The 121,896-nt window shown below is 40.1% G+C and overlaps 3 protein-coding genes across 3 annotated transcripts; 2 read left to right on the top strand and 1 right to left on the bottom strand.

Annotated features, from left to right (window-relative positions):
- The first annotated feature begins 2,007 nt into the window (after positions 1–2,007).
- LOC119738404 lies at positions 2,008–8,875 on the top strand. The gene is made up of 6 exons (XM_038213291.1): positions 2,008–2,273; positions 3,616–3,773; positions 4,422–4,667; positions 6,084–6,266; positions 6,887–6,928; positions 7,314–8,875. The coding sequence occupies exons 1-6, from the start codon at positions 2,053–2,055 to the stop codon at positions 7,769–7,771; spliced, it is 1,308 nt and encodes a 435-aa protein (XP_038069219.1). The 5' UTR covers positions 2,008–2,052; the 3' UTR covers positions 7,772–8,875.
- Positions 8,876–52,484: 43,609 nt separating this feature from the next.
- Positions 52,485–74,193, top strand: LOC119738406 (FYVE, RhoGEF and PH domain-containing protein 1-like). The gene is made up of 18 exons (XM_038213293.1): positions 52,485–52,566; positions 56,011–57,901; positions 60,140–60,407; positions 61,176–61,327; positions 61,754–61,910; positions 63,096–63,183; positions 64,173–64,229; positions 64,807–64,865; positions 65,363–65,434; positions 66,135–66,203; positions 66,586–66,681; positions 68,069–68,148; positions 68,798–68,903; positions 70,187–70,327; positions 70,671–70,767; positions 71,497–71,603; positions 72,856–73,038; positions 73,805–74,193. The coding sequence occupies exons 1-18, from the start codon at positions 52,485–52,487 to the stop codon at positions 73,934–73,936; spliced, it is 3,837 nt and encodes a 1,278-aa protein (XP_038069221.1). The 3' UTR covers positions 73,937–74,193.
- A 4,671-nt stretch (positions 74,194–78,864) lies between these two features.
- Positions 78,865–121,659, bottom strand: LOC119738677 (quinone oxidoreductase-like protein 2 homolog). The gene is given in 11 exon segments (XM_038213589.1): positions 78,865–79,309; positions 79,792–80,020; positions 81,662–81,843; positions 83,979–84,031; positions 84,034–84,059; positions 85,157–85,266; positions 89,931–89,999; positions 90,969–91,027; positions 93,003–93,099; positions 95,801–95,963; positions 121,491–121,659. Coding segments are annotated over 11 exon segments (1,137 nt in total). The 5' UTR covers positions 121,568–121,659; the 3' UTR covers positions 78,865–79,237.
- Positions 121,660–121,896: the final 237 nt, after the last annotated feature.

Raw genomic sequence — 121,896 nt, forward strand, 5'->3', positions numbered from 1 at the left:
TACTGGACTGTTAGGTAATGACAGTCTAAAACATTCTGTAAAATCGTGGCTCCTGGTGTGCTGTCATTTTCAAGAAAAATGGGATTTCTCCAACGCTGGTCGGCCGACCAGCGTTGGAGAAAACTGGCTTTTTTCAAAGAGTGCTCCTAATTTTTCATAATTAGCTATTCCGCGTTTTCTTTGCAATTGATTACACACCTGTGAAGGGGTACAAGCCTGCTAGACTGATTCTCTGACCTTACGATTCCGCAAAGTTTATAAATTGCTCTGTTTCATCTTAAGTGGGGTCAGGGAACCAGACTACAAGAACATGATTGGTTTTCTTGGTTTTTCCAGCATCTACAAGCCCAAATCGTGAAACAAGTCATTTTAACAATATTTGCTATAACATACTAATCCTCCAAATCCATTTATTTCTGAAAATTGCAGCAAAAGCAAATGTTGTACATTCCCTTTAAGACGGAAAAAATGAAGGTTTTTGAGCAGCAGAAAAAGGCGAGAAATATAACGGAGGTTAAGCAATGGTGCAGACGAATCAGGGCACGTGATCAAAGTACATTCACGAGAACCCCTTTTATGGCGAAAACCACACATTGCCGACAGTCGCGCGAAATTCTAAAAAGGGCAGTCGTAAATGACTGCTGGCAAAAAAGGGGCACTTGTTTGAAAAAAGGGCACTCTTTACAAATATTGCATGGGGGGGGGGGAACGCTGGTGAAACGAGGACACTAAGCTTGAATGAAAAAGGGCAGTCCTTTCATAATATTGGGGTGTGTATATACCCTTTAGGCCCCCCCCCCCCTAAATATCCATAATATTTCCATGGAAATGATTTGAGAAATTTCCCTAAACTTTGGGGAAATATTTTTTGTTCTTAAAGTTGCGTTCCCCTGTGGTATTTTCGAGTTTCATCCCGAAAAAGTATTCCTTTTTCTCAATTGCTATTTTTACAAAAGTTAATCACGTTTGAATGTGACATAGACCTAGACCAAAATCGGCCCATGTTTAGTTACTTTACAATTTCGAAATGACCTTCCAGATAATTCGTCATTGAGCATTGTTTTGTACAATGTCAAGCACAATGTTTTCACGAATCTGCTCAAAGACGGATTACTGCTCAATGACGGATTATCTGAACAATATCTAGGTGACAAAGCTTTGGCCATTGAAGGCCAGAAGCGGTGTAGCAAGGTCATTTTAAGTTGCGGGTAAAAAAGTTCGTGAAAAGAGGAATGGCATATCCGTGCTGAAATGTGTGCAGTTTTTTTCTCCGGACACCTGTACTTGGCCTCCGTAAAATCAAAAAGTGTGTGTGTGTGTGCGTAGGGTGGTGGGAGGGGGGGGGGGTGTTACCATCTTCCGATGGGGGCGCTGTTCAAACCGGACGGTCATGCACACTATATCGGACACTAAGCTTTTCAGGGCGGCGGTCGCGCAAAATTCGGCCAGTTTGGTAGGGTATCAAATGAGGGGAATATTTGTCATTGTGATTTTTATGCAAGGTATGTAAAAGTTAACTTCTTGCCCGTTTTTCCATTGTTTTATATTATTTTGTGTACTGTGTCCTTTTGTTTGAAGAAATGGGCTTCAAAGGAAAATCTGTTTTTAAGAAAAGGTCACAGAAAACTAAAAGCTTTTTCCTCAATGTCCCAAAGTAATTACTCTCGAGTGCCACAGCTGAAATTTGACAGATTTTTAAAGAGACGAATTCGGTCAAGTTCAATTTTTTTTTACTCTCATTTAAAAAATATTATGAAGAAATAATTCGGAAATCAAATGAAAGTATGTCATAACATAATTTTGGGGACTGTCCTTATCGCAAATATAGTGATGCTATCAATGAATATTATTTTCATAAACAGGCCGGCATTATTTATTATGATCAAGGTTGAAACACTAGTTCATGCCACGTAACCCACTTCAGATGTTAGTGAGAAATACCATCTGGTTGATAAAGTTACACTATAACAAAATATCATGTGCGCATTCAAATTATGGTATTATCGAGTGAGTTTTCTTGCAGCACACCTCGGGATTACCTCAGGTTTCACAATGTTTCGGAATCCCCCAATTTCATCTTGGTATCTGCTTTATTCGACCAGCATCTTGCGTTTGCTGAAAACATACGTCATCGTTGTAATGCTCACCGACGGCTGTTCCTCCCAACAACTCGAGGAAAGCACGCCTCCCCCGGAGTTCCAAGAGCCGGGTTGTGAGTTCCAGGGTGTGTTCTACGATGTTGGTAGCTTGGTGGAAGGATACGACCCGTGCAGGTGTGTCTGAGTTTTTGTGTGTTTTTAGCCTTCGGAAAGCAGCCCATAACAAATCCTCGTGTCTATATCAGTTTGTTGGTTGGTTTGTTAGTTAGTAACAAACGTCATCACCAGCCTTGCATGGCTACAATCACCTCGTCCATCAGACCCTAAATGGGTCTCCACTGACCACCTACTAATTTACGCAGTCCTGGAAAATTGGGTCAGCGTAAAAAAAAAAAACCTGACGTTTGTACTGAAAACAATACTCCTTCCAGAAATTACATGGCACATCACGTCACACTTGCATCAACACAAATGCATTTGCCCGCAGCTTTCGAGATCATTTCGAGCTTGTTTAATGTGTTTGTTTGGTAGGTTGTTTTGCTTTGGTTAAAAAATTGCAGTTTATTTATGTTGTGAATTTGTATGTTCTTGGTTTTCATTTAGGTTCTTTTCTGGTCCAAGAGAGGGCCTGCCTACGGCCCTCTTTGCACCTCGCTGACTCACTGACTCACTGTCACCCATGAGCCTGGCAGTGCTATCGTATAGGATTACCCCATAGCGCTAATAATTGGGCTAAATCAGTTCATAGTGTATTCACACATGCATGAAAAGACTTCCAGTGAATATCCACTCTGAATCAATTGGATAGAATTTTGTGGCTGTGGGACCAGGTTTACTAGGCTTACCTGGGTGAAATCGTCGGTCCAGTTTTGGTGGTCTTGGTTGTCTTGGTTGTTATATCAGTCAATACGGGCGTGGATCCAGAGGTTGGGGTTGTGGGTGTCGACCCCCCCCCCCCCCCCCCCCCCGCTATGACCCCCCCCCCCCCAAGAAAATACAACAATTGTAGTAATTAAGTAAGATTTGAGGCTTTGCATGGTGGAGATACTAAATAATGAAAGGTTTGCGGACACACCATGTGCGAATAATTTCTCAACTAAGAGAATGGTTCTGAAAAGAACCAGAGGTATAACTCGACGATCCGGTCAGTATGCTCTGACCTCACCTGAAGACATCACCTGAAGACGGTCAGAGCATACTGACCGGAACGTCGAGTTATACCTCTGGTTCTTTTCAGAACCATTCTCTTAGTTGATAAATTATTCGCACATGGTGTTTCCGCAAACCTTTCATTATTTAGTTGTAGTAATAATAATTACCAGTCCGCCTGTCCGCAACAATCGGACATTTGTTTTTAGGCGCCTGACCCCCCCCCCCCCCATCCGCCCCTGACTACATTCTCAGCGGATGTTGTTTCCTTCTTGTTTTTTAGTGATCAAGTTCAAAACTAGCCCTTGCTGTTCGGTATTTTTGTCTTGATTTGTATGTGAGCGTACCTATCTTCTGGGTTGCACAGGGAGCAGTGCGAGTGTCGCCTCCAAGATGGGGAGTCCGTAGGCGGCCAGCCTGATATCGTCTGCCCCGTGGCCAGGGTCTGCCAGAACCGCCCCGATGAATGCCCCGTCGGTGCTTCCACACTCTGGACATTTTGCAAGTGCCCGTTTTGTTACAAAGGTATCGCTGTGATGGGGTCGCGATTGTTTGGGATATTTGGGTTTCTTTTCTTTGTCATTGGAATTATATGATTGGAGGTTTTTTTTGGTGGCGGTGGTGGTGGGGGGGGGGTTGAGGGGGGGGGTGGTCACGGGTCAACTACCATATCCATTTCTGAATCAAGTCGGATCGTGGGCAGCATTATTCCTTATAAGGCGCAAGTACGGTAACCGTATAAAATCCAGTATAACTCAGGTCAAAAAATATGATTTGTATATTTCGGGTCAGTCTGATTCACCTAGGCCTATAGGTAGCAATTTGCAGGAGTGTTGATTTATATAATTAATACATCTATTATCTTCATTGTTGATGTCTGTAAAACATCTCAAAACAACACTAGTGTGCATGTTCTCACTAAACTTCTCCTATATAGTTGTACTCTCTACCATTTAATCACATTCAACTTAAATCCATTCTAGATGCCCTCAAATTGTTTTATTATTTCTTGTCTTAAAAGGCGTGGGATAATTTTATTTTACCTAGCTCAGTCTGTATTTCCCTTTACATCTCTCTCTTTCATTATTCCTTTAAATCTTAAAATGTTCTTTGAATAAAGAAACTAATACCACTTCGTTGCCTTCAACACCCCCCCCCCCCCAACGCCTGCAGACCCGTTAATTATACACACATACACCACGCCTCCGACTTATAACTACCAGTACCATCCTGTTGCCCTGGCAACCCACCGCATCACCGTCCACATCGAGGCGACCAACGACGCCTATCTCGCCTTCTCAGCCGAGCCGCGAGATCTCCCGAACATGTACGAGATTGTGCTGGGCGGCTGGCAGAACAAGTACAGCGTGTTGCGGCGGTGCAAGCAGTGCCGGGTCCTCGCGTGGGCCACGACCAACGGTGAGTATAGAGAGAATGCACAGGGCGCCCTCACTGTGGATATATTCTTCATTAAATAGTAGACACTTAAACCTGTCGACAGTGAGGGCGCCCGGTTGAAGCGTAGAGCAAGGAACAGAAGCTCTATATATTGGCCCGGCCAGCCAATGTTCTTGGTCAAATAATCTCACCTCCCCCCCCCCCCCAAAAAAAAATAATAATAAAAGTAATCCTGCTATGACTATGAGCAAAATGGAATATTTCGGTGGAATATTTTAAATTAAATTTTCTTTTTTTAAATGGCATGTGAGAATTAATGGTTAACTATAACGCGCTTGTCATATAATATACAACTTAAGTGAAACTCATGCGTGGTGCATTTAATGACGTGACACGTTGCAATCCAAATGACTGAAATATATCAATTTTAGCCTTGGGCTACACCTTTTCCATACTAGAGCGCAAACCTCCGCCAAGGCTAAACAATTCCCCGCCATATTGTCAGTACACCCAAAAGAAATACTTGCATAATGGTGAAGAATCCTTTAAAAAATCCTGGATCCAGACCCAGATCCGGATTACTATCCTTTTTGTATTTGTACCAAGGACCACCCCTAAAACATTTTTCATGCAAATCCGTCAATAATTTTTTGAGTTATCTTGTTAACAGATAACCAAATCCGATGAAAACATAACCGCCTTGGCGGACGTAGTGGTAGTGCGTCGAGCACGATGGAGGCCAGGGGAAAGGTAACCAACGGTTGGTTAAAATTAGTCATTTTACCCAACGTTGATCAAATTTAACAAAATTTAACCAACGTTGGGTAAGTTAAACTATGTTGATCAACCGTTGGTTACCAGGTGAACAACCCAACAGTTAGTTAACAAGTTGTTTAAAATGAACACATTTTACCTAACGTTGGCCGGGTAAAATGTACCCTACATTGGTCAAATTGGACAAATTTACACAATGTTGGTTACAAAATTAACCAACTTTAACCAGCCAAATTTTAACCAATGGTTTGAGAGCGTTGAATACAGTTTGGTATCAGTGATAATGAGCGTAAAGTTTAATTATGTGAATATGGTTGGGTTTTTTTCGTACAACGAAACGTGATTTAGCATATAAAATTTTAGGAAGAGTACCGTGCTTTTGCGCAAAATTTTGAGACATTGAAAATTGTCTCGCCTTAAATTTTAGGCATTGGATATTTGATCAAAATAAAAAAAAATTTGGACTTGTTTGAAATATTCAGTCCAAATAAAATCTCTTGCATCATGCCAATTATCATCATTTTTTTAAAATAAACTTTAATAGTCGTATGTCCTCCAGCAATTTAATCTAACGGATGTGGTGATATCACTACTTCAAACTTTTCTATTCTTTTTAAAACAATCGTCATTATATTAACATTGATTTTCCCCTCTCTTTTTCAGACATCCTCCCTAACAAGAACGCTCAGTCCTTCTGGGTGCGCTTCGATGAGGGCGTGGTTGCGGTCGGCCTGACGGGTTTCCCGTCCTTTCTCCAGTATCATGACCCGGACCCGCTCCCCGTGCGTTACGTTGGGTTCGCAACCAGACTAGGAAGCGCGGGAAATTTCCGCTTGTTTGATTTAGGTGAGAAAGTTTTATTGGAATTCACCAAAATTAAATGTTGGTAAAAGACTCTACCAGTAAACTTATTATAGGATTGACTTGTCACCCTGAAAATAAACACCTCAAAATAAATCGAATAAAGACTGCTGTGTGCAGTTGCGTATTACGGGAGGGGGGGGGGTCTCCCTCACCCCTATTGCCCCCATCCCCATTTAAAATCTTGAATTGCACAAAAACAATATATCAGTTGCCTTCACTTTCCCCCTTGAAAAATTGGTGCACCCTCAGGTACCCCCTGTAGAAGTGTATAGGCACATGCCACTGGCTGTGTGTCATCTCATAGGCCAAGCTGTCACCACCGCACTTAGGTCTACTCTTTCCGCGGCTTGGATCATGAAAAATAAGCCAGTAACACAAATTTGCCTTAATTTCGAAAAGATTCGCAGATAGATTTCTATACCTCAAATTCAAATATACTCACAACAAGAACTTGACAAGATTAAGGTGAACACAACATGTCATCATATACTGATTATTAAGCATGCAGCACTGGACGTCCGTAATTTTCACCATCAAGTTCGATAGTTTACGTGTACTTTTAAATTTTATACCTAATAGTCCTTTATTTTCCCCCTTTTTAGACGCGATTGAACACATCACAGTCAACTTTGAGCCTAGTGGGGGTATGTATTTTATTATCGTATAGGCCTATACCAATACAAATCAGAAGCCAAGTCACAAATAAAACTGCCTGAGTTTGGGCACCGCCTGAGCCGCCCGACACACTTGGGGTGGCTCAGGATATACTGTTATAAGATAAACACCAAGCAATATAGTTTGGTCACTACCCGAAATAAATACAGAGGAAGAATAATGAGTATTGTAAAAATACTATACATGGTGTCATGCATTTTTAAGCTCCATTTTTGGTTATGTATATATAATCAAACTTCAAACGGATAAATTGTTTTTCAAAAAAAGTAGACCTAGGCCCTACCTATATTTAGTGAAATGAAATGTCAGTTTTGTGTGGACGTATAAACATTTCCCAAACATTTTCGTTTTCAGATTTTACTGGCTGCATGGCCGCAGTGTCGGTGGACACAACGCCTCTGATCGCGATGTCGGAACCCATGCCGTCAAACTTTGTTTTCCTGTACGTCAGTTCCGACACCGACGTCGTCATTTCGATATCAAACGACAAGGACCCGAGTGTTTCCGAATCCTACCGAATCATCATCGGACACGGCACTGGTGTCCGCTCGTCCATATTGAAATGCGGCGCAGGGGACCAGCCGCGGTGCGACGAGGTCTTCTTCGCCGAAACGTTCGAAGTGCTCGGCCAGGATCGCCTGTACGGATTTTGGCTCGATGTTGGCGGGTCAACGGAGGGCGCTATTTCATTTGGCCGGGAGGGACATCCTGCTTTTCTGAGCTTTCATCCTGAAATAAATTTACTGCAGGAAATATTTTATTTAGCTTTCTCTGTCCGCAGTGTTGGTTCGGCAAAAATCATTGTTTGTTAATTAAAGCACGTGGAAGGATATGTGGTTGTTTCTTTTGTGATTCAGAGTTATGATGAAAATAGTAACTAAAGCCCGCACATGCCGGCAAAAAGAAACAGTTAGGGCCTACTGGATTTATTTTACAGGGAAGTGTTGCTCTGAATTTTTATGAAGCAAATTACTACGAAAGTCATTTTTGTTTTGCAATGAGTTTATGGTGTAAATTGTGTCGAATGAAATGTTTTCTCTCATACCAGATCACCAGATCCACTGGTATAACAATATGGTATACTTGCCTAGGGAAATAGAAATACTCATAAAACCTATAAGTTGTTCGTTATTCTGAACTGAGAAAAAAAATGAAATTATTAATTTTTTTCGGTTCTAGCTTTGAATATCATTCTTCCCAGCTATTCGTTAAATTCAACACCTTATCTGTTTAATGATTTCTATATAAACTGCCTTTAAATATAAAATCATTCTACAAGGGACGCTGATAATCATAATTACGACACCAGGTCATCGTATAAACTTTCAGGAATTTTGCTATTTTAAAGGGTTTTTCTTTTTGCCCATGGGATTATGTGTTATAGTGTTAGTCTGTTTGTTTGTGTTTTTGCAAAATAGGGTTTTTAGTCATGCTATGGGAGAGCTACTTGACAGTGATTTAGTTCACTTTTTAGCAATCCCGCAGGGGCGTGCAATTATCTTGGTGTAAGGGTCTTAGTCTTTTTATGGTTTAATGTGTATTTCTTTAAACTTATGTCTTTTACTGTCTGTAATATTATTATTATTTTTGTTTTACCTATTGTAAATTTGACCTGTGAAATAAAAATGAAATGAATGAAATGAAACTTAAAGCTAGAACATCCCTACACCTCTCAACCGTTAGACACCAGGGACCCATCCTTTTAAACAAAATTCGATCTTCCTGCCCAACGCCTTCAATGAGAGCATGTAAAAGGTTTAATACTTCTCACTGCTGTTAATGGTCAATTTGATACAAGTTATTACTCTAACTGCCAAATAAAGACATCTAATAACACATTGTAAGTTGAGGATGGTAATTTAGTATATGCCATGTAATTTGCTAATTTTAATTTATTAGGTCATAATGAATTTAATGTATACACATCTATAATATTTATTAATACATGTACATGTATCTAATTTTGTTAATCATTAAGTTTATATCATCATGCACTCCTTGTAAGGCAGCAGACCCAGTACAAGCTTCGGCTTCTTGTCTGACCTCCCCATATACTGCATGTAGTATTATTACAAGTTCCGTTAATTTTACTTATAGCTTAGAGTATGGAAATACCTGAAACCTGAAACATGATGGCAATATCACGCCGTTGTGAAAATGGGCCCAATTATACTGCTACAGCATACTCAACATGGAGAATTCTGCCTCCCCTCCCCGTCGAGGCACGGCCATGGGGTATACGAACCCCCCCCCCCCCGCCCCGCCCCGCCCCTCCAAGTTTTCGCCCTACCCCATTTTGCCCTCGTTCAGCATTTCGGAAAGAGAAAAAAAAAATATTTTACTACTTCAATACTCGCCCCAGTAGCGTATCCAGTTTTTTTTTGTTGGGTGGGTGCATTTGGGTGGGTGGGTGAGTGGGGGCCGGGGGGGGGGGGGGGGGGAAAGCAAAATCGGTGTTCCCCCCTGAAAAAAAATGCATTATACATGTAGCGCGCGTGTGGTATGTTCGAAATTTCCTGGGTATCGCTGCAAAACTTCTGAAGACTGGATTTGATTCATCTTGTTGATAACTCTGACCTCTACCGTTCAAAGATAACGTCTTCTTCCGAAGTGTTGACTTTAAGTTGTTTTCAATTGACTCCCTTTTAAGTTAAAGCCAGAGGTCATTGAGACAAGGGCGGATCTAGAACACAATTTTTTGGGGGGCCAACAAAATTTGTTGGTTACCCCAAAAAGTGGGTTAAAAATGACGGCGTGGGGTTAGGGGCCCGCTTAAGGCTCCCGAAAATTTTTGGATTCTAGATGCTCTGTGGTGCGACCTGAGGCAATTTCTGACCACTTTAACCAATATTTTTTTGAGGAAAAGATGGTGGTGTACTCATTGCCTGCCTTTTTTTCGGGGGGGGGGGGGGGGGGGCATGGCCCCCTTTGCCCCCCCCCCGATCCTAGGTTTGATAAAAGTCCATGTAAACTGGGTTTTTCATTATTTATACGATATTCACTGTGGACTGTGGAGTTTTGTAGTCGTACCGGGCGGGGGGGGGGGGGGGGGGGGGGGGGGGGGGGGGGGGGGGGGGTTCAAAAGACACACCCCAAATTTTACATTATGGGTCATTTTTTTTAGCTACCAATTTCAATCTCAATAGCTGACAAAATAATAAAAAAGTGAAGCACTTTATCTGACCAGTAGTTAAGATCCTTATTTGCACGTGATCCTGCACTTTCAATTAAAAAAGGTTCACTTTTACCAGGTCAATTGGAGACTTTAGAACGATGATCTTTGAAAAAGGTGTTTTCGAGAAAACCCACTTTAAAGTTTGGGGTATTGCCATTTTCTTATTTTAAATCAATTTTTTTTAAGTTTTACTTGATAAATCCATTTTACCAAAAAAGACATTTCAGTCAACATATTATTTCGATAAATTTACCAATTAAAGGGCGGTTTATAAAGAAACATTATTATTTATTTCCTCACTTGGAACACTGTCCGGTATCGCGTCAATTGTATACGGCGCGGCTCGTGGGCCGGATGTACTAAGATAGAACATTTCATATCTGGCCGGAAACTGAGGAACGATCATAGTGATCAAATAACATTGCGATGATTAAATTTGTTATTATTATTATTTTTAGAGTAACACGTATTTTGTACTCTCATTTGTAAACCAAACAATCGTTTGACAATAACGCGCGGGTGGCCGATGTCTTTTTTTTTCTTTTTTTGAGAAACGGTGAGGTAGCTATGAAATGGACACTTTTGGAAAAAGAGGCTCTTTTTTTATACCGTTTTTTTTTCTTCAAAGAAACATGTCCCGCACGTGAGCCAGGTGGGCTACATTCGAAAAGATTTCTTTTGACTTTGAAAATGTGGGAAACAACAACTTAATTTTAATTTGACCCGCTTATATTTTAGGCCGCGTTTTTAAAGGCTTAGCGGAGTGGCTCATGAACTTTTAAAAAAACCCTTCTAGAGTTGGCTGGAACCCGAACGCCACGTATGGTTCTGACAGTAATCAGTGTCGGAAGCACCAGCCTGTGTGACTCATAGCAAATCACACTGCGTAAACTTACGGAAGTGAGATCCTGTACGTACCCGTATAATTAGAACGAAACGAAATCTGTGCCGATTGTTGTAGGGAAGTCGCATTCCAAAAGTGGCAATTTCGAATCATTCTAGACCGAACTTTAAGCAGCAGTTCTCAGTTGTGTTTACCACGGTGGCTTTCCGATGCATTTACCTGGCTAATTATGGGTCTGAGCTGTAAGGGAAAGCCGATATCGGTGTCGGGTTAATGCGCTGTACAGTGCGACAAACCTTTTTTGAGTTGAAGGTTTTGCTAGCTGTCACCGCATAAGGTCGAGGGTGTGACACGGCAGCAGACGGGCGGTGCAGACAACGCTTCTGTTCATGCTGTTCCCGATACGCTCCCAGAACAGAAATCCAGTGACGTTCCATGTGTTTTTGATGGCAGAGCAAGATGATTTCAGGTACGTTTTACTTGCATGCCTTTATGTTTTTGAGCAAGGAACAAATGTCAGTTATTAATATATTTCTGGGGGATTTTATTTGAGGCAGTGGATATTTGGCTGTGAACCGGTCCCCGACCGGCATTATTTATTCTTTCTGAAGAATGTCACAATTATCATGACACTATAAGAGTAAGACACTTATGTCTATAGTTTGTCTTCATCGAGATATGTACCTTTTTGCACGTTTTGCATAGTAAAGAAATGTTTAACATGTTTAAAGGGAAGATACAACATTTGCAAGCATCAAAAAACGAATTGATCAAATTATTACGAAAAACCTCACTGAATTGTTAGGGACTGACAGTCTAAAGCATCCTGTAAAATCGTGGCTCCTGGTGTGCTGACATTTTTCAAAAACTGTTCCTCATTTTTCATATTTAGTTATTCTGACTTTTCTTTGCAATTGATTGGAGAAAACTGTTTTTTTTTCAAAAACTGTTCCTAATTTTTCATATTTAGTTATTCTGACTTTTCTTTGCAATTGATTACACACCTGTGAAGGGGTACAAGTCTGCTAGACTGATTCTCTGACCTTACAATTCCCCAAAGTGTATTAATTGCTCCGTTTCATCTTAAGTGGGGTCAGGGAACCAGACTACCAGAATTGGATAGGTTTTCTTGGTTTTTCCAGCATCTACAAGCCCAAATAGTGAAACAAGTCAGTTAAACAATATTTTCTATAACATACAAATCCTCCAAATCCATTTATTTCTGAAAATTGTAGCAAAAGCAAATGTTGTACATTCCCTTTAAGATCCACAGACCATAATGACATTATTTTACAATTCACGTCACCAGGACAGTCACAGACTGTTGACAAGTAATATTGTAGGCCCTGTTGTAAGCCTTGAAACTATGTTTCAGTTCTCAGTCCAATTCTAATTCCCCAGATTTCAGCTTAAATACTCAGCTTAAATCCAGAAGTTGAGCCTGAATTGGCCACACCTACATCTAGCTGGTTCACGTCACAATCCGCCAGTGACAAAACCAAAGAGCAAGTTCATGTTTTGTAATTTAGAATTAAAAAAATCTGTTTAGCTCAAAATAAAGGGAACGACGGGGCTTAGACATAATGATGTAGGCCTACATGAACAAAAAGTTGTTAATTAATTTTTTAATTCCAAATCACATAAATGTCAACAGGGTCTGAAACTCTGAATCTGCCCCATTGACAAAGAAGTTTGATAGGCTTAACCCTAACCACCCCACCTCCATCAAAATCCATTTCCCCATTTTGGTGGATTTTGGGGGACTTGGTCCAGAAGGCCTGGCGTGACTAAATATTGATGGAGTATGATGGACTTGGGCCTAATGGCCTGAAGCAGTGTTAGGGATATCCGATTGATTTTGCCTAGCTTCCTGTAGGCTGTACTGCTATTATGATAAGAGAAAAGCCATGTGTAGTCTCAAGTCCATGAATGTCAACCAGTGCGTCAGTGGTGGATTCTATTATGTCATGTGCAGTTTTGTATTGAATGCACAGTGATTGATGGATTTTGATGGACTTGGTCCAGTTCCTAGTAAAAGAGGCTAGGGAGTTAGGGTTAATTTGAAATATTCATAAGATGGAATTGTGTCGGGGTGCCAGGCAGGCTGGCCAAGTATCTGGATTTTCCATCATTCTTCCATCTTATGAATAGTTTAATTGCGGTACCCGCTGCTACATGTACATCAGATTCGAACCAGCCAACCGATCCCGCAAGCTCGGTGGTCGAGTGATAAGACGTCTGCACTAGACAGCAGGTGGTCGTGGGTTCGAGTCCCACCTGAGTCATTTTTGTCCAACTTTCACTCGGGAGGTAACACACTGAGTAGGCCTATACTGTGTTTATACGTCGGTGACGGGCAAAACCTATTAATTCGAAATAAATAATAATTTTAATGATACTGGAAATATTTTTGCTTTGTGTCCACATTGACTATAAAATTAAATTCCTACAATGGACCTTGCTGAATGAGGCCCGCTATTGCCTAATGAGGTTTGGAAAAAAAAACATTGGGCTAGTGAGTAGTATGTCATTTCAATAAATGAACAGGATGATGTATTCATCGTAAAATCGGCAATCACCACAAATAACCAGCCTTCCTTGAAATTCTCAAACCCAGTCAATTAACCTGGCCGTTGAGTTCCTGGTTGGCATCAAAGTTTAGTTCCACCGAGCAAGCTGTACGTGGATGGTTTATAAATGGCTCTTTTTATTGCTTCCCGGTTCCGAGAAGTGTGATAAAAATAGTGAAAACTGCATGGTTTCGCAAACGTCAACGGAAAGTAGGTCATTCGTGCATTCGCAGGGCGCACACATTCATGTATAGTCACGTAAACATCGGCAATACGTATACATGTACGACTGTTTTCATTTTTAGCAATGAAAGTTCTCTCCGTATTAAAAAACGTTAAATCTGCCACATCCATTTTTGGCTCAAAATTCCCAACAGCCATCTGATTTCTGGAAAAAGTAAGAGGCTGAGAACTTTCAATTCTACATTAAAATTGGGCCAGAAAAAAACCCACCTTAAGCTACCCCTTTAAAATGTCCATTAGATTTTTCCAATTTTTTTTTATCAAGTTGTTATTAAAAAATCGAGTGGCTTGTGGACTTTATGCGCTTCAAGTACTGTATTAAAAATACCAAAAATGCCACAAATACACATTCTTTTCTAAATTTATGGCATCAGACTATTTGATCATAAGAAATACACCCGACCCCCTTTGACCCCCTTTTCTGAATTTAGGGCATTGGACAAGTTTATCATAAAAAATACACGACCTTCATTTTCTGAATTTATAGGGGCCGGATAATATCATAAGAAGTGCACGCAACCCCCCTGTTCTGAATTTAGGTGGTTGGACAATTTTATTAAAATAAATAAACGAGATGGAGGTCACAGGTTCGAAATCCACCCTGATCAATTTCTTTGCTCAATCTTGTATCTGTGCCCTGAGTTATTCAAACTAGGGCGCTAAAATTTGGTACTGGTCTCGAGGAGTACATTTATTTCAACGATGAGTAGTGTACCATTTACAAACATGTACTTGTATACTTCAGGTGTACAGTGTACATTTTACAACAGTAGACCAAAACTGCTGACTTTCTTGTGTTAACCTTTCACCTCTGTAGAACCATGGAGCTGTGGTTGAACTTGATGACCTTACATGTGACCCTTACATGTATTTATTTACCCTTAAATATTCATTGTTGTTATTCATACCCATGTTGGGACATTATTTTCCCAACAAGATTGAGTAATTTCCTGTCAGATATTTTTGGGTACACTCAATGATAGGGGTGTGCATTTACGGGTACATGTAGTACGGGAATCGGGTACCCCATTGAAAAAAAAACAAAAAAAACATGGGTACCCGGGTATCCGTAAGGGAGAAAATTTGCAATCCCAAAAATTAATCTCGGAAGCTGTTTTTCACCCAGGTCCCCACAATAATACAACCACGCCAGTGCATCATCACAGTAAAATACAAATTTACCCTTGAGCTCCAAGCTTTACAGTACGGTGTGAATTTCATTTTCGTAAGTTTGTTTACAAGGGAATTTGTTTTGTTTTTTTCAATGTAGCCTGGTTTTCATTTTGAAAATTCACCATAACTGACATTCAAAATCTTTCTTTTTCATTTTCTGAGAAGTTACTAAGTACAGGCATTGTATTTTTTCACACTTTTGTTTGAAATCAGACTTTTTGAATCTGTGAGAAAGACATTTTTAATTATTAGTATAGAAAGACATCTTTCAGACCTTTCATCAATTTTCAGACTTTTTTTATTAATGGACAATCTCATTCCTGTAAGTAATATGTAAAGTTAATTACGGATACTCGATTCCATAATCTGGAACCGGTTCCTGACATCAGCGGTCGGGTACTCGGGTACCCGGGTAACCGGTTCCAATGCACAGCCCTACTCGTTGATGCTACCCAGTACTACATGTACATGTACAGTTTGGCAAGTTGGCTGGATCGAATTGCTGTCAAAGTTTCACTGCAATCATAAGCTCAAACTCAAAGAGCTGTCCACAAAATGAAGGGTATTTATTTAATCTGATTGTTTTGAAAATCTTGTTGGATTACAGTAAAAGATTATAGGGAAAAAAAATATTTAATACTGTGTTTTCGGTAACCCAACTGACCCTAACAATTTGGGTGTGCCTAGGGTTGAAGTTTTTTAAATTTTGTTTTGTAAATAAATTGTATTCATGTGTTTTTGGAAGTGATAAAGTACCCTTAATATACAAGTTTGAAACACTTGTTAGTAATAGTATACATGTATACATACATTAAATTAATACCTTCTTTCAAGTAGGCTACATGTACAGTGTACCGGTACATGTCCTTCAAATACTTAACCCTAACCGCCCTGAATCTTCAAAATCCTCTTTGCCAAAGTGGAGGAATTTGGAGGATTGAGGTACCGGTAACATGGCAAAAGTGTGTTACTGATTTCGTAGGACGCACTTTGTCAAAGTCTTGGGCCGGACCTGGTGTTGTTTTTGCTCAGCTATGCATAAATATAGGCCTGGATTATGCTTGAAATCCTCCTTACTGCTCCAGGATGTCACTGGCCAAGCCTCAACATATTGACAGTCACTGCCGCAGGATTTTGCAGGATTCAGGCAGTGGTCAGTCCTCCACGGACCATATTCAAGAAATAATGGAGGAATTTGCAGGATTGAGGATATTTTTCCATGAGGCCAATTGGAGGATTTTGCAGGATTAAGGCTACATCCTAGCAAAAAGGCCAAGGGAGTTACCCGGTAGGGTTAATGTGTATGGGATGTGCACGTTTTTTTGTATACATGTTAAAACAAAAATGAAACATACCCTACCGGTACCTACCCGGTAACATACCCTTCCCTTTTTAGGCAATCTACTGGAAACACAGCATTTTCTTTGTTTGGCCCAAGCAAAATTGCACTAAAGTATTGCTACTGTAGGCCTATAGTAGGCCTACGGTGTGTGGTTTGTTGACACGTATTTGGCACCCCTCGACTTTCAAAAGTGATGGTTTTCCCAGTGAGGGGGAAAAAAACGCACCCTCCATATGACAAACAAATACACCTGTCTTTCATATTATGACAAAATACATTTTATCATTATGCATCACTTTTAAACTGGAACCATCCCAAGAGGTATACTGTTGTGCATTTCTGCCAACAATTGTGCATTGCTTTCAATGCTTTGGTTTCCTTGTGTTTGGTCGTTCAACTAAGTATTGTTTACGTGTACATATGTACATGTACAGATGTACATGTAAAGAATGAACAGTCACATCCACGGATATATATTCTTCTCACTGTCGGTGAGGGTGAATCACAGTGAGTCACAAGTGAAAGGATTTTTTTTTTTTTATTTAAACGTATTGATATGAAATTCATGAATTGTGCTTAAAAATTGTAAATTACTGATAGCAAACTGTCATTGATGATGTTTGGAAATTTTTCCTACTTTGTAAATTTATAGGCCCTTTACTTACAAAACAATTGTAGCGTTAAAAAAAAAAAAAAATCATGGCAGTTGATCAGGTTAAATGTGTATAACATTCACAACCTCAACCCCCCCCCCAAAAAATCTTCTATTTAATAAACTTTGTATTTAAATGAATGTTGGGTAAGGGTATTGCAGTTGTTATTTTTGCACCGAAAATTCTAGCAGCATGTATTTTCAATCTGTGTTGACTACCAAGTTGAAAATGTCAAATTTCTTTACACTCTCTTCCCTTCAGAAGTAATTACCAAGCTTACAATTTACATGTGGTAATTATGTGCTAATGTTAGCACACAGTGTGTGTTTAAAGTTTGCTGGCAATGTAGGAGTTTATTTATCTGTGCCATAGTTTATTTGCGTCCAGTTTGACTTCAGACTGAAATTGTGGTTGTAGACTACACAACATTGTAGTCTCAACACCAAGAAGGAAAACATGAACACTGCTTGAGGTTGAACCCCCCCCTAATCCTTTCCCATACATGTACAAGCATAGTTCGCATACTTGTATAAAATTAATTTTAACATTGTAAAAAAATGTGTGTTGAAAACACGCGATTGTGGATTGAAGATGTTTTAAAACTACATGTACATGTACATCATTGTACTCTCTCCTTTTTGTGTGTCAAGATGTCAAGATATTTGCTGGTCCGAGAGGGCCAAGCCAGAGCAAGTTCGAGCAAGGACCAGTGGTTAACTACTGGTTGGTTCGTGACGTACCTACCTAGCACATGCGCACTGAAGTTGAAGTGAGAACAACTCTAGTCAAACTATTGTCATGTCAACGACCGTCAGAAAATGGCGGTCGCACAGTTATTCAACTCTTGTTGTTTCTCTTTATTTACACAGTAATAGTGATTGTGTATAGTTTAGGACATCTTACATAATCGCGAATATTATTTGTACAATGGTGACAAAAGTGACATAATCATAATCTAACATGAAAAAAAGTGTGCAATGAAAATGAAATTTTGCGCTCTGAGTTTTGTTTCCGCCATTTTTGTTGATAGTTGGTCCCCTCTGCAGTATACTATGGAAATTGCTATTGAAAACCAGCTATAAATCGTTGCGTGACCAGCCGCTGTAGGCTGGTTCCAAATAGTCGACTAGCGTAGTCAACCATCGTCGACTAGGCAGAGTTTGGGCTAACTTTAGTCGAACTATGGTTAACCATTGGTTAACGATAGTTCTTGCGCGAACTTGCCTTCAACTGACTCCCTGACCTGACTGACTCACTGACTGATTGTCACTTGTGAAAATTTAGACTTGCTTTAGTCTAACTTTGGCCCTAAGGTTGTAAATAGGATTACATGTACATGTACATGTGCTAAATCCGGCCCATTGTGTAGGCCTCATGCATGAAAAGACTTCCAGTGAATAGCCATTCTGGATCGATTGAGTAGAATTGTGTGCGTTCTGGGACCAGCTCTAAAGGTTAGACAAAATTTGATGTAATTTTCAGAAATGGATGTATTTGGGGGGTATACATTTTATTGCAAATATTGTCACACTGACCTGTTTTGTGTTCATAGATGCTGAAAAAAAACCAAGAAAAAAATGCTGAACCTTCTTGTAGTCTGGTTCCCCGACCCTACTTCAGACGAAACAGAGCTATTTGTAGACGTCCGGGTATTGTAAGGTCAGGGAACCAGACTAGCTGCACCCATTCACGGATGTGTCACCGATTGCAAACAAAATATGGACTAACTAAAATTGGTAAATTGGCAGTAGGCCTACATACATATAGATGTATTTGAAAAAAAAAGTCGTTGAAAATTGATGCAAGAATTCCACTTTTCTTGAAAATGACAGTAGGGGGGCCTACACCAAGTGCCATGATTTCACAGGATGCTCGAGACTATTATTCACAGTCAAGTAACGTATTTCATAATTTGGTAGAACCTTTGTTGTTTGGATGTTTGCAAATGTTGCATATTACATACTGTACATGTATGTACCTTTAATACGTAGGCTTTGCTTCTCTTGTTTCAAGAGTATTATGAGTAAAAATGTCAATTTTTGAGGGAAAATGCCCTAAATACTGGCGATTCACAATAGTGCGCCTCCAAGAGTTTGCAAAGCGTTGACCAATCACAATGCGCGAAATCAGTCGACCCAATGCGCGTTTGGAAAAGGTCGACTGATTTCGCGCATTGTGATTGGCCAACGCGTTGCAAACTCTTGGAGGCGCACTTTTGTGAATCGCCCGTATTCCCTTAACCCTAACGTCCTAAAGGCTCTTTCGGGGTCAAGGACCAAATACTCCAAAATACTACATGTGTTGTGCACGCTTGTATGGAAAGAAATGCAGGTGAGGTTCGGGTTAATAATAGGCCTATAGTTTTAAAAATGCATGGGGCTGGGTGGTCAAAATTATAGAATGGATTTTTGTGTAAGTGGTTCCAGTGGATTTACTTCATCCCTTTGACTAGCTAATGGTCAGCCTCAAATCCCCTGTGAGGTTAAACATGCCACATTCCAAAGCAATCTCTAACAGTTGAAACACCATGATAAAACGTGCTGTGTGTATTTCACTGACGAATGGAAAGTTTTTTTTTTTTTAGGATCGTAGGACTTGTGAGAGTGACATTGTTAAACCGCAACACAGCTACTGTGACAAATGAAGACAAATACGACACCTCCATGCTAACAAGATATTAATGATTCATTTTAAAACCAATATCAGGATCAACCTTGCTGAAAATGTATAGAAAATAAAAAAAAAGGCAATCAGGTAGGAAAATTAATAGATCAGTGAAAAGTGTGTTGAATGCAAGTTGACTTTTCTCCTGATTTACATTTGCATACAGGCTTTACACTGAGTAAATTTGTGGCATTGTCCTTTTGTTGGACCTACATGTATGTACTGGTACACATACAAAAATGTACACATAGAACACAAATTGGGCACTGAAGTCATGGCAAAGTACCGGTATCTAGTGTTTTTTTTTTATGAAGTATGTAATTTTGGACACTTTAAAACATCTGAGACACAATTATGAAAAAATTACCCGGGCCGAAAACTTTTTTCGAACTCGGAACTGACAATGTGTGGAAATTATACATGTTGCAAACTCCACAGGGTTTTTGCACCAGGTTTTCTTTGTCCTTGTACTTATGTAGAAGCTTTTCTCATTACATCGGTAGACTGTATGTTTCCGGGTTATAAATACGGTATAATGCTATACACAAAGCAATTGGAACTTTTCCAAGCAATAGCAAGCTAAGGCCAAAAAAAAAAGTCTCCGGTATCTGGTATGGAGCTTGTCCAAAAAGTGGTGCGGCGACGCGGCTTTTTTTTTTTTTTTTACCCGACTTTTTTGCTTCAAATGTCGGCTGATGACTGCAAATGGTGCCCGACTGAACTTAGTGCAAATATATGGGAGTCCAGAGAGGCCACATAAAGCTTATTCTCGATCATAACCCCATCTAAAAACAAGTTGAAATTGCGCAGCAGCAGAATTCCAGTCAAACCAGTGAGTTTGGCGGTTTTGATTTTCATTGGAAAAAAAACTTTTCCATTTTGCCGACGCGCCTGGCTACGGCGACGCACGCGCATACCAGAAACCGGAGACTTTTTTTGGGGGCCTAATTTCAGAAACAGACTTTTGAGTTTTGTGCATAGGAATTGCACATCTACATACTTACGTACATTTGTACATACCGGTACGTGTATCGACACAGTTGATTTCATTTGATTTATTTCCAAAATAACATTTCCAAACCTCACTCTATTAATAATAAACAAAGAAAAACAAATCTTGTACTGTAACTAAAATAACTAAAGACTGGAACTTGAAAAGTTTTCACAATTGTACATGGTAAACTACTGGACATACATGTACATGTACATGTACATGTACATGTTCAATGTACATATGTATATTGTGTACATATGTGCATTACATGTAGATGTACCACATTGTTTAGAAGCAACTGTTGAGTTGGTACAAGTACCGGTAGAATAATTTTTTTTGTATGAAAAGAATTAAGTAGAAAATGCCATTTGCACGTATGCAGCTGGTAACATGTTAAACCACACGTGCATATGACAACCAATTGTTCATGTTCAAGGGGTGATGAAACTGTCACGCAGCCGAACTTGCCCTAGGTACGTGCACCGTGCACGGAATGGTGAACCGCTGTAGAGTAATGAAAGGTCACCGCCAGGTCACCCTGCATGATGTAGCACTACACGTGTTCAGTAGGAATTCTCTCCTTCAGGGTTCAGTGTTGTTTGGGGGGGGGGGGGGGGGGGGGGGGGGGGGAGGTAGGGCGCTATAGGGAGCTATCACAGTGTGACTGGCTGTACATGCGAGTCTCGGAATGACTACTCCTAAGCTTCCTGTCTGTTTGTGTTGGATTAATGCACATGGACATGATGCATGCCGGTACATGTTCATATACCGGGTATGATACTTGCATGGCCCAATTGCTGTTAATTCATACATACATGCATTCATTCATTGTGTCATTCATACAAACATTTATTTCAATATTGCTGACACAAAATGCACAATGAGTCTATTTAAAAATAACATTAAAGAGAAACTGAGTAAGGAACAAATAATATTTATATAACCAACAAATAATGTAATAATCCACAAAAACTACGACTCATTAACAAATAATAAATTAGAAAAACAGCAATATGGTGGCATGCGCAGAAGCTGTAGGCTTACACATGTATATATTGCCATGCAGTAGAAACAACCACAAACAATTTACAAACATGAGTGGACAAACAAGAAACAAAGGTAAGAACGATTATCTGAATTTACTGTAGATTGTAAATGAAATGAAGTGTGCCTGCCTAACTTGGAGCAAAAAGAAGAAGAGAAAAGAACAGAAAACAGCAGTTAATTCAACATGATGTTTGTATGCATCTAGCGTGTTTGTGAAACGAATTGATTTTTCTAATTTTGTATCATTGTGGCATAATTTTCATACATAATTTGTAGCCACAAATATTCTGCTGATTGTAAAATCTTTGGAATGCATACACGTATCACCAAAAAATCGTTGCCAAGCAACTCAGTTTAAACCCATATACCGGTAGCTAAATCTCACACAGTTAAAAAATTGGAGATTGGGTTGAACGCCCCAGTTTTGTTGAAATTTTGAGGCGGCCAGACTGGCTAAATTATGCATTTTACTCAAGTTACCGGTACATGCAGAGGTTAATTCTTATACTGCAGCAAATGGTCAAAATACATGTATATCCATAGCAAAATGTGCATGCAGACAGTACCGTACAAATGCATCGGTGTACATATATATGTACATATATATGAATGTTAATGACTCATACTGAAAGGTAATAGGCCTATATGACCGAATGTACAAAATCAAACAAAAAGGGAGTACACTACACCATTACAAATCAGAATTAAACAGGAAGACATACCGGTATATACATAAATCAGTCAATTTCTAGATTTGTTTATAAATGTTGCTTAACAAATGTGTACTGTGTTATTGATATCATTAACAATGGTCATACTGTTGAGAGCCAGATGGAAGGTGCAACAAAAGTGGCAAAAAAAAATACTGACTGCAAAATAAAAGAGTCTGCAAATGACAGCACCATGGATTGTCTCTGACCCTTTACAAGATTAAAGTTGATTAATCCCTGGTAAGGATGTGACTTTATGTTAAAGGGAAAATACAACATTTGCAAACATCAAAAAATAAAACTACCAAATCATTTTGAAATATCTTGCTGGACTGTTAGTGAATGACAGTGTAAAGCATCCTGTAAAATCATGGCACCTGGTATACTGTCATTTTCAAGAAAAGTGATATTTTTGTATCAATTTCCAATGCTGATCGGCCGACCAGCGTTGGAAAAACTGGCTTTTTTTCATATACTGGCCCCAGTTGACCATCGCACTTGTTTGCAATCGATTACACACCTATGAACGGGTACAAGCCAGCTAGTCTGGTTCCCTGACCTTACAATTCCTCAATGTATGTAAATTGCTCTGTTTCTTCTTAAATGGAGTCAGGGAACCAGACTACATGAAAATGATTGTCTTTCTTGGTTTTTATAGCATTTTTGAACCCAAAACCTCAAAAAAGTCAGTGTAACTACCGGTATATTTGCTTTATATTTCCAACCCCCCAATTCCATCCATTTCTGAAAATTACAGCAAAAGCAAATGATGTGTATGTATTCCCTTTAACACAAAGCAAATATTTTAAGAACCGTTTAAACGTTTAGCCATTTGAGAAAGGCTGATGCCTACCGTACCTATTACATTGTATATCTGCAGACCTGCGTGATTGACATGATAAATCAACAATGATTGACATACAGGTAATACATAGCAGGCAGTTATAGAAAAAGTGAAAACATAAAGGGTCCATAAATTTTGTCTGCAAAATTGTCGTCCTGCCGGCAAAATTGTGTGCCAGTTTGCAAATATTTCCTGAGTGATGAGAAGTGCCACCTAATGTCCAATATTGTCCCCTTTTAATAGCCCCCTCAAAAGGCAGACAGTTTTCCCCCATCCATTTGAAATTGGTCAGGGTATGCCCCTGGCCCAAGATAATATATCAATGTCAGCTATTTTTCTCATTATACAATAACCCCCTAGGCATTCAGGAGACTTCGCAGTGATGCAGTCAGATGTTGTGGTCAAAGTACTTTTTTTTTTCTAGCTCCATGGCACAGTGAGTCAATGTCACAACATGATTTGCTTTTGTTGTTACTCTCGGAAATGGAAGGATCTGTTTCGTCTGACCCTAACTCAGACCAAACAGAGCAGTTTAAAGACATCGGGGAATTGTCAGGCCAGGGAACCAGACTAGCTGGCTTGCACCCATTCACGAATATGTAACTGATTGGAAACAAAATGAAGACTAACTAAATTTTGTCTTAATTAGGGGCAGTATTTAAAACAAAATCAGTTTTTTTTCCAACGACGGACGGCCGACCATCATTGGAAATTGATACAAAAATTCAACTTTTGTTGAAAATAACAGCACACCAGATGCCACGATTTCACCAGATGCTTAAGACTATTTTTCACTTACACTATTACAGTCAAGTAAGCTATTTCATAATAATTTGGTAGTTTTTTGATGTTTGCAAATGTTGTATTACATTTTAGATAAAATTGGGAAGTCAAACCCCACGTATGAAAAGTGCTGATTCCCACTGACTCCTTCAAAACCTCATCTTAGATTTAACAGGGTGTTGGTGGATTATGTTTAAAGCTGCGTTATTCCTTGGATTTTTTTTCGAGGGGTAAAACCTATACAGACATGAGCACAGGTAGTTTACCGATATAATGTCATTGTGAACAGCCTGATCTCAGAGAGTTGAGTTGAGTTGTACAGTGACTTTTATTGGCCAACCAGTTCACACTGAGCTTTGTTTCTCCTGAGAAAGATCATCGATAACTAGATGTTTGTGGACAAACACATGGCTGTTTCGGCATTTTTTTTGCTGTCTTATACATGTAGACTGACAGGACATAGATGTGCAGTAGAATGTTGCATAGTGATCAGTGCCAGTAGTTCGTTAGCTAAAGGCTTATGATAATGCACCTTTAATGTGACGTTACATTTCATGTAATGACGTCATCGTGACGTCACTCCAATTTTCATCTATTTACACATCCTGGCTTAGTTTCTTACCAAGTTACAACCAAATCGGACCTATACCGGTAGTTCTGCAGATAGGGGCCGTAGAAAAATGTACATTTAATGTGACGTCACATGATGTGTGATGACATCATCATGACATCACTATGACATCTATAACACATACCGATCCAGGTACATACCATCTTTCAACCCAATCGGAGCTGTCATTCTTTTTTTATAAGCTTTCAAAATATACACTTTTAATATGACATCACATGTCATGTGATGACGTCTTCGTGACATCACTTCAATTTTCATCTATAAAACATCCTGATCTAGGTACATTCCAACTTTCACACCAATCGGACCTGTCGTTCTGTATAGGCCTTCAAAATATGCACCTTTACTGTTTCGGCAAAATGCCGCAACAGCCAAAAAGTTTTGATAGTTGAATCTCTTTTGAATAGGGAAACTTCACTGATGCTGCAGTAACTGAAATGACAATATGACTATATGAGCTAACAAATTCTCATGGGAACAACAAATTTTACCACTTGTAAGCTTTTTTTTTTGCTTTTAAAAATAATGTTCATGTAGGCCTATAGATCTCGGAAATGAAATGGTGATGTTATGAATAATATGAAAAACATATTCTGTTCTTTCTTTTTCATGTTTAGTCAAAGCAAATGTAAACACTTCCAATGTCAAAATTAGCAAAAAAGAGAAGAACTGGAGTTTTACTTTCATACATATACTGTGCATACACGTACTGTACACTTCCTCTCACTGACTGTGCAGTAAATCAGATTGATTAACATTCAGTTTGTTTTAGCCACTTTTGTTGAGTTCTTGCCAAATAGGAAACAATTATATTGTGGGATGGAAAACAAAGAGATCAGCATAGTGCTCTGACAAATTAAAGGGATGTGACTGGTTTGGGCATGGCTGTAAATTCAGAGCCCAGTGTCATTCCTGCATAGTAGGTTGAGGCTTCATGCATTTTTGTCTCACCTGAGGAAAGTTCAGGAAAGAGATGTCTGTCCGTATGTCCGTATTTTGGTTAAAGTTTCAAAAAATTGGTCTCATTTCAAAAGTTGAAGTCTAATTAGAACCAAACTCGGTCATAGATGGAACATGGCAACCTTCATATGATAATAATGTCAAAGGTCACATACCAAGGTCAAAGGTCATCTGAGGTCAAGTTGTAAAATAGCCTGAAAATGTACAATTGGTCTCATTTGAAAAGTTGAAAGCCAATTGCAACCAATCTTGAGTCACAGATGCAACATGGCAACCTTCACATGATAATGCTGTCAAAGGTCACATACCGAGGTCAAAGGTTATCTGAGGTCAAGTTGTAAAATAAGCTGAAAATGTTAAATTGGTCTCATTTCAAAAGATGAATTCCAATTGGAACCAAACTCGTCATACATGTAGATGCAACATGGCAACCTTTATATGATAATGATGTCAAAGGTCACATACCAAGGTCAAAGGTCATCTGAGGTCAAGTTGTAAAATAGGCTGAAAATGTAAAATTGGTCTCATTTAAAACAGTATTTTTGCTGGTCCCAGAGGGCCAGCCTAAAGTCTTCTTTGCACTAATCGGGTTGACAAGGCCAAACCGACTCGAAACATTAAACCGAATCTGAACCGAAACCGAACAGAACCCCCCTAATCCGACCTGACCCAACCCGACAAAAATCAAGCCAAAACTGACCCGAACTGACTTGAAACTCAGCCGACCCGAAAAACCTGAATATCTGGCTTGGGCAACCATGCATGCATTTGTGCCTGAACTAAATGATTGAAAATCGTTGTCTCTCAGTAAAGAATCCTACCATTTTTGGTAAGGTGAAGTGTCTTAACTTGCCTACTGGTGGGGCCTAAACTTTATAGAATACCGGTAGGCCGTAAACCAGGTGCATATTTGCTTGATTGGTTGACGTTGGTCGTACTGGGCACAGTATAACTCTTCAATAATAATGCTTTAAAAAATCACAATGATGATCTTGGGGATGGTGAAGAGAGCATAACAAATTTATTGACCATTGTTGGAAGAAAAAGACAATACTGCTGAATTTTTTTCCACGTACATTAGTGGAGCTGTTTGAGTGAATTGTGCACTTGTCTTTTATTTGGACCATGCCTGATTTTCTCAAGTAAGAAAAAGTAAACCTTTTTTGTTGTCGAGTCAGTTACTTTAATCTTAATGCAAACTTTTCAATTAGGGAAACACTGAACAGTTTCACATCGTAAAATTTGGTTTGGATGTAAAATAGAATGGGATACGGTGTCCGGAAATTTGGCACGACGTTTATTGTACACGTATACCGGGGCCAACATGCATACAATTACATGGACACAGATTTTTGTTCAGCCTATTTTCCAATTTCTCTGACAGTCTGAGTACGATATGTGGATGTCCAGTGCAGTGAACCCTTTAAAAAAAAAACACCACCAAATAAATTTCTAAGTTTTGCTGGCTAGCCCTAGATACATTGTAAGTAAAAGTGAGCAGACAATGCAGTGTTCATACATGTAAAACAGCAAAAGACATTCTAAAAAAAGTAACGTGAGTCATGTTGGGATTATACATGAAGCTCTGAAGAAGGAGCCCGAAGCAGTGTGCATTTCACTTAGGTTAAAACAAGTATGAATTTGGATGTACCGGTATCATGTACATGTATCTTACGTGACGTGTGTTTATGAATGTGTCTTATATGAAGTACATGTACACGTATGCACATGGGGTAATCTATACTGTATAGATTACAGAAATGAATAGTATACATTTCTGCATGTTTAATCTGAGATGCATCAGATTGACATGTCTCTCTGTCATTAGAAACAATTGTGTCACAAAAATACTCATTCCTTAACCTAAATTTTCAATAGGGGAGTGCATTTACGGGTACCCGATTAAAAAAAACACGGGTAGCCTGAAACCTGTGAAAGAAACCCAACCCGAAATTCAAATCTCAGAAGTTGCTGTTTAGATTGTTCATAAAGGTCTGCACGATAATACTGCCACATCAGTGTGCAACTACAGCAAGATACAAGTGCGTACAGTGAGCTTTACGTAGCCTTGGTCAATGCTCTTGTCGTTATTCGTCCCGTATGCGGTCAATCGTCGGCATATATCCTCACGCGCTATGCACATGCATGTAAAAATACAGCGCGAACAGCGACCTCACGCGGCCACTATTTTTTTATGCAAATTAGTTGGGGACGATCTCGAGCCTTGGTTCAATCGTCCATGTGAGGTTTTGGGGGTGGTGCTCATTATGTTAATAGCCTGAGCTGACCTTAAATGTCGTTTTCTTATTGGTCTATCGTTGCGTGGAAACTTGCATAGTGAACCGTGGCACCGTACATAATCCATACACGTACATAATCCATACACGTACACGTTGTGTGTCTCTGCACACGGCACCAATGCACAAAAACTGTGGTTCCTGTCACGTCTGCAAAAGGCGAATAGCTGCAAATAATTTGATGACGTCCGGATTTACCAAGGTGTGATTGGACACTCCACATATTGGCCCCGCCTACACTTATCTGTATTCGCATACGAGGTCGTGCGCTAGAAATTCAGCGCAAAATAAAAAAAAATAAACTATTGCCGACGATTGAACCAAGGCTCGAGATCATCCTCAACTGATTTGCTTAAAAAAGAGGGGCCGCATGAGGTCGCTGTTCGCGCTGTATTTTTCCATGCATGTGCATAGCGCGTGAGGATATATGCCGACGATTGACCGCGTACGGGACGAATAACGACAAGAGCATTGACCAAGGCTAAGCTTTACGGTGTAAACTGCAACTTTCGTGAGCGTCATAAACTTGAAGTATGTTTTGTTTTCCGACGTAGCCTGGCTTTTATTTTGAAAATTCCCCATGAATGACATTCAATATCTTTCTTTTTTATTATCTGAGAAGTTACTAAGTCATTTGTAAAGTTGGTTGCAGGTACCCGATCCCATAATCTGGAACCGGTTCCTGACATCAACGGTCGGGTACTCGGATAACCGGTTCCGATGCACAGGGATTTTTTTGCCAATGCACAGAATATATGTTTGGTCCATAGTAGCTGGTAAGTCCACATCCCTGGTGTATGCAGAGGAAGGATATTCAGAAACTAGTCATCATCTAGGAATGGGATTCATCATGATCAGGAGTTGAAACTGGACAAAATATTCCTGCCCTTGTGGCTAAAGGTCTAAAACAGGAAAAATATACAACTGGATTTTGAAATAAGTTTTAATTTCAAAGTTGAACAATTGACTGGACTTTTGACCACCGGATTTCCGTTCTGGTGCTCTATGTTGGCAGTTCCCAATTTTATCGCAGTCTTTGTTCAAGGGGCGCTAGTCAGAAGCCATAAACCCGTAGGCCTATGCCATTTAACCAGTTAATTTGGTGAAGAACCATCACAAGTTACATACATAAAAGAGTGGTGAATGCATTCTTGGAGGGTTTACAACTTGAGAAGTGTAAAATTTCTTAGGTTTTGGGAAAGGGGAAATTTCTACACGACGGTTTTAATTGCCTTGATACACATATCAAACATCAAATACTGAAATAAAAATATTGTCGTGAACACGTTTGCTTGGAAGTTGGAATGTACAAAATTTGTTTGTTTTGTGTGCAAACATACATGTACAACTTGTACAGCATTCCAAACTGAATCCTTTCTAATTTTTCAATGTATCACTCACAGTCTCAGCAAAGCAAACAATCAGGAATTACAAAATGTATTTTGAAAGAGAAAAAAAAACCCTCACATTTTTCAGTTATCCAAAATCTAATTTTGTCCGAGTTGCTCAGGCAACCAACTATTCAAACAGGAAAGGCTGACACAAAGGAGTAAAGTAATTTTTTTTGTAAAATCTCCATTTATTAGATACTCCAGACACATTTCAGCGCTGCAGGCTGCCTTTAAAATAATGACGCCATCGCTGTGAAAGTAGCAGCCCTTTTTTTTTCTCTCTTTCCCCACAGCAGGATATCCACATACCATTGGTGGATGACTCCATAATAGAAAGACAGGAAGGATACAGAAACATGGCAATTGCTGTAGAACAATTACTCATGCGGTTGGGTTTGCGATAACCACTGAATTGTGCAGGATTATTACTATACATTTACAATGTACAATGTGCTGTGGAATTGGAGGAATGTAAACATTGATAATACATATGTTTGTACCATGCCTTCACAGTGTACAGCAGTGGAGAGAGAAATTTTTCAGGGGGGGGGGTTTAACATATTCTTTCCCCACTGAAATAGAGCATGTAAGTTGAACCTAAAAAACCTGCAAGATTTTACCAGTTTACAGGACATATATGAGCACCAGGATCCACAACGTGTGTACATACATCCTATTTTGTGCTTGTATTTTGTGTCCTGACTCCTGACTGGTCCCATCCAATCAAGCGCAATAAATGGTATATTTCAAAAGCAAATTTAGAACGCATTAAAATTTACCGGGGTTTGAATCCAGCCGCTGGTCATATATTGTGTCCTTGGGCAAGGCACTTCACCCCCACTTGCCCCTCTCCACCCAGGAGTATAAATGGGTACCGGCATTAGCTGGGGAGTAACCTGCGATGGACTAGCATCCCATCCAGGGGGAGTCGAAATATTCTCAGTCGTTTCATGCTACTGAAACCGGAGATAAACGCCGGCCTGATGAGCCACATTGGCTCGGGACAGACTTTACTTTACTTTTTACAATTTACCACATAATTATTGAACATATTGCGAATTGATGACTAAAATTACAATTGTCGACGTCAACTTCCATTCAGTCGATCGCGCAGATAACAATTGGGTGACTTCAAGCACGGGAGTCTGTGACTAGACTAGTCAGTGTTTGGTACGGCGTTCACATAAAAACATGCATGTACATTGTACAGTATGTGGACTTGAGAGACTTACACGCTCCATTGCAGTTTGCTGAAATAAATTAAATGTGGAGATGAAGATGCCTGAGACTGATGGTTTAAAGGGAATATACATCATTTGCTTTTGCTGTAATTTTCAGAAATGGATGGAATTGGGGGGTTGGAAATATATAGCAAATATAGTTACCGATACACTGACTTTTTTGAGGTTTTGGGTTCGAAAATGCTATAAAAACCAAGAAAAACAATCATTTTCCTTTAGTCTGGTTCCCTGACTTCATATAAGAAGAAACAGAGCAGTTTACATACAATGTACATTGGGGAATTGTAAAGTCAGGGAACCAGTCTAGCTGGCTTGTACCCGTTCATAGGTGTGTAATCGATTGCAAACAAGTGCGATGGTCAATTGGGGCCAGTATTTGAAAAAAGGCCAGTTTTTTCCAACGCTGGTCGGCCGACCAGCGTTGGAAATTGATACAAAAATACATGTACCACTTTTCTTGAAAATGACAGTATACCAGGTGCCATGATTTTACAGGATGCTTTACACTGTCATTCACTAACAGTCCAGCAAGGTATTTCAAAATGATGTGGTAGTTTTATTTTTTGATGTTTGCAAATGTTGTATTTTCCCTTTAAAACCCTAACCCACCTCACTCCTCCAAAATCCTCCTGGCGGTTTTGGAGGATTCTAGAGGATTGAGGATGAATGGTGATTGAATCAAATGAGGATTCTGGAGGATTGAGGATGAATGGTGATTGAAGCACATGAGGATTTTGGAGGATTGAGGATGAATGGTGATTGAAGCCCAAGAGGATTTTGGAGGATTGAGGATGAATGCATTTTGAGGCAGGACTGTCTGATGATTTTGAAGGATTTGGCGTTGGTTATCCTTCATTTAAACACGAGTGCAAAGTTTTGGGATGAGGAGGATTTTGGAGGATTGAGGATGAATGCATTTTGAGGCAGGACTGTCTGACAATTTTGAAAAATTTAGGCGGAGTTGCAAAATTTTGGAAAATTTTGGAGGATTTTCGAGGATTGAGGATGGTTGTAAGCAACAAGGGCCTAGGGGGTTAGGGTTAATTAAGCCACATGGGCATACAGTGTGCAATGAGCAGGAAGTTGTGTTTTTTTTTGGGGGGGGGGTGGTTGTCGGTTTTTAAGCTCTGGCAGGAGCTGTACATGTCACTTCGTTGTCAGTGGGTCGGTCGGTAGGTCCGTCTGTCTGTCCCCGGCAAATTGACCAAAATAAGCCCCCTAAGTTTCCCATAAAAAGTACTACCCAATATTAATTTTCAAAACAAACAACCTTTTATGAATTGTTTGTAACAATTTGGAAAGATGTTTGTGAAAAGTTTGTAAATGAAGGCAAAATATGTGCAGTAATGTTATAGTCACGTGGTATTTATCACAAATCGCTATTAATCTAGGTAAAATATAAAGTATGGTGTTCTATATGTGCCATGGGCATTGCATTTTTGGGCGTCGCATTTTTAAGCTCTGGCAGGGATCATTTTGATAAATTTCATGCAAGACTTTCATGCAAGACGGTCAGAGCTTTTTGTGCACTTGCACTTGTTTTTGTAACCCCCCCCCCCTAGTTTAATTGTTGAAAAAGTTTACTTTGAATGTTTACATTAAATTAAGCGTAAATGCACAGCCCTACCGGTAGTGTCTTTTTGCCTACTGAGATTTTTTTCAGAAAGGTTGAACCCCTACACAGCAAGATTCAGGGGATTGCCATCAACTGGTATGACACATAAGTATCCATCTTTCCTAGCGGAACTCTGCAACCCCCAGCAAAAATAAGAGGAAAGAAAATATGGATATGGTTTAATGTATGCAGTGGTTGGGACAAAAATAACTCCCGAATGGCTCGCATACCATAGTGAACTTATTATATTTTGTGCATGATTATTATACCTCATTTGATGCCAGAAACAACACCGCTAATTCACAGAGTGAAAACAGTCCAGAATAGGAAAGCCATGGTTCTGCAGACTCCGAGTAGTAGCAGAACATGTAGATGGCGCATTGAGACCACTGGTGAGAGCTTGTTGTGGGAACACACGCATGTGCTCACTGGTTTTGCGGGTGTACGGTGTGAAGTATGCAAGACAAGCTGCAAAGCGGCAGCAATGTGTACTCGAGTCCTATACCTAAAGGCTGGTTCATACTTTTCAAATTGCAGATTTGTGGCAATATTTTTGCCCAGCGAATTTGAAAATAAACTTAACATACATACGGTATGTACATTTTTTTATATTTATCTCTGCCGAATTTTGTTGTGAACGATTAGATTTTGCTTCGCATTTGCGCAGAGTATGAACCGGCCTGAACTCTCTTTTTGTAACCACGTACCTGTACATTGAGGGGGGACTTGTAGATTACTTACATATTGTACCATTCTTACATATTGTACCATTCAAAAATAATTTTAGGTTCCTTTCTTTATATCTAATGTTTATGTTTATTATTTTTTTGTGTGATTTTTTAATTAGCTTATTTTACAGTAAACTTGTAAGATCCACACGACTTTACGTGCAAGTACCAACAAATTTTATGTTGAAATCTCTTGGAGATCACAAGTTTAATGCACTAGGACCGACATGTATTGTACATTGTGGGCATTTTTCATAATGGTACCAATGTTTTTTTTGATGCTGCTTTTTCTGAATTCAGAAAGCTAAAAATATAAAATTATAAAAGAAAGACTCTAGAAAAATAAAATGCATGCTCCCTGTTTTGCCCTTAAACATTTAGTTAAGTTCTAGTATACCACCTAAGCTGCCGTGCCTGTATACCATATTATAACACCTCACCCACAGATTCTGTGTCTTGATTGGCCGAGAGCGAGTCACATGTTACTTTCTAATTTTGCTATCTTTCTGTGCACGGTCAAAAGTACTATACCCGTAGCAACCAAAGTACTATACCATTAGCAACCAAAGTACTATTTCCACGGCGCGGTATTTGTGTGCAAGTGGATGCTGGTGTGCGCGTTGCGCGTAGCGCGTATTGTTCCAAAGAGAGCGCGCCGCAGACTTGGGTTCATACATTTCATGAAGGGGTAGTTTGGAAGAGAGAAATACATTTTCCACCAATTTTGTATTGAAATTGAAGTTTATTTCAACTGTGTTCAGATTTAAATAATTTAAAATATTAAAATCAAGCAGAATCTGTGGGTGAAGTGTTATAAAACAAATATTGAATGCTTTATCTCGTGGTAAAGTAAAACTAGCCTCCCTCGGTGATCCATGGACCATTCTAGTTTTCCCTCGGCTTCGCCTCGGGAAAATAGAATGGTCCATGGATCACCTCGGGAGGCTAGTTTTACTACACCACTCGAAGCATTCAAAATTTGTATAATACCCCCTGTAACTCCCTCTATGATTGTATGGATTTACTAGTGAATAAATACAGTATAATATTACAATGTAGTACAGGTTATAGTAAGTCGACTGGTGAAATGTTCTGATTAATCTTAAGAGTATTTTGTGCCATGTGTACTGCAAAGTAGAGATAAAGTTACCATGCACAAAGCGTGTTCAACCCTTGAGGAAGTGCCTGTGACCTTGTTAGGAAGTGACGTGCCACGGCGATGGCCAATAGGCCAAGTTTTATCCTGGTCCGATCGCAGGAAATACAATATAGATTCGAATTCACATAATTTATGACGAGGGCCCATGTTTAGGGCTCTGCCTTAATACCAACACGTGAAGAACGTTGAAGAACCCCCAATATATCAATATAACATGATTTGAGGGTGGATAGTATACAAATAGTGACTGCTTCGAGTAGTTTTGTACATGCACATGTAGTACAAGGGCGGATCCAGGGGGGCGGGGCCCAAAGGGGCCATGGCCCCCCCAAAACGACATCGCAATAAAGGCAGACAATGAGTACACCACGATCTTTTCCTCAAAAAAACATAGGTTAAAGTGGTTAGAAATTGCCTCAGATCGCACCACAGAGCATCTAGAATCCAAAATTTTTTGGGGCCCTTAAGCGGGCCCCGAACCCCACGCCGTAAATTTTTTGACCCACTTTCTTGGGGGACCAAAATTTTTTTGGGCCCCCCCCCAAAAAAAATTGTGCTCTGGATCCACCCTTGATGTAGTATTATGACAGTGACATTTGAGTTGTAGACTATAGACCTGACCTTGCTGTCAGCAGTTCTAACTGGTAGCAGTTCTGTCAGCGTTCTGCTATTCCATTGGTTAGTGTGGGATGTGTACTTCTTCAATCCCTGTTGTCTATAGGGCTGTCCATTTTCGAATAATTTAGTATTTGATTACTCGAAACTACGTTTGACCAAAACTTAGGATATTCGTAACTGCCACCAGCAACTGCATGCAGCCACACCAGTCATAAGTTGCACGCAGAGCGCGTCAATTAAAATTTGCGTGTGGCGATCAATGGCCACCGGAGTGTTTCGCAGTATTTATCCCTGTCAAGGGCTATTATAGTAAAGAGAAAATACAACATTTGCAAACGTCAAAATATAAAACCACCAAATTATTTTCAAATACCTTGCTGGACTGTTAGTGAATGACAGTCTAAAGCATCCTGTAAAATCATGGCACCTGGTATACTGTCATTTTCAAGAAAAGCGGTATTTTTGTATCAAATTCCAACGCTGGTAGGCTGACCAGTGTTGGAAGAAACTGGCTTTTCCTCCAATTGACCATATTTAGTTAGTCTGCATTTGTTTGCAATCGATTACACACCTATATATTTGCTATATATTACCAACCCCCAAAAATCCATCCATTTCTGAAAATTACAGCAAAAACAAATGATTTATATATTCCCTTTAAGGCCAAAAAAAAGTCTCCGTTTTCTGGTATGGAGCTTGCCCAAAAAGTTTTTTTTTTTACCTGATTTTTTTGCTTCAAATGTCAGCTGATGACTGCAAATGGTGCCCGACTAAACTTAGTGCAAATATATGGGAGTCCAGAGAGGCCACATCAAGCTTATTCTCGACCATAACCAAATCTAAAAACACGTTAAAATTGTGCAGCAGCAGAATTCCAGTCAAACCAGTGAGTTTGCCGGTTTTGAGACATCATTTTTCATTGAAAAAACAAACTTTTTCATTTTGCCGATGCACATGGCTACGGCGACGCGCGCGCATACCAGAAACCAGAGACTTTTTTTTTGGCCTTAGGAACAGCCCTACTGTTGTCTGATTGACCTAGCTGATGTTTGTTTACACCGGTGTGGCCTTTACATGTACTTTTACCATATGGGCTCCGTGCACAAGTACCCCCTCACTGGCAAGAAAGGGAGAGTTGGGGAGACTGTCGGGAGAGACATTCCAACGCATTGCCAATGATGTCTGAGGCTCATGCATCTAGACGCTACGGCTTTGTGCACATTTAGAATGACATACAAGTTGTGCGTATGCCATATGCGCGCGAACCAGTACTCCCTCTCTTCTACGCCATCAATTGTTGGCGCACGGAGCCCATTGAGCAAACTTAGGCTGTCTCTAATCCAAAGGTCAATTTGTGTATGGTACCTGTACACAGGCCCCCCCCCCATCGGCAAAAACCATAAGCGTAAAAATAACATATACCGGTAAGTGTGTTTTTTTCTTGTGATGTGCCCCCCTAGTTTGTACTGTGCCCCCCCCCCCCCAATGCCCGGAGCTGGTGACGGGGTTGCCCATACATTTATACTGTTAACCTGCGGTCAAATAATTTCATTAAACATTATTTCACTGTTTCGGCCATTTGAACATACAAACTGAAGGAGAAACAGAACAAAGAAACTACTGAAACATTCTGATTTTTTCGTTCCTCCAGGAACTAATCCACAATGGTTAGGACAAATAAATTTAAAAAAATATTTCATGTTGTTAATACCTGTTTATGTTGAAGCTGTAATTCATAGAATCAACACCACAGGATAGAATAGGCCTATACAAATGTTTTCCTTTCCTACCATTCAAACACAAGCATTGACAAGAAATGTATAATCATATGATTAAAAAGAGGGGTGGGGGGGATCTTTTCAGTGTCTGAACACCTTGCGAATTCCCATGCATTCACGGCAGTGAGTGAACAAAACGCAAGGCGGGAAATAAAAATCACTGCGTCAGTGCCTGATCTTCTATGCCAAGTGCATTTCGGGTTGGTTAAGTGGTGTCCGCTTGTCTGATGCCGAGCTGTGATTCATTGCTAATACTCTGCGGGTTTAAAGTGTCTTCCTTAGACTTGTGCAATGTCTGAATTTTAATCCAAGAAATGGATTATTATTTTGCGTGTGTGTGTGGAGTTGCCCCCAAGTTGACTTGTACAGTCATGACTCACGTGTCATACTGTCTTTATATTATTTGAAATAATTTGTGTAGATTTACGTAAAATTAGCTGTATAGGGCTGTGCTGAATATGCCGAATATTATTTGAATATTCGATCAGTAATCCTAAACTTCCCAAATCCTCCTACATTTAATTCCTCTTTGCAAAATGGAAGATTTTGCAGGATTTAGGCTATACGGCAAAAATGTGTGGCTGAGTTTGGAGGATGCACTGTGTCAAGATCTTGGGCCGGACTTTGTGTTGTTTATGCTCAGCTAGTGCATAAATTTATGCCTAGGTTATACTTGAAATCCTCCGCACTGCTCCAGGATTTCACTGGCTCTTCCTCAACATATTGACAGTGACTGCCGGAGGATTTTGCAGGATTGAGGCAGTGGCCACCCCTCCAAGGACCACATTAACGAAAAAACAAAGTATTTTGCAGGAATGAGCCTGCATGCAAGTTTTACATGGAGGCAGGTGGAGAATTTTGCAGAATTGTGGTTGCATCCTAGCAAAAAAATGCCTAGGGAGTTAGGGTTAACTGAATATCCAGTAGCATTTTCTGGTTTGAATCAAATATTCGAAAAGTGTGAGCGGTCTTGAAGAGATGATGGAAACTGGTATGTTCTTTCAATCGTATTAATTTTGTTGTTTTTGTTGTTTATCAAGCGCCACAATTTTGTTGAAACTTGTACTCATGCATGATATGAGAGCTTCCATGATAAATATATTTCTTCTCAAAAATCCGTAAAATATCAGCCATTGCATACATGTACATTCTACTCAGTGGTGCACCGGAGGAGGGGGGGGGGGGGGGGCTTGGGGGGCTTGAGCCCCCCCCAAGGGTTGTCAATTTTTATTTCTTTTTGTTTCAATTTTTTTTTTTTAGTCCCACGATTTGGCCGTGGTAATACGGGTGTGGCCTATTTCGAGTAGTATAATAGGGATGTAAATGGCACCACCAACGTCAAAATAGTCCTCCCCCCCCAAAAAAAAAATTGAAAAAAAAAAGGTGAGCCTCCCTCCCCCAGCCATATCCTGGTTGCGCCACTGATTCTACTACCTCTTCTTTATATTATTTTAATAAGGGGTTTGTCAGTTTTCAATTAGCACAGGCACATGTATGCAAATCCCGATCAGTGGCCAGTTTAGGTTGGCGCATTGTATGCTTGTCTTCATCAGCGCATTTCAAATGTCCCATCAAGTTGAAACTTTTTAGAATACTACCGGTACTTTATTTTTAAAAAATGCACAGCCTAATTACCGGTAGTATTAGGCTATTAATTTCAGAGCTCATTTCCTGCTTGTGATCTGAATCACCTATCCCAGCACTTTTCAGTTTTGTACAACTTTGAGAAATTTCTTATAAAAGTGGGTACATCGTGACCGAGGATTATGCACCAATTTGTAAAACTTGTCGATATGGATCCATTGAAAAATGACCAGGAAGCATGCGTCCCCCAAAGTATCCTAATACTAAGGCAACTCCTTGGCATGGTAGGCTGGTTTGTCCCAAGGGCGGATCCAGAACACAATTTTGGGGGGGCCAAAAAAAAAAATTTGTGTCTCCCAAAAAGTGGGTCAAAATTTTTTGGATTCTCGATGCTCTGTAGTGCGATCTGAGGCAATTTCTGACAACTTTAGCCAATGTTTTTGGAGGAAAAGATGGTGGTGTACTCATTGCCTGCCTTTATTGCGACGTCACATAAAAAAAAAAATTGGTTTCGTTTGGGGGCCCCCCCCCCCCGATCCGCCCTTGGTTTGTCCAATTATCCCCCAAAAACAATCATTCATTGTAACCTTGGTCCCTGTACAATGCCTTGGTTTGCTGTGTTCTGTTTACCTCAAGGGATCAAAGGGATGACCATTAAAAGTGAGTTGGCTGGGCACAACTGTATAATTATACAAAACTAAACCAACACAGATCGTGACTTGTATACTCAAGTGTATAATTAGGAGCTTTGCATGTTGGAGCCGATACTAGAGTGAGGTTTGCCGGTGACACCTTATACTAGATTGCAAGCCAGTTCATACTTCAGGCGATTGTGACAGCGAGGCAAATTTGACATCACGAAACATTCACTGCGAAATTTGCCGGAATTGAAATGCATTCAACTTTTGTGAGTTCACAGTACATAGAAAACTTGTCATGACTTAGATTCGCATTCACGTTCGCTTTTGCCTGGAATGTAAACCGACCTGTACAATCTCTTTAATGAAGCAGCGTCTGTTTTGATGAAAAAATATAGTCTTTGGATTGACGGGTATGCTGTCTGAAATGTGGAGAAAAACACTCTCACCGCCAGGTTCATGTAGGACCAACAACTCTTTATGAAAGAGAATAAAAGTCACATGATGTCATCGGTAAAACTCATTGTCATTGATTTTCTTGAACCAGGGGTGCGAGTGACCACTGATAAAAATAGCTGAAAACAGCTGAAAAAGGTGTAAAAAAGCTGAACTTTGGAAATCTCCTATACTTTTGTACACGGCAAGTGAGGGAAAAAGCTGAACAAAAAAGCTGAAATCCAAAACAAAAAAAGCTGAAATCAGCTTTAAAGCTGAGATTTCACACCCCTGTTGAACTCTCTTAAAGTCTTAGTGGGAAGTGAGCGACTATACCGGTAATTTTTTTTGGTGCTATTCAGCAATTTGGGGGATTTTTTTTTTATCAGAATAAGGTGAAAATATTGAAAGAAATTTTGCTTCTAAAAAAAGACACAGATTTGATGTACATGTACTACTGGTACTTTCACTATGACTATATCATTGTGTACATGTATGTATAGCGCCCCCGTTTGGTGACTATCAGTTAGTCACAAAATCACTGTCACTGGTTTGTAAAGTGAGCCCTCTGTTGTCCAGGTCCAGTCATTACATAATCTCAGATTTGCCACGTGTTTCCAGTGCAAGCAGACACACCTTATGCAAAGTTGGACCATTGTGCATTGCGAAAGACCATTCGACCTCACCTGGTACGTGGTGTTACATTGTACATGAATACCATGATAAAGCTCTGTGGCACATTCTTAATTAACAGGGAAACCATGAAGCATCCTAAGGAGTACATGTGTTAATTATTTAAATACACTGTGCACAAGGAATTTGCCCCAGCTTACCAAAAACCGGGGTGATATTTGTCAGGATTTTTCTTGATCTGGGGATTTTTTGTCAGGATTTTTGCTGATTTCTAGGATTTTTTTGTCTGGGTTTTTCCTGATTTCGGGAGTTTTTGTCAAGATTTTTCCTGATTCTAGGATTTCTTTGGTTAGGATATTTGCTGATATCAGGATTTTTAGAAGATCCCTTTTGGAAATATTCTGGAACTGTTTAGGCAAATAAAATTTAAAAACATATACCATAGACCCTACGTTGCTCATGGGCCCTCGGAGTCGGAGACCATGAAACCGTCCTTTAGTCTCTACCGATTATTTTGTGGGTTTTCATTTCCCCTCATCTCACTCAGGCTGCAAAAGTGTGATGCAAACAATGCCTTTAGGTACACATGCATATATTCTGCTTGTGAATGAACAACAGTATATGCAGTTCAGGTATGGTGAACAAGGTTATCAATTCACATTGGGCGGAGTCACCACTTTTGTTACAATACAAGGTTAAACAAGTTTTTTTTTTATCTTCATACATGTACATCATTCGAAAGTATATTACATACTTCATAGCTGGTACAGGAACATGGGCTCCACAATTTCCCTCTTGTTTTCGGCAAAATGTTGTGCTTAGGCACAATCAGTTCTGAAATTTCTCATGATTGTGCCATGGACAGATATGGAAAGGAAAAAACAAGCTGAAGTCATGTGTGATTGCGAGGTTTCTGAATTCTCTCCATTAAAATCCTGTTTGTCCAGATTTTAAACACCCCTGCCCGAAGGGCAACTACATTTAAAAAAAAATTTGCGAGGCCTGACATCATTGCACACGCATCATGTCATTAAAAATCGTAATTTTCCTTGTGTTTTTTTGTTAGTTTCTACATAGAGGTAGATTCCTACCTCCATGGTTTCTATGACTTCATTACCTGTGAGTTTGTACTTAACATCAGGATAAAATATAAAGCAAAGAACAGACCGCTAATTCATGTCGCATTTCTTCATTTTGTGCCGAAGATAAAATTTTCTCATTAGAAGATCGGGCATTCTATCAATTTAGGGTCCAAAATGAAAAATGTCCCTTCCCTGCTACCTTGGTACTACTTTCATGACTTTGTAATTTGCCATTCAAGTATCATTAAGAATGACTTCAAATGATTTTTATTTGTTGGGTAGGTACAAAATGTACTTTGCTGTTCATAATCACTCTTGGAGGACGACAGCACACCGCTACCTACATGTTGTGCGTCAGAAGATTTGTAAAATCGTAGATGTCAGATGTAAGGTAACAGGGATAGTAAAAACAGTGGACCCCAAATTTGCAGTATGACCAAGATACGTGTATTGTTAAACATTAATTTTTGCCCACAAAGTAACAGAGCAAATAGTGTATTTTTGGCATTTTTACTTTTTGTTTTCTTGTGCCATTAAATACCGTATTGCCTGCTAGAATGTCAGAAAGTAGAATTGAGCTTGACAATGCATTACTTTGAATACGTTACTTTGAATAGTTCTTTGAAGGCCTGTGATGTGTACATGTAGGGGTGAGCATTTATGGGTAGTACGGGAATTGAATACCCATTGAGAAACCCAACCCAAGATTCAAATCTCGGAAGTTGCTGTTCACATTGTTCACAAAGGTCCGCCCGATAATACAACCATATCGGTGCATCATTCAGCAAGATACATGTACATAAACATGTACATGTACTTATGTTGGCATACAGTGAGCTCAATACAATTTTTCGCAAGCGATAAACGTGAATCTGCTTTGTTTTTCCATGTACCGTAGCCTGGTTTTCATTTTGAAAATTCTCCACAATTGACATTCAAAACATTTCCTCTTATTGTTCGAGAAGTTGCTAAGTATCATGTAAGGAAAGATTTCCATACGAAGTTCACTAATTTTCCTCTGTATTGACTAACAAGCCCCCAGATAGCAATTTCATGTCATCAAAGTCAATTTGAGTGGTGAGAAAATACAAGCATTTTCTTAGAAAACACTTAGAATTTTTCAGTCCAATCTCATATGGTTTGTACACAGGGTGTTGAGTGAACTTCGTATATATGGAAATCTTTCCTCATGTAAAGTTGGTTACGGGAAGTCGATTCCGTAATCTAGAACTGGTTCCTGACATCAACGGTTGGGTACCTGGTTCCGAGGGACAGCCCATGTGATGTGGTGTATTTGTGCATTTGTTTTCCAGCCCAATATGAAGTTGTTCAAATGATGGGTCTCAGTACTTTGCAACAATTTCCCATTTTGTGTTTTTGCACAGCATGATTTGGGGTGAGAATTACTGCAGAGATTAATAACAGGAACCAAGACGAGGAAAAGTTCTACATGTATGTAACACTTATAATTTGGGTTAATGGTTAATTCAGTCTGCTGTTGACTGTGCTTATCACTGGGGATTTATGGCTGATCCAGGGGCCTGGTTAAGCCCTAAATCAATGGTTGCTTACATTATTTAGAGATAGGCAAGATACTGGTTTATCTGGCTTTCAACTAATCAGGCAGTTTTGTGTAATGATGGGATTATCGTCATTGGAAAGGTTCTCTGAAGAATTATGCATTATATGAGAAGTCACGAGTCAAGGGGAAGGGAAAAATTCAATTTATTATTTAACTGTTCTGGAACTTAACGGTATAGAGAATCTGCTTTTTGTACATTTTTGTCGTTTAAAGCAACAAAATCGCTAAAAACCTTAAGAAGGGTAGATAACTACTGTACTAACCTGTTGGAGTTTCAGCTCAGTGGATACTATACATTTTGAATAAACAGAAAAAACGTATGCAGAATTGTTGGGTCTCATTACTGGATTCCGTTGCTAACGCATGTAAAAATCTGTGCCCGCAGGCACATTTTCTTAAACCACCTTCAACGATTGTTATCTTATGAATGATACCATTTCAGGTGGAATAATTTCACAGGGTTTTGGGTGTCAGTCCTATCATCACTCTGAGCAAGGATAATGGATTTCTCCGTTAAATCGGTAGACCTATATGTTTCTGGGTAATTTCAAATGTTCCTACGTGCCTTTAACCAGTTCGTGCCGGGATAATGTTGAAATTGACCAGACCCAGGCGCGGGATCAGGAACCTCGATGCCAGACGGGTTGAGGCCATCATCTGCGGGTAGCATACCCTGATATTTCCGGCCTCGCTCACTGCGAGCGGGTCGCAGACAGATCTTTCCGGCCTGGCTCGTTGCGTGTTTATCCGTCATCCATTCTGAATACCGCAAAACCTTTGCGTATATATATACACGTCATCCGACGAGATCTGGTTAAATGTATTGACAAACCTCGGTTGATGTCAATCATCAAGTGCCGATTTTTGTCCTGCATTTTGCCTTGGAATCAATTCTGTTTGGTAGGAAATTTGCTTAGAATTTAACAAAAATGGCTGAACAATATTCACAATATCCATTTCAAATAGTGTCACATTGTTAAAAAAAACCACACCCAAATTGGAGAGAACATTATGTGAAGGAATTTGGTGGTAGCACCATGTCTCTCTGTAATGAGTTGTTTTTGGTTCTGAGAAGAAAGTCTGTTTAATTTGACCAGTGTGCTCTAGTCTCTTTTAGTTCTGTTGGTGTTTAATGATGAACAAAACGTGATGTTTCAAACTCCAAGTTAACCAGTTTTCCTCATATTAACCACGTACTTCACACACACAAGATGTGTGGTGTCACTGCAAATCTCATTGATTCTTCATTGGAAACCTTCTTAGTCGTATTGATCAGTCTTACAAGACTCTCAGGAGCCCTGTGTTGCAGTGTACCGGGTAGTGTTGATGTCTTTCATTCAGTGAAAAAGCCTTCCCTTCTTTAACCAGTTCACGCCGGGATTACTTCGACAAGAACAGAACGAGGCGCGGGATTACTTTTCACTCGACCTCAAGCCAGGCGGGTTGAAGCCATCACCCTCAGGCAGCACACTCATACATGTATTTCCGTGCTCGCTCCCTGCGTGTTTATCCGTCATCCGTTCCGAATACTGCAAAACCTTTGTGGGTATACACATCATCCGCATTGGTCCCGTACTTGCTAACCTCTGGTGTCCCTTCCATACCAGACTGGGTTGACAAACCACGTTGTCAGAAAGTTAAAAAAAGTTTAAAGTTTTGGAACTTTTCCTGCATACGGTAGTTCTCTAAAATTCAAAACTGGTTACGGTAAGCATCATCACCTCTCAAAGGATTTATACAATCGCCCAATTGTAAAAGAGATCGTGTTGCAAAAGAAATGTGATACCTGAAAGAAACTCAGGACTGTCCCTTCCAAGCCACCATAGTTTATTTCGGCTCAGCCGTTGATGAGCGGTGATACATGTAGTGCAAGGCTTTAATAAACCTCCTAAAGAATGCAATTTCCAAATGTGACCTTGAAATTAATGTGATTATCTTTTCATCCAAGGTATCAGTACATGTATTGCATTTGGTGATGCGGGCCATCATGCGATTTTTTTCTAAGATATTCACGTTTTTCACATGTAATTCTATTGGATCATGCTTCATCAAGAATTGCTGAGTCATCTCTTCTTCCAATTTCCTTACATGGGCCACTCTAAAGTGTGACATTTTTCATGTCCCTTTTACCTTGCTACTTTGTAATTTACCATTCGAGCAACATTAAGAATGATTTCAAACAATTTGTATTCGTTGGATAGGTACTTTTGCTATTCATAATCACTCTTGGAGGACAGCTGCATTAAGATTACTAAAAATAAAAGGATTATACAATCACAGATGTCAGATGTAACAGGGACAGGAGAAAAAGCGGACCCCAAATTTTACAGAAAGACCCTCATACCGGTATATGAAGTGTTTAGCTCATTCTAGATCCTGGGAAAAAAAACACATTTAAAGTGATAGAATGAACAACTCTGCATTTAAGTTTCGCAAGCACATTTATGGAGAACTCACAGATAAATTTTGGTACGAATAATTTCCGAATTTTGAATTGCTTTTTGTGGGTTGGAAAACCAGGCAGGCACCTTGCCAAAGTAGCACACCCACTCAGACACTAGGTAAACTATTGATGCACTCCATTGTCTAGCCCCATGTTGTTCCCATTTTGCACTGTCCCCCCCCAAAAAAAAGGTACCCTGGCCACTTGTAGTTCAGTCCCTTGAGAAGGGCTCAACATCCTTGAGAAAAGCCCATTAGGGGTGTTAAACTATTCAACCTGTTGTCAGGTGGGCCTGGCCTGGAATTTTTTTTTTTTTTGAATGGGGGAGTTGTGGATGAATAATTTAAAAGGGTGTATTGTGAGACAAGTGTGGTACATGTTGGCCCCTTGCAATATGCAGTACTTACACTGTAGTACGGTATGCATCGTAATAGACGTGTACAAGTCATATTAGATCTCAGATTTTTGTTTCAAATCCCATTTTGTGGATTTTAATATTTTGTCGTCAACTCTGGCCATATGGCACGCCAGTTCATAGAAACATGGATAAGAGTCTCAACAAGTTTGACAACTTTTGTGAACTGGGATTTTGAGGTTAATTGATTGCCACATTTTAAAAAAATCTTACTCACACTTCAGATAAAAATGTTGTACATGTAGATTCCCCCGGCCTCCCCACCCTTAAAATTTTTTAAATTGTCTCCCTCCCTACCCTAAAAAACCCAAAAGGGTTGATGGGTGACTAGAACCACAGAGCAAGTTTTCCTAGCTCCATGCTAGATCCCTCGCTCTATGCATGCTAGCTAGAACCATCCGAATTTTGGAATAAGGCCTACGAAATATGTGAAAACTAGTACAGCCAATGAATTCAAGCAAGCTGGGCCAAGTATGAACAGAGAAAAATACTTGTGGTAAACTACCAGACATATAATATATTCATGAAGGCCAAACACTTTTTTTGAGGGGGAAGGTCATTTCTGAGAAATCGAAATACGTTCGTGTCACACAGAGAATGCTGTCTGGACCTAGGACTTGGACAAGTCTATGCATATTCCTGATCCTCATGGTGATAAGAATGCAGCTGTTATATAACAGCCCAGCGCAGTACACAGGGAGACCTTGGGTTTCTTTGCACGTCAATAAGATGACCATCTACCCCCCCCCCTTCTGGGGGGGGGGGCCTACATGTGCATTGGTTGGGGCTGTATGCCTGTGTACATTTCATTAGTCATCCCATTACATATGCAGCATGGTTTACAAGATTTCTTGAAATAACCAGGGGAGCATATATCTGTACATGATTTATGGGTTTAGTTATGAGCTGTGTAGAACACATGTTGTTGGGAGATTCTTTTCTCATTGAATGTTGCCAGTGAAATTGGTTAATATTTGCTAAATTTGTAGGCAAAAAGTACATACTGTACACTTCACATAAAATTTTTACAGCAGTAAAAACAGTGCCATAATTTAATTGCCGTGTTAATGCCGTAATGTTCTTAAAATTTAATAGAAAACTTGAAATTGCAGCTCAATTTGCTGAGCATGACCTAATATTTTAGTTGGTGGTTTTTAAATCATGTGATCGACAAACATGTGACGTGAAAAGCTTGAAGTAAAATTTTGTAAATTTGGTATCCCAACTTTGCCATTTTACGATCACTTACACACTAAATCATAGACTATTTGACTTCAAGAACGCCTACCATGAGAACTGATAAAATTAATCCTCCCGATTAAAAAACTATGAGATAAGCCAAAATGTAACCAGGCAAGCACATAGATGATAATATTACTAAGCAGATTAAAAGTGTGTTTAACTGGAGCAGAGAAGCCATTGTTTTGTCAAAAGTAAGAACAGATAATTGTTCCCACGCTTAATATATTTGCTTTCACTGTAATTTTCAGAAATGGATGGATTTGGGGGTAAATATTTTATAGCAATATTGTTATACTGGCCTGTTTAAAGTTTTGTGTTCATACCGGTAGATGCTGGGAATTAACAAAGTGCTGTTCTTGTAGTCTGGTTCCCTGACCTACATCAGACGAAATGGAACAATTTATAGACGTCAGGGAATTGTCAGGTCAGGTAACCAGACTAGCTGGCTTGCACTCACGTACATGTGTAAGTGTAACTGATGTGCAAACAAAATGTGGACTTAAAATTTGGTAAATTGGGGGCACTATTTAAAAAAAAAAGTCTTTTTTTTCAGTTTTCAAAGACGGTCGACCGACCATTGTATTTACATGTACATGAAATTTGTTCAACTGAATAGATAAAGTAAGATGTCTTTAAACTTCAATTTAAAAAAAGATGAAGAAATTTGGCTCTAATTCCTCTAGATTTAGTTCTCAGAATTTCATTCCCCGGAAAACAAGCAATTGCAATAAATGGCGATGGGCTTCAGAACTGTTTTAGCGGTGATCATTTGGGAGGGAAAACTCGCCCAAAAGTCATTGGTCAACCAAGAGTGAAAGTAAAGCAAGCTTTAATTTGATGCATGTATTGATCACTTGTGACAGTTGTGAGTATATATAGCCTACATTTCCTGATTTCTTTTTTAATTAAAGTGGGAAATTTATCACATTGGTGCCAATGGGAATATACCTATTGGTCTGCACCCATTTTTTCTCCATGTGCTAGGAGCTAGGGTACAGGAGATCACAGCGTGGGCTCCCTCCAAGCACATGGTCCAGTTGACCTTTGACATCGTGCCACTCCCCTTGGCCAAAGATCACAAGGTGTTATGTAACAAGTGACTTGCAATCTGTGCTGCTGCCATGCAACCAAGTCCCCTGGGCTCAGGGCTGATAAGCTGGGGGTGGGGAGGGGGGGGGGGGGGGCAGCTTTTGGGCATAAACCATGGTGGAAACCAAAGAGTATAGTTTCCTGTTTAGTGCAAAGAGCAAGGGATAAATCATGGATAAACAGACACCCTCCAAACACACTTTCCTGTCAACTCCTCATTTTCAATATTTTCTGCTGAAGATAATTTTGTGTGCCTTTGAGGAAATTCTGCTAGGATGTAATGCCAGGTCCTCTCTAAGGCCAAAAAAAAAATATTCGGTCTCTGGTCAGACCAAAGTTCCGGAATTGACACGGCCACGCGGCTTTTTTTTTTTTTCTTCAAGCTTGGATTGTACAGACAAGGTGGGTACTATTTTGCTTTTTTGGTGTCCTCATGTACATTGGTGTCCTCCATAATTTGCCTTGGTGCTTTCGATCATTTGCCTTGGTGCAATTTCCCATTCCTTGGTGCTCTTTGGTAAAATAAAATTGAGGAGGTGCGGAAATAGAGGGCGCTGTTGGAGCTACCGCGGAACATTTTGGAAAAAAAAAGATCGACGCGCATGATTAAAATCGACGCGCGCGCTGACCAGAGACCGACTTTTTTTTTTTTTTGGCCTAACCTACAAGGACACACCAGGCCATTATCTGTTTAAGATTTTAATACATGTATTTCTGGTAAATCCAGTCAATTATCAGTTTGCAGCAGTTTCATTCGTTTTCTTTGTTAAGGATCTACATGTAACACTAGTTATTTGCAAACCATAGCTTCCATGGCACTGGATTTCGCAAAGAATTCGGATTTTAAAAAGAGGGAAAAAAAGTGTCAGGGCATGCAGGAAAAGGGATTGAAAAAACTTCAATATTGAAACTGTTTGACTTTGAGACTTTTAGATGAAAAAAATAACCTTGCCCTGCTGGCTCTTTACACCTAAATTATTAGAAGTTCATTATTTCCACACACCATAGCCTAAAATGTGATAAAATAGAATATGATGTAAATAAAACTCAAAAGGTCAAGTCGAAAATTCCAAGCAACAATTTTCTTATATCATGAATGCACATTTGTAACTTACATGCACATGTACATGTACATGTACAATACTATAATTTCCACCCATGCATACTATACATACGTGTACATGTACATTGTACGTTACATGTACGCCTATGCAATTGAGTCAAATGTCCAGCTTGGGGCCTTGGGACATGTTTACACAGCTCACTACCTGCTAAACATGTTACATAACATGTGGACTAAGAGCATGCAGTCTGTGCATGATGTCCAAAGCATACATGTACATCATTGCAGAAAGCAATGGCAGCATCACTATGCATATACATGTACATTGTACATGTACATGTACCTGTATGTGCATGAGTTCCCTATACTCCAAGATGTACACATGGAGAGTATAAATGTAAATTGTAATGGAGCAGAAAATGAAATGTTATGCACTAAAACTGTAACAGGAAGACTTGTACCAGTAATTTTAAAGCACAAACCTACCGGTACCGTAGGCATGTACAATAACATGTTTATGTATTACATAGCCTTCACATGCATGCTTCATCATGATGGACATTTTTGAGTGATAATAACCAAAATCACAGTTTTATTTGTGCTTCTGGACATTACCAAAAAACAATATATTGTTGTCAGTAGGGGGGGGGGGGGGCACCCCCCCCCAGCAGTGACTGGAATTTTCTAAAGGCCTTTTTTCACTTGAGAGAGCCCTTCTCCCCCCCCCCCCCCCCCCCCCCGACAAACCCCCCATTCAATATTTCAGTTACCCACATATTGGGTTTGTTTGAGTTGAGTTTTCCTACTCTAAAAATATGCATGAGTCATTTCCTTTTTGTCAAAAAAATTTATCTAATCATCGTTAATTAATTTTTCTCACGGCTGCTTCTGCTTGTTTGTCCTGTATGCTTTAAAAAAATGTTTTTAGAATTGACAATATATTTGAAGAGATGACTTTTCAAGACCTTTGTCACAGAAGTTTAATTTGGGTGTATCCATACAACTCATGGGCTACATGTAGATCAATTCTCAGAAATTAGTTAGTCATCAGTCTAAAGAGGATGCGGCTGCTTCCATTGTATACAGAAAAATTTATTGATTATTTGGAGGCAACAGGCAGAGCACATGTGATGGGGGGGGGGGGGGGGATGAAATTAGATGTAAAAAGTGCTGGGGTAAAATGAAGTAACACAATCAATTTGAGCTGTTGCAACCACAGAGTCATATTTTTCACAAACTTGGAATGCATTTTTCTAAGAGAAAAATAATAAAGCAAATCTGTATTTCTGTGCATGTGTTAGTTTAGTGATGGCCTTTTAAAGGTACACATAAATCATTTGCATTTTGTTCATTTTTCATTTATTCCTTTTGAACAACAAAATTGTTCAAAGTCTACCCCGTGCTCTTAAAAAAATTGATTTTTTTCCCTCGTAACGAATTTTCAATTTGGATGTTTTGTTTTCACACAAAAAATACCATAATCCGATTTTGGGCATCTACAGTACAACCCTTACAAAAAGGGCTTTCATTTTGTGCATGAATAAACCAGCCCTACATGAGCTGACCTATAGTCTGGCAGCCAATAATTCCAGGCCTTTCTTCCCTTTAGCAAGGTTTTTCTCATTAAATTTGTAGAGAATAATTACAAGTGAATGACTTTTTTTTCTCCAAAATACGATATATCCATTTTAAAAAAGTTTAGAAAGTTGTACGGTTGTGAAAGCATACAGTTGTGTCTAAACTTCATATTTCACTTTATTGTATTCTTAAATTGTGTTTAACTGTAACAGTTGTTGAAACTGACTTTGGGCAGCCAATAGAGGGCGGGATTTTAAAGGTTACCAAATGGCATTTATCGCATATTGGAAACAACTCGGTACTTGTTCAATGTTCAAACTTGCCTTTCAAGGCTTTTTAAAAATAGTTTTTTCCCCTGCTCTGTCATCTCTGCAAAATGTATGTTAACATCTAAGTAATGTAATTTTGCAACTTTTGTTTTCTGTTGAAGCCCATCACTTATTAAAAAAAATTGGATTTCTCCATGATACACTGTCCTCATACAGGTTAACTTGGGGAAACTTCCTGCACTAAAATTCTTTCCCTGAATGCTTATCAGAGATCAACAGACTACCAACCAATCCCATTCTGCCACGCGTTATCACCTCTGAATTATGGAGGGAGTCGTTTTTAAGAGATAAAAAAAATGAAACACCTCCCTGGGCCCTCTGTATGTGCATTTCCCACGATTACATAATGTGCTTGGAGGATTATTTTATGTGCTTGCACAACTGTGATATTCTCCACATGGTAATGTGTAATGTACAGTGTAAAATAGGAAAATGCTATGGAAATGTATACCGGCATTTGGGATTAATAATTATAAGCAGTCTGTTGAAGGAGAAATAATTTAGCAAAGCTCTTCAATTCATGAATTTAGTATGCACTTTGAAATGGTAAAATTTACATGAGAATTGAGATACAAATGCATAATTTGTATCATACATGTTTGTTGCAAACCCTCAGATGGGTCTGGCATTTTTGTTTGTTTGTTTGTTTGTTTTTTGTTCGTTTGTTTGTTTGTTTTGGGCTGTATTTTACAGTCACTAGGTACACTAGGTCACTAGGTACTGTATGTCTTTCATAAATAACCACATTTACAAATTAAAAAAACACGAAATATAAGCACTTTATTTATGTGAGGCATTTTTCAAGGAAAATACAAAAGCCACCACAGCTATGATTATTACAAAATATATGCTGAATAACAATAACAAATTGCTACCAATTGCATAGCTCATTTGCCAGTTGGAATTGCCCCCCCTACAACTTTTCAATTTTTGCATCATTTTAGAATTCTGTTTCTTATTTTTTTACCTTTTGTGAAGGTTTTTTTTTAGTCTTTTAGTTTTAATGAAACAAGTTGTTTCTGTGAATTGTTGAGAAAACGAAAGACAATTAAACAATTAATGGCATGTATGTAATTTTGTAAGCTTTATCCATAGTTAATCCATGTGTTCTCCCAATTTTATTTTTTTAATTTTTTTTGTTTTTACAAAAAGAGACTCAAGGTTTGAACCATGAAACAAAGTTGATTGAAGTATTGTGTTCAATCGATATTTTTAAAGCCTTCTTAAAGAATGTTAAAAAAATCATGATGCATATTGCAGAACATTTTTAAGTTACCTTTTCTAAGGATGTAATTTAAACAAAAAGTTGAATGATACCGTTTTAAATATCTACTGATGAACATTTACCTTCATGAAAACTAACACACAAATAGGAGATTTCAATTGTGATTATCTTGAATCATTTTTTCCCTGTTCATTTCTCCATAGACTATTATTACTATTAGACTGATACTTGGCAGATGACATTGCAAAAATGGGATGTCCTTTTCTTGGTTTTTTTTTTAATAAAAAAAAATTAAGATTCCTAGTTCTCAGTTCATCAGTGTGGTCTTATTTATATCATTTACTTCCTCCAAATGGCTCAGTAGTCCAAATCCCTGGCACCAGTTATAGACTTTAATTGCATTCCATATAGCCATTGTTGAGGGATTTCATTGTGAAATAACTGTTCCCTTTTTTGTGTGTGACTCTTTACAGAGACCTCCCATTTTGGGTTCTAGCTGGCTAGCTAGGCTCTTTTTTTTTTTAAAGAATTGTCTGAATAATAAAGCCTTAGAATAAACACTATAGAGATTCAGCCTGGGCTGTTTGCATGCCTTCATTTATATTCACAGTGCTTTGCAAGATAGTGCCAGTGTGGGGCTTACTGTACATACATAGCATACATGCCTTTATTGTGCAAGCGTGGCCCAAGCTAACAATTAAGCTGTTACGTAACAGACCCTGCCAGCATGGCATCATGCAATGGGTGGCTGACCAATCACAGGCGCAGGAATTCCTTGTTCCTGGGCGGAACCGGTGCTGGGCTAGAGCGTCAGAAAGAGAGAGCTTGATATGTGGTCAGTTGATTTCCTGAAGTCGCTGGGACAAGGCTTGTGGTCTTTCCTCTTCCTGTTAATAAAAAAAACTAGCACACGAAAAGGTGTGCAGTGCAGGCTCTGGTACTAGCAGTAGCTGTTTGAAACACTCGCTCTGTAACTGAACCGCACCACACGGCACCAATCCATTTTGATGCATAGCTGCTTTGAATTTGTAAGTACATCTACACTCTTTCCTTGCTTTCTCCTCCATTTTGTTTCCAAGTATCTAATGTCTTAATAATTTCAAACACAGGGCTACATCATTTGTTAAAAACCTTAGGATAGGTCAAGCTGTATCATGTATGATCAGTCTTCATATTCACAGAGGCAAGTGTGAAAAACGGGATGTGAATTGCATCTTGTGTGTGCATATGCTGGCAAGGTTTCATGTGATTTGCATAATGACTAGACATGCTCCTAGAGCAGGCCTTGACCACAACTCCATAGGACTGGAGCCTTAAACAATCTGTAGTCACATTCAAGGTTTGGACGAAGCTAGTACAATGTATATTGAGTTCGTCATGGTTTAAAAGATGTGTACATTTTAAACCCCAAATGTATCTTAACATGTTGGCAGAGACTGTTTCAAATGCTAGTTATTTTGTGGTGTCATTGTAAATGCTAAATTGTGCTAAACTGTGAATTGTTCTAGGAATGCTGGGAATTTGGATGGGCATACCGGTAGTCTGATATTGGAATATGTGTTAAATTCAAATTAGAAAAGCTTTCATGTGTTTATACATGTACTGACCTCACTTTGTTTTCAGTCGAGTTCTAAAGAGGAAAATGAAATTGTGAATTGCTCTGAATATAAAAATATTAAGATAAGTTAAATTTAATTATACTTGTCCCCATGAACACTTGATGGCAGTGTTCAACACACATGTTTAACACCAACCTTCCCATAACCAATCCGGAAAGCTTCATGCTAATAATGTTAAAAATTCGGTGGTGGGAAAAAAGGGACCCATGTTTATGATGCATTAAAAAGTGAGTCGTGATACATTTCAACTTCCAAGCTGAGCAATTTATGTGACTGAACTTGACTGCCTAAATTTAACAAGAGGGCCATGTGAAAAAAGGTAGTATTCAAATTATCCAAACATGTAAAAAATGTCCGCAAAATAATAATTAATAGTGGATTTGTTCAAAGTACCCGTATGAATTTAAATAGCCCATAAGGTGGCTCAAATACTTGACTTCCTCCGTATTGTGAGCCACACAGTGGTCATATGCTATTGCTATGTGGGGAAGGTTTATTTTTAAAGAAATAAATTTGTTTCACTTGATATTCACCATGGAATTTGGAGGATACTTACCTGGTTACAAGCCAGGAAAAATTGAATTCTGTTTCTGTAGGTGTTTAGTTATCCTCTATTGAATTTTCAGGCAAAATTTGCAGCGAGAGTTTGTCCAAAAAAGATTGCAGTAATTTTCTCTGGGTCACAGGTCATGTACACTTGACCTTTTGATTTTCCCTGGCTAAACCAGGTAAAGTATCTTCCACATGTTGAATATCAAGTGAAAAAAACAGTCTTGAAGTCAATTTCCTCAAAATCAACTTTTCCCCCACACATGTTGGCCCACAAGACTAGGAAGAGAAGTAGGCCTATTTGAGCCACATTAATGGGGCTAAGAAATCAAAGTTAATGTACCCAAATTGGGTGACTGACTTAAATGGCCAACCCCTGTATTTTAAATATTGTCCAGTTACCATGGTTACCAGCCTCTTATCTACTTAAAAAGGTAGCATTTCTTTGCTGTCCCCTGCTGCTTCAATGCCAGGAATTTCCCACCTCAACAGGTGGCCCCCCCCCCAGTCCTTGAGAAATTCCAGACTTTGTATTATGTAATAGTGGAAGCTTTTGCAGGGGAATGGAATGTCAGGCTGTACATGTGTGCCTAATTTCAATGGCCTTGTGAGAAGGGCCCCCTCATACTGCAAGCCTGGGTGCAGCAACCATGCTTGCCTCTTTGTGGTCTGGCCTGTGCAAAGCTGAACCACAAGAGCTCAATTGAAAGTTTTTATGTAAAAGTTGAATCCTGGCTTTGCCTTAGAATTTATACCCGAAGAAGCAATTGTTGCAGCATCGGGTACCCGTTACTAGACTAGCGCGATTCCAAAATTCTGACTCTATAGAGGAGTCGTGAATCCATTTCTATCCAATAACCCTCTTGCTATTTAAACAGTTAAAGACAGTCAAAATTTCCATCCACCTAACTGTAGGGAAGACCTCCATAATTTCACCACTGAACGACGGAACTTAATCTCTATACTGTGTCATTGAAAGGAGTTGTATCTTATAGAATAATAATTTGCCACAAAAATAGACGTGCCGATTTATTGTTGAATGACCCAACAAAAATTGTTTTAGAAGTGTCTGAAATCTATTCTTGGGAGAAAAGAATTGTTACTACTGTGAATCAATACCAGACCTCTGAAAAGTGGTATCATGATTCCTGTTCCAACTTAGGAACCAATTCTAATCATTTCTGACTTGAAATCGCCCAAGATAATACCAGTTCCATCATTAAGTTATGCCCCAATTTTAGCAATGTCCCAACTAAAGTGAATTTGAGGTTAAAATTGCCTCAACCATAGACTGGTTCAGGATTCCCTTTTTTTTCTTGGCTGTTTTTGCTCCAGGTGATGTTCAGACTTGAATTTTGTCTGGAAGCTGTTGTCATTTGACATGTATCAATCAGTGCGATTTGATGTTTTTCTGTCATAAAAACTTCTGGCAAAAAAACATGAACAGAAGAACTTTTGTGAAGACAAAGTAATCGGTTGTTTTCTATGATGATTGACCAGGAAAAGTTAGTTGGCTCTGATTGATCATCTGTGATAATTATCAGATTGAAAATTCAGTTTTGAGTGAAGGAATTCTCAGTAAACCGAATTTTGTTAACCAAATGGAAAGATGGTGCTGTAAAGCATGCAACTTTGCCTCGGATCAGCTGATTTCTTCTATTTTTACTTCTCTTGTATCTTGCCATTTACCCTAACAAACCTGAATCCATCAAAATCCATACCCTGTTTTGGAGTATATCGACAGATTCAGGATACCTCCATATTGAAAATGGGGAATTTTGATGGATTCAGGATTGTAAGCCTAGCGGTACTGCAAGATTTTGATGGATTCAGGATACTTTACTAAGCAGTCGCCAACACCAATATTTTGTGTATGACAATTGGTGGATTTAGGCGGATTCAGAACACTTTCTAGTAAAAGTGCTCAAGCCTTGGGTTAGGGTTAAAAGGTGAAAAAAACGGCAACTTAAAATTAACTCTGAATTCGATGACTTTTCAGTTGCATGGCTGTGTAAAGTAAACTGTTTTTCTTCCCTCATATTTTTGTTGTGAGTAAACTAACAAGAACCATTTTGACTTCGACAGGTGGTACATCAGCACCAACCTCGCCAGCGAAGAAGCCCGCTATCGCCCCCAAACCTTCCTCGCTCAAGAGCCCACCGCTACCACGTAAGCAGAGCCATGGCGTCAATAAAAGCCCAGTCCCAACCCCAAAGCCACGCAAGCTGCAGGCTACGCAGAGCTCACCAGTATCGGTCGGGGCAGGAGGAACCGGGGGACCCTCGCCCATCAAGACCAAGACATTTCAGGCCGCCGGATCAGGACAACGGGCAAACAGCGAAGACTCTGGTGTCTTTGACCTGAGAGACAGTGCCGAATTGTCCAAGACCGAGCTGAACATCGCAAGTGAAGTCCAGGATTCCATTTTGGAAGAGCCTGCCCTCGCCGATGAGAAATTACAGGATGTGTGCTACGAGGAGGCCCCAACAGCAGGCGAACCTGATTCGCCAGACATCAGTCCAAAGCGATGTCCACCTAAGCCACTCCCAAGGAGAGCCCCACCGAGTCCAGTCCCACCCCCTCGCCGAGCCAAGAGTGTAATCGATGCACCCATCCTCAACAGAGCTTTGAAACCCAAACTGAATAGATCCACAGATGATTTGAGCACCTGCCCGTTAGAGGAGGAGCCTGAAGATGAAGCAAATGACACAAACGATTCGGATGCGAGTCATTCACCGCTCAAATTACCAGAGTCCAAGCAAGATAGAACAACATGCCCAATTTCAGAAAATGACAGGTTCAAACTAAATGCTACCCCTCCCCCAATACCGCCCCACAAACAAGGCAGCCCTTCGAGAACACCCCAGACGAACCAGAAAGCCTTGAAACCAGCACGGCCTCCTCCACCATCCAAATCCATTCCAGCAGGCCCTCCTGTGAGACCCAAACCTCTATCGAAGAAGACTCCTGGTCAAGAGTCGAGGCATCCTATCGTAGGTAGTTCCAGGACTGATGGCTCGGAGGCCTCGCCAAAGATTCCACCTCGGTCAAGGCGGAGTCTGATAACTGACGACATGCTGCTCGTGGATCAGACTGAGAAAAGGTTTTTTCCTGAAAACGGCTTCCCAGTGGAGCCAGAGCCTCCCCCAAGACTCTCATCCAACTTGCCTCCCGATGATGGCAATGGCAACGAGGCGCCCCAACTCAAGATCCCTCCCAGGAAACGATGGTCCCAGCATTCCAACAGCAGCCTGACTGCTATGCCCTACCACAAAGTGCAATCTTCCCCAGACCCAGCCTCCCCCAGGTCTCCCGAAGTCATTCTCCATCCTTCCGGGATTGTCGGTTACCACTCCGTGGCCCCGCCTCGTCCTGTTGACGGTCCTCCGAAGCGCCTGGCACCAGTTCCTCCTCCACCTTACAGCACCACACTTCAACAGTTGCGGCCTGTTCCTGAAGGATCTGAACGGCGAAAACCACCACCCAGACCTCCACCAATGAGAAGTGCCTTGCCTCCCAAGCCATCATCACTCATCAAAAGCATCTCACAGGAACAAGACACCAGCGACAACTCATCCGATCTTCAAGATTCCCCTCAGCACCAAGAGAGCTCCAACACCACCGTGCAATCCGAAGACAAGAACCCAGCAGACAGAACCAGCATCATCAGTGATGACGACGAATACGTCTTACCGGATGGCGAATATGACCCCACAGATGGCCCCTACTACGAGAACAACGACTTTGGTCCTGTCTTTGAACCACCCAGGTCCCCACCCCATTCCCCTTCCGCTGAGTCTAGCGCCACCAAGCGACAGGTTCCTGGCAGGCAGAAGCGTGTCCCTCCTCCAAAGCCCAAGAGGACACCCAGCATCCAGTCCGATATCTCCAATGATGGCTACGAGGACATGTCAAAAGGCTCCTTTGCATCAGTGGCTCTGAGTTCTATTGGGGCTGAAGTCTACTCTGTACCCAGGTGAGTTAAATTTGTTAATTCTGATTTTTGTCTTATCAGGGTCTCTTTTGTCTAAACATATTTTGTCGAAGATGTTTCGCGCAGGTTAGTAAACAAATGTAATTTGGAATCACTAAATACTAAATTACTCAGGAATGCAACTTTTCCTCGGATCTGCTGATTTCCTCAAATTTGTTTACTTCTCATGAATGCCATTACAAATTGAAAAACACTGTACAAAGTCTTGTGTGGTTTGGAGTTTCCTCGTTTTTTTTTTAAATTTTCAGTTGCGTTTTTTTTTTAATTTCCAGTTGCATGCCTGATAACTATGTCATGTATTAACTGCCAAAGACATGAATATTTGAAATGAATTTCTTTGCACTCAATCTAAAACAATTGCTCCACTATAATCTATATAAGCCTTTGGTACAAACCAAAGAAATTCTTTAAAAAAGTTGTAAACAGGTTTGTTTTCTACAGACGAATAAGTTTTCATCTTTCATAAAATCAATCCATTTGACATGCTAAATTTAGCTGCATGACTGACAAGTGCTGAAAAGAATTCTGATCTGCCACACAACAGCACACAAGAAAAGCCAGCATCAGTTTTTTTGCACATTGTGCTCTCATTATAATAAGTCGGCCTTGGAGTCTGCCAGCATTGCAGGCAGCTTTGGTTGGGGTGTTATGTAACATTACGTAACATTCCCTGAAAGGGACTGGTGGATTTCTGTTGTGGGGCAGAAATTGGGGAAAGGTCAACTGATAAAAACATGCTGAGTGCTGCATAGCTTGGAGAATGTTGGACGCCATTTTGGGGCGTGGCTGTCGAGTAATATTTTAGGTAATGGGTAACTTATAACCGAGGGGATTAATTGATGAAGATAGTGATTGGTTGTTCAGTAAATACAGAATGGAATTAATGCTGTGGTTTTGAGCAAGGATCTGTGCTGGTTAATAAAGAGATATCGATTATCAAGATTTTTTTTAACGTTTGACTAAAGATGTTCTCAGGATTTTTTTTTTGCATACTAGACATAGTACTTCCTGACAATGAATATAAAATGTGAATCCTTTGTTTGGTTGTGATTCGAGAGATCCCTTGTAAGAAGAAATAAAAAGATCCAGAACAATGAATGGCTTCCTAAGTCTGTAATAAAAACGGCCTTGTTAACTCTATAGATCGGACTTTTGTCATTGAAACTGATGTGACGTCATAAGCGGCCATAAGAATAGAACTTTTAGTCAGCTGGTCGGTGTCAAACTGACTACACTTTGAACTTCTTGAAAATTAAGTAAACAATTTTATTGCATTTTTTTTATACAGCGTGTGCACTCGTGGGTGTATATTGCATTTTAGATTCTTCTGCATGTACAATAAAACCAGAATACAATATGGATATCTTACCTTTGTAACTGCTAACTTGTGGGAATAATGGATTGGAGTCGGAAGTATCTATTACACCCAACCTCCATGACCGACCGAGTTTTTTTCTTCAGGCTTTTTTTTGTGTAAAACATTTCATGATGTCAAATCGGCTGTCGACGTTTTATGTTGCCTTACCAGAGTAAGTCAGTGTTGATAAGTTTCCGTTGCTGTTTTGTAAAGTAATCCAAAACAAAAAAGCCTGTTTGGGACAGACCTAGGGAAAAAGTGAGATCATTGGATGAAGTATTTACACTTGATGCAGCTCAGTTGACAGCTGATGAACTCGGGTCGGCTTGCAGGAAGCAGGATGTTATTTATTGGATGTGGAAGATCACGAAAAAATATCAATGGCCGTTGTGATGCGCCGTGGTGATAGGTGACGGAAAGGTTTCAGTTTCAAATTCAGTGCTGTAAAGCGTTAAGGAAAACCTGCATAGATTAGTCAGGTTTTTGTGGTAAATATTTGGTTGCAGCCGAACAAAAGGTGAACTCTTTAGAATATGCATACATGTAGTTGTGTTTAAAGAACCGACTATGGTTAGAAGTGTTCAAGTGAGTTGCCATCAAAACTAGTTGTTATAAGGACATACCGGTACATGTACTGTATGCTGTACTGCTCTAATGGAAAAAGAAACGCGTATCAGTGCAGGAAACCTAGCCTTGGTGCGTTTGAAATGTTTCAAAAATCAAATCCAGCATGTGACGGGAAGTAGCTGCACTGGGAGTAGAGGCGCAGTGTGGAGTTAAAAATATATTTGAAACCGGCTCAGTTGTCTGAGTGCACCTGACATGATGTCTGACATGTTTGATTTGCTTTTCTGTTTTTGTAGATCCTGTGAGCACAGCATGCACGAGAGTGGCCGCTGCCAGTGCGCTGACTACGCCGAGCAGAGCAGCGGTGGGGAGGACGACGGCTCATCGGACGAGGACGAGGACAGCTACGAGAAGTTTGACCAGGGCGTCATGGCGGAGAAGGAGGATGACGAGGACGCGGGGGTGGACCCCGAGGTGCGCAAACGCCGCAAGGCCTTCCTGGTGGCGCAGGAGCTGAGGGACTCGGAGAAAGTGTTTGTGGACGTGCTGAAACTCATCAATGAGGTAATGTAACGTCTCCTAGTCTTTTGCACTTCGCAATCCTTCAGAGTTAGCATTCACACTTCAAATTCCTTTGAGCAAATCTTCTGTGGAATATAAATAACACCTCAAATCTATGCTCAAATCTTTTGTTTGATTGAGCTCTTAGGCAAGCTGGCAGACTCTGACAAGGTTACTTTAACAACTCGTATGCTTTTCACCTTGGACTGACCTGCAGGGTTTCAAAGGGTATCTCATAGTGCTCTGAATATTCACCTCTCACTAGGAGGATTAAGAGTGAATGTACAAAAAATCTACCCGTGCCTGTCCATGCAGTACAAATGCAATGCTGTCCAAGAATGCCACTGTGCTAAGGCTAATCTTTCCAACTTACACCAGTTAAAACTTCATAAACAACTCGGCCTCTTGTCACAAGCAAAGACATTCACATTTTTAGAGATAACCAACATAAAGCTTGAAAGTTCAGTTTGTACAGCATACTGGAACATTTTGTCTCAATTCGCAGATTTAAATTCCACTCCCGTTGATTTCTATGCCAAATCTGGTATTGACCCTTGGAGCAAATGGGTCCAAAATAGACTAAGAACTGCTGGCACGCAATCAATTAAGCTTTCTAGTTTGAAGTTCTTGTCTCCCAAATTGTCGTGTATCGGTTCATGGTGGGCAGTTCAGAAGCAGGGCCCTATTTGCTGATGTGCCTCGTGTTTAAAAATAAAGAAGACTTTACTGTCGAGCAATCAACTTAAGTTTTCAATGACATTGACTTTGCAGGATTTCAAGGCTGCCATTGAGGAAGCAGAGAAGACAGCCGGCCGGCCAATCATTGAGAAAGGGATGCTGGACCAGATCCTGGGCCATCTGCCGCAGCTTCAGATGCTCAACGAGGATCTGTTAGCCGATCTGAACTCTCGCGTCAATAATTGGTAAGAACATTGGAAGATAAAAGTTTCATTGAGCACCGTGGTCCAGCAGTTACAGTCATGTTTGATCACAGACAGGGAGCGTGGTGCTTGTGTTCTTGGGCAAGACGCTTTACTGCAATTGCCTCCCCTAATCTGGGAGCTGTGTGGATATCTTTGAGTTGGTCTAAGGTCTGAAGAACGAGTTGTAATCATGAGGCATACTGAGGCATTGTATAAAGTGCTATATAAGTACCACATTATCGCAAAGGTTAAGAATTTTGGTTCAGTTTGGGTTTTGGTCTGAAGTTTGTTCTGGCGACGATAAGCCAGTATTGTTTTCATTTTGCTTAATAAAGGCAATCATTGTGTATGTGAGTGATACATGTGTATCACAAGACTTACTGAAACAAATTCATTGTACGGTTTTTGTTTTGTTTTTACAATTAGGTCCGAGAACCCACGAATCGCAGACATCTTTCTGAAGAAGGGCCCGTACCTCAAGCTGTACAACACTTACATCAGGGACTTTCAGAAACTGACGGCAACCTTGGAAGAGGCCTGTCTGAAGTCACCCTTGTTCAGCGCTACTCTCAAAGAATTTGAGGTGAGCTTTTCACTCTTTGATCTTCAAGCTTAGTACAGTCGAATCTCGTTAATACAAACTCGTTTGGACGTAGCCAAATTGTTTGTTATATCAGAATTTTGTATTAAGAGGAACATCAGTCCCATGCACAGTCGGGACTAAGACTTTATGTTTGTTATAACCCGAATTTTGTAACAACAGAGTTTGTACTAACGAGATTCGACTGTAACTTTAACTGTCAACAGTCACTTGCGGTGGTGCACATGCAGCCTCGGTACATGAATATTAAACAGAATCGTGGTTACTTTATACCATACAAGCAGTAACCACAATAGGAGCGCTCATGGTTCGTCACAATGCACTTTCTGCTCTTCCTACTCAGATTGGTTTCCCTCTTTTGCAGGATTCTATGAGTTTCCATGTTTCCAGTCAGGGACAACTCAGTGAATTTGGGAAAAATCAGGGGTGTGAAATCTCAGCTGTTTTCAGCTGATATCAGCTTTTTTTGTTTTGGATTTCAGTCCCCCCCCCCCCATTTGCTGTGTATAAAAGAATATATTTCCAAAATTCAGTTTTGTACACCTTTTTCAGCTGTTTTCAGCTATTTTTATCAGTGGTCACTCACACCCCTGAAACGTACAACCGATAAAATAATGGAAAACTCAGGGAATTTGACAGTGACGGAGAAGGGGAAGTTTTTTGCCAGTTTGGCGTATGTGCGTCTTGTGCCGTGTGTCCAAGTTGTGTCCATTGACTGACTGGCTATGGTGGCTTTTTTCAAGTTCATGCATTGTGATTATTATTGGTATCTTGCTATGATCATCTCTTGACTTCCCAGTAACCTTTTTAGCGAAAACATTTCTCGTGAAAAAAATTCTGGGGGAAATATCAGGGAAACTTCAGGGAAGTTTGTTTTCATAATGAGCCGGGAACCCTGTTTTGGCCCGAAACTCTTCAGAGCACTAAACTTAAACAAAGCCACATAGAATCTACCACAAAATAATCCACCACAAAATAATCATTTGCATAACAGAGTTCTTCCCACAGAAGACTGAATCACATAATATCTAGTTTCCATTTCAAATAAAAACACATTTTTCCCAAAATTTGTTTTTATTACATACTCGGATGTGTTTTTAAAATTCATTTGATGTGTATGATCAAACAAATCATAGTCTCGGTTCATTTTGTTTTTGTTTCATCCAGGCCAGTCCAAGATGCCGAAGTCTCTCACTGAGGCAACACATGCTGAAACCCATCCAGAGAATTCCCCAGTACAAACTACTGCTAACAGGTAAGCATTCGTTCTATCATTCACTGGTGTTTTCCTCTGTCTGTGGAATACAGGGCATCATACAATGCCTGAATAAATCCCCTACATCTGATTGGTGGGTCGTTGATCACGTGTCGGTGAGTTATTCGCCCCAACAGTGGTCCCAATGCCAAGAAGTTAATTTCCATGGTAAATAGAACTTCCATTGCATGGTCATACTATTGGTTGCACTGTGATGGCTCTGATGCTTACATTCATAGTACCTGGGGCCAATTTCATAGAGCTGCATAAGCACAAAATTTGCTTAAGCACAAAAACGTCTTGTTTAATAAAAACAGGTTACCGGCCTAAACTCCATGCGATTGTTATGCTAAGTAAGCAACAGCTAAATACCAGTCACAAGCAATGTACATCACATGGAGTTTTGGCCGGTAACCTAATTTTACTAAGCAATGTTTTTTCGTGCTTAAGCAAATTTTCTGCTTAAGCAGCTCTATGAAATTGGGCCCAGTTTACAAGTCACCAATCAGAGGACAAGAATATATTCAGGCGTTGTACAAAACGAATAATAAATGTTTCACATGAGTGCAATGGAAAGAATAATTTCATTCGGTGACAGATGGACTGCTCCATTCCACTCTCTCCTTGTGAATTGGAACATGCCATCTGTCACCTCATGAAATTATTCTTACCATTGCACTCATAAACATTCATTGTCCGTATTGCTAAACTATGTGAGTTGATTGTACCAAATTCATATTGCTGGTTCCCTGTTTATTCCATCAAAAGAAGGGATGCACGAGGGATCGCTTGTAGAAATGCAAGGCCAGTGTCATTGCTAACCTCAGAAGTTGCCAGGTACAGAACATGTGCTTCACTAGTGACTGGCTGCCGAGCACGTCTAAAATTCTGCTCGGCTACTGATTGAAATTGGGCTCTGATTGACTTTAAATTCATCTTGCTTTACAAAGTTGTAGTGACAGTTAATTCTCTCTTTTTTTGTCAAACAGAATATCTGAAGCAATTGGATGAGGAAACTCAAGAAGAGGATTTCAAAGACACCATGGGTAGGTAGAAAATCACCCAACCTATTTAATTTTTATGAGAGCTGTTGTGAAAAAGTTAAGTACAAACAAAGGAAAAGGAAAGAGGAACAAAAGAACATCCTTGATTTACACCGTAAACAAACGTTCTAGTGGGTGTGTGTGTGTGTTCTATTTCACTGTTAAGTTCAGTCACCAATCTCGACCAAACTTAAAAGGTGGTCTGTGGAGAGAAGGCCGACGTCAAAACAATCCTTTCCAATATGGATATTTACGAGGTCTCTGGAGAGATACTAATGACTCTAATATATGTAAGTCCAGTGTCTCACTGAAACTCGCCGATTCAACCCAAATTCCCCATAAAACTGAGAACTGGTACCTGCCGGGTGGACAATCAAGGCCGTCACTAAATATTGTCCTTACTAACTGCCTGTACATGCATACAAACTGGCAGGATGCCAGGGGGATCGCGCAAGTTTTACTTGCAGTATTTTTACAAATAAAACTGCATTCTTATTGACTCAATAATTGTGAAATAGTCATAAATAAAGCATTGTGCTAATTTTCTCACAAATTTTAATATTTGTGTTCCCCATCACAGCTGCTCTAAACATCGTGAGCGAGGTTGCTAATCACGTCAATGAGAGCATGAAGCAAGGGGTAGGTTCTTCTTTTAACAATGTGCTTTGATAAAATTCCCCAAATAATTGAGTTCTGTACCTCACAAGAGCATGTTTGTTTCCACTTTGCTTGACCCAAAGGGCAAGTCTGTTGTCCGATGACTGAGTTGGTGGCTGAGTCACTGCACTCACTGAAACACTAAGTCACTGACTGAGTCACAGAGTCACCGACTGGATAACTAAACAGTATTACAGTGAAATCTCGAAACCATCTCGAAACAACTGTTAAGTCAAACAAAGAATCCATTGCCTTCAGTTGTATAACAATGATATACAACCCTGCTTAACTCAAAACTCTACTCAAGTCAAAATTTGAACCTGTTCTTGAGGTTTGACTTATCAAGATTTCACTGTATCTTGAGCTGAGGTTTCATGTCCAGCTGGACTAGACAAGCCTAGTCATGCTTACATACGAGAGTCTACATTCTGATTACGTCGGTCTAAATTTCCATATTTGACCTTGTTCCTTCTTTCCAGGATAACTTGGACAAGCTACTGCAGCTCCAACAGAGTCTGGTAGGCAACCATGAGTTAGTCCGGCCAGGACGGGTAAGTCAAATGATAAATGCATGTTGGTTATTAACCCTAACCCCCTTGAGTGATTCACTAGGAACCTTCCTCAGTCCTGCAAATTCCAACACCATATGGTTAAACTGTACACCCAAACTGTTGGACTCTGATCATGGTGGTATGCCTGACCCCATGTAAAGCATAATCAGTGTACTAGTGCAGTCCTCGGTCCAACAGAATCCAACCAAACAGGCAGTTGGATTTTGAAGGGTTGGTGGTGGTTAGCGTTAATGCCTGATATAACTGTACACTGAGTAGGGTCCTAGAGCCCGCAAGAAAAAAGTCAAACTTCCTCAGGCGAGGTACAAACCATTACCTCCCAATGGTACTAGTGCCGACGTCTTAAACTACTTGACCTCACTTTGTATTTAAGTTGTAATTCTAGATAAATTTGTCTCGATACTTTTTAAGATTAACCCTAACTCCCTCGGGTGATTTACTAGGAACCTTCCTCATCCTTGCAAATCCCAACACCATGTGGTAAACTGTGCACATACACAGTTGGGCTCTGTTTATTTGTGGTCTGCCTAACCCCATGTGAAGCACAGTCAGTTTACTAGTGCAGTACTCATCGTAACAGATTCCAATAAACCCCGGTGTTGGAGTTTGGCTGGTTGGGGATCGTTCAGGTTAATGAACAAATAAGTCAGGGTATCAATTTCAAAACTTTTCATTGCAGGTTTTTATCAAAGAAGGTGATCTGCTCAAGTTGTCTCGCAAGGTGCCACAAACGAGGAGATTTTACCTGGTAAGATTGAGTTGCCTCCAACTATTAACCAGGCATGCAACTTTTCTTCGGATCCGCTGATTTCCTCGTTTGTTACTTCTCATCAATGCCATTACAAATTGAAAAGCACTGTACAAAGTCTTGTGTGGTTTTGGAATTTCCTTGTTTTTTCTGAAATCCCAGTTGCAGGCCTGATTAACCCGAAAAGCCGGTCTTCAAATTCAAAACATTTAAAGTAAACATTTCAGTTTTATTTTATTGGATTACATATCACTTGCTCCCAATAAAGCCGTTTCAGTTTCGGATAATGGACGTGTTCTTTCATAACTTATGTTAGTAACCTATGTTAGTAACCCATACTTATTTGCATCTTTTAAAAATATTTCTTTGTTTGTATTTCTAGTTGAGTGATATCCTATTGTATACCACACCATTCCTGCTGACTCCTGGCCAGTACAACTACAAGCTGCACAATGTTCTGTCACTGGCTGGAATGAGGGTAAGAACGTTTCTATATTATTACAAACTAACAATAGGGGGCGCTCAGGAGTTAACTAACATTGTAAGGAATAGCCTTTAGTACTGCCGCCCGAACATCGGGTGCGTAATTGCTCCCTATTGTTGGCTTGTGGCTATAAAAAAAAATACGAAGTAAAGAACACAGCATCACAAAACAAACGGCTCTTTTCAGAGCCACCACAACTTCAAAAAAGAGATAATTCAGTCTGTCTTCAAAAAATAAAGTTTAAAACATACCGTGGTTCCAACCCCCAAAAAAGAATCCGAAGAATAAAAAAATTAAAATCTTAAACAAATTAAGAACCGCCTCCGGCCCCGCCGAAAAAACAATCCCAATGAAAACAGGTTTCCAAGATCTTCAAACGCCCAACCACATATACATTGTACACATTTTAATCCGAAATTATTACTTTTGTTTGTTTATTATTATTATCTTAAAAGAATCCCTCCCGACAAACAATAATCACCAATTGCTGCGAAATTACACATGGAGACACTTAAACAAGGAAGTAATATTAGCGCCCTCTCTTGCTCGATTCCAGCAAATGCAAAACGAAAGCAAAATGTCACTTGGCACGAATGTGCGCTATAGTTAACCGAAATAATTACAATTTCAAAGAATCCCTTCAGAAACAATAATACCCAACTGTTCCAAAAAGTCAACAACCAAAAGGCATCTAAGGATCAGGAGTCATTAAAACCCGGAAGTAATGCATGTATTGGCGCCCTCTCTTGCCCGATTCCAGCAAATGCAAAATGAAAGCAAAATGTCACTCGGCACGATTTGTGCGAGTGACCTACTTGCCTGATTCTTCTCAGCGATTGATGCCTTTTCCTCCGGATTCAGGTCCTCAAATATTAAACAATGTTCCCTTAAAGGTATTTTATTTATTTCATTTATTCATCACCATCAGTTAAATATTTAATATACATTATTAACAGACGTACATACCAACAAATGACCATCTTTTCATGTCTTCGGACGTGCGTTACATGATTAAAACACGCACGCACATGTACCGTACTTTGTGCACAACGAATGGGCAAAAACTGCGCTCCGGTTTTAGCGAGGTTCCGGCTATAACGACAGTATTGTGAAAGTCCATCGGACCTCGTTATAACGGGAGCCGACTGTATTCCCTTTACGCAATGAAATGACACTAGATTTCCTATTCTGCAATTGAAACAAAATAAACAAAGATGAATTTTCTATTAAATATAAAAAGCCGAAGTGCTGGGTGGCATTATGGAAAGTGAAACCTAAGTTAAAATGATGACAATATTTGGATTGTACTTTGAAGAGTTCAACCTCGTTTCTCTTTCATATTTTTATAATAAATAGTTGAATGTTGACTTTTCTTCCTTAGGTGAGCAAGCCAGCCCAGGAAGATTACAAGAACGAGTTCAGCATCATCAGTGTGCAGAGGTCCTTCACGCTAGCATCCAAGTGAGTATAAGACACTCCAGTTAACTCCTAACCCCTCAAAAATTCCACCTCGGGTTCTGCGAGGATTTTGCAGGATTAAGAAAGGGCTTCTGCCAAGGGGTGAAGTTAAATCAAGGCAAGAGTGCCCCCAGGAAAAGTGCTGTCGGATTTGGGCTTTTTTATTAGTAAATTGTTACTGCTAATTGACACAAATTGAATAATCGGTGATCGCCAAGGTATTTTGTTTGAGAGGTATGCATGTTGAATTCCATGCAGTTTTTCCATTTAACTTGGGTCTTGCAAGCAAAACAAAATGACTGTTTTAGAATAAGTGAGAGACCTAATGTTGCAGTAAAACCTGATATGTATAACATGTGTTCCCAAGTTAATAACTGAAATACAGTTTTGTAAATTGAATTTTTTTTTTGCATCGATGTTAAAAATATTTAGTTGACTTTAACCTAACGTCCTTACAGCTTGTTGAGGGTCAAGGACCAAATACCACAGAATACTACATGTGCTGTGCACACTTGTATGGAAAGAAATGCATACTACAGGTTACTACTCGGTAGTATTTTGCAGCTTTAGATGAGGTTAGGGTTTAGCGAGTACTTCATGCCTGTTCATCAGTTGGAAATCTTTTCAATTTTTTCTCTTCTTTTCGGCACAGTACCCCAGAGGAACGAGATTCTTGGATTACTGCTCTGAATAAAGCCATCACGGAGTACGCAAGCAAGAGAAGCTCCTTTGCCATGTTGCATCCGCAGTTTGCACAGGTGAGGATCGACATTGCCACTTCTTGAAATTCCTGAAAGGTCATTTTTTCTCAAAGGCTGCATAGCGGGCTTTGAAGTGAAGATGCATGAAAAAAAGTGTTCTGCCAAAGTCAGACCCTTACGGGCAGTGCTTGGAATGGAGATACAGTCACTGAGAAAGTTACTGAAATTTACTGGGGTTTTTTTTAAGAGCATAATTTTGCCAAGGAAAGTCCGTTTTCCAAATTAAGCAGCACTCTTTTCAGACTAACTGCCCTAAAAAGTCTCTTTTACAGAACACACTGTTGGGCAGTTTGTGCTCTACATGAATGCGAACACTATTATTTGATGTTATTCTATACCGGTTCATGTAATTCAAAGTAGATGAGAACACTTTGTAATGCCCAATTTTGGTTTCATATTGGATACGTTCAGGCAGGCATTTTCAAAGTAGCGAATTTTTCAACTAAACGCGCACGCAATTTTAAAAATAATTATGGAGGAATATTAGACTTCATACTGTGCATAGTAATGCCCAGATGAGATCAACTTCAAGTCACAGACGGTACTACCGAGTTGAGGACATCTGTTGCCCTGACGGACAGAAGCGGCCATCTTGAATCGCCATGGCAGCGCTGCTGTATTTCAGGCGGTATACTGGTAACAGCTTATATGCAGAGTTTACCAGTTACTTCTTGGAATATAGGGACGCTTGTCAAACGCACCGTTGGAACTCATCGCGGGACTTCATAGAGATGACTTCACCAAAGCACCCTACTTGTAATTGGGCAATTCCACAAAATTATGAGCCTCACTGACATTTTTTTTTTTAAAATCCAAATGCTACAAATAAAACATGTATATTTTAATCTTATTAACTAGGTTTTATTTAAATATAGTTTATTCTAATAATGTGCAAAAGTTCAGCTGTTTATTTTAACTGAAACAAATAAATAAAATCACAAAAAACAGTTAATCCGAGTATGTCCGACACCATGGTATTTGAAGCTGATTTCTATGATAAATTTGTTAAATCTATGTTGAAACCAACCGATATGCTTTATCAGAATTAAAATCCACTTTATGATCAAAACTTTTGTTATGCCCACTGTTGAATTGTCCAAAATATTTGTCCGATACTGCGCAACTGCCCAACTCTTTACTGCCCAAAACTAACTGAGGAGTGGTTTGATGTATTCATCGGGATCAATACAAAAACACCTAAAAGTCTTAAAAAATACCAAAACCTTTTAATTTTTCCTGCCCTTGTTGATTGGTGATTTGTGTTCTGTTCTATTCATCAGCTTCTCTCTGATGGCGACACCACCAGCCTCGGCAGGAAGGCACCTGCCTGGATCCCTGACGCCCGCGTCACCATGTGCATGATCTGTACCTGTGAGTTCACCATCACCTGGAGAAGGCACCACTGCAGAGCCTGCGGAAAGGTACAAATGTTGTCCTAGTCTATCACTATCACTTGTTTCGCTCTTACCTTTCCTGGAGCTAGGTTTGTAGAAGATGCCAACATTTGAAAAGATAGTTTCAATTAGCTTCGGTCAGTGCCTGAAAGAGATCTGGCTTGAACCACTTCATGCCGGGTTTATTTTTGCCGAAAATTTCGAAATTTTCAAAAGGCAACATTTCCCAGACAACTTCTGATACACATCCAAACGCCACAAATACTGATTCGCAAGAGCCATTTCAACAGGTTTTGTACTATATTTCTATATTTTTTATTGTATGCAAGGAAACCAGTATATTTAATTAATGTTATCCCTCTTTTTGCAGGTGATTTGCGGCAACTGCTCCTCAAATAAGCTTCCTCTACTGTACCTTGCCAACAAGGTTGCTAGGGTCTGCGACCAGTGCTACAGAAACCTTAAAGGTAAAACACAAATGACTTCAATAATTGAAATGTAAAGAAATTCTGAAAATTAACCCTGACAATCCTCAATCCTCAAAACTTTTCTTTGTGTTCAAGTGAAGGAAACCCAGCGCCTCAATCCTTCAAAATCCTCCGAAAAAATGCTTTCATCCTTAATCCTCCCAAATCATCCTCTTCTTCAAACACCATTCATTCTAAATCCTCCAAAATCCTCATGTGCTTCAACGCCATTCATCCTCAATCCTCCAAAATCCTCCAAAATCCTCATGTTTCTCAAACACCATTCATCCTCAATCCTCCAAAATCATCCAAAACTGCTGGAGGATTGAGATTGGTTAGGGTTTAGGTTCCATTTCTGATATAGACCCAGATGCTAAAGTGCCCCCTCATTGTTAATAAAGAGTTAGGTTGGACTCTAGATCACATTTCTGCTGTATGCTTGAAACTCCCGTGTAGATAACAGAGGTTAGTGCTCACTCAGATGAAAATGAAAGATGCGTACTTGACACCTTTTTACGCTCGAAGTGTGCGTGCAGTTAGCACTAACCTGAGCTTTCACAAGTGGCCAGGAAGTGCCTATCTACCTGTTCAAGCACACAGTCACACTTGGAACAAACTGGCGATACTGCACAAAGCATATTGTTCAACATTCCTTGACAGTTGTTCTTGATCCCTGTGTCGGTTTGAACTCTTGAATCAAGTTGTTCTCGTATCTCAATTTGTTTGCAGGCGATAAGCAAAGTGAGGACACAGAAGACGGGAAGGAACGTGGCAAGGGCAAGAACAAAAGGAAGAGATCCACCAAGCTGGTCATACGACCCTCGGCACTCAAACAGGTAACCTCAAACTACGATTGAGTAACTTTTCTGTTGTAAAAGAAACAGGATGTTGGAGACTGATATAAAATTGGAATCTGTCACTGTCGCTAGATGCAAATCAAGGTGTTCCTAGGCCATGGTCTTGGGCTCGATTGTTGTGCTTTAAGTTGCTTTACTGAAGAATTTAATTTTCCCAAATGAACAATGAAGACATTGATGAATTAGAGTACCGCCAACATGGGGCTGGATAGCTCAGTTGGTAGAGCACCGGAACGGTAATCCGGAGGTCGCAGGGTCAAACCCCTTTCCAGTCAATTTCTTTGTTCAACTTGAAAAAATAGTTGATTTTTCTAGTTGACTGGTTAGAACAAAAATAACAGTTTCCTGTCAACTCGGTTAGTTCTCATGTTGAGCAAGTGGCTGGTAAACATTTTTTTTTTGCATAAACTTTCTGTAGGATATTTTTGCGCGCTGGGTTGCTGCCCAGTCTTTTTGTGCAAATCTAGCATTCCTTGTCGTAACTCTGTATTCCAAATGGCTACAGGGATTCACTGTAGTGTTCCAATTTAAAATAAAGACAAAGAACAAAGCCCGACGTTAACCGGTGTTGCAGTTGCGTCCTCATGTCGTCACTAGTCCATCACGGGCTATTCAGTCCCAAGTCAAGCTACAAGCTATTCACGTGAATTTTGCCAAAGCACTTCCTTTGTTATCCCTGTTTCTAGTGTACAGACTTGTGAATGGATTTGTGATTTACTAATGATCGGACTTGTGATGTTCAAGTTTTGGACTCAACCATATTACCGACATTAACCCTAACCCACCTCACTCCTCCAAAATCCTCCTGGCGGTTTTGGAGGATTCTAGAGGATTGAGGATGAATGGTGATTGAATCAAATGAGGATTCTGGAGGATTGAGGATGAATAGTGATTGAAGCACAAGAGGATTTTGGAGGATTGAGGATGAATGCATTTTGAGGCAGGACTGTCTGATGATTTTGAAGGATTTGGCGTTGGTTTATCCTTCATTTAAACACGAGTGCAAAATTTTGGGATGAGGAGGATTTTGGAGGATTGAGGATGAATGCATTTTGAGGCAGGACTGTCTGACAATTTTGAAAAATGTAGGCGGAGTTGCAAAATTTTGGAGGATTTTGGAGGATTGAGGATGGTTGTAAGCAACAAGGGCCTAGGGGGTTAGGGTTAACGCATGTAAAGATTATAATAATGGCTTGTAAGGCTAAAAACAAACTATTTTGAAATCTTTCAGGTTTCAGCCAGTGAGCAGGACACCACCATGAGCGGCTACCTGATGCTGAGACGCAAGAAAGACTGGAAGCGACAGTGGTATGTCTTGAAGGAGAAGGTGCTGTATCGGTACAAGGCCAGCGAGGATGTGGCTGCGTTGGAGAGCATGCCGCTACTGGGCTACGATATACAACTACTGAATGAGGTCAGTTGGAGTTGTAGTGGCGTGGATCAGATTGAACCAGGCGAATAGGATCATTTGCATTTCATGAATTTTGTTTGTTGCCAATGATAACACCACTCAAAATACCAAGAGGAACCTTAAAAACCTAACCTTTTTAAATTTCGGCTCAGTGGATGTTACACTTTTAAGTAAAAAAGTTAACTTTCTCAACCTTAACCCTCAATCCTCCAAAATCAACCAGGCGGTTTTGGAGTTTTGGAGTATTGGGACTGTATGCTTGTTGAGTGTCCGTTGATTTTGGAAGATGCATCACGTCAAGGTCTTAAGCTGTACCTTGGGTTGTTTATGCTTGGCCATGCATAAATTTTGGTCTAGATTATACTCGCCCCTCCACTGAACACAAGAAATAACAGAGGATTTTTGGAAGATTGCGGTTGTATCCAATTTTAACTAAGTAGGCAGTTGGAGGATTTTTATCCACTAAGGATTGCAGATTGATTCTAGCAAAAAAGCCTGATGTGTTTTGGAAGGTGTACTAGGGCAACAACTAAAAGACAGAGTTGGGCGACTGAGCTAACTTGGTTGAAAACTCAACATCTCGCAGAACAGCCAAACCACGGTTTGTTTCAGGTCAATAATTATTCACGGAGTGACCAAAAAATTATTTTGAAAGACTTGACGGATCTTTGCAAAATTGTCAGAAGTTCAGGGCTAATGTTGTGTACTGCTTAAAGTTTCCGAGCGAGCCGTTTAATATAACAGTCTTTTGTTTTTTCTTTTCCTGCAGCCATTTGAGGGAGTAGAACCAGGCCTGATCTTGCAGCTGTGCCATCAATCCAAGCTGTGCCAACTACGAGCTGAGAACAAGGCAATGGCTGAGAAGTGGGCTACACTCATGACGGAAGCTACACATCTCTGATCCTCGGACTCCCCATGGCTGTCCAAGGCCTTTCATTTCTTGTAGATTCTGAGAGCAAGAACTCAGTGTGCTAAACAGTCTTGAAGACGTTATGATAAAGTTCACTCTAAGCATTCCCGACAGTAAACAAACTCTACTTAAGAAAGATGACCTACATGTTAAATGGTATACAAATAATGAATGTTTGTGAGTGCAATGGTAAGAATAATCATCGAATGAAATTATTCTTTCCATTGCACCAACGTGAAACATTCATTATTTGTCTTATATAACACTTGAATAAATCTTTGTCATCTGATTGGTTGACTTTTAATAGCCAATTTATTCAGGTTAAAAACTTTTTAAAAGTTCGACAAGTTCATCATATTTTATTAATGCAAACTGTTCAACAGGTTGAGAACAATCATATTCAATTTATCTCAATATAAAAGAGCGCCACTACCAGCAGCAGTGACACCGTGCAACGGAAGTTCTATTCACCGTGCAATAGAACTTCCATTGCACTGCGTGCCACGCGCGCCGTGCGTTGGTACGAATTATTCAATAGCATGTGATCAACGATTTATTCAGGTGTTGTATAATATTCAATAATACCACTATATGTTGCAATAAATGTTTAGTGATAATGAACATTCCCTTACGATCAACAAATTTGTAGTATATTTGTGGCATTAAAGGGAATATACATCATTTGCTTTTGCTGTAATTTTCAGAAATGGATGGAATTGGGGGGTTGGAAATATATAGCAAATATAGTTACACTGACTTTTTTTGAGGTTTTGGGTTCGAAAATGCTATAAAAACCAAGAAAAACGATCATTTTCCTGTAGTCTGGTTCCCTGACTCCATATAAGAAGAAACAGAGCAGTTTACATACATTGGGGAATTGTAAGGTCAGGGAACCAGTCTAGCTGGCTCGTACCCGTTCATAGGTTTGTAATCGATTGCAAACAAGTGCAATGGTCAATTGGGGCCAGTATTTGAAAAAAAGCCAGTTGTTTCCAACGCTGATCGGCCGATCAGCGTTGGAAATAGATACAAAAATACCACTTTTCTTGAAAATTACAGTATACCAGGTGCCATAATTTTACAGGATGCTTTAGACTGTCATTTACCAACATCCTATTAAGGTATTTCGCCAAAACTTGGTAGTTTTATTTTTCGATGTTTGCAAATGTTGTATATTCCCTTTAACAACACGCTAATATTAAATCATCAGACATATTGCCAAATGTAGTTAACTTCAAGAATATAAAGGTTCATCAGTTTTTATTAGAAGTGGGTCCATTGGAGTCACATTTTTGGATTGGGCTCCATTGCAATTGCATTCCATTGCGTGTGATATTTTCCAAATAATAGATTATAACTAAGTATTTGTATGACATATTTGTGTCAAAGAGAAGAGAGCTTATCTCACACATTGCAGTCCCTTGTAAAGATACCTCAAAATGTGCTCCTGCGTATCAATGCTTGAGCTCTTTCAAAAGGAAATACACGTGCATATGTCAACAAAACTTGTGTGCTCCATCTACAATGGTGTGGACACATTCCTAAAATGTTGTGTATAAAGGTGAACTGGATATATGATATACAGTCGAGTCTCGTTATTAACAAACTCGGTCGGATCTACCGGTAGCCAAATTGTTTGTTATATCAGAATTTTGTATTAAGAGGAACATCAAGAGACACATAAATGCACAGTCGGGACCAAGGCTTTATGTTTGTTATAACCAGAATTTTGTATTAACCGAGTTTGTACTAACGAGGGTCGACTGTATCTCTGAACAAATCTTGATGTCTTCCAGGTTTGGCTTTAAATTAACCAGTATTAGTTTATATCTCCATACTCTTGTCCTTATTAAGACCAGAGGTCGGGCTTATCCTGAAAATGGCTCTTTGTACATGATGTAAGAAACACGTATGTTCATATTTCATGTAATATTCCATGACTGATAGTATTTAACCTAGTGCCATAAATGATCAAATGACTACTTAAAAACAATTTCGAACTTCAAAATGATACCAATTTATGCAAAAGAGTGTAACAAATCAGTATTTGTGTCGGTGTGCCTTAAGTTACCAGAATATTTTTCAGGTTGTAAGTTACGACATAGCCAGTGCCTTCTGTTGGACATTTACAAGTTAATTTTAAGATATTTACAATAAGCCACTTGCGTGTAACCTATACCCTTTGGGATTTACATTTGAAAAACGTCTGGTACAATGACTTGCTCAGAATGCTTGTCACATTTTAACTGTGAATTCTCCAGACCAAAGACACTGATGCTAATCACATGATTCGGGGCAAGCTCTTGCATAGTTACGTAAGAGACGCTCAGCACCAATACATCGTTCACAATGGGTGAGAATGGCACAAAGACACCAGACATTGCCGGAGCTGGGGGTTGCTAGCATAAGGCTTGCCCCGAATCACGTGATATAGTAACAGTCTCTTTGGTCGGGAGAATGCTAGGTTAAAACGTGCAAAGCATTGTATTAAGTCAGCGTTCCAGATTTTATTCAAATTTAACACGCAAGTGGCTTATTAAATTTTTGGTATTTATGGGAGGGATGTGAACCAGGTACCTGATTAAAAAACCAACCCCACAAATACAAAATCGCAGACGTCTCTGTTTCAATGCAGCACGCAACAAGTGTGTACATTGAGCTATAGTTTAACGCTGAAACTGCATGAAGCTTTCTCGAGCATCATAAACCGTACGCCAATCTGTTGGTTTTTCCTTGTAGCCTGGTTTTCATTTTGAAAATTCCCCATAAATGACATTCAAATTTTTTTTTTATCATTGTCTGAGAAGTTACTAAGTAACATGTAAAGTTGGTTACGTGTACCCGATCCCATAATCTGGAATAGTTCCCGACATTAGTGGTCGAGTAATAAAACCTTTCTTTATCATTGTCTGAAAAGTTACTAAATGGCTTGTAAAGTTGGTTACATGTGCCTGATCCCATAATCTGGAACCGGTTCCTGACATCAGTGGTCGGGTACCCGGTTCCGATGCACATCCCTAATCTCATTCTTGAGAAATTTGGAGTGAGAGCACTTGATCACGTAACAAACTAAATCCTAAATGGATATGCAAATTTTTAAGAGAACTGACGTGTGGAACCATATCTGCATCGAATTGAATATACGTGTATGTCTTCCAAGGTTTTTCCCAACCATATTTTTATCATTTTGTAAATATAACATATTTTTAAGATATATTATTACTTCAGTGCAAATATTCAGGACAATAATGCAAATTATCGAATGTTAAAACGGTCTTAATTTGAATGCATGTGAATGATGCTATACGAGATACTTAAAACAATCATCCAAGAAACTTAAAGAGACGAGATATATGACCAAATGTTTATTAAAATGAAGTATTTGTTACAAATTGCTTAATCTAAAACTTCCAATTTTTATTTTAAATTTGTTACGATTTCCAATGTGTGCATGATTATGGGCCAATAAACAACTGAATATGGTGCATATAAAAGGAATTTTTTTTTTGTGCGAATGGTTTTTCTAAAGGTTGTTGGAATCTAAATAATCCCACTTGCTATTTAAAATGCTGCTAAATCATTTTTGTAAAAAAACCGACATTTCTACAGTTTCATACTAAATAACAAGTCTGGAGATGGTTAAACTCTTGTCATAATGTATATTTTTAATTTATTAATTCATGTCTTTTATTCATAAATCATAAAATCAACAAAAAGACATGGAGGAAACCTAGAACAACATGAACATGGGACAAATCAAAACGGAAACGGTCTAAATGTCAATGAAGGAAGGAACTAGAAATTAATATTGAAGCAGAAAAATAGACAAATTAATTACTTAACAATTAAGCAGGGTTCGTGACTTCGTGGATGGGTGGATGTTGGGATATGGAATGGACGAGATGGGTACAATTGGGCACCGGATGCAGTTTTTGCATAGGCTTGACAGAGCCGTGGTGTCAAGTTCAAAACACCGTTTCGTAATCGTTAAAAAAACTCTTTCTAATCCATCTAAGAATATGTCAATGAAACAGTATTCATGAAACCTGTGATATGGCACACCACAGTGTTTCCCCTGCCCATTCAAACGTGAGGCGGCCCACCTCGCTACTTTCAGTGACCACCTCGCTCAATTTTTGCCAATTTTTTATCACCACCTCGCTGTGAAGATTTACAATAAAGGAAATATCAATTGAAAAAAGATCATTTTGTGTAATATATGAGCATTTTCCTTTACCTCCATGTATCAAGAACTCACAGTTTCGATGTGTTTTTGGAATCATCGCGCATTTCTGCGAGTGCTGCATTCTTTTCAGTTTGCAGACTGCATAAATTTCATTTCAATCATCTTGTTACCACCTCGCTCAGTTCATTAGCCAGGGGAAACACTGGCACACCATATGCATGTGTTTAACCCATCAGCACCTGAACTTCATTGTATCACAATGTATTTATTCTCTGGAGAATCAATGACACCATAGAGTGCTCGGGTGGTTCAGTAAAAAGGGGTTAACATGTCTGACTCTCTTACACACACGCACTTTAATCAGCTCAGGGGAAAATCCCTAATTAAACAGACAGTAACACGTTTACTAGGTACCTCAGACATGTTTACGTTACATGCCTAGTGTGGACATTCTTTTGTTTTCGTGTAGTTAAGAAAAACCTGTGAAAAAAACTCATTTTACTCACACTGTGAAAACTCTTTCAACCCGCATTTTTTTCTATGATTCCCTTTAGTGTTTCTCTTCATTTTGCTACGGATAAACCTAACCCAAAAATGCCTCTAAACCTGTTTTCCAGAGAGGGGAGGACCTTGTGTGGACGTGGACAAGTCCACACAACATCGCTGCTACCTGGTTTATGTGGACATCTTTTGTTCGGAAGTCCACACAGTGAATGTAATGCTTGGACCAGAGTTCAACCTCGAGTTTTCACTTGTTTAATATATTATTCCTTTACAAATTTTGTTAAGATACTCTTAAAAAAACCTTAATTTCCGCAAGACTGAATCAAAAGGTATTGATATTAGCGATGGGTAAAGCCCAAGGTTTAAACAACATGATACTGAAGCAATTTTTTTAATGCTCTCATGAATGAAAACCTTGAGAAATTTTTATAAAATTTCCACTTTCATTCATAAAAAAATTCTATATAATTTATATCTACTTTTGCCTCGCGAGGCACAGACTGGGTAGAGAATGACTCTGTTTGGCCACGCCCTGGCCGGCCCCGCCCTGCCCGGCCCGCCCACTCTGGGCCACGCCCCCTCGTAACAGCTCCGGGATGCACTCAGCTCCTCATCGTCACAACAACTTTGCCCGTCGATTTCCTCGACAAGACAAACTGGAATGCTTCGTTGACCTACATTAACAAGGGGATAAGACATACAAAAGTCATTACCAGTAAATGAACGATTTTCATCTTGGCAATAGCTGTTGATTTTCAGCGGCATGAACAGGATTTCCTCATTGTGAAGGCTCTAAAAAAATATTGTGCAAGGAAGTAAATATCTATTTATTTATTAACTTCTGATCTTTTTCCAGGGTAGCCTAATCACATATAATGTGGTCTTCAACAAGGCCCTGGGTATATAATTATAAATTAATAAAACAAAGACTAACAATTTAAAGGATTAACAGTGTATAAAATATCAACAGGTAGGAAATAAGATCATATAAAATCATAATCGAATAATCATTAAATACAAAGAGGCATGAACGGGTATATAACGTAGTAGTATAACACAAGTATGCACAATGCCAGGACACATATGGACTTTCATATGGTCTTTTTAAGCTAGGACAAGGGAATATGGCTGAATTGCAACACTGGCCTCAACTCACCTTGTCTAGCGGGAAGGTCTTACAGACATGAGGTCTGATCTTGCCCTCCTTGAAGAACCCGATACAATCCTCCACCGACTGACGGCTCCTGGGCGGGTCGTTCAAGCGGTAGTTCCCCCAGAACAGACCCACGGCCGATACGTTCTTGACCAGTAGGAGGTTGGCGGGAATCTTGGGGATGTCGCCGCTGGCAAAGCCGATGACGACCAGACGACCCTCCCAGGAGATGCTGAAGAAAAGAGATGATTTGTAGTAAGAGGGGGTGGGGGCGGGGTGTTGGGGGAGGGGAGCAATTATTGAAATCAGTCCTTCACAAGGCTGGACAAAAGTTAAAATGCAAGTCTGTTCACAAGACAAGTCACAAGTAACAGGAGGAAAGGAACACTTTTGTCAAATATTATCTGAATAGCTGGTGACTTACTTGAGGATGAAGGACTTGTGTGGACTCGTAAGGAACTTTTGATGGACTTGTAAGGATTTGTGATGGACTTGTGAAAGAACCTATGATGGACTTATGAGACATTGTGAGGCCTTGTAAGGACTTGTGAGGACTTGTGATGACTTTTGAGGACTTGTGAGGACTTGTGAGGCATTGTGATGACTTGTCAGGACTTGTCAGGACTTGTCAGGAATTGTGATGACAATTGAGGACTTGTGAGGACTTGTGAGGACTTGTAAGGAGTTTTTGGACTTTTTGGACTTGTGATGGACTTGTGAGGACTTGTGATGGTATTGTGATGGTATTGTGATGGGCTTGTGATGGACTTGTGAGGACTTGTGATTGACTCACAATTGACTTGTGAGGACCTACAACAACGAAGGAGAGGGGAGATGGGCATAAGAGCCCTGTCCAAAACTGACATTGATGTCAATGGCTCTGGCTATTCTCGTTTAGCATGTCAATGGCGGAAACAAGAGCCACAGCAACAAATATCCCCCAAAAACTTGGACACAGCCAAGTGTAAGAGGACCAATACACGATATGTTAATATGAAATTCCAGAACAAAATTAGGGCTTTCCATGACCAATTCCTACGCTGTTTTGGCATCTTAGGAGCCTTTTACAATACACTGCCGGCCAGTCATCACACTGAGGCAATTAAGAGACAGCATTGAGCACCAAAAAAACATCAAAATGTACTGAGGATACCAGTACATGCATAGAGAGGAAGTGTAGTAAACTGGAATGCAAACTGGGAGACTACCATAGCCACATATTGCGTATTTTCACGTACATTTTATGCATGATTCGACAACTTTTTACACAATTGTCAATGGAAGACTTTTGAGCCGTTGGTGGCAGCAAACACACTGGTCCTTTTTCCATTGTTTGTGTCACATTGAGTACGCATGCTTTAGCTTAAACATGTCGTAAGTAATAGAAGAAGGACCGGTGTGTTTGCAGGCGCGGATCCAGAGGGGGGGGGGGGGGGGTGTGTTTTTTGGGGTCAACCCCCCCCCCCCCCCCAGCTCTGTCCAAAAAAAAATTTTTCCATACAAATTCCTAAAAAATAAGTCGAAACCCCCCCCCCCCCCCTTGCTGTGACACCCCAAAACAGTTATACTGGTATAATGTTTGCCTGTTCAAAATACGGTACACCATTCTGTAATCTAGTGTTAATAATCATCGAATTTGAACAGTGCCCCCTATTGAAATATGGTACCAGCCCCCCCCCCCCCCCCCCCCCCCCCCCCGGCCCCCAGTTTTTGATTTTACGGAGGCCAAGTGTCCAGAGAAAAAAACCTGTGTACATTTTCAGAATTTTTTGCTGATGAAAGCCCCCCCTGCGAAAATTCCTGGATCCGCCCCTGGTTTGCTGCCATCAACGTCTCAAGAGTCTCCCATTACACCGACGTTCCATGCACTCACCATCTCAAGCATTCTTTGAATACATCCCCTCCCACGGCATCCATGATCACGTTAGCTCCTCGTCCCTTGGTCAGTTCTTTAGTCTTCTCTCGCATGCTGTCCTGCTTGTAGTCAATCACAGCCACAGCTCCCTTGTCGGTAACCAGCTTGCATTTCTCTGGTCCCCCGGCGGCACCGATAACCTGAATGAAATGGGGGAAAAATAGGCAACATGATGAACGAAGTCAGATACAGAATTTAAGTTTAAAAAAGGTAAACAGATGAATAAATTTTAGGGGACAATTTAGGAAATGTTCATATTATGTTCTGAGTCGTTCATTCAAGTCTAATGTGATGGAGGAAATTTTGTAATGTTTTGGCTTAATTCAAGCATGCAACTGGGAAGCAGCAAAAAAAAAGAGAGGAAATTCCAATCTTTACAAGACTTTGTACAGTGTTCTTCAATTTTAATGGCATAATTGTGAAATGAAAAACGAGGAAATCAGCGGATCCAAACGAAACAATTAGATTGGTTACATGTTGCAGTAAGATTTGAAATAAACAGTTTATGGGAAGAACGACCTCAAATGGTGTCAGAAAGAAGTCAGTGAGGTCACAGAAACTACAATTTCAACAACTGACAACCGAAAGGCTCATTATGAAGCTTATTCTGTATTTTAAAAAATCAGCAATTGATAAGTAAAGAGGTCTCAAACTCTTGGAACAATCTAGACTTCATCGCGGGATGAGCCAGAAACTATCTGACTGCTCTGAGGATAGTTTTATTAAAGTGACAAATGAGACAATCTTTGGAGATGTAAGACTTGTGCCACACTGGAGTTTCCGAGTCACACTGAACAAAACTATTCCAAAGATTAAGTACATGAAAGGTTCGACGTTTGAACCAATAAGAAGCGCAAGCTTGCCTGTCTCAGTCATTCAGAATGTCTTTAGAGTCAAATCAATGAACAATTAAAATTGCATTCCCTGTGCTCTTCAACAAGTTTGATTTTTTGTTTCTATTAATAAACTTTCAACTGGTATGTTTTTTTTTATTTCGACCAAAAAAACCTCCCCGTTTTCTTCTTGGACGTCTGCAACCCTCTGAAATTTTTTTTTTGTTTTGGAGCACAAATGGATCCACTTTGCGATCAAACCGGCTTCCCGGAACCAGCCTACCCCACAAGAACAGAATTATGGTCTGGCAGCCAATAATGCGAACTTGTAAAGTAACAATTTCATAACTAAACATGGTCTAATTTTTGCGGTCGTTGTCTTATTACTTGTGAATTACTTTTGTATTGCTAGAAAAAAAGCAATTTAGAAAAGGAATCCATTTTACAGATAAAACTCAAAAATACCAGGGAGAATGCAACTATAATACACAAAGTCCATCTGTCTGAAAGCAAATTCATTGAGGTCCACCTGGGTTGCTCCTTCTACACCGCGTTCCCACTTGAATTGGGAAAAGGTGGATCAAGATCCGGCATTTTGGTGTGATCGTTATCTTACCGCAACGAAACTGCAAGTCGCGTTCCCACTTATGCTTGATCCACCTTTTCGAACGGAAATGTCGAGTTTGAAAGGTCACTGAGTTCGGAATTATGCGCGCTCTGTGGGAGTGCCAGTGTTGCATGCTTGGCCAGGACGGGTCAGTTTTTAAACAGCGCTGTCAGAATTCACCGACAAAAATTACGCGAATTCACCGACATAAATCACGGATTTGCGGTGACCTACTTTGCTAGCCCGTAGTCCTGGTCCAGAGGTGGATCAGAAAAGGTGGATCTGATCCTGATCCACCTTATAACGGTTAGCGTTCCCACTACACACAATTGCCGGATCTGATCCACCAATTGGGGGATCTGATCCGGCAATTTGGCAAAAGGTGGATCAGATCCCCCAATTGGTGGATCAAGTGGGAACGGGGCCCTACTTCTTGATATGATGCAACTGGAATTGCCAGACTGTAAAGGCCTTTTCACACTTGACAAATCTCAGGGTTGACACAGGTTTAAAAAATGTGGCGTTGCACACTTTTCAACCCCCCGTCAACCCCACGTCAACCTGATTGATATTGCCCTGGGGTGAACTCAACCCTGCTCCAGACCAGGGTTGAGATTTTCAACCCGGGTTGAAAGTCTCGTCAGGGTATTAAACAGTAATAACCGAGCAAAATAAGCTAAGTTTGCATGAAACAAGTGGGAAACAATGCAGGTTGAACGCGGGGTTGAAAAATAAAAAACTCAACCCGGGCAGCACTGGGTTCACTCAGGGTAGAGTTTAACCCGGGTTGAGAGGCTCTAGTGTGAAAAGGCCTTAGTGGGTATTGGGAACTAACCTTAGCACCAATCACATGGGAAGCCAGGTCCACTGATGCCAAGCCCACACCACGGCAGCTGCAGTCACTAGAACAGTCTCACTGGCAAGAAGATAAGTACAGTCATGACAGTGATAAAGACAGGCATGCGTAGCACTTGTAACAAAGGTCAAACCCATTACTATTGCTATTAGTGTGACGTCAGTTCAGTTTAAACCACACCCACTGGCCATTAAGTAGAAATGGAACCATTGGAACCGGCGACTGATGCAGTGTTTATCCAATGGGCGCTAATAATCAGTGGTGCGCGTGCGTATGACGTTTTTACTAATGACCCGGATATCATCTCAGCTCCCTGGAAAGGAAGTGTGCTGCTCGATGCAGCCAATATTTCGGTGCAAACTGCTACTACAACCATCTCTTCCATCACAAGTAAACATTTTATTCTTGGGTGGGGAGAAGTAATTATAAAGGCAAAGTGTCTTGCCCAAGGACACACACATCACATTCCCTACAGGCCTAGCTGGACTTAAAACCTGAGGGGCACGTGTGGTCTAGCAGTAGGGCACAGGATTCATGATCGTGAGATTGTGGGTTCGAGCCCCGCCGTGGCCATGCGTGTTGTGCCCTTGAGTAAGGCGAAACTACCCACAAAAATTTGAATTCGATACTCCAGACCACAAGACTTTATATCCACTATATTTTTGGCATTCGTATACAGAAAAAAATAATCATCAGAGCCAACGGCCGAGTTCTGGCCCTCAATTTTTATTGGGGGTGGGGGGGGGGGGGGTGGGAGGGTTTTGAGGAAAGCTAAAAAAAAAATTGGAAAACCTAAAAAGGACTTTGGGAAGAGCTGATGTTTGCAATATAAGACTTATATTGGAGGGGAGGGGGGGGGGTGGCAATGGTGGCAACATTTGAACTCTATCTATGCCAGATGTGGAGGTCTGTGAAAGCCTATGTCTTTGATGAGTAAAGTTTCTGATTTTTTTCTAAAGGTTTGGGGGGTGGGGGGGGGAAAGATAAACCGAACTACAGAGAGATTAAATTGCCTGCTTACAAAATAAGATATACTCTGACTGCAACTCTTGCCTTTTTAGATGGACTAGTCATGGTACATGTATAATGAACGTTAGTCCAGCTGTGGTCGTCCTTGACCACACTTACTCACGATGTATCTTTAACGACTAGCTTACCCAGGCTGGGTGTTGGCCCGTCGGGTCAGCCCCATCCACGCCGTGCCGTAAGACACGGGCAGAGCTGCAGCCTCCTCGTAACCCATGGAGTCTGGGATTTGAAACAAATCCTGTCAGGCACACACAAAAAAAGACCACAATCAGTCATGTGAGGTGTGTGTATTGCCTACTCAAAATGGGCTCCGTGCACAAGTACCCCCTCAACGGTAAAAAAGGAGAGTTGGGGGAGACCACTGGGGGAGACATTTGAGAGCATTGCTGAAGACGTGTGATGTTCACGCAAAGATGCTATGGCTTTGTGCACATTCAGAATAAATTATTGTTTGTACTTTGCGCAATACGCACGCGAAACAGTATGTGCAAGTAGCATGTCCCATCCATAAGGCTCTCGAACAGTAAAAAAGCGCACCCTGTTGTTCGCGCATGGAGCCCACAGCCTAGTCTAAGTATCACCCGTTATCCACGGAGCAAACTCCTGTATAATATCTTAAAATTAATGTGGCCTGACGTTGCGAACTTAGCAAGTTCTTCTTCAGAGGGCTAAAACAGAAATGACAGAGATACATACATTAACATGGGGGTGCAATTGTGTAAGTTTCATTGTGTTTTGTTTTGTTCCTTCTTTGGATCGTTTTATATCATGTACTAATCAAACTGTTCTCTCCACACTACAGGTACCTACAATTTTGTTTTGCTCTGTCCCTTCAAAAGGCATGAGCAACTCCATTTGACTTGTACTTTTTGTCTTCGTGTTCCTCCACTGATTTATTGTATTAACCATTTATTCTCTCCCACAGATATGAGTGACACCATTTGCACTTTCCAACAGCTCAGAAAGGCAAAGGAAAAGGCCTTACGCTTTTCCTACCATCAGGATAACTACAGTTTTTACTCCCTCTCTCGATTTATCCCCAAAGGTTTGCAACTGTCTCACACTCCCTGCTTAGGAAACCTCCCACCACACCTTCAAAGGAGATGGAATCAAGTTCTACATGGTGCCTCTATTAAACTCATCAATATTCTCTCTCAGCAGTGTCAATTTACACGTGAGGACCTCCATCAGAATATTTCCCACCTTGACTCCCAACTCAAATCCAGTTGTTCTGACTCCACGTACAGGAATTTCCATGATGAGATTGAAAGGGGTTTGTCTAACCTTGACTCTGTCCTACTCAACAGGAGAAACAAGAAGATTGGTGGCTTGCTTGCCAAGCAACAGCAACGCAGACACAGACGTTTCAGATGTCCTAGGTCCCCATCTACCACGCCACCGCCAGAACCCCTGTCAACACTGTAGTTAATCTTTCTTCCTCATCAATATCTGACGCAGAGCACAAACTTCTCTCCAAGGGTCTCAATTTTTGTCCCGCTCCCCGTTCTGTGAACCAGGTTCAGCTCAGCCAAGATCTCACGGAATACTACCGTAGAATCCGCCTGCGTGAGTTTTTCCTGGACAGTGAACCGTGTGAGCCAGAGCCTTTTCGAGTCAAGAGTTCATGGGTACCCCCCAAGAATCGTGTGCCAGCCATAGAGACATACGTTCAAGTTATCAATTCCCAAGTCACTAACCCGGACAACTTCCCCCACAGGACTCATGATAATCTCCCCAGAGAGGAGCGCCTGGCTCTCAACTCCTTGCGCTCTCGCACCGACATCATCATCAAGCCAGCAGATAAAGGTTCAGCTGTGGTCATCATGGATCGTCAGCAGTACATTGATGAGGCCCACCGCCAGTTGGATAATCGCACTAACTATACCCGCCTTGACTCTGACCCCACAGGCACTTTCTGTCAAGATATACAACAGGTACTTGACGATATGCGATCACGTGACCAGTTGTCGAAGAAAGCTCACAAATTTCTTTCTCCCTGTGATTGTAGGACTGCCAGATTTTACCTGCTACCCAAGATTCACAAGGCTGGCAACCCCGGTAGACCCATCATCTCCGGTAATGGCTCACCCACGGAACGCATCTCCCTGTTCATTGACAGTTTTCTCAAACCCCTTGTCCCACAGATTTCGTCATACATTCACGACACCCCAGACTTCCTACGCAAGCTTGAAGGAATCAAGGACCAGATTCCCAGCACAGCCATCATTGGGACTTTCGACGTCTCATCTCTGTACACCAACATCCCACATGAGGAGGGAGTTCGTGCTTGCTCCTTGGCTCTGGCCAAGGCAGGACACACGACTCCTCCCATCAGTGATGTTGGCACCCTCATGAGACTTATACTAACGAAGAACAATTTTTCCTTCCTTGGTGAACACTATCTACAGGTACACGGCACTGCAATGGGCACTCGCATGGCCCCGTCGATGGCTTGCCTCTTCATGGGCGACCTCGAAGAACGCATTCTTGCCTCGGCCCCATGTCGCCCTTGGATCTGGTGGAGATATATTGATGATGTTTTCTTCATCTGGACCAAGGATGAGGACAGTCTCTTGACCTTCACTAACCACATCAATTCCTTCCACAGAACCATCAAATTCACATCGAGTTCTCTCGGCTCACCAAACCCACTTTCTGGATGTCACCGTCCGCAAGCAAGGCAACTCACTAACCACTGACCTGTATTCCAAACCCACAGACACCCACCAGTACCTCCACTCCTCCAGCTGTCACCCCAGGCACAGCAAAACTGGCATAGCGTTTAGCCAGGCACTCAGACTCAGAAGAATTTGTTCTAATGATTCCGATTTCTCCCGCCATACACAGATACTGAAGAACAACTTGGTGGCCAGGGGTCACAGCTCTCGCCAAGTTCATCGTGCCATTGCCAGAGCTAAATCTATCCCCAGAAATCAAGCTCTCACGGGAAAGGCCCCTGATGCCATGGCCAAACCCATGATTCCCTTGGTTACCACGTTTCACCCCAATCTCCCTCCCCTCCGCAAAATCACTAATGACAATCATCATATCCTCCATACTTCAGATCGCCTTGCCCGCGCCATCCCCAACGGCCCCACATTGGCTTACAGGCGTCCTCGAAATCTACGGGACTTGATTGTTCGAGCTGAAGTCCCATCCTTAGATGCATCCCCTCCCACCCAGCATGGTACTTTCAAGTGCAGTTCCAGATGTGTTGTCTGCCAGATTCATATCCAGGAGTCTGACTCCTTTTCTGGCCACTCTTCTGTCACTACCCACAGAACCATTGGTAACATCACTTGTAACACCTCTAATGTCATATATCTCATTTCTTGCAGGGTCTGTGGAGTGCAGTATGTAGGTGAGACTAAGAATACGCTCAAGAAGCGTTTCTATGCCCATCGTCAACGGTCAACACCAAGAAACTAGACACCCCTGTTGGTCATCACTTCAACCTGCCTAACCACTCCATTTCTGATATGATTTTGCAGGGCATTGAATCTCTTGGCCATCGCAAAGAGTCAGTTCGCCTCAGCAGAGAGAAGGTGTGGATGAATCGTCTTCGAACTATTCAACCACATGGTCTCAACATCCAACTTGGAAATGATTAATCCTTTTCTTCCTCCATTGTCCTCTGTTACAGATAATCCATCTGGTCTTCCTTGTTTGTGTTAACACATCTCCCACCATCTTTCATCCCTTTCCACCTCTATACTGTCCCCCCCCCCCCCCCCCCCCCCCCGCATCATCCCTTCACTCTCACACTCTTTTGTCCGTTCCCACTCCCTGTGACCTTTGATCCTTCCCCTTTCTGGTCCCTCCCCTGTTTACACCAGACCCCTTGTGGTTTGCCATCTCCCTTTGTTTCTTTGTTCTCTCATCCACCCTCCCCTGCATCTTTCCACACCTTCCCTCCTAATCCTCCTTTTGTGTTTCTTCTTTCAGCCCTGCATGTTTGTGTGCACCCCCATGTTAATGTATGTATCTCTGTCATTTCTGTTTTAGCCCTCTGAAGAAGAACTTGCTAAGTTCGCAACGTCAGGCCACATTAATTTTAAGATTTATATATTTCAGGTCCATCCAGTCAGTAAGCAGTTTGCAGCAGTTTTACTTTTTTTCCTGTATAATATCTGATATGTCTAGACATACATGTATATGCAAGCCGAGCGCCAGCCAATTGGAGTTGAGTTTACTAAATCGTGAAGTCATTTCATTCCTAAATTTGGACTAAATAGTTTGATTGGTCAATTCGAATGCAGTGTTTTGTAATGCAACAACAGCCGGGCGCATTACTGCATAACATGATACAGAGCGCGTGACGCAGGTTTTTTTAATCCATTGTCTATGACGCGCAACGGGTGAATGACCGAAGACCCGATATAGAAAGCGCCCGCTGATTGGTAAAAATGTAGGAAGTCAAGAGGCGGGGTCTTGCATAATTAATCAGCAAATCTGCTCACATATCATAGACCCATGACATTCGCCATGGGTCTATTACATAGACTACCCACAGCCTCGTTGGTTCACACATGTTCGGGGTTGCATTAAAAAAATATATCGGTACTTTTTGTGTCCATTCGCTATAATGAGCACCGTTGTAAATACGTTATCACACCATCGCACGCCATCCAGCCACGAGTCAACCTCGAGAATTCTATCAAGCAGTTCTATCAAATATACAAGAATATCTTCCTTTTGGGGGGGGGGGGGGGTTGGTGGAGGAGATATTGCTACAGGAAAAGTAGCAACAAAACAAGACAACCAAGGAGACACAGATACAATCTCACCATATCATAAATGAGCAAAATATAAAGTCTAAGAGTATTTTTTCCCCAGGTGTTTTTCAAGACAGATTTTGTATAAATTAAATATTTCAATAGTGACTTCAGCAAGATAACTCACATCTTCATAAGCCACGCATTCTTCAGAAAAGCCAGATCCCATGGCTAAACATCCCGCCACACGATCTCCCTGAAAAAAAAACACACACAACAAATACATGAAAGGAGACTAGTTCATGTTAACAGCTAAATGATATCAAAACTCAAGTGGCGCTCAAAGAGTGTCCTCTGCAAAGGCAATGTGTTTTGAGAAAGAATGATTGAAACTACGTTAATATATACACATGTACCTGAGGCAGTTTTCCCATTCTTACTGGTCAAGAGCCTGTCACATATGTGGTTTCAAACTGCTGGTAAACACCGCTGCATTCTGCGCCACAATGCGCAGTACACGTCACTTTTCGCCAATCTCCAGATTAAAGAGATTTCTAGCACTACATGTGCGAGGCACATGCTATAGACATGGCCAGGCGTGTTTCATGAAACATGAAGTAAAATTGTTGAACAAAATCATTGGAATTTTGTCATTTTTTTGACTTTGACTTTTTGACAGAAAAAGTATTTATGAATGGGAATAAATAAGTGCCTGGCCGGTATTAAACAAGTATGTTTAAACCGGCAAGGGGCCTGGATGCAGATAATGACCCTTGCCTTCGACTTGGCATACCGATATTACCTGCGTGCAGGCCTCAGGCAATTTCTAAATGTACTAAAAAACTGGCCAAGCACATATTTATGGGCCTTATTTACGAGTCGGCCATTTTGAATTGAAAGTGAAATAAAGTCTTAATTTTTGGAACTTGTGAAGAGAAATGAAAGTGAGTTAGTTTCTAGTTAATTCCAGTCTGCTTCAACGAATAATTTAAAATGTGTAATTATACATTCTCTAATGTTTAAAGCCGGATTGAAAAAAAATGACAGTAAAATAAGGCTGCATTGTGCCTGCATAAATAGTCTGGCATCATCCCATTCAACAGTTAACAATTAATGAAATGCATTCAGGGAACTCGACAAAAATGGCTAAGACCCATTCCCTTATAATACAGCAACATGTAAGAATTGAAAGGCTTCAAATTTGATTGGTCATCAATATTCGCACCTTCTTGACGGCAGTCACACCCTCACCTACTTCTAGGACCTCTCCTGCAACTTCATTTCCTGAACAGACAACGAATATAACAGCATAATCACTTGGAGGGGGGGGGGGGGGGGGGGGGGGGGAAGGGGCAGCTGAGAAGCTGAATTGCAAAGGACCCGGCTACAACGTGGTTGAGCCAAAGGCATGTAAAGGTGCCTTAGGCAGCTGCCATACGACCCATGTCTGACCACGGAGCTCAGCCTGAGATCCAAATTGTTTGATTTTTGCGGAGGGTGCAAAACCAGAGAGCCTGGAGAAAAAGCCTTGTGGCACAGGAGAGAATCAACGAACAACTGTAATCACACGTGGGCTGAGCTGTGGGCCACAGTGGTGAGGGGCGAGCGCTTTACGCACAGCCAACTATGCCACCATGCTCTTCCAACTTCCCAAAACACTCACAAGTATGTACCAGGACTACTTAATTTTTGAGTAAATGGTTAATTAATTTAAAAAGACTGAATTATGGAAATATCTGCAATTGATGATCGTTCTGACAGTCTTTACATTCCATTTTTGTTTGCTACTTTCAAAGGTGAATGTGATTGCAAGAGAGTAGCCAAGTAATCTGAACAAGGCCCGAGATACATGAACATACAAAACAAACAGATACATGTAAGAGATCTGTAGCCATGATACGATGTTTGTAAAAATAAATATAAGACTGAGGAATTTTAAGCGAAAATTTCTACAGGGTGAGTAAAAAAAAATGCATCCCAAATGGCATGACCACTTTTTGAAAGAGGTTTTGCCTGTAGCACTTCCAAAATCTTAGATATGAAAGCCCAGTCATTAAGCTTTCATTCAGTACAAGAATCATTCAAATCACGCATGTACTTGTCAAGTTTCGGTATTTTGAACACAAACACCGTTTTAAAGTTCATTCCACGGATCACTAAACTAGAAAAGTAAGTGTTCTTTCAACGAAACAGGGATGCATGTGAATTGCTTTCATTTTGCTGAAAGAACACGTACCTTTTTTTGTGATCCGTGGAATGAACTTTAAATGAACTTTTGTTTGTGTTCAAAAATGCTGTAACTTGAAAAGTACATGAATGATTTGAATGATTTTTGTACGAAAAGAAAGCTCATTGATTGGGTTTTCTTATCCTAGATATTGAAAGTGCTACAGGCAAAACTTCATTCAAAAATTGGTCCTGCCATTTGGGATGCATTTTTTTTTTACTCACCCTGTATAGTCAGTGGCTTGGCCCTGACTAAAATGATTTATATGGCCATACATGTATTTTGATTTATGTGGAGAGATCTTATGAATACAGATAAGGTTTGAGCTGTTACTTTGTGAGTTAAAAACAAACATACAAACAAAGAGAAGTTGCAGAGAACTGCAGCTGTCTTTGCTACACAGAGACTTAAAGCTACAGTCCATCATTTGTAATTTGTGCATTTTGTTCGTTTGAAGCAACAAAAGAGCTCAAAATCTAATGAAGGATACTGAACGACTAACCTGATGAAGTTTCAGCTAAGCTTCAGCTGTACATTCCGAGAAAAACAGCATTCTAAGATCTCAATTTCAAATCAAAAGTTACTGAATCATGTTTTGAATTGTTTTGAATTGCAGATCCGACGAATTATAACAACCGCGTGCGCGTGTGCGTCGTTCCAATACTTGTGCGCGCTGCGCTGAATAACAAAACGAACTACTAATTTAAATTTTCCTACGGTGCTTCTTAAGAATCACCGTTGGAAATGCCTTCTTTCGTTGATTACTTCAAAATGACAGCTTGCCAGAAAGAATAATTTCACAGGGAGTTTAGTTCCCTTACTATCTTTCAACCAAGTTTGTTTTTCAACAATAATTACGCCAGTTACTTTTCGGATGGCTGCAAATGATGGACTATAGCTTTAAGCTGGTCTACGGAAATTCTCTTTCATTTGTTTCCTAGGACAAAACACTATACTAAACCTGAAACTAAATCTTAATGCTAGGATCGAGTAATTCTTTGTTTGATTGAGAGTTTTGGATCAACTACTGACCTGGTGTGAATGGTAGCGGTGGCTTGACTTGGTATTGACCGGCCACTGTCAGAATGTCCGAGAAATTGACCCCACAAGTATGGATGGCCACGCGCACCTTTAGAAAGATTAACATTATAACAAATTTATAGTGTTGTAACCAAGTAATTTTTTTCCCGAGTCAAGTCAAGTTATAAGATTGAATTTTGCGTCGGGGTGATATAAATCAAAGTAGGTTTTGTGCCCTGCACCGACGGTGCAGGGCAAAACGGTTTAAGTTTAAGTTTAAACGTGGCGCACTTCGAAGCTTACCCAACTTTCTTCGTTTTAGTTTAAGCGGTACCCGCTGCTATGTACATCAGATTCGAACCAGCCAACCAATCCCGTTAGCTCGGTGGTCGAGTGGTAAGACATCTGCACTAGAAAGCAGGAGGTCGTGGGTTCGAGTCCCACCCGAGTGATTTTTTCCAACTTTCACTCGGGAGGTAACACACAGAGTATACATGTACAGTGTTTAAACGTCGGTGCAGGGCAAAACCTAATTTGATTTATATCACCCCGACGCAAAATTCAATCTTATAATAGTTTACGCGGTACCCGCTGCTATGTACATCAGATTCGAACCAGCCAACCGATCCCGTTAGCTCGGTGGTCGAGTGGTAAGAAATCTGCACTAGAAAGCAGGAGGTCGTGGGTTCGAGTCCCACCCGAGTGATTTTTTCCAACTTTCACTCGGGAGGTAACACACTGAGTACACAGTGTTTAAACGTCGGTGCAAGGCAAAACCTAATTTGATCAAGTCAAGTTGCACATCAATATTTCCCGAGACACAGGAAGGTCCAGTCAAGTCACAAGACTCAAGTAAGTCACAATCCTCAAGTCAATTTTTTCAAGAGATGATGATGCTCTCTCCATGCTTCTATACACTGATCAGTAATGTGCAGCATGGCAATTATGTGGTGCCTTGTAACCCGACTGTAGCCAACTACACTGTTCTCCATAGCATAAGCCGTACCAGGCATGCACCACACAAATACCACCTCGACAATCCCTGTATATAGTCGTGTTCCCTAACGTGGCACACTTCGAAGCTTACCCAACTTTCCTCGTGTAGTGTTGCCAAACCTCTTTGTTGACAAACCTCAAATTCATGCAGTAAAATACTAGTACTTTTACTTTATTAATGCTTGCTATTTAACCTCTGTGAACAATTTCCGTTTCGTAAAATTAAATCTGAAATTCAAAAACGGTGGCGTCCGGAAATTGGGCACAAATCGGCGGAGTGTTCCCTAACATGGCGCACTTGAACAAATCTCGGAAAATTCCAAATTAACATTTACGAATTTCTGTAAACTTGATAAATTCTGATAAATAATTATTATATCTACTTACATACCCATACCAGATGTTTGTCAGAAAATTATTTTCTTATTTTTCGGGGCATTTTCAAAGGGTTCACTCTGCACTTGAAAATAAAATTGGAAAATCACGCCAAAATAAATTTTTCTTCTAACTTTGTTGCGGGTAAATAAATTCGCGATTTATGAACAGGAGTGTTTAGAACTTGATGAAATTTCACTTTCTGTGAAATTTCAGTTAAAACTTTTGCTCTAGGTGGGTGCTACAGGTGAAAAATCAAAGTGCGCCACGTTGGGGGCCACGCCACGTTAGGGTACATCAACAATACAGAAACGTGCCGGATGCCTAGGTCGCCGTATGTACATATCCTTGGCTTTCTGTTCAACCAATTTTTGTGTATGCCCGTGTTTATTTTAACAAAAGTATTAATGTCAGCAAGTCAAACTTATGCTTCAAGTCAACACAAGTCGCAAGTCATGTTTTTTCAAGTCAAGTCCCAAGTAAATAAAAACAGCGACTCAAGTCAGACTTGAGCAGAGTTGTAACGAGTCCCAGTTTTTTTGTGACTCGAGTCGAGTCGAGTCATTTTAAAGAAGTGACTTGAGTCGAGTCGAGTCATTTTAAAGAAGTGACTCGAGTCGATCGAGTCGAGTCATTAGGTCAAAAGGTCGAGTCGAGTCGCGTCGAGTCAAATATTTAGCTCGAGTCAATTCGAGTCACGAATATTTGAACACTTTACCAAAATTTATAAAAGGAGGCCATAAGTTTAGCCAGCGTTCGAATCCAAGAGCTTAATGAGAAATCGCCCAAAACCAATGATGAAACAGCGAATTAGAAAATGTGTTTAAAAATCTGGTTCCTGGATAGTATTTTGTGCGTTCTAGAACCATGAGGTGGGAGTCTGTGACACGTTGTATATTTGTACATGACTACTATTCGCAAAGTGAAGTGAGCATAAATTTTGCACCGTAAGTCATTGCAAATACTTTTCGCAAAGTTGTGCTTTTATTTTTGGAACTCGAGTCTTATTAGCCTTCACTCGAGTCGAGTCGAGTCTTCTGATGAGGGACTCGATTCGAGTCGAGTCATTAGCTCGCAGTGACTCGAGTCGAGTCATTTACCCTTAGGGACTCGAGTAGAGTTGAGTCACCAAAAATTGTGACTCGAGTCGGACTTGAGTTGAGTCATTGACTTGAGTCATCACAATTCTGGACATGAGTCCAAGTCAGTGGCTCGAGTCAACGACACTGCAAATTTACATGTTGATGTAAATCGAGGCAACACACAGATTACTAATGTTGTAATTTACTTAGGATTTCACTTGACAGTGAAAAGTGATTTCAATTGAATTTAACTTGTGATTCAACTCAAGACTTCAATTGTGATTATTATTGTTAATTAATACATGTACAACTCTGTCCGTTATCTAAAACCTGCACATCTCCGTACAATTTACCCACCTGTCCATCTGATAGGCTGTCGATACTCGGTACCTGGCTGATGGTCAGGGGTTTCCCCAATTCATTACACACTGCCGCCCTGTGGGTATGTCGGACGCCAGCTACATTGCGAAGACCAATGGTGCTACTTGTAAGTAGAGGAGCTCCGCAAACGGTCTTGCCTCTGCAAACAAATCAATAAAAAGGTACTAAATACAAAATTCAACTTGTCACCAACAAAGTTCCAAGGTGCTTGTTTTTGGCCATTAAAGCTGAGACATTAAAATGTGTGGTTTTTTGTTTGTTTTTTTAAAATATGTGGTTCCACTTATGCGCAGAAGAACAATTAGTCATTTATACGAAGATCAACCATTTATATTTCAGTTGGATATTGTGGTTTCCTTGGTCACAATGTTTCACAGCTGGGTTTCTAAAGAAAGCACTTTTTAAAAATCTTTTAATTGTAAAATATAAATCTGTGCTCTTCAACTTGTGATGTCAAATTCATCAAAAAAAATAAATATAGCCATCTCTACCTCCACATTAACAAAGCTACATAACGTGTGATAGGTTATTAGGATAAAGCCTGCTGGTATCAAGGGTTATCGCAGATTTAATTTATTTCTTGCATAGCAAGTTACAACCATTTATCGTTTTGACTTACTGACATGATATTCAATGTAATCAAACATTAGTTGACTGCTGTGATGTGGGATATGCCGTATTTAAAGCTATAGTCCATCATTTGCAGCCATCCGAAAAGTAACTGGCGTAATTACTGTTGAAAAACATACTTGGTTGAAAGATAGTAAGGGAACTAAACTCCCTGTGAAATTATTCTTTCTGGGAAGCTGTCATTTTGAAGTAATCAACGAAAGAAGGCATTTCCAACGGTGATTCTTAAGAAGCACCGTTGAAAAATTAAAATTAGTAGTTCGTTTTGTTATTCAGCGCAGCGCGCACAAGTATTGGAACAACGCACACGCGCGCGCGGTTGCTATAATTCGTCGGATCAATGCGCGACGCCGCGTATGGCTGCAATTCAAAACAATTCAAAACATGATTCAGTAACTTTTGATTTGAAATTGAGATCTTAGAATGCTGTTTTTCTCAGAATGTACAGCTGAAGCTTAGCTGAAACTTCATCAGGTTAGTTGCTCAGTATCCTTCATTAGATTTTGAACACTTTTGTTGCTTCAAACGAACAAAATGCACTAATTACAAATGATGGACTATAGCTTTAACCACCTTGGGGTGAGTAGCACCCTTGATTTCGCCAATGGGTGTATATATGTACTGCACAGTATAATGTACACTGTACATACATGTACATGGGTTTGTCTATGTTGTAAATCGAGGACACACATGTGAAACATCCTTGTGCAATTGAGGACAGGAGTCAAATTGAAGATGTCCTCGATTAGAAAATGTGTACAAAACCATTGGGAGCTGATGTTGCAAAAAAGTTAAGAGTATGCGCCCCTTGGGTGTTAAAACTGGCATATCCCACATCACAGCAGTCAACGATTCTTAACTGGGCACAAAACCTTTTGATCTTATTGATCACTTTTGTTTAATTTACTAGCAGCTTTGCTGTTGCTAGGCTTGAGCAGTGTGCCTATACATGTACTAGCGATTTCATAGAAAGCCACGTTAATGCTTTTCAGGGTCAACCCTTTTCTGATAAATGGATCATATAACAGTACCAGTACATGTCACAAAGGGAATTTCCCATATCAGTTCCGAATTCAGCTTTTGTGTGTCGTGAAGAAGTGTTGCAATATTAGATTGGGGAATTTTTTTACACACAAAAAGTCAAAATGGACAGAGTCAAATCGAGGACGTCTCGATAAGAAAATGTGTACAAAACCAGCTGTTGCAAAAAAGTTTGAGTATGAACAAACGATCGATGATGAGGAACAATAGTAAATCCTCAATTTACACCGTAAACAAACGTGTGTGTACATGTCTTAGACCCCCCAACCAGATTATTATTATTGCTTAAAAAGATAAAACAGAAATCAGAAGTTGTTTCTTTTTAACAAAAATAATCTCTGAATATCATTGTTACTTGAAAAATCACACATCGAAACGGAAAATAAAGTTTAACCGTAACTCCCCACTGTCTTTTACAAAGTACTTTGGACCAATTCCGCCAAAATCCATCAATCACACTGCTTCCAATGCATGCTTTGCTTTAGGCCTCCAGGCCCAAATCCATCATACTCCATCAATATTAAGTCAAACTAGGCCTGCAGGACCAAGTCCCACAGAATCCACCAAAACGGGGGGATGGATTTTGATGAAGATGGTGAGGATAGGGTTAACATAAAAACATGTACATCATCTAATAAATACTTCTGAATTTCAGATGCTGTATTTTTAAAAACATTTTGATACGTGCATGCTGCACCAATATAAATTGGGATTGGAATCTTACCACAGTTCAAATAAAACAATGCCTTAAAAAAAGGTGACTTTTTTCATTCAGTGTGTTCAGAGCTCATACACAAAATGAGCTTAAACCTTTAAGTCGGAAATTACCATTTTACAGCACTTAGTTTGGGACAAAGCCAAAATTAGAAGAGGTGGTCAATTTTTTTGTGTGTTTGTGTTTTTTGGTTCCATGTGAACCTTGATCCGTTAGTCCTCTTTTACCTTTCTCCAATTTGTTTTGGTTCTGTCAAACATCTTTAAAATCTATTTTCACCCCATTTTACATGCATTAGTTGACTGTTCATTCACTGTAGCACAACTGCAGGCAGTTTAAATGCCATTTTCTCAAGAATCAGTTTTACAATTACAACTTCAAGTAAACTTGTCGGTGGTCTATTCCGTTGCTGAACACAGCACCCCCTAAACGTTGTATACCATTAGATAGCTCTTGTTCTGCAGAATCCAAATAACTAAATAGTTCTCAATTCTTGCAAACTCTGACTTTAAACTCATTTTGCGGTGACAGGTCACATATGATTCACGGCAAAGGAATCCCATTGCACCATAAATCAACCACAAAATATCAAAAGTGTAAAACCCCTCAAGTAAAAAAAAAATCAATAAGAGAACTCACTGCATAATGTTTGTGACCTGTATTTGTTATCCAAATCAGATCCTGTTCACAATTTCACACCCCCCTCCAAAAAATAGGTCTGAACGTATTTCCTAAATGCAAACAAGGAGCAATGGGCCAAGGGGAAACCCCCATACAACAATGGGACACATCGATGCCCAAACAAAATACAATGCACCTATTCAATACCACAGTACCACACACCGTCACAGACAGCACAGATAAATATCCATGACTAAGGGCAAAAAGCATTGTTTTATTACGTAGCATTGCATATTAGCTGCGTCCACCGGACACAAACGGCCCACATGATCAAAAAAAATCTGTTCCAAAGTACCAGTACACAAGTGGGGACAACCAAACGTTATTCAGCACCTGAACTTGGCCGAAACAAGAAGTGGAAGTGCGGCCTTCTAAAAAACCAAATGAGGAAGTCAGACAGCCAAAAAATCGTTCTCGGTAATTTGGAGAACGGAACTCAAGCACAGCGAAACTAAAACAAGACTATCGATTTGCCAAATCCGGACATGAGGTTTCTACAATGGTCGCATTGAGCATGCGGCGGGCTATGAGCAGGGCGTTCTCCACGCCCATCAAGCTTCTGAGGCGGCTGTCCTCGTCATCTTCGGATCGGTACTCGTTCGCCTCGTCCACATTTTACCTCGGAGATGATGAGGAGGAAAACAGTGAGGACAATTTAGAGACAGGTGAGAAAAACACTTTGCTGTTGTACATTTTGGATTGGTGTGGCATTTAAAAAAGCACAAAAACAGACGGGTGGTTCTATAAATTAGGGGTTGTCCACTTGTTTTCTGTCCTTGTTACACCTGACATGTAAGTTGTACAGTCCGGCTGCACTCTTTCATGCCTAATTGTTTCCGAGAGTGATTTTGTAAAAGCAAACTATCTATCCAACAAGTAAACAATAACATTTTGAAGTCATTTTAAATTATGCTTGAAGATAAGAGGTAACAGGGGCAGAAAAATGTCACAGTTTGGATCCTTAATTTATAGACTGATCAATAGGTATTTTGACAAATTCCAATGACAACTAATAAATTATAAGTTTCCAGTATATATGACTGTGTACATTAGGCCCAAAAAAAAAAAAAAAAAAGTTCTGCTTCCGATTACATGGCATTTGAAAATAGGGTAGGTAGGTACAGAATTTTTTGGGGGCCAATTTTTTTTATGTACGATCATATGGAGGGGTCTGCGTGTAGACAAGGGTAAAAGGTAGAAATTGATGGTTTTGGGATTTTTTTTCCCCTCACTTTTCCAATAAAACAGTTAGGGTAGGGGCTGTCAGAATAGGGTAGGTAGGGAAACCGAAAGCAGAACTATTTTTTGTTTTTTTTTGCCTCAGCTGAAAATGTAATAGACAAAGACTATCATTGTTTTCCCTATCTCTTTTTATAGCCAGTTGTCACTTTTCCTAAAGGACAGCCTGCTAAGTGTAATACGACTGTTAATTCTAATGGATAAGATTTGAAGGTTTGCAGGGTGAAGTTTAATAGCAATAAGATAAAGATTTACGGAAGTACCATGTGACAAATCACTTTTGTGAGTTTGTGAGGTTGGGACCCAGCGTTTCAGAGAGAGTATGCTCTGCCCATCATCAGAGCTACATGTGCAAACTGGAATGAACTTTCTATAAAAGTGGACAAAAATATTGCAGTAATTCTAGGGTATAAAACTGTTAGGTCATTGTTACTTCTGGCTTTCACTTGCTGCTTGGTACAATACTTTAAAAACACGGGATCATAATAATTCGAAGTGATTTTCCAAGAACAGGAATCCTTAAGCAGGGCTTTAGAAAATCAAAGAAAATATCTTGAGAATTAACCCCCAAAAATTAAGGTTATGAAAATTTCAATCAATCTAGTTTATTTCATAACTTCATAATGAAAACATATAAAATACGTAACTTAATAGATAAACAAAACATAAAAGTAAATGACAAAGATAAGTAACAAAGATAAATGAAAAGCAGAGAAGTTATAAGGAAGAAAATGCAATCTTTATCAATGAACCTTGTTAGAATTCAACCACACACACATATACTGGAATTTGTATCCTTGTGGAATCATTTCTTTGTTCTCGTGTACTAAAGTTTTCGAATTTGAAAGTGTATAGTTTAAAAATGCTCCTAGTTTAACCAGAATTAATTTCCTGGGCTGAAATTGGACTTAATATCCCTAACATAAAATACATCAATTTGCGACAGATCAACACACCTTGGAAATTCCTAATTTTTTAGTAAAATCTATTTTGTGATAACCTTGTGGAGACGTATTCATCTATAGAAATTGCCCTGTGGAGACGTACCGGTACACAATCTTTTGTTCCCTATTACGCTCATGTCTCCACAGGGTACCATGTACCAGATCACACCCACAAGGAAAAACTTTTTAAAAGGTTGCCCAAGTCAACCACTGCCCACTCTTCAGTTACATTGTTTTCCAGCTGAATCACATCCGATGTTCAACTTAACAACATGAACTTCCTTCTTCTTTCTGCCATCTAGTTCACCAAGCTCCCAAATTTATCATCTTGGCAAAATTGATCCTAAGAGTCCATGACCGAAATTTGTCATCCAATTATCACACTTTCTGAGGTTTATCTCACAGATTTCTTTTCAGAACCTTACAAACCCACAAAAGACATTTGTGACCTGTGCAGCCATAAACTTACGCTGAACATACATGAGACATGTATTTATGTGTGGTGAATCACAGCTTTGCAATTTTGCATACAAATGCATCGCACAATGGGAAATAGGGTAAACAAAAAGGAAATATACTGAAAAATGTGTTTGTGTGATACTGCACCGTCTATGACAACATGTACAGCTACATGCAAAGTACATGTAGTTAATACCGAAAGGAAATCCTCAAGTTCATCAACTACAATGCATATTTTTTCGGGGGGGGGGGGTTTGAATGTTCCGGATAACGTCCATTGTTACTAGATGTACGTATTTGACAGTGGAAATGATGTTAGGAAATGGCAAGTTTTCACCCGACTGCAAATAATTTCTCCACACTTCACAACAATTCCACCAGTGAACTACATACACGTTCATGCACCAATGGACAACTTAAAGGCACAGGATCATTTGCTTTTCATGCAATTTACTCGTTTCCAATAATACCACCTCTCAAAATCCAAAGGAGAATGTTCAAAACCTAACTTGTCGAACTTTCAGATCAATGGATACAACACTTTAAAAAACAACAACAAACAAACACAACCTTTTGATGATGCAACACGATTTTGTCTTTTAACTCTTTATTTCCAAAAATCTGTCAATTGACAGATCGTTGGAAATCACCTACATTTCCTGATTTCTTGTAAATGACAGCAGCAAGCGCTTAGCCTAACGGAATAATTTCACATGATTTTTAGTACCAGTATGATCTTTAAACCAAGTAAGCTTTTTGATAACAATTCGCTCCGTTACTTTTAAGATAAATGCAAATGATTCTATAGGCCTTTAATTCTAACACACCAATGGACACACAGCTGCCAGTTCAATACTAAAAATAACCCTCGGCATGATAAGAGTTAATGCCGGTCAATTACCCACAAAGGAAAAGGAAGCCTATACTGTGTCTGTATCTTCCTAGAATTGCTTACATGTAGTCAGAGATGGTTATTATATTCCCTAATGACTCCGGACTATTAGAAAACAGATCATTTAATAACGAAAACATTTAGAGTATGATCTACAAAAAAAATACATGCGTACCTTATGGCTTATGCAAAAATTCCCTCTGCCCCCCCCCCCCACAAAAAAAACAAAAGAATAAAAATGTATCAATTCTAATAGGGCTGTCCCGAATATACCGAATATTCCAACATCAATCGAATATTCGAAAAGCTCTAACCGGCTGAACTATTTGAAAAAAAAACAACAAAAAACAAAACAAACTACGCATGTTGTTTAAATCGTAAAAATGAGGCACCATATTATTGTAATTCTCCTCCGTTTAGCAGATTAAAGCCGTTGACAGAATTTTACAAAACACTTATTGCAAAACACTACAGCAGCCCAAAACATTGATCGCTGCAGGCAACGTTTAACTGGCGCACTTTGCCTGCAACTTTTGATGACGCGGCACGCAATTGCAACTGGTGCATGTAAACGTGATCGGCGTGTTTCAAATAATGGAGTTTTCAATAAAACATAGTTTCGAATAATCGAATACTAAAGTATTTGAAATGGACAGCCAGAAATTCTAATTTGTCTTAATTCCAGTTACAAACCATAGTTCATGTTCAAACTGTACCGTATTTGAAAACTGTTCAAACCTCTCCAAGGGCAGATCCAGGGGGCCAACAGGGGCCTTGCCCCCCCCCCCCCAAAAAAAATGAACCCAATTTATGTTTTTTAAGTGACGTCGCAATAAAGGCAGGCACTGCGTACATCTTTTCCTCAAAAAAATTTGGTTAAAGTGGTCAGAAATTGCCTCAGATTGCACCACAGAGCATCTAGAATTTTTCGGGGCCCTTAAACGGGCCCCCCGCCGTAATTTTTTGGACCCACTTTTTTAGGGGACCAACATTTTTTGGCCCCCCCCCCAAAAAAATTGTGTTCTGGATCCGCTCTTGAACTTCTCATTACTAACACAGCCAGAAAAAGTACTTCTTATTTCAAAGTCCAACCCCCTAGAGTTAGTATTGGGAAGAAAGGTTCCAATTTTGTTCAAATTAATGAATTTATTTAAATAAACGATGGTTGGCTGACCATTGTTGAAAAAAAATGACTCTTTTTCAAATACTGCCCAAAATTTACAAAATTTAGTCCACATTTTGTTTGCAATCGGTTATAAAATTATGTGAATGGGTGCAATTAAGCCAGCTTGTACAGTTTCCGTACCCGACAATTGCCCAACGTATATAAATTACTCAGTTTCATCTAAAGTAGGGTCAAGGAACCAGACTACTCGAACAGCATTTTTTTCCTTGGTTTTTCCAGCATCCATGAACGCAACACTTTAAACAGGTCAGTGCAACAATATTTGCTATAAAAGACTTATCCCAAAATCCATCCATTTCTGACAATTGCAGTAAAAGCGAAATGTAAAAATGTATATTAGGCCAAAAAAAAAAAAAAATTCGGTCTCTGGTCAGACCAAAGTTCCGAAATTGACGCGGGGACGCGGCTTCTTTTTTTTTTTTCCTTTTTTTTCTTTTTCTTCAAGCTTGGATTGTACAGACAAGGTGGGGTACTATTTTGCTTTTTTGGTGTCCTCATGTACATTGGTGTCCTCCATAATTTGCCTTGGTGCTCTCGATCATTTGCCTTGGTGCAATTCCCCATTCCTTGGTGCTCTTTGTTAAAAAAAATTGAGGAGGTGCGGCAATAGAGGGCGCTGTTGGAGCTACCGCGGAACATTTTGGAAAAAAAAAAGATTGACGCGCATGATTAAAATCGATGCGCACGCTGACCAGAGACCGACATATTTTTTTTTTTGGCCTTACGTACCTTTAAAACTTACTTGTGGACAAATTTTAAAAATCAGGAAATAAGAAGCAACTACATGTATTTGATTTCCTTATCCAGGCACTTCTTTCATTAGCTTTTGCTCTGGTGAACTTTTACATAGTATGCTTTCACTTTCTATTACCCCAACTAAGCATTGTTTTCAGTACAGATTTAACTAGAAATTGCAATTACATGTAAAAAGACCTCTAATAGTGCCATTATAACGCTAATGGGCCACACGGGTCAAGAATTCGCCAACCCGTCCACGCGCATATACGCATGAAATAGTTACCTGGGTCAGGTTGTGTCATCAGAGGTCACCGAGAAGGAGATCGTGCACGAGTTGTACGGGCAAAAGTCAAGGGTGAGATCATACTAATTTTAGAAATGAGAATAGTAATTAGTCAGCCAACAATATTTTCCTCCAAGATTTGTTGCGATGTGTTAAAAGGCCCATGGATGTATTGTGATTTTTTTAAAAAAATGGTAGTAAATGTACCTTTGTGCCCCATTTAACCTTATTTTCAAGTTTCGTTTTGCCATTTTCAATGGTATTTGGTACCTTTTTGTTTTGATGTGTACATGTACATGTATAACTTCCATACTCATGAGCAAAAGTGTGATGCCATTTCAGGCAGAAATCTTGATGTTACAGCTACGTGTATTTCAGCACCACAAGTTGCCACAATTTTGGATATTTTGCTGTCGTAAATGTTCTTTTGTTGTTGTGTCAGTAACAAGGCAGTAAGCCAATGCGCAAACTTTTCTCACAAACGTTTTCAATGAAAACATTATGGGTTCTCAATTTCAACAGAAAACCGCTTAACTGAAACAGCGTCTTTCCAGAAAAGACATCACAGCAACAGTGCCCTCAGTTGTCCGGAAAAGCATGGGAACTTTTTAAATGTTTAAAAAAAGTGCACTTTTCAATCAGATTAATCAAAAAGGGATGTCAAATAGTTGTCATACATTCCAAGAGGAGTAGAAAGTTGCACAACATGTGTTCCCAAGAAGGATTCACTTCATGAATCCTTTAAAGGGAATGTACATCATTGGCAAACATCAAAAAACAAAATGATCAAATTATCACAAAATACCTTACTGAATTGTTAGGATTGACAGTCTAAAGCATCCTGTAAAATGGTGGCTCCTGGTGTGCTGACATTTTCAAGAAAAACTGTATTTTTCCGACGCTGGTCGGCTGACCAGCGTTGGAGAAAACTGGCTTTTTTTCAAAAACTGCTCCTACTTTTTCATATTTAGTTATTCCGCATTTTGTTTGCAATTGATTACACACTTGTGAAGGGGTACAAGCCTGCTAGACTGATTCTTTGACCTTACGATTCCCTAAAGTCTTTACATTTCTTCGTTTCATCTTAAGTAGGGTCAGGGAACCAGACTACAAGAACATGATTGTTTTTTTTGGTTTTTCCAGCATCTACAAGCCCAAAACGTGAAACAAGTCAGTTTAACAATATTTGCTATAACATACAATGTACTAACCCTCCAAATCGATTTATTTCTGAAAAGTACAGCAAAAGCAAATGTTGTACATTCCCTTTAAATCTACAAATTCAAAGTCTGACGGCCTTTAGCAATGAACCTAGAGTTGTAAGATTGTATGATGGTATAGACCTTTTGCGTTCGGGTGTCACAGAGGATGTTCTTTGTTATTTTAATTTAATAACAATGAATGCACAAAAGGGTTACTCATGCCTATCCAAGCAGTACAAAGCCACTGCCCTCTAACCCCGCCTTAAACTTAAAGGGAATGTACCGTACAACATTTGTTTTTGCTGCAATTTTCAGAAATAAATGGATTTGGAGGATTAGTATGTTATAGCAAATATTGTTAAAATGACTTGTTTCACGATTTGGGCTTGTAGATGCTGGAAAAACCAAGAAAACCAATCATATTCTTGTAGTCTGGTTCCCTGACCCCACTTAAAATGAAACAGAGCATGTTATAAACTTTGCGGAATTGTAAGGTCAGAAAATCTGTCTAGCATGCAGGCTTGAACCCCTTTACAGGTGTGTAATCAATTGCAAAGAAAACGCGGAACAACTAATTATAAAAAATAATAGGAGCACTTTTTGAAAAAAGCCAGTTTTCTCCAACGCTGGTCGGCCGACCAGCATTGGAAAAATCCCATTTTTCTTGAAAATGACAGCACACCAGGAGCCACAATTTTACAGAATGTCTTAGACTGTCATTCCATAACAATCCAGTGAGGTATTTCGTGATAATTCATCATTTCGTTTTGTGATGTTTGCAAATGTTGTATCTTCCCTTTAACGCATTAGTCTATCACAGGAAAGACAATGAGGGATCTTTCCAAGAACGACGTAACTAATTAACATATCGGTCAGACCATGGAGCTATCCTTTTTATAGCTCCATGGTCAGACAGAAGGGGATGGTAACCACCCCTACCCCCCCCCCCATACCCAGAGCCATACAAAAGATAACTTGGGTCAATCAAAGTGACATGGACATATCATTCACTCATTTATAATGTATACAGCCTTGAGTGGAGGGCTAGAGACAACGGATCGCTTCCTTTGTGTGGAAACAAAAGTTAACTGAAAAAGTTAACATCATAGGCCGGCGGGTTTTAAACAACTTCCCCTTTAAGACAACGAATGGTTAACGACATCCTGTGCTACTAAAGCCACGTACGTGAGTGGCAGGGACAACAAACACCCACCTTACTTGGGGCTTATGGTTAATACTTTTTTTGGAGGCATAGTATTCTACATAACGAGCCCGATGAAGTCACTGTTTAGGATTAGTTTTGGCCAAGACTCTATCAGTTGTGTCATTCCGATTACACTCACTGAAACACCGTCATCTCGTACCTGAACCGTATTGCGACAAAATCGGAGATTCTGACTGCGGATTTGTCAAGTTATCGAGACTTTTCCCCTTCATTCGCTGATCAGAAAAACAGTTAGTCTTCTCTGTTAAGCATATCGAGTATCAGTTATGGAGTCAAGGGATTGACGTAAGAGCAGGAGTCTCTGACCTCGATCTGGATGAAGGGAAAACAATAGCATGACCACTACCGGTACCTGTCTTGCCTGTGAATCAACAGTGAATCAACAAGTGTCTACCGTGTACACTACACCAGGAAATAACCCTACTTAGATTTATGCCATCCTCCCACAAGTTGCAAGTATCGGTTGCATTCCGTTACCTAGCCTGGCACAGACACAAACACTGAATGCTACTTCAACAAGAGAACTCATTTATATCCAAAGTTTTGGGTCTGCCACGGAATGGGCCGCAGCTGATCTGTCGTCAATACCTGAAACCAGCCAAAGAGACCCAACGTTAACTAGTTTTGCTGTGCAACGATCATGTCGACCGTGCAGTCTTTGTACAACTTTCTCAGGGTGAACTGTTCCCACTTCTTTACCAGATCGGGACAGATAAGAGTGCAGGGAAACAACTCCAGAAACAAAGGCAAGTTTTTTTTCTTTCCACTGTATCTACTGGTGCATGTCCCTCCACACACCTAGAAATACAAGTATACATGCTGTTAAATGAAATTGCGACTTAATACTGCATACATGTGCAATCGATGTACAAGTACATGATGCATTGGGAGCTCAGTTCAAGGGGAACAAAAAGGTGTATATTTTATGCACAATGTGAAACAAAATGCTAGAAAAATTAATTTTAAAAAGTAATATAACAGCCTCCCATTCGGCAGGTTTTTTTTTTTTTTTAGAACAAGGAACAATAACAATGATTAATACGTGATGGATGTGATGAGGAAATCAGTGACAGCTGGTATATTGACAAGCATTGGGCACAATACCAACCCAGTTGCCCAACTTTTTTTTCTACAACATAAATGGCCAAAGATATCGTCAAACTTAATTGAGCCAAAAAAAGAAAAAGAATAATGTGTTTGTTATTTTGAGATCTAATTAATGTTTCAAATTTGGAACGGAAGTCGTTCATTGTCATGCCCTGTATACATGTCCAAGAACTATTGTCCGACTTCATCCAAAATGATTTAATGACGCTTTGCGTGACAAGTTCAATGAAGGATTTATGAAAAGTGCACATGCCCTCCAACCTTTGCAACCTGGAGGGTACCGGACCTAATTAGGATGGGAATCCTACTTTATTTTTGTAAACAGTGCACAAAACTGTTTACGGTTCTGTACGCATCATTAAAATGTTTAGTTAAGGCCAAAAAAAAAAAGTCTCCGGTTTCTGGTATGGAGCTTGCCCAAAAAGTGGTGCGGCGACGCGGCTTTTTTTTTTTTTTTACCTGTCTTTTTTGCTTCAAATGTCGGCTGATGACCGCAAATGGTGCCCGACTAAACTTAGTGCAAATATATGGGAGTCCGGAGAGGCCACATAAAGTTTATTCTCGATCATAACCCCATCTAAAAACACGTTAAAATTGTGCAGCAGCAGGATTCCAGTCAAACCAGTGAGTTTGGCGGTTTTAAGACATCATCTTTTATTGAAAAAAAAACTTTTTCATTTTGCCGACGCGTATGGCTACGGCGACGCGCGCGCATACCAGAAACCGGAGACTTTTTTTTTTTGGCCTAAACATTATTAGCCATTTTGAGATACGGTGCCGACAATAGTAGGGCGCCAACTGACTTGGTGAATTCTTTTGTTTTTATCGAAAGCTCAATATCCGAGCCTTGAATTTCTTCTCGTAAATTGCCTCGTGTGTCACATGTCATGGCCCTAACTTTACCGTCTTTTATTTTAGACAGGATCCAGAAACTAAAAACTGGTTCTTAAGGAACAGGAAATACAAAATTTATCCAGGTTACTGATTTATAGCAATATCTCGATCCCTGGCAAGGACGTAATTTTAGAAGGGATTAGTTCCTTATCTATACCGACACGAAACTGCATTGTATGAGTGTGTGTATACTTTGGATACACGCCAGAGAGAAAACTGTGTGCTTTAATATCACTAATTAGTACCATACTTTGGCTGCATGAACAGTACTAGTATGCCCAAAATTTCCAGAGAACTGTGCAAAACTGAGGGCGATTGTGTACTTTAACAGGCCTGTTCCTGTTTAAAGAAAAAATCCCCATTTTTTTAGGTAATTGGAGTCACCCAACCAGTTTGCGAGGTTTAAAACCAACAAGAATGTTGTGGATAGAGGGCAGAGTTTTGATTTTTTGAGGGAAAACTTGTCGGGTAAAACAAGTGGCAACACTAAAACAGAGATGGCGATCATCACGAGGTAATATCGCATTAAATCGCATGGCATCAACTGAGAAATGCGTAAGAAAATTGACATATTCTAATAAAAGATACTATTCAAAATTACCCCCCCCCCCCACAAAAAAAGGTTTATTATTATTAGTATTAAAGAAGAGTGCCTTATTTTACCAAACTTATTTTTAAATGATAAAAAGCCTTAAGAACTAACATGAAAGAGGGGCCTGTGACAATTGTGATTCGGGAATTCCCACTTGGCCACCACATCAGAACAGCTACCTTCTTTGCTGGTGTTACATTAGCCTTTGGGAAGTACGTACCGCTGACCAATATATGAGGTTGCTATTAGAAGTGGGTAAATATGACTAAATACCATAGAGTTTACCAACTCAAATTACAGTGTCTGCCATACTTCCAAATACCCGGCCGGTAGTGCAAGTTAAACTTGCACGATCCCCCTGGCATGCTGGCAGTATGTATACATGTACAGTAGCATACTTTTCAGTGTACACGTACCTAACCAAAATCCACAATGACCTCATTTGACCCCTAGATGACCTTTGACCTCAAATGTCTCAAGTCATCTCAAGTCCCCTTACCCAAAGATTATTGTCACCCAACAAGTATGGTTGAGAGTGAAGTACAGCACTTTTCAGTTGACCTAACCAAAATCAACAATGACCTCATTTGACTCCTAGATGACCTTTGACCCCAAATGTCTTAAGTCATCTTAAGTCCCCCTACCCAAAGATTATTGTCACCAAGTTTGGTTGAGATTGAAGTCTGACTTTTCATATGACAGCACTAAACAGTTAACCAACAATCATGACAATGTAACCAAAATGGAACACATGTTGCTAAAGCCAGGGGGATAAAAAGGCTAACAGAATTGATTCAAATCACAAGTGACAGGGCATGCAAAGTAACCAATGAATACCTTTGTCATAGTTAAGTTGAGAAGCTTTTGTCACTTACATGTAACTTGATTTGAGAACAGATTAATTGTGATTGGATATTCAATCACAGCTGACATTATGAAACAACACATCTTACTGAACGTTTTTTTTTTAGACATTAACTTTCTGTTTCAATATTGCATACATATGTCAGTCACTGAAATCTAAATGTGTGAATGTATGTGAACAAAATGTACACGCCAAACACTAAAACTGAAACATTTAAACCTGCAAACTTCCCTGAACTGAGCCAACTGGAAAATTAATAGTTGGCACAATTATCTTTTAGTTTCAATCTAGTGGTAATCCACGGCATAGAATGATACATCCAAAACAAGGAAGATAAAAAGCTTTTAAACATTGCGTGCAATGTATGCGGACATGTACTTTGTACATCTCCAATGTATACATGCTTTATACATTTTTTGCTTGAGGGTTTTTGTAAACAAATTGGTTTCGCAGTGCATGTACATGTGCATAAAATTCTCCAGTCCACGAAAACCAACTGTCAGCCGGTGGCGTAGATGTGCATCTTCTGATGTACATTTTTAGTGCTGCTTCAGTTCTTGTAATTTTAGGTGTGTACATCTAGAAAGGTGAAAATTAAGCGACAGAAACCATCCAAACTGCAACCGGGATCTCACGGCTGAAACAAAAACCACCTCAAAAGGAAAATCAAGAAGTCCTTCGCGAACCAAGTACATGAACTTCAGGAAGCGATCAGAAGCAAGGCTGACAGCCATGAACTATCTCCTGAAGGCTGCTAGCAACTCAACCACTTGGACTGTGTTTTCCTTGGACTCGGATCCTTATTTTGAAGAGGACACACCAAGGCTGTTTGCGGACATTTACTTCTTTTGCCTGCGTTAAGCCTTGATGCTGTTTACGAAGTAGCGTTTGGATTGCAACTGGCAGATTTAGCTAGAATTAAGTGTGAAAGTCAGCTACTGAAATCTTTAGTTTTCTTTCTAGACTCACAACTTTGTTAACCTTTTTTCTGCAACTTTGAGTGATGTGTGTACTGACAATGCCACAGTTGTAACTCAAATACGGATGTACACGCTTAGTGAAAGACCTTACGCTCTTAAATTTATGTGAGCAATGCACCACTCCCTTTAAAACTTGGCAGAGATTGGGTTTCCAATAAGATCACAAGAGATGGGAAATAGATTGAGCCAAGTGTCGCTTTTTTCCTGCAAACACTGCGGGCAACGACATCGGCCCTGGGGCTGTCCAGCCCCCGGTTGCCAGAAGACCCAGAAATGGGACCAGTGTGAAGGGGACCAGTGCCAAGGGAACCAGTCACAGGACCACTCGAACAAGGAAAAGGAAGATGTTTTGGCATGCACAGCGAAGATGGATGCTTACCCTCGGTTTGATGGCATGCAATCAATTCAGAGGGGCTCGGTGAGGAAGAGAATCGCTGCGTTAGAGCATCACAGCATGAATCGTGTAACAGGTACCACTTCTCGGAGAGGTATGTACATGTACGACCGACTCAGAACAAAATTCGAAAAAACAGGAGTTCTAGTGCCCCAGTTACTGGGTCTACACGTCTCATGTTTTTGTAAATGTACACTTAGATTGTCAACATCCATACAGTAGCAGAGCTAACTGCATCATGCTGCTCATCATTCTGTGTATGTGATGACCACATGCACAGAATGTTTAAATAAAAGTTTGAACTTCGTGGGTAGGCAGGCGTCTTTCGGCGTTCCTTCTATTTATAAATCTACATTCTAAAAATGTACGGTTTATCAAAGAGATTTTATTGTTTTACCTGTGGTTTCAATAAACTAGGCAGCACCCACGGCTGGAAAGTGCGAGTTGAAAGTTCGATTTTTTTTTCTATCCAAAATGAATGAACTTTCTGAATAAACTCCATGAATAATAGGAGTAATTACACCTCTTTACGTCAAGACACTTGTTTTGAATTTTTTTCAGAGGAAGCTGATACTTATTATCACCGTTTAAAATTGACTAGTTTTGCATGTTTCCAGGTGGATTCCCTACAAACGGGAATGCCAGTGGGCCGTATCGGTAAGGTACTAGATACGGTATACACATGTACGTCTATATGGACTGCAGCTGCATTATTCCGCCGTTGATAAACTGGACATTTTTAAATGTTTTTTTTTTATTGAATGGAAAATCGATATTTTAAGATCGGAGATCGGGGTGGATGGGTCAAACATATTTCGAGAAAAAAAATTTGATTTTAAAACCATTGAAAATGTTGAATGGCTCCTTACAAGGTTTAAATTTGAGCCAATATTCTGTGCTAGCTGCGTAAGTGCCAAGTGGCAATCCTTTGGTGACGAATGTATGTGCACACCAAAAAAGTCATTGCTCACATCTGAAATATCCTTTCATAAGCACAGAATGTTCATTCTGCTAAGTACTGTAAGTAACTTTTCCCCCCTGCCATGCCTGGGTACCAGCAGCGCCATAAAAGTGGGCCAAGATATTCTTAGCATGTTTATGGACTCTAGTGGGTGATGAACAGCCTGGATGGCTCTTTTTGACCATTTTTAGGAGCTCCAGTGGGGGGGGGGGGGGGGGGGGGGCACACATCACGTGCCCATACCGGTTGGCTCCTTCAGGAAAAAGTGGCGAAATATTGATGGGGAGAGAGAACTTTTCGGATCGCAGCACCAACGCTCTGGAATACCATACCTGAAACTTTGAAACTTTTTAAATTCAGTTTGTACTTTCAAGAAAAGTTTGAAAACTTAGACACGTGAAAGCATTTGGTTAAGTTTAATATCGCTGGTATTGTGCAGTTTAACTCATTCAGAATTGTGACTTTCAGATACTTTTCTGCATACATATTGTATGATTTCATTGTTAGTACACTGGCTGTTTTGCAGTGAAGCGCCATGAGCGCTGCTTGCGAGTTGCTGCGGATACCGTCTGGCACTATTTCAATTTCCATTATTATGGCGTGGATATTTTTATTCCGAATGTACACCAAAAAGTGGCGTCTTCACATGAGAGCCAAACGTTGTTGGGAATGCATTCGAATGTCCCTCCCAGTGGTCTCTCCCAACTCTCTCTCTCGTGACCATAGAGGGGGTACCGGTAGTTGTGCACACAGGGTCTTTTGTACATCATTGTACATGTGTAGTTGTGAATTGTACAATACAACGTATACTATAGTTGCTATGTTCTGTCATTCCATGATACTTTTAATTTTTCAGTTTTGTTCCTGGGAAGAGTACACTTGTTATTTGTCTGTAAGAGTTCAAGGTTTCTGCCACATACACAAGTTTCATACAACTTTGTAAATTTGTCATAGGGCTGTCCCGAATATCTAAATATTCGAGCATCAACCGAACATTCAAATAGCTTTTTGCCGGTTGGAATATTCGAAAACAAAACAACTATGTATGTACACAAACAACTCTGGCCAAGTTCGGGCAAGGACCATTAGTCGACTAGTGGTTGATTTGTGACGTACCTTACGCCTGCGCACTAATAGCAAAGTGCGAACGTCTCTAGTCGAACGCAGGTCAAAATGTCATTGCAAAACGTCTGGATCCTGGCTCCCTGCTGTACGTTATGAACGCGCGCGGCTATGGTTACCAGCGAAGCAACCAACCCCAGTAGGTTGGTTCCAAATAGTCGACTAGCGTAGTTAACCATCGTCGACTAGACAGAGTTCGGGCAAGCGTTAGTCGACCAATGGTTAACTATAGTCCTTGCACGAACTTGCCCTCTGATGTTATTTTATCCGGAAGTTCGGCGCTTTATTGTCAGGTGCCACTTTTTTGTCAACGGTAACTTTTTTTTGTTGATGGCGGTTCTTTTTTCCTATTTTAGCAGGTTAAAGCCCTTGATAGTCATAAAATATTAATACTGCAAAAACACTCAAGCAGTCCATATTAAATTGCCGCATGCAAATGTTAACTGGCGCGCTCTGCGTGCAACTTTTGACCGGTGCAGCACGCAGTTGCAGGTGGCAGTTTCGAATGTCCAAATATTCTGTCAAATGCTGTTTTAAGTAATCGAATACCAAATTATTCGAAAATGAACAGCCCTAATTTGTCATGATCTGCTCTCAGCATGTTTTTTTGCAGATCAACCTGTAAAACTGTAAATTTGCTAATTTTATTCTCTGACAATGTGACCCAATTTCAAAATCTAGGCTTTCCCCCAATTTTTTTTTAAACTTTGACCTAATGATAAAGTTCTACTAACATGTCTTAATGGATATTTCTACCACTTTTGGATCAATGTTTAATGTTGAAACAGTAACATTTGCAAAGAGTGTCGTGTAAAATTACAAATTTCAAATATCGTAAAACAATTAAGAAAATGTCTCCATCTTGAAGAACAACAAGTCACATCTTTCACAAAATTATACGTTAGTTTGTACCATTAGTTTGTACCGGTAAGTTACAAATAAATCACAACACAATCTTTTAAAATATTTCCTCTTAAAACAAAAAAGACAAGCATTGCCTGGACAATGTACTAACTGTACAAAAACATTCAGGGTCCATATATGGGCTCCAGCGTACACCAACAGTCAATCCAGCCCTACGGTTTGTTTACTACAGTGCAAGACCTCAAGATGCATACTGACTGTCAAGATGTCATCGGTGTTTATAGACACGCAACCTTGGCATAAATGGCATCCCTGGAATTTAATTTTTGTTCTCATTTTCAAGATTCTTAGCTATGGACAAATGATATTGGTGCAATGGTGCATACTTTTAAGACAGCTCTGTTATACTTTCAGTCTAAATTTCTGCATCAACTGAACGGCTGACTAGGTTGTTCATAATTTTTTTAAAAGCTTGTACAGCTGTTAATCTATATGAGGATAATACTTTCTCTTTGCTGTCTTGCTAACATCCACTAAAAAGAAAGCAGTTCATGTTTTCTTTGGCGGAGGTTTGTTTGTTTGTTTTGCTTGGCATGCATAATGCAAGGAAACTACTGTTCTATCAGTGGAGTCATAGGAATGATCGACTCTGAAGCTTAAAAAAAGGTAAGTTGGTGGATTTTATCCATCCAAATATAAATTGAATGGCTAGACGTACCTGGAACATAAGGCTGTGCTGAATATAAACCAAATACCGGTATTGATCATCCAAAGAATATAAGAATAACATTTTTTCAATTAAAATATTCAAGAATGTGAACAGTCGCAAGGAGATTGTCAAAAATGTCCACAATGTCATTTTAATAGTATGACGGCAATTCTTCAGATATTGCAACTAAATTAATTTTTGGAAAAAAACCACCAAGTTTGTTTTATGTGATGTAATACAAATGATTATTGTTCACTAGAGTGTTGCTAGTGAGTAAAGATGCAAATTTTAAAATATGTTTCATAAGTTGGTCTCTCCATGCATAAATTAGAATAAATTTAATTACAAAATGTTACACATGTGACCGATCAAAATGTCACACACGTGACCACAGAACAATCCCCATTTAGTAAAACTAAAGTAGAGGGTATACCGTACATTGATGCATTCTGTAAATCACAAAAGACTAGTCTTACCCAAAATTAGTATGGGTGAGTGCGTCCTTAGAACTTTGGAGAAAAGAGTGAATTTCCAATATGGGCCCGATAACATTTTTACGTCTGATGTCACACACATAACCACATTTTGATGACCCCTCCCAATAGTTTGACACAATTTGTGAAAGTAGACACTATACTCTGAGGTAGGGAGTGAAAAGTACTAACCTGATGAATCAGTGAATGTAATATGTCATGTATAGTTAACAAGGGGTAAAGCTTCAAAAATCAGATGAGCCCAATTTTATGTCACACAGTGACCGAAGAAGTTGCATAGTTTTGTCAAATGAAACACCTTTCATCTGTGAAACTTGCGTCGGGGAGATGTAAGTTTATATTTTGTTTCGCCATTCACCGACACATTTTATAAACACTGTATACACAGTGTTGTCTGAGAGCTTGCAAACAATTCATAAACTTACTCGGATGTTAGCTTGTGAATTTTTTTCTCGGGTGTTAGCTTGTCTTTATAAAATACGGCGACGCAGGGCAAAACCCAATTTAAAATTAAACACTTTTGTTGAAAGTCACTTTTATATACATGTACGCATGATTTGAGAGCTTCTGCGAAGACTGATCGCTCACATTTCTTATTTAACCAGTTCACGTCGGATGACGAGTATATATTCACAAATGTTTTGCGGTATTCAGGTATTCAGTCTGCTACCCGCTCGCAGCAAGCGAGGCCGGAAATATCAGGGTGTGCTACCCACAGATGAAGGCCTGAACCCATCCGGAATTGAGGTTCGTGAAAACAATCCCGCGCCTAGGTCAGGTCAATGTCAAAATAAACCTGGCGCGAAGTGGTTAAAATTTCTCAAAATATCTGCTACTTCAGAAAATATGTCGGATTCATCTTAAGTCACTTTTTGGTAATGTTTGAAAAACAGCAATTTAATTTAATTATTTTTCGGGGGGGGGGGGGGGTGAAATTTGAACAGCACTGCCAGGAGACAAACTTTAAATCAATGAATACTGAAATCTTTTCATTTGCCCATCTCCCAGTAGAGGGATGCATGGATTGAAAACAAAATTAAACCACTATTGATTTTGAACCCACTTCGAGTTCAGGTAAGGTAAAACCAAAACTGATATATGTACATGTATCTGTACTTATACACAAGTATAAAACCAACAAATATGAAAAGTGAAACATTAACATCGACAGAGGAAATTTTATGCGCAACCAACCCGCTCCAAGTTAGCAGGAAAATCTGATATAAAAATCTAGCAAAATATACATCCATTCTTCTCATAAATAAGAAAATAAAAGTGAATCACACAAAAAAACAAGACAGCTTTCCATATCACTTGCAAAGTCGGAACAGGAAAACGGGTTCGTGTATAGAGTAGAGCCATTTTGAGTTCAACAACTGTACAGTTTTGTGTTCAGGTACAGGCACTGTACAACGTACGTATACATCACTGTAAATGTTTACAGCCCTTCGGCATTTGCCGTAAACATCGAAAGCTCAGCAACTGTGTGGGCGAAGTTCGGGCAAGGACCATTAGTCGAACGCTGGTCAAAATGTCGTCGCAAAACTTCTGGATCCTGGCTCTCTGCTTGCGTTATGAATGCGCGCGGCTATTGGTTACCAGCGAAGCAACCAACCCCAGTAGGCTGGTTCCAAATAGTCGACTAGCGTAGTCAACCACCATGGACTAGACAGAGTTCGGGCAAACGTTAGTTAACCATTGGTCAACTATAGTCCTTGCGCGAACTTGGCCCCGGATTTAGCACTCAGATACATGTAACTATTTGATTCATTACTTAATTCATTAACATTACTGCCAGTGCTACGCAGCAATCTTCATCATGTACCGGTACATGTAAACATGTGTACTGACAAGTATAATTCAAACGTTATCAAACTTAATTTTTAATCAGAATTGGAACTCCAGACTATGCAGGAACTTAATGCTAGTGATGTTGCCATGCCGGGTGTAAAATGTTATCAGTAACCAGTGGCCTGCATCCTCTGTGACATATTCTACGTACGCAGCCCACATCCTGCGGTGGAAACCTTGGAATAAAAAGGTTCAACTTCCCTTTCCTGTTCATTACCGGTACATGGCCGACTACAAAGTATGTAAACTGTATTCACAGACAGCGGGGTGAATTCTGCTCCAATGATCAACCAACCCGGGCTTCAGGAAGGACTTACTCTTGTCACTAAATCCTCCTAAGTTCATGGCTTCATATTGGTGCGTATGTGTCGGAATTTAATGTTCCCAGCATGATGGTGTTTGGCTGACAGCGTTTCGTCATGGTGCTCCACAGGGATGAAGGATCGTCTTTAGTGTAATCAGAGGATTTTGATGATTCTGGGGAGATGTTTGTTGGTCGACCAGTTGGTTTGGAACTGATTTATGATGGCCTGTTGACTGTCACGCCTGTGAGATTCACGCCTGTGAGATTTAGTTGATCACGGCATGCAAAGGATCGCTGGTTGCTGAGCTACAGGGATGTCAGATTCCGAGTCCTGTCTCTTGCTAAGCACGGATTACTCGGCAGAAGAGCGGCAAAAGGCCAAGACCCTCCCCCGGGGATTCTTCGGTGTATGTAAGTTTGCTTGCTGAATTGTTCATCTTTTAAGCGCTCATTAAGATATCATCTTGAAAATAGGTGTATCACTTTCAATCACTGGTATGGGTGTGTACGGTACATTAGTGCTTTGTTGTTATACAGGTTACATATACTACGCTGCATCAGGAGTCCTGTTTATTACGTCACGATTTACTATGTTTTGCTTGCTGCCCCCAACGACGACTTTTACACAAATTGCACGTTCGGGTCGAAACAGGACCTGAAAAACAGCTCTCAAAAGTACCTTTTGTACTCATTTCATGACAGACACAATAGTCGTTTTTATTTCAACACACCTTAGGCTACATATAACCGAAATATGACGGAAATGTCTTCGAGCATTCCACAACCTCTTTAAACAAGCGATTACAAATGTGAAGGTAATTACCACCAGAAAGAAAATAATGCTTTAATTGAATCTAATTATTTAAATAAGATTGTATTCCTCTTATTTCTTAGTATCACAAGTGCACAAACAGATGTATTTAATAAGAGTGTTAATTTGTACCAAATGAAACAATATTTTACTGACTTTTAAATATCAGAGGCAACACAAACATCATTGTGTAGGCCTGTGTACGTCTACTTTTCGAAAAGTTGATACATGTACGTACATGTATTATGGAAAGAAAGATTAGGCCTAATCCCAACATTCCCAGATCCCACAAATCAACTGGCAGGTTTTGTAGATATTTGTAGGATCGAGGAAGGTGCAGCCCAGCTGCAATTACACATACCTTTTCATAAGTTTTTGTTCCTTGAACGTTCAAGAATCACGGTGTGTATACATACATGTACAAAGTTGGTCCGAAATTTGGGACTCTCAATACTGTGTAGTTGAGGCCTAAAACCCTTTATAAACAGACAAATGACCGAAACAAAAAGGGTCACATGGCGCTGCGATAATGGTTTGGCAGTGTATATTTAGCCAGCGCTGGCTTTCTTTAAGTAAACGATATTTTGCCGGACAGGCACTGAACACGCGCAGTGACTTTTTTGGGGACTTCAACATTTTTACCGTGACAAATCTTAGTCTGGTTCTGCGCCAACATTGTCGTTGTGACTTCATATTCACGAGACGGGAATCAGACCATTTTACAATTTGGGACTTGATTTTCCTTTTAAAAATAAATCCTCCAGAGCCACGAATCAGAAAAAGAAAATTTTAATTCTCTGTAAATGTTTGAGTCAATTTAAATTAATAAAAGATGAATATCGAATCGAACCCTGCTGGGAACTCTCACTCATACACGTGCTATCCACTAGGCCACAGGTAATGCAAAATTGATGGTAATAATTTAATACCAAGTTTTATAATGTAGGTCTACTCCATACTCGTACACGTCAAAGAGGGCGCTGTACAATCTAGCTGGCTAAATATCATTTAGCCGGCTGAATCAGTTTAGCCGGCTAAATATACACTTCCTAAATACTTTTATAGTACTCTGCAACTTGTTTTGCGTATGCAACCAAAGATCGAGTAGCGCCGCTTAGCGGTGCTTACCATTTACGATCTATGGTATAACTTGATGCAGCCTTGCATATGCCAGGCAGTCACGGCAGTCAAGGCTAAATCCAACAGAGTCCAACCAGACTTTCCTGTTCAATCCACTGTGCCTCATGTTCAGTTGTCTGCTAAATCCAACGGAGTCCAACAATGCGTTATAATGCGGTTCAGTTGCCTGCTGAATCCAACATTTTGCATGAGGAATGTACACAAGGGGTTAACTGCTCAATCCAACAGGCTCCATCGGGTATGTGACACAGGAACAAAATCCCTAGTTTGTAAATTACTTGACCAACCAAAATAGTTGGCAACATTAATAATAACATGCAGGTATGACATTATACGCGGATACGGAGTCACGTTTGGATGCTCAACCAAAACCACACGCGTGTGCCACCCCGTATCCCCGTATCCGCGTATCCACTTCCCGGCACCTACTTTGGACTTAAACGTTTTTGCCCCAAACCACACGCGTACGCCACCCCATATCCCCGTATCCGCGTATCCACTTCCCGGCACCTACTTTGGACTTAGACGTTTTTCCCCTGCTCCCCATTCAACTCACGTTGTCTCTGCCTTCGTTATTTTCCAACATGGATATGGATGCCTGGTTCTCAAAAATATTTTCCTCCGCTAAAAATAAAGTCCACCCCGTATCCCCGTATCTGCATATCCAATTCCTGGCACCTACTTTGGACTTAGATTTATTTAACCCCTGTTCCCCATTCAATTCACGTTGTCCCTGCTGGCCGCATTTCTTATTACAGGGAAATAGCGCCCTCTTTAGACCCTCCAGCGCTCAAATCCACCCCGTATATTGTATCCGCGTATCCACTTCCCGACATCTACATGTACTTTAGACATTTCTGCAACATTTTCTGACTGCGTACAAATGGCGTTTTTAGGGGGTAATTTCCGCATGGTGGGGTATCCTGCAATTACTCCTGTCCTAGACCTAGTCAAATTTAGCAGAGAAATATTGAAGTATTTACTGAGAAAACACTTACAATTCAAATTTTCCGACCAGTCTCATACGGTTTGTGCACAGGGTAACAAGTGATGGTCAGACATGGGAATCTTTCCCTAGGCTAGTAAAGTAGTATTAGGGGCCCTAGTACGACATAGTTCTAGGGCAGTACTACACTTTACGGTAGGGGTACACTTTACGATCGCCGTTTTTGGCAGTGGTCACATCATCGACTAGCCCCACTAGTACTATGTGGCCGCGGTATGCTGCGCTGAACCTCAGCGCAGCATACCGCGGCCACAGGCCACAGTCATGAGTGGGGCTAATCATCGACATCAAAAACGTAATAAATGTATAAATAATTAATTATGATCAGCAGTTTTACCTAGCAGCTGATCGAAGAAGAACTTCAGGTGGGCAGCGGAAAGCAGCCATTGCAACCAGAGCACCTCGCTGGAACATGTTTACTTTTTCAGATTTTTATCGACTTCATTTTTGATCGTGTACAAAGCAACTGCAGCAGCAGTACGCTGTCCGCACGTTTATGATTTCCGGATTCTTGATTTGTGGCCTAGCGCCCTCTCTTGTTCGAAAACTTCTCTCGAACTTTTTTAATAACCGAGAATGAAAAAAAGTTATGTTTCTAATCAGAGAAAGCTTTAAAAGGAAATGCAAATTCAGAAACTCCAGAAATAAAAACTCGAATCTTTTTTTTTCACAAATAATTACCGTGGAGAGTTTAGAGAAGTTACCAGTGACCTTATATTAGATATCATGAATGAAACTGCAAA

The sequence above is a fragment of the Patiria miniata genome, unplaced genomic scaffold (genome assembly GCF_015706575.1).
Source record: "Patiria miniata isolate m_02_andy unplaced genomic scaffold, ASM1570657v1 HiC_scaffold_3, whole genome shotgun sequence".
NCBI lineage: Eukaryota > Metazoa > Echinodermata > Asteroidea > Valvatida > Asterinidae > Patiria > Patiria miniata.

Bases quoted from the DNA above. Each gene is read 5' to 3' on its own strand.
- LOC119738404 (XM_038213291.1), top strand. From the start codon at position 2,053: ATGTTTCGGAATCCCCCAATTTCATCTTGGTATCTGCTTTATTCGACC. The intron at 4,668-6,083 runs GTGAGTATAGAG...TCTCTTTTTCAG, and splicing joins CGCGTGGGCCACGACCAACG to ACATCCTCCCTAACAAGAAC. The intron at 6,929-7,313 runs GTATGTATTTTA...TTTCGTTTTCAG, and splicing joins CAACTTTGAGCCTAGTGGGG to ATTTTACTGGCTGCATGGCC.
- LOC119738406 (XM_038213293.1), top strand. From the start codon at position 52,485: ATGGCATCATGCAATGGGTGGCTGACCAATCACAGGCGCAGGAATTCC. The intron at 57,902-60,139 runs GTGAGTTAAATT...CTGTTTTTGTAG, and splicing joins GAAGTCTACTCTGTACCCAG to ATCCTGTGAGCACAGCATGC. The intron at 63,184-64,172 runs GTAAGCATTCGT...TTTGTCAAACAG, and splicing joins GTACAAACTACTGCTAACAG to AATATCTGAAGCAATTGGAT.